The 144,179-nt window shown below is 41.8% G+C and overlaps 1 protein-coding gene across 1 annotated transcript; it reads right to left on the reverse strand.

The window, feature by feature from the left end:
- Positions 1–13,577: 13,577 nt before the first annotated feature.
- On the reverse strand, positions 13,578–78,375 carry TAPT1 (transmembrane anterior posterior transformation 1). The gene is made up of 14 exons (XM_019928448.2): positions 77,581–78,375; positions 64,952–65,082; positions 50,901–51,019; positions 40,572–40,734; positions 38,036–38,171; positions 36,393–36,490; positions 36,143–36,212; positions 30,144–30,224; positions 27,566–27,675; positions 26,082–26,141; positions 25,632–25,700; positions 21,997–22,073; positions 18,714–18,874; positions 13,578–15,827 (listed from the first exon to the last, which is right to left on the reverse strand). The coding sequence occupies exons 1-14, from the start codon at positions 78,365–78,367 to the stop codon at positions 15,610–15,612; spliced, it is 2,280 nt and encodes a 759-aa protein (XP_019784007.2). The 5' UTR covers positions 78,368–78,375; the 3' UTR covers positions 13,578–15,609.
- Positions 78,376–144,179: the final 65,804 nt, after the last annotated feature.

The raw sequence follows: 144,179 nt of genomic DNA on the forward strand, positions 1-144,179 counted from the left end.
GATACAGACACTATGGAGAACAGTATGGAGGTTCCTTAAAAATTAAAAATAGAATTACCATACGACCCAGCAATCCCACTACTGGGCATATACCCTGAGAAAACCATAATTCAAAAAGAGTCATGCACCACAATGTTCATTGCAGCACTATTTACAATAGTCAGGACATGGAAGCAACCTAAGTGTCCATCAGCAGATGAATGGATACAGAAGATGTGGCACATATATATAATGGAATATTACTCAGCCATAAAAAGAAATGAAATTGAGATATTTGTAGTGAGGTGGATGAACCTAGAGTCTGTCATACAGAGTGAAGTAAGTCAGAAAGAGAAAAACAAATACCATATGCTAACACATATATATGGAATTTAAATTAAGAAAAAAAAAAGAAAGGTCATGAAGAACCTAGGGGTAAGACGGGAATAAAGACACAGACCTACTAGAGAATGGACTTGAGGATATGGGGAGGAGGAAGGGTAAGCTGGGACAAAGTGAGAGAGTGGCATGGACATATATACACTACCAAACATAAAATAGATAGCTAGTGGGAAGCAGCCGCATAGCACAGGGAGATCAGCTCGGGGCTTTGTGACCACCTAGAGGGGTGGGATAGGGAGGGTGGGAGGGAGGGAGACGCAAGAGGGAAGAGATATGGGAACATATGTATATGTATAACTGATTCACTTTGTTATAAAACAGAAACTAACCACCATTGTAAAGAAATTATACTCCAATAAAGATGTTTAAATAAATAAATTAATTAAATAATTAAAAAAAATAAAAACAAAAAAACTTCCTGCTACAGGATGAAGAGTGTAGCCCACTCCAGGGCTTCCCAGACTTGATCCTTGGGGGTCCATTCTCTGAGTCCGCGGAACCCTGCCCTCCCCACCCCATCCCCGGCGCCCTGGGGGGCTCGGTTCTCTGCTGGGGTTGGCGGGGCTCCCGGGGTCTGTCCTCCACCCATCCCCGCAGGCACTGGGGGCGGCGGCGGCCACCCCTTCCCGAGGACCAGCCTCACAGGGGGTTCCTCCTCTGAACGCAGACGGTTCGCGGGTCCAGGGCGGGACTGAGGGCGGCGGTGGGGCTCCAATCTGCCGCCTTTGTTTCCTCAACCCCGCGGGAGTGTGTCTGGAGGAAGGGTCTCCCCTGGGCCCCCAGCTTTCCCCAGTCTCCCTTCTGTTAATGCCACCCTCCTTCGTGTGTTTTGTAGTCTAGCTTTGCTGGATGCCCAGGTCTCATAGATGGGTCCTGAGTGGGTCCCGTCTCTCCGCAGGGGTGCTGGTTTTTCTTGGAAACCACCACATCTGGTCCCCCGTAAAGAAAGCGTATTCGAGCTGTGATGTGTCTTGGTTTCTGATCCTTGAGATACGAAAGTTACTGAGGTTTTTCGTGAGGGGCTTCTGAGTCCTGCTTGAGCCTGGTTTTTACTGAGAATCAAGTCAACACGCAACAGGCTCCCTACCGTCTTGTCTTTCATGATTGGCACCAGCGCCCCTGGGACTGTTTCTCTGATCCTGGATGGGGATGATAACGTCACTTTACCGTCGGCCTCAAGGGCGTGGTGTTGGTTGCCAGCAGACTGGGTTCAATTCTCATCTCCACCAACTGTTGTATGATCTTAGGGGGTTCACTTGGCCTTCCTGGACCTCAGGCTCCTCAGTTATAAACCTGAGATAAGACTGTCCTCCTTATGGTATATTAGCCATAAAAAAGAATGAAATAATGCCATTTGCAGCAACACAGACCGAACCAGAGATTATCATACTAAGTGAAGTAAGTCAGAGAAAGACAAATGCCATATGATATCACTTACATGTGGAATCTAAAATATGTCTCAAATGAACTTATCTACAGAACAGAAACAGACTCAGACAAAGAGAACAGACTGGAGGCTGCCAAGGGGGGGAGGGGGAGGGCTGGAGTGGGAGGTTAGGGTTAGCAGTTGCAAACTATCACATGTAGAATGGATAAACAACAAGGTCCTACTGTATAGCACGGGGAACTATATTCAACACCCTGTGATTAAACCACAATGGGAAAGAATATCAAAAGATATACATGTATAAGTGAATCACTTTGCTGTACAGCAGAAATTAAGACAACATTGTAAATCAGCTATTCTTCAATTAAAAAAATAAATAAAAGCATTAAAAAAAAAGAAAAAAGACTCTCTCCTTGCAGTGAGGACTCAGACAGTGTGCGGCGAGGACCCAGCCCTCTTGCTGGCATCAAGCAGGCCAGCAACAGAAGTGAGCTTCTTTCTTTGCGTCTCTTGGCTTCCTGGGTTGAGCCAGCTGGTGTCCATGCCTTCTGGAGGGGCCGAAAGGAGAGGACGATTCTATGACGCTCTGCTGTCTGCCAGTCCCACCTGCTCTCTGGACAGGACCATGATCAAAGTGGCAAACATGGCCCCAGGGCTGCAGAAAGGCTGCAGATGGAGCGAACAGCATGGTGGTTCAGCAGGGTCTGAAGCCAGACACCCTGGGTTTGAATCCTGCCTCCGCCACTTCCTGTGTTCCTTTGAACTTGCAGCTTTTGTCTTAAGTCAGAGTCTTATCCATAAAAAGGAGCAGATTGTGAGGGTACCCAGCTCAGAAAAAGTACGTGCAGAATGAATGACCTAAAGCACCCACCGTACGTGAACACAGAGTCCAGACGTGGGAAGGAGCACTGCATCAACACAAACCAGTGTTATGTTGTGTTTTTTTTTAATTTTTAAAATTTATTTATTTATGGCTGTGTTGGGTCTTCGTTTCTGTGCGAGGGCTTTCTCTAGTTGCGGCAAGTGGGGGCCACTCTTCATCGCGGTGAGCGGGCCTCTCACTATCGCGGCCTCCCCTGTTGCGGAGCACAGGCTCCAGATGCGCAGGCTCAGTCATTGTGGCTCACGGGGCTAGTTGCTCCGCGGCATGTGGGATCTTCCCAGACCAGGGCTCGAACCCCTGTCCCCTGCATTGGCAGGCAGATTCCCAACCACTGCGCCACCAGGGAAGCCCGAATTATGTGTTTTGACCTCACGGGATTGCCCTGAACATCCAATGAAATCATGGTATGTGGGCTCTTGGTGAGTTATAAATGGCTTTTTGAAAATAAAAGCTTTCTGTCATTTGATCAAAACAGCAAAAAAGGGAAAATGGCCCACTCTAGGATGAAACCCAGGGGTTGGGAGGCTGCCCTTGTGAGTCTAGACCAAGTTCAGGAACACAGAGAGATTCTAATTCCTGGGTAGGATACTGTGTCTGCACTGAGTTATAGCTTCGGCTTTTCAAACCCGGTCAGCAGCTTGCTAGGGGGGTTATCTTGTGGCTTAACTACGTAGCTGTAAGTGAAAGGCCTTTTGCTAAGTAGAGGAAAGACGGCATCCCTATCAGTCATCTGTGTTAGAATGGCAGAGCTAACTAATACCATTTTAATTAGGAAATCATAGGAATTTAATTTGCAGTGGCACTAGGGTGCCCTGCTCAGGGGGTAGGGTGGGGTAAACCCGGAGCTGCGAGCCACAGGGCTGCATCTGGGTGAGTCATACCTCCATCACTAGCCAGATGTGTCACCTATAGGGCAGGTTATCTAACCTTCCCAGGTCTTGTGTTCCTACTCTGAAAAATGAGTATAGTCAAACCTATTTCATCTATTAAAGATAATTAATGAGAACAGTCCAGAAAGTATTAGGTTCTACACAAATGCAAGGTTTCATCATCATCACATCAGATCCTTTCTCTCATCTCTCAGTCCAGGGGCCCAAGTTCACCAGAGAATGGAGATTTTTGTTTCTTCGTTCATTAATTCTTTACTGACCATCATTTAACAACAAGGATTCGAAGTACCATGTAGAAACATACAGAGTCCAGTAGCATTCCAGTAAATACCACAGTGAGTTCCAGAAGGCTATTTCTTATAAGCAACACAGTACAGTAAAAGTGATTCTTTGGGATTCTTCTTCTCACTTGGTTTGTTGACTGAATGAATGACTGAACGGAAGATGATGAATTGAGATTCCCTTTAGGTAATATTCCTTTGTACATGTACAGGGAGTACATACGTTTGCGATGTCCACAATAACCTGTTAGATGATCTCTCCCTTACAAGCATAATCCAGTCACAGAGGATCGATTTTCTCTCCATCATCACTGACCATCAACTTTATGACAAAGAGGCTCCAAACTGACAGGACTCAGGGTGCAGGACATGGTGTGATCAAAGATTTGGTGAAGCACTCCTCCAGTGGCATTGAAATGATCCACTGGCAAAAACACAGATGCTTTATTTCTGGACACTAAGGAACTGAGCAAAACTCTCCTTTTGGGGGGAACTTTGTGCCTGGCCTAGACAGAATGGGGATCAATTGCCGTGTCACCAGTCTTTTGGGGCAACAATGATGGAGGGGAATGAGAGGATGCTGAGTGCTGTGTCCCAGAGACAGGGCCCAGTTCATTGGATGCTCTATACATTGTGACTCAAGGGATGTGGGCCCCATCGAATGTAACTGCTGATCTGCATTGCATAGTTGTCCTTAGCCATTGGAGAAACATCCAATGAAGAGTTTAAATAGAACTTTGGGGGAGGATTCGTTACGATGCGTGCTTGAAAAGACACTAGGAAAACTTATCCTACATGAGGAAAAGAGTGCAGAGAAGTAGTTGCAATCTGAACACACCTGAAGAAACAACACTGGGCTTGGTGAATAGCCCGGAGGAGGGTGATCCTGCTATCCTAAAATGAACCTTGAAGAATGGCCACTGGGGATCTGAGAACTCCTGCCCAGGGATAACTCTCTCCATTATGGGCTGAATGTTTGTGTCCCCCCAAAATTCACACGTCGAAACCCTGACCCCCAATGTGATGGTATTAGGAAGTGGGGTCTCTAGGAGGTGATTAGGTCACGAAGCTGGAGCCCTCGGGATGGGATTAGTGCCTTGTTAGGTTCTCCAGAGAAACAGAACCAGTAGGATATATATAGTTATACACAAGAGGAGATTTATCCTGGGGATTGGTTCACAAGGTTATGGAGGCCAAGAAGTTCCACAGTCTGCTGTCTACAAGCTGGAGAATAAGGAAAGCTGAGGGTATAATTCAGTCCGAGGCTGAAGGCCTGAGAACTGGGGAGGCTGTTGGTTTTAAGCCCCTCAGTCCAACGGCCTGAGAACAAGGAGCTCTGATGTCCGAGGGCAGGAGAAGATGGACATCCCAGCTGGAGGAGAGAATTCACCCTCCTTTCACCTTTTTGTTCCATTCAGGCCCTCAACAGATTAGATGGCGCTGCCCGTATTGGTGAGGGTGGATCTCTTTATTCTTCTTCTGAATCAAACACTAGCCTCTTCTGGAAACGCCCTTCACAGACACACCAAGAAATAATGTTTTACCAGCTATCTGGGCATCCTTTTTATTTTTTATTTTTTTTTGGGCTGTACGCGGGCCTCTCACTGCTGTGGCCTCTCCCGTTGCGGAGCACAGGCTCCGGACGTGCAGGCTCAGCGGCCATAGCTCACGTGCCCAGCCGCTCTGCGGCATGTGGGATCTTCCCGGACCAGGGCACGAACCCGCGTTCCCTGCAGCGGCAGGCAGACTCTCAACCACTGCGCTACCAGGAAAGCTATCTGGGCATCCTTTAGTCAACTTGATACATAAAATTAACCATCATGGTGTCCTTATAAAAAGAGACAGGAGACAGGAGAAACAGGAGAGAGCCTTCTCTCTCTGCTTTCCACCAGGTGGGGCTACAAAGAGAAGACAGCCGCCTGCTAGCCAGGAAGAGGCTCCTCATCAGACCAGATCTGCCAGCACCCTGACCTTGGACTTCCAGAACTGAGTAAGGTTTGTTGTTTAAGCCACCCTCATCTTTGGTAATTTGTTCCAGCAGCGTGGCTGGCTAAGGCACTCCCTGAAGGGGCTCTCTTGCAGCCTGGCAGTCAAGGTCCTCTGGGGCAGGTGGGGCTCAGACAACTTTCCCAGACAATCTCCTTCCGTCCGTCCCAGAGCCCAGCCCGCCTGTGTTCACTCACACTGCCGCTCTGCCAGGGTTCACGTGTTCACACGGGCCCACCCTTCAAGGTCTGATGTCGGCTCTGTTACATGTCTACCTGATGTCTCCCTCCCTTTCATCCTGTGCTAACGAAACCCTGATTTTGTTCGGAGCCAGTATATTCCAGGTAGTTGATTATGCTCGGTGTAAACTGGTGTTTTTCAAACTATGGACACAATCCATCACAAGATTATGAAATCAACTTAGTATAGTGTGACCAGCATTTAAAACTTATAAACTGAAAATTTCTGAATAAATCAGAGTGGAGGTAAGTATTGTTTGGTGAAAGTTTACTTTTCAGTTATATATGTGTGTGTACCCTGGTTTCAATGTGCCATGTATAGTTGACCCTTGAACAACACGGGTTTAAACTGAGTCCACTTACATGTGGATTTTTTTTCAATAAATACTACAGTTCTACACAAGCCACGGTCAGCTGAATCCGAGGACGCGGAAGCATGGATTGGGAGGGCCCACTCTAAAGTTATACACGGATTTTGGATTTTCGATTGCAGTGAGGTTGGCACCCCTAATCCTCCTGTTGTTCAAGGGTCAGCTTTATTACCTATTATGGGCCTCCATCAGAAATTTCCAAAATCACTGGTCTAGGCCAATCAGGAAGCTCTCAAGTCCCCATCTCCCAGCCCCACTTGCAGCTAACACCAAAAAGAAAAATTAAAGATATAAATACACATGCCACTAAGATGAAAAATAACTAATATTTTTAAAATATTTAATTACACTCTTAAAACTAGGTACCCTTTTTAAACCTCTGTAAGGTTGGCAAGGATTAGATCAGGGCTGGTGGAAGTGTGGGGGTCCAAGTATGCTCATGTGTGCATCTAGAAGGTAATTTCATAACTACAACAAAAGTTGTTTGGAGACTTTGTCCAAGGAATTCCAGCTCTAGGAATTTATGCTAACGAGAAAATCAAATGCCCAACAAAAAGGAATTGATTAAACAAATTATGATATGGCCGTAAATGGAATTCTAGGCAGCCATTAAAATATTTTAAATCATTGACTTGGAAGAATGTCCACCACGTGTAAAGGAAAGGAAGCATGTGATAAACCAGTATGTAGGGTATCATGGAAATATATTTACATGTAGAAACCTATACCTGTGTATATATTGTTAGAAACAGTTTGAAAGAAAGTACAACAAATTAGATGGTAAAATTATAGATATTCCTCTCCACATCTCTACCTTTTTCTTAATAGTCCTCTGACTTTTCTATAACAAATGTCTATTACCTGAGGATTGGCAAAAGCTTTTAAATTATGCGCTATTTACCATTGCTCAAGCCAGGAAGGTGGTCCCCACCCTCCTTTCTTAGCACGTGATCAGCAATGGGGGGCATGTTATGCCCACGTGTTTAGCAAGCATGTGCCCCCCCCATGGTCAGGAGCCCTGCTCCAAGGTCCTGGCACCACACCCAAATTCTTGGAAAACCAAGGTCTTGGTCTCCCAGTTGGTACATGGACATCAGGACCCACCACGCAGGAGTAAATGAGAAACCAAATGCTAAGCATCACATAAATCCATGTTGTCATGCCTCACACCGTCTAGGTTCCTTAGGGAGAAAAAAAAGGTGATTCAACGGTAAGCAGTAGAACCAGAACAATCCATTCATCGTCCAAATTCTAAAAATAGCACTCAGCAAAGCCAACCTGTGGAGAATTGGAATCATATGAGAGACTGGAAAATGTGAACTGAAAAGAGGTCAGGAGGAATGGAAAATTTGTTAAATGCTCACGCTTTTGTTGGAAAACCACTTGATTTAAGAAAAACGTCCTGTGCGTATTGGTAAGGGCTCTGGTGCAGGGCTGTCCTGGGATCTGAGCACTGCACAGCTGTGAAGGACCAGTGCTCTGCCATTAGATGAACCAGCCTTTAAATCTTGGTCCTATTTTTCCCTAGCCGGATGACTGTTGTGAAAAGCCTCCTAGCCTCAGTTTCCACATCCATAAAATGGGGACCCTGCAGGCATATTGTACAGATTAGATGAAGTATGAATTAAAAGGGCCTTGTATGATGGTTTGCAGTAGATGTCTAATAAGTACTGCTCTAAAAATCATTATTATTCTTATTACTACTACAGCTCTTGCTTCAAGCCAAAGCTAGATGACACTGGGGTACAGGAGAAAAGTAGCTTGTCCTGGGACAGAGGTTGGGTGCCTATTAGAGCCCCTTCAAGGCTAAAATTCCATCTTTCTAGGACCTACATCATCTTTAAACATGTTATCTTTGAAGGAGAAATGAACATCCACTACATTTACAAGGGAAAGTCATATTCTTTCATGCGGTGTTTTCTAATTAAAGATGGGTAGGATCTGAAACCGCATGGCTTTATGTCACCCCGCCACCAGCTTCTTTTTTTTTTTTTTTACATCTTTATTGGAGTATAATTGCTTTACAATGGTGTGTTCGTTTCTGCTTTATAACAAAGTGACTCAGTTATACATATGTTCCCGTATCTCTTCCCTCTTGCGTCTCCCTCCCTCCCACCCTCCCTATCCCACCCCTCCAGGTGGTCACAAAGCACCGAGCTGATCTCCCCGTGCCATGCGGCCGCTTCCCACTACCTATCTATTTTATGTTTGTTTCCAGTTCTCAGTCCAGTCCGGACAATGAGGGAGCTGAGCCCAGTTTCCTGCTATTCAGCCTGTGGCTCTCAGGGTGCTTCCTTCCGTTGCCTGTAAATGCAAATGTGATTTCCATCCTGAGCCGGTGACTGGGTCCCAGCCTGTCTGCGCAATCATTTCAGGAGGCTGCTCATCACTACATCATCCAGCGAGAAACAGAAAATCAGACAAAGATTGATTTTGCCTACGTGCAGTGTCAGTATTGGAAAAACACAAGGATGAAGTGTAAGTCGAAACCTTTGTTATGTGGCTGTACGGCCAGCGGAGGTTTAATGGTTCCTGCAGAGGTGCTGCTTTTTCCTTCCGAGGTGGAGACAGAACCAAGTCAGACTGGGGGGCTCCTGGCCCTGCCCCGACTCCAGGCCTCCCTCCCCTGGTTTATCCCATAAAAGCACCCCCCCACACACACACGTCCCTGATTCCATGCTAGCTGACCTACAACCCACTCTTCACACAGCAGGAAAAAGCAACATCCTAACTCCTTATCTGGCCCCCAAACCAGGAATATCCTGGCCCCTCCTGGCCCCTGGGCTTGGAGGAGCTGGAGACCCTGCCATAGCCCACCTCTTACTGCATTTCAAGCTGCATCCTGTCCTTAACCCCACATCTCTTCAGCCCTGCTGACTTCCTTCTGTGGGAAGAATACACCCTTCTCACTCTCATCTCAGCAACCTTGCACTTGCTGGTCTCTGCCTGAAAGGAGTTCCTTCTACCTCAGGCCACATCTTACATGTCAGCTTTTAGAGGGCTTCCCTGACCATCCCTATCACATTATCTTGTTTTCTCTATAGCACCCATCACCGTCCACACTACTCAGCTGTTCCCAAGGTTGTGGTCTGGTTTCCGCACTGGAAAGTAAGCTTCCAAGTGAAGGACCCTGCTGCCTTGTCTGCTGTGTCACTAGTTCTCAGAACAGCAGGCTGCTCCCAGAGGGGATGAGTCTCCCGCAAAGGGTTCTGGTGCTCAATTGCACAACTTAGTGGACTGTGTGTCCTTTCTCTCTTCCTTGACTTTGGTGATTAAAACCTTGGAGTGTCATGTGATATCTTGACCCAGCGCTCTATGATTTCTGCATGATTTATCTGAAAGGTTCTACTGCCAGAGGTTGGGGGTGGAGCCCTGAGGGTGCAGTAGGCGGAGCATTGAGGCTTGAACATCTGGAAGACACCGGTTCAGCCCTGCTCTGCCTCATCTAACTGCCCTGTCTTGCGCAAGCAACATCAGTGAAGTGTGGATTTTAAATAAAACGTTGGCATATGCTAGAGAACTTTGGCTCCCCAATTCTATTTTAGTCTCTTCGGTCTTTACCTTGGGAAGAGCAGCTGGAGCTGTTTCTGGCCCCATAATGTGAGGTCCAGATCCTAGACAGTGATGGCTCTAGGCCAGGGGCTCTGAAACTTGAACGTGCACGTGAATCACCTCGATCGTCGGGCACCACTTCCAGAGCTTCGGATTCAACATGGCTGGGCAGGGGCCAAGAATGTGCAGTTCTAACATCTTCCCAGGTGATGCGATGTTGCTGCTCTGGGACAACGCTTTGACGACCACTAATCTGAGCTGTGAGGCATCAGGTAATGATGGTCAGCACAACTTAGATCTGTACAGTGCTTTATCATTTACAAGCCGAGTTTTAGATACATTATCTTATTCGCTCCTCCCAACAACCCTGAGAATATTATCAAGCCCAGTTTACAACTGAGGTTTGCAGTTGCACACGGAGGAAGTCCCTGACTCAACACCACATAGCCAGCCAGCCAGCTCTCCCCGGACTTCCTAGAGGGGTAAACATTCTAGACATCCAACGTCCACAAGGTCACCATGCCCTACACCCCTTAAGTCCTGTTACTCTGGCATGAATGACCACAGTCACCTCCTTAAAGGGTTTCCTTCATTCATTCACTTCTGACTTGTCCTTCCTTTTTTTTTTTTTTTAATCCATTTAATTCCTACTCTTCTTTCAAAGCAGCCTAATTGCACATCCTCCACAATGACTCCCAGGTTTATTCATCCAATAAACATTTATTGGCTGCATCCATGTGCCAGGAACTGTACGAAATGCCAGGGCTACAGTGAACATGGTGAACCCATCTGAATCCGATGTCCTGTAGCAACCAGCACCATGTTTGCGGTAGCACTTACCTCAGTTAGTGGTCCCCCGTCAGGCTGCAGATAAACTCTGTGAACAGAGAGCACAGCTTATTTAGTTCTGTGCTGTGCACAGCGACTGACCGTGCCATGAATATTTTACATCAAGCCCGACAAGCTATTTAGGCATTTTTGTTGTATTTCACTTATCTGGTTAACCCTGACATGATAGCTGTCTCTTTCCCGAGTATTTACATTTTTACGTAGACGTACCTAAAATGAAATGAAAATAAGCTTGTTGAAAATAATTGCAGTTTTGAAAGTACCCACTTTGCAGGTGATTCACCCCTCAAGAGCACAAACACTCTGTAATCCCTGATCTAATTCCCTCAAAAAGGTGCCAACTGTACTCTCAAGACCCTCACTTCGTTTCCTCACCTGCCAAAAAGAAAGTTGTAAGTGAAAAGCAAACTACATCGTGCAGATACATTCCCTTCTTTTTCATCACTTTAAATATCAAACGACTCCAGATAAACTTTACTATGCTGTGCCAAAACGGTGCCTTTCATTAACTGGCCAGTGTGTGTTGCTTTTCTTTTCTTACTGAAATTTACAACAGCAAGGCCAAGCTTGCACTTGCGGAGCACTGCCTGTTACTAAGGAAACTCCTCAGATAACAGAAGCTCCCTTGGAACGTCAATTTCTTTCTTAACAACTTCCCCTTTCAACTGTACACATTGGATATTTTCAGCCGTCACGTACATGGTACCATTTGCTTCAAACTGGTCCCGGATTATCGCGATTCTGCTGCTCTTTTGACATACTAACTCCTTTTCTTTCCAATTCTCTGTGCTGTTCGACTGTACTCATAATCTATTCTTCCTGTACAATTTCCTGAGAGACAAGGGACAGGGCACATCTTTTCTGTAGAGTATATGAACAAATAGGACTTTGCCACTTATAAACACACTTAATGTCGTGATGACCCAGGGTGTTGCAGTCTGACTGCTGAATAAGTGGGGCATAGTCGTTTTATCTTTTCCTCTACAAACAACAAATAGTAAATATCTAAAGAGTACTTTCAGAAGCACCCGTTTTAGGAAGTTAGGTCTAACATCCACTCCTTTTATGTAGAGATCTCTAAATAGGCCCTTTCAGATTTCCAAGTGTTATGAATGTGGGCTGTAATCCAGACCCTCCAGGTTCAGTGGCTTAGAACCAAAACCACTTACATCTCTCTCATGTATAGTCTAAGCTGAGTGTCCCAGGTTGATGGGCAACTCCACTCCGCAGAGGCATTCAGGGACCTGGGTTCCTTCCCCGCTGAGGCTCTGCCATCCAGTGAGCCCCGTGCATTTACCTGCATGGCTGGGGAGGGGCCACACCTTCTCTGGGTTCCAACTGGTGGGAAACGGAGAGGTGTAGGGGGCCTGTGATGGTATATACCCTTGGTTTCCATCTCTTGGTGAGAATTCGTCACTTGGCCACATGTAACAGCAAGAGGGGCTTGGGAATGTAGTCCCCAGAGAGGCAGCTAGGTGCCCAGCTACAGCTCTATGCTTCTGCCACAGAAGATGCTGGTGGACAACTAGCAGTATTTAGTAAAAAACAACATTTTCTTTCTTTTTTTTTTATTTATTTTTGGCTGCGTTGGGTCTTTGTTGCCGTGCGTGGGCCTTCTCTAGTTGTGGTGAGCAGTGGCTACTCTTCGTTGCGGTGCGCAGGCTTCTCATTGCGGTGGCTTCTCTTGTTGCAGAGCCTGGGCTCTGGGCGCGTGGGCTTCAGCAGTTGCAGCATGCGGGCTCAGCAGTTGTGGCTCGCAGGCTTAGCTGCTCCGCGGCATGTGGGATCTTCCCAGACCAGGGCTTGAACCCACACACCCTGCATTGGCAGGCGTATTCTTAACCACTGTGTCACCAGGGAAGTCCCTCTTATTTTTTTCTATTTTATGGAAGCACTGTGAAACTGCTATACGATTATTTTATTTTAAGCAAATCCAATAGGAAAAAAAACCAGATTTACATTAAGATGTTAAAGAACTATATTTATTTTAAAACTGAAATAGACCTGAGAGATCATTTGGTTATTAGGCAACTTGCCCACAGCAGCTGTTATTTCACTGACTTGTTTACTATCAGTCCTCCCCAGGAGGGCAGGGACTTTGGTTCATTGCTGATTCCAGCAGCTAGAGCAGTTCCTGACACATAGAAAGTGTTAATAAATCTTTGTTGAGAGAATAAATAGATGGAACTGAAACAGTCCAAAATGTAGTGATTTTAAATTATTTTGTGACTTTATATCCATCTCTGCTGAGTTACCAGGGATGGGAGGAAAATTTCTGAGGTTCTAACAAGTTTCTTCCATGTATATGTATAAAGAGTATAAAGTCTAACTGCTAGCCGAAGTACAAGAAGTACAAAGAAAATTTGGACAAGCTCTGAATGACTCTTGGTGTTTATACTTCTATCCCAAAGAGAAAGCTAAGAGTCTGACTTACGTTGTGCCTCAGATTTTTTTTTAACCGAAGTACTGTCTTAAACTTGACCCCCAGATACGAAAAGCACATGGTGTGACATTCAAATAGCTGCAAAATGAAGTACCTTAATTTGCTGAGAGATATTAAATGGTCTATGATCAAGACGCAGTCTATTTTTTTCCTCCAAAGACAAAAATCAAACATTTTTCTCCCATTAAAACCAAAAGAATAATTCAAATTAGACAGTCTTGTCACTTGTGAATTGGAAGTAAATTCTTATTATAGAGTGGGAAATTCACTCCACTGAATATAGTAGTAAATATTATTAAAATAAATTCAGTGACCTTTTTAAAAAAGATTATAAAATTGAATTTATTGAGTTTCACACAAGATGCACTTATAAAATTAGTACTGAATGCCATTTTAACAGAGGAAATGAACATTATTCCAAACTCCCAATATATTCTGCCAAAAAAAGATCTTTCAAAAATGACAGCACAGTAACAGAGTAATTCAAGCTGAACTGAAAGATATACCCAAATCATATTTTTGCTCTGATCAGGGCTATGTTTGGCAAAGTTATCCCCAAACTGCTCCCATTCCTCACAGACACTGTTCTTTATGTTGGTGAAGAGAAGATGGAAAAAAGAATAATAATCCTAAAACAGGCCTTCACTGAAACATACACAAAACAATTTAAAGTCTTTCATCTTTAAGTTAAAATAATTCCTGGTTTCACAAAAGCATTTCTGTACAATTTTCTTTTTTACCCTACATAAATGTTAATTTCGATTTCTTTAGCTTTAAGGTAAAACATTAAAATCCACTTTTGTTTTTTCAGAGGAACAAGCCAAAGCATTAAAGCTTGCTTCTTCACATTTCACCCAGGAAACAGACAAACCAGCTACAATTTACCTTCTGCACGTCAAGTGCTGGAAATATCAGCACAAGAGCTGAACTTTAAAATGAAAACTTTAAAATGAAACCATCAAAGGAAGTTAACAGTTAACGGTTAACACCTGGACATTCTGAAATTAGACCCTGTAAAATTTTTATAAAAGTGCAGAAAGGTTCCTCAAGGTAAAATGTGGTGGAAAATAACCTGTCCTGTGACGTGGGCCACAAACCGGTAATTAAGCAGAAATGGAATACTGATCTCAAACAAAACCAAAAAGCACCTTTTGGCCGCTGTTCCCAACATCCCCGCACAAACACCTGTCCACACCCAGGCAGCCACCTGAACGCCCCGAACACCCCACTTCCCTTCCCCCACACAGCCTGCCCAGCCCGGCACAGGTGCACGTGACAGCCACACCTCCCCACACAACACAGGCCCGCCCAGGCGCAGGCACACAGACAGACCCACCCATGCACTCCAGAAGCCGGAGCAAGATGCTGCCCCATCTGCTAGAAGATGGACTTCAAAACTGTTGCTTGGAAAACCCACTTGAAGTCGACACCTTTGAATTTTGTATACTGACAGTTCTTCAGCCTGTTCAACACCAAATCCTTTTAACTGTAACAGTTTAGGAAGCAATTAATTAGTTTAAAGTGAAACCAGTTAACTACAGTTAAAGTTAACACTGCTCCGCTTTCTCAGCACAGGAAGTGGCTTTCTGTAAGGGAATTCCTATTTTATCCACTGCAATGAAACAATACACAGCTCACGTTTGCTGTAAAGAGTAAACTGAAAAATTATGAAACATTTTCTCAGTGATGCATAACCTTCATTAATTAATATTTTTTAAATAAACTGGCTTAGGGTCTTTTATTTTTTCTCTATAAAGTGCTACTATTCATCATGTCTTATTTAAGGTAGCTTTTTATTCTGATTAATTCAGGTACATCTTCAAAGATTATCCTGGTGGTAAGAACACTTGACTTAAGTTTAATTATTATTATTATTTTTAATGGTTTGGCAGATGAAGTGACGTTTGAAAACTGTGGAAACAGAGTGAGGCTGGAAAGGGAGCATCGTGCTAAGAGCTTCACAGTTTTCCAGGTATATCCTTATACTGAAGAGGACTCACATCAAAATCCGATCTTCTGGAAGCACAGATTGACAAAGCAAAAGTGATGTCCGTGTTGCTCCTGTCGGGCCCAGAGAGATTCTGCTGCTTTGCCAAGCAGGAGGAACTTTTCCTAATCCGTCAAGTTTTCCAAGGAGTCAAGGCTGGAGGTCACTGTTGGCGGACTCACGTGACCTGACCTTCAGCCAGAGCACATCACTGGAAGAAGGACACTAAGATTTGCTTTCCATTAATAATTTAAGTTCTTAAATAAATATTTAAGTGCCATTTTCAGCATCTGTCCATCCTGGTAGCACAGCATCTGCTGCCCCGGGACTCTGTATCTTTGGCACACGCAGCTACAGAAATCAGTCAATTCGGTTTCCACAAATTGTGAACCTGTCTATCTCTAACAAATCTTTCTTTGAGGATCTGTGTTTTAATTCAGAGTTTTCTTGCGTTATGTCCTTCTCGTCACCATCTGGAGTTGTCAGGAACTGATCAGAATTGCTTGTCACAAGTAGTGGTATGACATTTTCCTTCTGATGAAGAGGCTGGCTGGTGACCGAAGCAGACAGGTTTTCTTCTGTGGAAAAACAGATTCATTTAATTAGAAAAGGGTTTCCCCCCAACTTATAATAACCACAAGCTTACCAATATAGTGGTACTGAAAAGAAATGTTGATTATCCACGCTTTTGGATAAAGCGAGTAATAGCCAGACAGCATGCTGTATACGCCCCAGAGTTTACAATGAAACTCAGAGGCTACACTAGTTCTGTTTCCTCATCCAAAAGTTTATATAAAAGCTATTATGTGGATCATGTCACACAAATAACACTGTTACCTGATTTTGGAAAGATCAGAACTCCTATGTAACAACCCTCCTCCTATAAAACCAATAAGAAGATTGTTGCCAGAGCTGAAAAATTAACATTGTTTCCTAAACTCAGGACATCAGGGCTAAGGAGACTCTAATCCATTCCACCTCTTATGTGAAGTCACATTAGACATGGTCAGCATTTCATGTCCAGGAAGTCCAAATCAGAAGTAAAAACAAATCAATGGACAAAACCTCTAATGTGTATTTTGGGCCATGGCGATCCTGAGCCTGGCCTGAGGAGCAGTGGTCTGGGGGCCTGGACCCACCAATCCCCGAGTCATACATTCAGTCCTTATAAGAGCAGCTTCATCAAGGTAAGGATGACATACCACAAATGGTACATATTTAAAATGGATAATCTGATGAGTGTTGACACATATATACACCTGTTGAAACCGTTGCCCCGGCTGAGACGATGAATACATTCATCTCTCTGGGTCGTCCCTCCCTCCTGCTGTCCTTTGCTTCTTTGGGAACATGATAGACTCCATGCTGTCTTGACAGCCAGTCCCTCTGTTCACATGCAAATTGGGCCCGAGCTGTCTGACTTGCAATATCTTCCTGAATGGTCTCTGGCCAGTGGTCTCCTGACCTCCAAAACATCCTGACCAGACACAAAGGCACTCGCGCAAAATGCACTTCTTATTACGGGGCTCTGGATCCAGTGAACTTGAACTGCAGTGCGCGCTACAGGTTTTATCCCCTCTTCAACTGGAGGCTTCTTGAAAGCAAGACTGATGGTTATTAGTTTCTTACTGTGCTGAAGGAGCCTAGCCTAACAGAACACATATGGACCCATTATGAACTATCCAGGTAGCTGAAACGAATGCAATCCCATATCACCAATAGTACTTATGTGTTCTTTAAAATTAAAAATTATTTTCAAGTTAATCACAAGTTTCTGTTCTACTTTAAAATAAAGCATACATGACGAGCATGGCTCTCTCTTCAGACTGGCCTCCGGCCCAGCTCTAGTCTCATCTCTTATTCCTTCCAGAACAAACTTGACGCCTGGAATACTGACCCACTAGTTCTCTTCTGTTTCAGGCCCACGCCGGTCCCTTTCCTGACGTGCCCCCAGCTTCACCTGGGCCTATTGCTTCTCGCCCTTCAGGATTTAGTTCAGGCGTCACCACCTCCAGGAAGGGCCCCTCTCCTGTGCCCTCCACGCCCTGTCTATAACCTCACTCACCAAGTTGGATTATCCACTTTTGTTGTCTCCCCTGTCAGTCTGTGAGGCGCTAAAGCATGATTTATTTACCTTTGTATCTCCAGCATCTCATATGCTACCTGTCACACACATTGCCCCAGTTCTTCCTCCAAATCTTCCAGGCCAGAAGCCCTGGAATCATCCTCAACTCCTCTCCCACGGCACAACCTCACTGGCAAGCCCTGGGCCCCTCCTAACCCACCCAGAATCTGGTCAGCCTGCCCGCTCACATGCTGACCCATGCACTGAACCAGGCAGCTCCCCACTGGCCTCCACCTCTGGGCTCACCCTTCTTTTCTTTTTTTTAAAATAAATTAATTTTATTTATTTTATTTTTGGCTGCGTTTGGTCTTTGTTGCCGCACACAGGCTTTCTCTAGTTGTGGTGAGCGGGAGCTACTCTTCCTTGCGGTGCATGGGCTTCTCACTGCGGTGGCCTCTCTTGTTGTGGAGCACGGGCTCTAGGCACGTGGACTTCAGTAGCTGTGGCTCGCAAGCTCTAGAGTGCAGGCTCAGTAGTTGTGGCACACGGGCTTAGTTGCTCCACAGCATGTGGGATCTTCCCAGACCAGGGCTCGAACCCGTGTCCCCTGCATTGGCAGGTGGATTCTTAACCACTGCGCCACCAGGGAAGCTCTGGGCTCACCCTTCTTGAGGTTAATTTCCACAAAGACTGAAAACAGTCCTTTTAAAATGTCTGCTGGATCGTGTCACTCCTCCGCTCCAAGCCCTGCAACAACCCCTTTACACAGGAACAGCTGAGATCCTCACGAGAGCCCACAGGGCCCTGGGTGACCCGGAGCCCTGGGCAGCCTCTTGGACCCCCTTCCAGTCCCTCCCGATCCCGGGGGAGAGGCTGTCCCTTGACACGCCAAGCATGTTCCTGCCTGGGGCCTCTGGACGCATGGCCTGTGCCTGGGAGGCTCCTCCCTGGAAGGCTCGGTCTCTGCCTGGATGCCGGCTCCTCACAGCTGGGGAGTGCCCCCAACTCCCACCACAGTCCCTCTCCTGAGTCTGCTTTAGTTTTCTCCACAGCACTTACAGCCACCTGCCATAGTGCACATCCATTCCCTCTCTCTCCCCGATGATCCAGCTCTGCCTGCCCCACTGCTGTATCCCTGGGCCTGTCAGGTAACAGGTGCCCAATAATCATCTACCGAACAACCAACGAAGGAGTGAAAAAGCTCAGAGCACTGCGTTAGGGGCACCTGTGATGAGATCCACAGCACACACATTAAAAATCAACAGCTAAGCAAAGCGAAATCCAATCTTGAAAGCACTGCTAAACATCGACTGAACAGTGATTTTTTTATTAAGTGGAGTTCAGACAATTAATTCATTATAGAATGATTCATAGAAGTGATAAAAAGAACCAAACCTACCTTGAGAGGGTTTACATTTATTTTGTGATTTACTGGATGGTTTGCTGGGAGCGCTGGTCGGGGGAGGGTTAAACAACTTTTCTTCCATTTTGGCTTCCTTCACGTACTGGCATGATTTTCCCAACAGGACAATGCTGTTCAGTACTTTCAGAGAAATCAACCTAAAACCGGAAAGAAATGACCAACTACTGTTGGAGTCCGTCTCAGTCGCTGGGCAGGTAGAGGGGAGGGGGAGAGAGGATGACTCAGGCGCCGCAGGGCCCAGTTCCTTATGCAAAACCCAAGTTTCTGGAGGTTTCTTTACCATGGGGGAACATTTTTGAAAAACTCCTTAGTTCTCTTTATAAGAAGAAATTATACTTAGAAGTCTCACCTGGTTCTAAATTGACATTTATTCTTTTATTACAAAACAAATACATTTAGCAAATGCAGATGAAAAACAACAAAAACTTATAATGCCACACTCCAGTGCAAATCACTGTGACATCTGGTATATTATCCTTCAGTCATTTTTGCTCTGAATGTACGTCTATTCATACTTCTCACTGTCCAGAAACGGGGTCTCTTCAGAAGGCAGTAGGGGATTGGAGTTCAGAGCGAGTGCAGAGACTCCAGGGGCCAAGTGTTTGAGTTCAAATCCTGACTCCACTGCTCAGGACCTGTGTGGATCTGAGTGAGTTTCCTAACAGGTTAATCCATAGAGGTGATTTAAGTAAGGTGCTCAGAACAGAGCTGAGCACACAGAAACGCCAACAAAATTGGTTATTTTATTCCCATCGTTGCTGTTGACATGACAATACATCATGAATATTCTCCAGAACCGCTGGTGTTCCTTAATGACATTATCTTAATGGTCTCACAACGCTTCACTATATTGGTTATCATATAACAAAGCCCCTCAAAGCCCTTAATTTCTGGTTACTTAGGCTATTTCTAATATTTTGCTTCTATTAAAAAGTTTCTGGCTAGGAAAACTTACGTTAAATCTGTGTTTCCTTAAGATAAATTCCAAAATACATAATTACAGAAGTGGGATTTCTGGGCCAAAAGGTATATAACGTTTTTAGGCAACTGAAACAAATCTGGCAAAAATTCTGAAAAAAACTCTTCACACTGGTATCGTCACACAAATAGGGGCCCTTAAATGGCACAACACCAAGGACCTCACGGTCAGTTCTACAGTGAGTGAAGACGGGGGTGGCGATTTCTTAGGCCTGATACGAAATCCTGGTAGTGACACGGAACTACGCATCAGCGAGGGGAAGTCCGAAGAGGGGCGTGGAAGGAGGTCAAACAAGAAGCAAACAGGCTTCCTTCACTCTCCCTGGCCTCCCCACTCCCTACTCCGGAGCACCGAGGGCCTCACGTGGACCCAAGGCTGCAAGGACCTTCCGCGTGCATGCGCCACTCTTCCAGTTTTACCGCCGGCCCCAACTTCCCCCGCCCTCCTTACTCAGCCCTTCCACTGCTTCCTTGACACCACTAGGGGATGTCTAGGAGGATCTCAAGATTACAAAACCCAAACAGGACTCTCGATTCCAGACCCAACCCTCCAAAAAAACCAAGGCGAACCAGTCCCATGTGTCTGTCTTCACCGGCTTCCCCATCACAGTGGACGGCCAGCCCATCACCCTAACTGCCTGAGCCCCACACTCTGTGATCACACTTGGTGCTTCGTGTTCCCTCTCGCCTCACATTCACAATGCATCAGCAAGTCCTGCACATCTCCACCTTCAATGTATCCCTAGTTGACAGATTTTTAGCACTCACTGCCACCATTCAATTCCAGCTGTGGTCACTGTTCCGGGGAACGACTGGAACAGCTTCCTGACCTCGCCTGACTTGTGCTTCTCTCCTTGCTACACTCCAGTCCATTCTCTGCACAACAGCCAGAGCAGCCCTTGCAAAAAGCCAGATGGGTCTAGCTCTCTTGTGCTCACAAGACTCCAGTGGTTCGCCTCCCTCAGAGCTGAAGCCCAGGCCCTTCCCGGGGTCTGCCGGACCGCCGGCCATCCTCGCCCATGCTCTCTGCCTGGCAGGGTGGAGATAAACAAGGAATGATACTAAGAACTTCGCAGGGCAGTGTGAGCATCTGTGCCAGGGAAGGAGGATCTCACGTTTTTCAATGGCAGTAGCTGACGAAAGTTACCTTAATACAGTAAAGCATTTCTATGTTCATTCAAACAGTAAATGGTATGCAATCTGATCAGAACCACATCTTGCTTTGGGCATCACTGACACTGGCCGCGTAGCCTGAACGCGGCACTGAGGGCACAGAAAGTTTATTTGTGACTCACATACTTGGTGGAGACGGTGAAAACTGACTGCTCCTGGGCTCCTGCGTTGGACACCTCTGGAGCACCTGCTGAGTCAGTTAGCAGGCAGACAGCAGTGTAGAAAACACACTCAAAACGTGGAACTGGAAATACCCAGATGTCTCTGGAAAGCGGACCTCGTCCCAGGGGCAGATTCTGGGTGAATCTCTGGCTGAGGTCACTACCGCTACGCTTATCCTCTCCTCACTTTCTCCTCTCGAGACACTCAGTTCTGACTGCCGCCCAGAGCACGGCTCCTGATGCGCCACTGCACGTGAGCACAGGGACCAGGGATGGGGTCCCTTTCTTCTAAAGTAAACCTAAACCTAGGTGGGGCTACTTTATCATAAATTCACGTAGTGAAAAAACTAGCAGTGGCAAAAAATGCCTTTTTATATTATTTTCTTCATACCGCTTATTACTATCTTAAAGTATTTTAGTTGTTAATTTGTTACCCTTTGTCTTTCCCAACAAGATATAAGCCACATGAGACCAACAAATCTGCAGATAAAAGTTTAACCAGTCACAGGCAGAGAAATGATACATTTCTGCATCTCCTTTGGGTTTATATGACATAGGCCTAGAGCATGCTAAATGATCAGTATGGCAAACACAGTAGAAACAAAGATTTTTTTAAAACATAGAACAGTATCTGATTACAATGGCAGATTTTATCATAAAACATGGGTGAAACTTAAGTCCTAGGCAGAAAGGGCTTTAAATGATTTCACTAAAAGATTAAAATTAAATCTAAAGTGCTATTAATACTACTACCAAACAGCATATTTAATTTAACTAGAATTTAACTGAGTCACAAATACATTTGGAGATACATGCTGTCAAGGGAGACCCCCAAGACAGCTGGGATGGGCATATTGTTATGATTTAGCTGCTATTAACTTCCATCACATCTTGCATTTATACTTTACTGTATAACCAAAAACATATTCAAGAATGGTTAATCTTACCCGAAATAGAAGAGTATGACACAGGCATAAGACAGGATTCCTTGCACTTTAATTGAGCTTGTTACAACTCTGATGAGCTAGCCAGAAACAAACCAAAACAACAAAACACATAAACAGAACATACAGAGTTATTAGTTAATATTTAAATAAAGATTTCTCCATGTGGATTTTAACACTTTGGGCACATACCTGTGGCCTTTGTCTAAACTGAAGAAAGCAGCTCTAGTTTTGTTGATTCATATCAGAATCTGGCTGCCTGTGAAAGCTTCTGTGGTCGATTTGGATTCTTTAGACAACTCCAGGATGGCTGCGGCTAATGCCATGTTCAACTGCTGACTCTAACGTCAGACACTATACCTAGCTCATGAATGACATGTTTACCTGTATGTTAATACATAGATGCAAATCAGCTGACTTTTAACATAAAAATTATTCTGGAAGATACAAATGAATTCATCTTGCTGCATGTGTCCCTACCAGAACTAGAAGCACTTAGTGGGCATTTCCCTCGCTCCTGCTGTTTCTGCCCTTTTTTCTTTGACTCTCTAAGAACCCCCAATGACTTGCAGGGGAAGAGAGAAAAGGGAACCTTAGGGGGTTTGTACTGTTTAAAGAAACTAAATACTATTACAAAATTAATTACTTAAAGGCCAGAAACGTTCTGCCTCCTTTGGATAGTTATGATTAAACACCTATTTTCTTACTTATCTCACAGAAACATAGGAGTAACAGCACTATCCTTGGAAGTTTGCTGAATAAATCTGGTGGGATCTGTTGCTGGAAAATGTTTACACGTTATAAGTTCAGCTTAATAATGAGCCCACATATTAGGGTATAGGGGGACTGCTATGTGAAAATAGAAAATCAGGGAAAATAACTGACCTTATCTAGTAATGTTATCATCAAATGGAAGGGTCTCTAAATAAATATCATAAGATACATTTTAAATGACATTTAAAAAATGCTTTTAATAGGGCTTCCCTGGTGGCGCAGTGGTTGGGAGTCCACCTGCCGATGCAGGGGACATGGGTTTGTGCCCCGGTCCGGGAGGATCCCACATGCCTCGGAGCGGCTGGGCCCGTGGGCCTGCGCGCCCGGAGCCTGTGCTCCGCAACAGGAGGGGTCGCGGCAGTGAGAGCCCCACGTACCACAAAAAAAAAAAAAAAAAAAAGCTTTTAATAAAAGAGCAATTGGGAGGAGATAGACAGAATGGACTGCCATATATTCAATAAAATTTCACGATGAGGAAAGATATGGAAGTCGTCATCTCTGTCACAGTCTCTAACGGGGAAATGACCTGTCGTACAAACATTTGTGATGGAAAGTAACATGGTTCTAGAATTTTATTCATTAATATGAAAGGCAAACCAACGATCACATTCAAGGCTTAAACGACTTCATTTTTACCCAGTATATTATTAGGTGACTTTAAGATACATGTGTCCCAAGTCCAATTTCCTTGAGACTTTAACATATGATTTATTTTACTTTTCTTGGATATGAATTCATTCTAGGACCAACGGTAACATTTACAAGGAAACACTGCCACTCTTGGCCTTAATTAAAGAATTATCTTAGTTACTGAGGCCTCAGCTTATTCTTCAGGGCCCCAAGATTTCTGCCAAAGCTAGGGTGTCATTCTGGCGCTCTGTGAGAAAAGCGCTGCAAAAGAAAACCTGCTGGATCCTCACATAACTACGTAATCCCCTTTGAAACTACAGGAGGTTTCCCAGAAGTGTTCTGCTAATCAATTATTAATTAAACTTAAATCTTTTCGTATAACAACCATAAAAACTTATTTAAAGAGTAAAACAAAGACTGAAGAAAAATCTAAAAAATCTAATTTAAAAAATTCATACTAATTATGAATCGAGTTTTCTGGCAAATAAGTTACTAGATAAATAAGTATTATTTGGCAAAGCAGGGACACACTTAAATCCAACCACTTAACCAATCCTTTAAAAAAAAAAGTCAGGCAACCTAGGTTTATTCTCACACCGTTGTATCCTTTTTCCAGTTGTAGAAAACAAATGTAGAAAAATTTTAAATTCTATTTCATCAATCTCTTACACCTTTAACAAATAACTTTACTCTTGAAAAATTTTCTGTTTTTCCAAAATTCTAGGAGCTCCTTTTCCCAAGCAAAAGAAAGTCGAATTAGTTAGTACATAATAAAAACAAGCTCCTAATACAACTGAAAACATTTAGGATGTGGTTATTAGAAGAGTCCTGCTGAAGTTTAAATAACATTAAATCTATTAATCATCCATCCTCTAAAAAAAAGTTACGCAAGCTGGTCAAAACTACAGTTAGCATAATCTACAACTTCTTTATACCTCTCTTAGTTAATTTCTATGGGACTCTGCATTATAAGAGAACTTCAGATGTCCTTTGACAAAAAGATGGCATTTGTTTTGATATGAGAATAGGTAGCCAAAAAGGAATATAGGGACTTCCCTGGTGGCGCAGTGGTTAAGAATCCGCCTGTCAGTGCAGGAGACACAGGTTCGAGCCCTGGTCTGGGAAGATCCCACATGCCGCAGAGCATCTAAGCCTGTGCGCCACAACTACTGAGCCTGCGCTCTAGAGCCCACGAGCCACAGCTACTGAAGCCCGTGTGCCACAACTACCAAAGCCCACACACCTAGAGCCCATGCTCTGCAACAAGAGAAGCCACCACAGTGAGAAGCCCATGCACCCCAACTAAGAGTAGAGCTCCCACTTGCTGCAACTAGAGGAAGCCCGTGTGCAACAACAAAGACCCAACACAGCCAAAAATTAAAAAAAAACAACAAAAAACCCCCCAAAACCCCTCCAAAAAAGAATATAATCATATATAAGTGCAGCCAGCAAATCTTCTTAATTAACATTATTACAGCCTTAATTAAATATTATAGTAACTATATGCAAGGCTGTTCTGAGCAATTCATTAAGATATCAGAAGTTGATGACTAATTTTTTTGGTTGATCTAGTAAATTTCAGTACTATTATTTAAAAAATATATATGATATTTCCTGTGTATAACAGTAGAAAATATCCTTGTAAAAACTTTGGAAAAAATTTAAGAAGTAGTGCTTATAACGAACACAGAGTATTTCTTCATTTGTGCATACCATATTTATCTATTTCATCTGTTGCCAAATTTTTACTACTATAAATGCCACTGCAATGCATAACCTTGCCTATAAATCATCATGTGCCTTTTATAACTATTTTCTTAGGATAAATTCCTAGAACTGGAATTACTTCATCAAAGCATAATACCGTCACAGTGCCCTTTAGAAACGCTGGATCAACTTATACTTCCACCAATATGTGTTACAGTGGCCACATCAATGCCAACCACTAGGTATTTCCACTCTAAAAGAAAAATCGTTGCCAAATGAGTAAGCAAAAATGAATATTCTCCTTGTCAGGAAAGCCATTACATAAAATAGAGCCTTAATATCATTTACCTATTGGATGGCTCAAAATCCAAAAGGAAGATACTATAAAACAAAATTTCCTTCTAAGTCATGTACCTTTAATTTTTATATCAAGTCCTTTTAAAACAAACTTATTGATAATCCATTTATTAATATTCTATAATGACAGTCATCTCGTCATAAAAAAGGGAAAAGAAGTATGGACTTACTAAAACAGCTAGTGGGAGAGGAATAAACCCCATCCTCCGTGCCACGGAATCACTGTAATCAGTATATGCCTAGACAGAGAAAGGAGAAAAGGATTTACGGGATTAAATAGCATTTTAAAAATACAATTCACTCACCACCAGCAAATGTTATAAACAGGTGAGGCTGTGAGCGAGAACCTAGCACCTATAATGTAATTTAATAAAATGATGTGGCAATCTAAGTGTTCATAAGAAGTTTAAAATACAAAGTTGCATAACTGTTACAACACTGCAGAAACCATACCCTATGTAATGTTACATATTAGTATTATTTTTATTATTTTGTAAACATTTAGTGTCAAGAACAGAGATAAGTAGGAAGTTTACCTAGCTTTCCCTTAATTAATATCCCATGCTGAATTAAACCATTGTTCAGTTAACTTCAGACTATGTCTTCAATATAATACTCACATTTTTCTGTCGACTGCTAACAAGGTCAAAAGCAAGGCTGGCTCTATATTCACTGTAGACCTAAAGACAAGTAAGAATGAAATATTAAGTAATATAGTGCAAATATACAACGTGGAAAGATTTACCTTGTAGATAAGATGTTCACTAACTAGCCAGAAAGAAGGTGCTACTAACTAAGCAATATCTGGGTAGTTTTTTCTCTTATTCCTTTTCCTACAATAAGGGTAAAACATAGCCTCAATTCCCCCAACTGGTAAGTTCACAGGCTTTGTAAAGTTTTCTCTTAAAGAGGGATAAATATTCAACGATTATGATCCTGAGAGTTTAGAATCTGGGGAGGAGTGGTTATATTTTAAGTAGTGTAAGGCACAGAAAATAATTCTGAAAATTTAAATTAAATGAACACTTTAAAAATTATTATTACTGTATATCTAATGATAATGATGCCTTCTTAGAAAAATGAATGCTAAACATAATATAAAGCTGAGTTAGAGAACATAGTTATGAAGGCACTTGTATTCCACTAAAAACTGCATGAAGTATTAGAATCAAGCCTATTAGTTTTGACTTATGTTGCTGAGAAAATGATCCCATGAAGAGGGATTCTTGTTTGGAGGAAGCCAAGAGAGTAAAGGGTAAAATTACTTTATCACCGTTTATGCAAGAAAGTGCAAAATTATATTTTATTCAAGTACATTAAAACATTCAGAAACCCCATAATCCAATCATCACATTGTAGCAGCTGCAACTGCATTACATTTTAAGTCTTTGCCTTTTGAAATAATAAGCATCAGAGTTAAGACAAAGCACAACCAAACCAAATCTAGATAACTGGTGAAATTACTATTCATTTTGGGCCTGAGGTAGGAATGAGGACTGCACTAGAAAACTTGCCTACGTTTTGTTTACAACAAGCCTAAAGCCCCATTTCTATTTCTGGAAATTCTATAGAATACCTGGTTATAATATAAAACAAATCTCTCAAAGTTCCAGCAAATGCTTTCACTAGAAAAATATAACATAAGGCTCTTGTCTTCTAGGACTTATCAGAAACCTATTCATAATCACAGAAAAAGAATCAATTTTTAAATATAAAATATTAAACAATCTAGGCAGAGAGAGAAGTTTTGATATCTAATGTTTTAAATAGAAACAATGTGATTTTTAAACAGTTTAAGTAGACAGATTATGATGGTTATTAGCAGTTTATAATGGTTTTGAGTTACTGACACCCTGATCTCAACTACTGGTCAATCTATACCTCTACCCAAATGTATGGAACCAGAACTGTTTAACATTGAAATAATGTACTTTCAGTAGTTCAATTATTTTTAGAAATTTAAAATTATAATTCTAACTTTAAAGTAGTAGTACTTTTCTATTTTTCTTCATAAATGCAGTAAACTTAAACTTGCTCTTCTACAACTTTATAATATTAACCAGAAGTCAACACCAAACACTGAATTGCTTATTAAAATACATACATCTGCAGTAATGTCATTGAACTTTGTGATAAAGGCATGTTTTACAATATCCACAGCGATTTCTGATGTAACCACCATACAGACATCTGGAAACAACACCCAGAGATGATCTATAAAGTAGGGGAGAAGAGAGACAATTAAATCTTTTAATATGAAGAAAATCCGTAATATCCTATCACAGGCTACCACAGAAACCTGCAATCTCCACAGGACAAAACTATAACGTTTTCAATAAGTGATAATAGAGAGAGAACCAGCATTCAATTAATTATCAGAAGAGCCCTATTTTATCCAGATAAAGGATAAGGCATTCAACAATTATTTATTCTGTGCTTCCTCTGTGCCAACCCCTACTGAAGGGGGCACAGTGGTGAGCAGAGCCCCTGGCTTCCTTCCGGACCAGCACGGGAGGACTGGTGGGACGGCTAACTAAGCAGGCTCCTTGTAAAACTCTCTGGCTGCCTTAATGTGACAGTGAATAACTACTAGGAACATGTGCTGAAGTCAACTGAACAAATTTTTTCCCCTCCTTGATCACTAAGACTTAAAGTTACTGATCAATCATTTATTTCACTGTCATACAGATGTTATTTGTCAGATTTGCTCACCTTTACCATATTTATTAGAATGTCAATTCAGCACCAAGTACCTGACAAAAAAATGCCAACAGATAACCTCCTTAGACCTTGAAGAAGGATATGAGTGGGACAGAGCAAGAAAACGATCGGAATTGTTGGCAGGGACCTGTAGCAACCCAGCACCTGGGCAGCTGGAAGGTGGGGTGGAAAGAGCACAGCTGGGGCTCTGCCTGCTGACAAGACAAGGCAATCTTAGGGAGTTTCACATCCTGTTGAGGTTTGGGGAATCAGGGAACCTCGTTCAACAATAAACTCTGCCACTGACTGGCTAGATGATGCTGGCAATTACCTAAGTTCCAGTTTCCTCATCTACCAGATAAAAGTATCCACACTTCACCATTATGAGAATTAAATGAGACAATGATGTAAAGTGCATAGCAATGGGCCAGGCATACAGGAAAGCTTGTACTATTTCTATGTTATTCATCATCTTGGGAATTTAGGGTAAGGTTCCGTAAGTGGTATTTGGTTTAAAAAAAATTTTTTTTAAACCTAAAAAAAACAAAAACAAAGAGTAAAAGAATGATGAATTTACCAACAAAGAAGTGTTCCTCTTATCATACTCGCAAAGAAAACTAAGACAACTTGTTGAAAATCAAGTACAAATGAGAACACGACTTTAAACATCCAGTTGTCAGCAGGTTTAGGGATTACTATCCTGGGGCGCAACAATGTTTAGGGACTGCTGATCCCACGCGGGCTCTGCTGGGACCAGCCACACTCGCCCGTTACTGCCTGTCATGGACATCCTGTTAGCTGACTTAGTTATAAAGCAAGAATCCAGCTATGCAGAGAGAGAGAGAGAGAGAGAGAGAGAGAGAGAGAGAGAGAGAGAGAGAGTGTGTGTGTGTGTGTGTGTGTGTGTGTGTGTGTGTGTGTGTGTGTGTGTGTGTGTGTGTGTGTAGGAGGGGCTTTGCTACCACAGGTCAAGTAGCCTTTGGATCTATTCAGATGAGACGTCAAGCCACTGTTAAGATATACCATTTGATTGTATGCTTTCTACACGAAAATAACTTCTGGAAATATATTTCCAAGATCACATATCTCATTTTACATCTGTTTCTGATGTTTCACACACACCTGAAAACTAACAAGAAGTTATTAAATACCTATAACATGCACGGCATTGGGGGTACTAAACTGCAAAACATGACCTCGATGCTTAAGACCAAGGTTATACAGAAATGTCGGACGTAAAAAATTCTAAATTACTTGAGATACCTGATCATTTCCCACCAACCTGACTTCAGCACCACCAGACTGTGTTATAATTACCTATCTATTTCCTCTATTAGCTTGTGATTCCTACGCACATCTTAGTCCTTCTTACCTGTGCCAGTGCCCAGCACATAACATATACTTAGTGAATGTCTGCTAGCTGGATGACTGATGAAAATTCATGGAATCTCAACAACTTCCTTGCCAGCCTTGATTCAGAGAGTGTAAGGAACAAAGTTTACTGCTTTACATTATATTTCTTTAATTTATCTTTATTCAAAATGCTAATTCATAGGCAGTGAATGAGTAAAAGATAAATTTTAGGAAAGAGTAAAAGTTCTTCTGGTGAACCCGTAAAATGAAAAAGATCTGACTGTATTTAGATAACCACAGCACACTACAGTTAGAAAAATCAGCAAAGAGGCTTGGAAGCTGCAGTGCTCGACAGGGTCCACTCACCCACTGGGTACACAGCTCTATAGAGATGCTGTGTGGCTCACAGGAAATGACGGGCCAAACACCACGGCACGTGGTCTGGCTCCCACCATACCACAGAAAGCACACTCAATCTGTCCTACTGGAACGGTTATTTCCAACACCCAAAGAGTTGAACAGCTAAAAATTTTGAGTTTTCTGCAATATTCATTTTATTCCATGGAAGAGAATGATTTTTGGTTCAAGAGTAAAATTGGAAGGCACCATATTTGTTAAGAGTTACTTACCTGGATTCCAAGAAAATTGTTCCATGTTTCTTAGACACACTATTAGCAAAAGCACATAATTTGTAAATCGTTCTTTAATATCTGAAAGAAAATTTAACAAATAGTAGATATATAACAAATTGTATATAAATAACAATTATATAGTATGTATCTAAAATAACTTTCTTTTAGTCAGAGCATGATGAAATTATATATGTAAATGTGTGTAAAATTAATATATTATAAAATATATATAAAGTGTCTGTAAAATTATATATAGGGTGGTGCTACGTTGGTAGGCCATCTACTTCTTTCACCAACATAATTCTAGTATGGAAATTCCGGTTTTCTACAGACTTCAAAAAATATTCAAGCCATCAATCTGCTCATATTGAGTCAGACCGCTCCAGTGGTCTTTGGGAACGTAAGAAAACTGTTTTCATTTTATAGAAGAAGAAATAATAGAAGAGTGTAAAATGTAAGACTTTGGGTAACATAAAACCCCTGCTTCCCAGACTATTTCCGATCTGGTAAACAGTAAGCATACAAGTACCGACCTGACGACTCCTTCAGCTAAGAAAGTGCTAGTATTACAATAGCATTACTAAGGATATATGTGGAACTTAGGGGAATAAAACGAGCAAAAAATTAGGTTTCATGATATTTACCGTAAGTTACTAAGTATTCTGAGCTTAGTCTGAATGAATTTAATAAAAGCAAATAAGTAAATTCCTGCTAAAGGCTAGTTTACACATTTCACTTTTGAAGCTGTTATCTTCTCATCAGAGTCTAAGATACTATGTAACCAAAAAATGGAATGAAATAAATCTGTCTGTGGTAAGTCTGGTACATCCACATGTTGGGTCTATGCAATGGTAGGGCTGTGGCTAGAAGCCATCATGCATGTAGTGCCCATCTCAAAAGCCTGTACACATCTGTCATTTCCCTAATAAATCTAATATCTCAGGAATTCAACTGTGGGACCCCCTATAGCCCTCTGCATTTCAGTTTCAGTCTGAAGTCCTTCCTGGGACAGCTTTGTTCTTCCTTTCTGATTTCCACCTTACCCTGTCAATCTACAGCAAATGATTTGGACTTTTGTTCTACAGCTAAACCTTGGCCTCTGTAAGTGAGCTGGTGTTTTCCATGTGTGTTCTTCCCTAAATTCCTGAACTCTCTCTAGTTAGTAGCAGTACCTCTTTTCTAGGGTAGCTTGGCTCCTAGCCCCTATTTGTGAGGAGTCTGAGCTGTACCTTTACTTCTTCAAAGGCTAGGGGTCACAATTTGCTGTTCTATTATGAATCCATAGCGTTATTTCTTATGAAATGCCATGTTTTGGGGTATAAGCTCACAGCACAGTGAGTCTCCAGGTGAAGAGCACAGGCGTGCCCCCTCGAAGGGCACTGCAGAATTGCAAGGAAGCACACTCTGGAGTGTAAAGCACACATGTTGTGACTAGCTCTAGATCACATTTTCAACTTATTCTGTGATTTCAAACGGGAGTATAGGTTAAAAGAAGCTGAGAAGGGCTTCCCTGGTGGCACAGTGGTTGAGAGTCCGCCTGCCGATGCAGGGGACACGGGTTCGTGCCCCAGTCCGGGAAGATCCCACATGCTGCGAAGCGGCTGGGCCCGTGAGCCATGGCCGCTGAGCCTGCGCGTCCGGAGCCTGTGCTCCGCAACGGGAGAGGCCACAAGAGTGAGAGGCCCATGAACCGCAAAAAAAAAAAAAAAAAAAGAAGTTGAGAAAAGCCTGTCCTAGAATAATTTCCATCATAATCTAAATAAAATGTATTCTCTGCTACTTATGTATAGTTAACTGTGGGACTTAATTTATGGGACTAATTAAATTTGTTCATGTACTTTCAGTTGGAATTCTGTACAGTTATTCACAGAGCTGCATCTATAAGTGTGCTAAGCCCTTTGGATTTCTAATTTCCATTAACAAATTTAGCAAAGAAGTGTACTTATTTCTGACCTTTCCACTTTCCATGATACTGACTTGGTTCACTGCAGAATTACTTGGAAAGAAACTGCCTTGTGAAATTTAAAATAGTATTTGAGATAATCCAACATAATTTTTATGAAGTCTTACATAATAAAACAAAAACAAGAGCAGTGCTTAAATTAATCATATCTGATTCTTGGACACATGATAGCTGCCGGCACAGAGGAAACCTATAATCATTTCAATTGTAAGAATACTGATAAAAGGGGAAAAACTCCATTTTTTTTTTTTTTTTGCGTTATGCGGGCCTCTCACTGTTGTGGCCTCTCCCATTGCGGAGCACAGGCTCCGGATGCGCAGGCTCAGCGGCCATGGCTCACGGGCCCAGCCGCTCCACAGCATGTGGGATTCTCCCAGACCGGGGCACGAACCCGTGTCCCCTGCATCGGCAGGCGGGCTCTCAACCACTGCGCCACCAGGGAAGCCCAAAACTCCATTTTATTAGGGGGATATTTAAGGTCAAATAGATTTTAGAAAAGCAGACTATTTCAAAATACTGTAGAGATTAATAAAAATTGATGAATTCTGGTAGATAAATGCAATTTTACACTATGAGGGACGTGAAAGGTAGTAAGTTTGAAGATTAAAAACAATAAAAAAAGCACTCATTTATCAATCTAACTATGAAAATGAGGCTGCTATGTGGCTATTAAAAAATCCCACTATGTTTCATTCTTGTACTTTCACAACTTTGTTTTTTGTACATTTAAATAATTTACAGAGATTTGACTTTTAAAATTTGAGCATCACTAAAGTATACCGAAATTCTGACACAGTTCCTCTGCAATAAAATAAAATCTGACATAAAGAAGTAACATTTTTTAGAATAATAGATTCTGATAATGATAAGATGTAAATATGTTGCTGATTGAATGATTTATCTATTTACAATATTAATAATGCAATCCACAACGTATTTACATCATATCTCATCTTCAGAACACAGTTTTGACTTAGATTGAACTCGCATTAATCAAAAAGTGAAACTCCTACCAAAATGGGAATGTTTTCTCTTAATCTTTATTAATGAGCTTAAAAACACGGGTGATTAATGCTTTAAGAATATTTCTGATATTCAAATTATTAAGCTCCTTTTTCCTCTTCTAAGTCACCACTAACAGGGATATTTAACATATTTACAGTCACAATTTAAATGTGCAATGAGTGACTCTTTTATTTCCAACAGTCATTCAAATTAATGCAGGTACTCAGGCTTATGTTAAGAGAGTTAAACAGAATCACCCTGAGCTGGAACCTTACTTCAGACCAATGTAACTCCTGCAGGATCTTTCTGAACGTACAGTTCACATTGTCAGTGGGTTAACAGCTATGTAAAACATTTCATTTTAAGAACCCAGGTCAGAAAGGTCTAGGTTCCATACTCAGCTGGGGCATACAATGACATGATGTGGAAGAAAGGACAAAATGTTAAAAGTTGGGTTTTATTAACTAAACTCTATTTCGTTGTCCTCAGGTAATTCCCCTAAAGACAAGGTACAGTCAGGCAAGAAACTGAAAGGGATAAAGTCACTCTAAAATTTCCAAACCAAGTTTTCAACATTAAACTAGCATGAGGTTCTAAATTTGATCCCATGTACATGGCAGCTCAGTTTCCCAGGGAAATTCACAGGGAAAGAAATAGCTGGTGTGTGACCGGCAGCATCCTGTGGACTGGCTCTCATTTCATAGATGCTAATGCACGTGGAGGAGGCAATAAACTCAGTCACCACGTGAAAGGCAGGCGTTAGTGACTCCTTACCTATTCCTTTAATATCTGAGCACCGCCTGCAACATCAGCGAAATTGTCTCCGACAGATTTTTCTTTTTCTTACTTGGGAACAGGTTTTAAAATTCTACCTTAGGTAAAATTAATTTCTTATAAAACTTGAAGGGAGACAGAAGTGGGTACAACGCAGATCACCCTGCGTTGTAACGTGAATTATTTTACCTCTAACAAAAAGCAAAACTTTTCATGCTGATTACTAACCATTTTAAGCCAAAATATACATCTGAATTCCTTATAGACTCACATGCATTGCTTTATTAATATGCTACTGTTTTCAGAGTTTTCTTAGAGCTGAAATATTGAATTCCTTATCTTTCTAAGCTAAGAGATTAAAATTTGGGGGACTTGTTTATAAAAGAAAGGAAAAAGGGATATTAATTATATCAACATACTGGCGATAAGGTTGAAAATCGTTCACAATCTCCTCCTCACGATACATAAAGACTGAAAACCCTTATAACTTAAAGATCTGCATGTCTAGTTTAAAACTCTACAAAGAATGCCTACTCAAACCAGGTTATTAATTTAAATACAAATAATATGATTTCTGCTACAAGTGAAATTCTTATAGTTGAAGCAATATATTCTAGAGTTAACTCCTGAAGCTGAGAAGAGCATGCCCCTTCCCTCCTATCCCTCCCCTCCTCTTACATTTCAAACGTAAAGAGCTTGGCAGCACACGTTTGAAAGAATATTACTGCACAGAACGACACCATGCCAACTGCCCTTCAGAGCTCTGAGATCTAAGGTCTATCACTGCTCCACAGAATTATCTAAAGTTTTTCATTAGTTCTTTCTGTTCCTTGCCTAGCTATCAAATCTCCTATAATTCTAAACACTCCTTTGCTTTAATATATTCATATGCCATTACTTTCCTTGTCTAATATACGTACAGCAAAATTTATGTATAGTGAAATTTTACTTTTAAGTGTACAATTTGATTGAGTTTTGATGAATGCATAAGCTATGCCACCATTCCCATCACTAAAATATGAACAGCTCCATCACTACAGTAAGTTTCCTTGCTCCCTTCCCAGTCAACCCCACCGCCAGTAAGTAATCACTCTTTTATTTCTATCATAAATTAATTTTACCTGATCATAAACCTCGTAACTATGAAATCACACAGTAGGTACTTATTTGTGTCTGGCCTCTTTTCACTCAGCATGAGGCTTTTGAGATTCATCCATGTAGCTGAATATACGTAGTTCTCTCTAACTGCTGAATAGTGTCCCACAGTGTAGATATACCAAAATTTATTTATCTGCTCTCTTCTTAATGGGAGGATTTGGCTGTTCCCAGTTTTGGGCTATGAATAAAGCTGCCATTACAATTCTTTACAAGTACAAGTCCTTTTGTGAAACTGTGTTCCCGCTGGTGAGTGATAGGGTAGGTCAATGTGTAACTGTGTAAGAAACCGCCAAAAGGTTTCCCAGAGCAGCTGCAGCAATTCACATCCACCATCAGTGCGGGGCACTCCCCAGCGTCACTGACACACACTGGCAGCCACAGGACCAGCCATTCCAGTGGGCGCGTGGTGATCTCTCACTGGCTTTTTCACCCCTGTTTTCCACCATAGTGCAAATGGCAACATGGTGAAAGAGATAAGTAATGTCTTCATATTCTTATGAAAACAATTTTGACTTTGCAGACTCCCTGGAAGGGTCTTGGGACTCCCCTCCAGGGTTCCATGGGCCACACCTTGAGAACCAAGACACTGTGCTGCTATGATTATCCTAACGATGTAAGATAAGGTTTCTGGGGATAAATTTTGTGCCCCCACACATCTTAGAATTAGAAAGGAGGTGGTAAGGCACAACTGAAAAAGCCTAGAACTAAGAGCCAATCTGAGGTTTATCACCAGAATTCTCTTAGTAGCTAAGTGAGTGACCTTAGGGAAGTCAAATTACTCTCTGTTTCAACTTTCGCATCTGTAAAATGGAATAATATCAGCTGCTCCTAAGAAATTTCTGGATCAATGAGAAGCTTCTGAAAGTATGGTAAGGTGAGATACAAATACCTGTAATTTTTTACTATCTTAAACATCCTGAGATTACAATAACCAAAATAATAAAAAAAATACTTAGTAAAGACGTTGGGAGAATAAAAGCAAGCACAGCTTAAGTCAAAGAAAACAGTGGCCCATAGGAATCGTGACATTAGAGTTTCAGAATGAGTTACAAAATAATACTGCATAAAGCTGCAAGTAGAATCTGATTGTACATACCGCTATTTGACATTTGAAAAAGATTGTTCTTTTCAAACTTCTTGAAAACACTTCCTTTAATTTCAACAAACTGAAATAGTAAACACAAATATCATCTTCATCATTAACACAGTTTTAAAAATGGACAGGCTACATATAAAACTTCTTAGGGAATAAATAACATTTAGAAAAAATAATTTTTTCCCATTCAGAATACTGCTGTTAAAGTACCATATAACCTCAAAAATGTAAAATAAAATCTCATACTTACATTATTAGACATCATAATAGTAAGCAGGGACTTGTTGTGTGAGTTAAAAGCCACGTTGAGAGTTGTTGCCTGAACCATTATAAGGATCGCATGCAAAACTAGCAGTAAGTGATGTCAAGGAAAAAACTTAAGTCTGTTTTCAGTTTATATTAATAGATAATGCTATAAAATCTTGCAAGTTTATAATGGGGAAAAAAGATGACTATGCTTTCTAAATCAAGTCTTATGTAAGTATTTTATTATCTTTGTAATCCCCCTATTAGCTATAGTTGATATAAATTTGATGGGATAAGATGCATGCAACTCATATGGAACAAAACAAAAGCAGAAATGAATCCAGTCATTTAGACTGTGAGTCCTGGAAAACAGTTGTCTTGTTCTTTCTGGATCTTTGGCATTTGCTTGGGAAATAGGATCTCAGAAAAGTTTATTAAATAAATGGAATAAACTATGGTAAATACTGGAAGAAGAGACCTAGATATATACATTGTGAATTAAGATAATTTGCATTCTAAAATAGAAGAGAACACAAAGTAAAAGTTAGTCTGGAACTGATTTTCCTCTCTGGTTCTACAGGGGGTGGGGAATATAAGACAATAAGAAATGTCTGATAATTAAGATTCTTCCTCAGATGTCATTTTTGAAGACATCCACAAGCTGCAGAATTATACTCATATTACCTATGGAATAGTTTATTTAAATTAGAACAGCAACTTTTTACTTCATTATACTTGGAACAAGCTTTTACTCTCCACAGAAATTTTTCCTACACAGTCCTTTAACTTCCCAAATATTAATCCAATTCTTTCAAGCATTGTTCTTTCAGAGACAGTACAGAAAAAAAAAATCACATGACACATTCCTTTGAAGGAGTCCTGATCCCATATGGACCTTAAGTGTAGGTATGCATGTGTGTGTAAATATACATACACACACGTGCACACTGCGCTATACAGTGAAGCACTCACTCTCCAAAAGAAAAGCTTTCAGCACATGAAGGAGGGAGAAATAAAAGCTCAAAAATTCCTCCCTAACCAACTTCAAATTTTATTTCTAGATGAATTGTATACATTTTAAGTTGAAGGTTAAAACAAAGAATTCATAGGTTTAAAGATAACTTCAAAAAAATTCTAATATATGTACGAAAAAGTTATATAGATCTATATAAATCTAAAATATGTATAAACATACTATCCCTTTATTCTAAAATTCTTCCTTATAATCAGTTACACGGAGAACAGAACTATTTTCTAGCAGTTCAAAGGGTCATGTATACATGAGACTCTTTAAATTAATTTACAATTACAGTTGACCCTTGAACAACATGGGTTTGAAACGCATGAGTCCACTTATACGCATATATTTTTCAATAGTAAATACTACACTATTAAATGGTCCGTGGTTGCTTGAATCCTTGGATACACAGGGCTAATTGTAAGTTATACTTGAATTAGCCCCTGTGTTGTTCAAGGGTCAACTGTACCATTATAAGCAATTTCTCAAAAGAAAGCAGAGGGTTCACATTAGTCTTCAGGATATGGACACACACACACACATCTTTAAATCTGAGAAACAGCTAACCAAATAGAATAATGTAAAATATGCATTGATGGTTGGAATTTCCGAGAAGTCTAAAAGGATACAGACATAGAGAACGGCCATGAGAAAGTGAGGAATCACCCCGATGTGGGCTCTTTTTCTTTCTTTGGGCTCTGTTGCTGTCCAATAGAGAGCATCTAATATATCTTGTCCAAATGATGAAAACAGACGATCTGCTACCTAAAGGGAAAAATTTTGTTAAGGTGTTTCTCAATATTCCATTTGAATATGTTACTAAAATTCAGAGGTGAACTCAAATACTGGAAATCTCACTTTTTAAATCCTACTAGAAGCTAGGCTCCAAAAGACAGCAGGATCTTTATTTACTTCTTCACTTACATTTCCTTATTCTCTGACACACAATGAGTGCTCAAGTTTTGTGTTACCTGAATTAGACTTTGTCTAGTAAACTCTGTTTGTAACAAGAAAAGTTTTAGTAGCAAAAATAAAAGGGAGAGGATACATCAAAATCACAGTTCCTCTGGTTTTAAAACTCTCTGAACTCAAATTCAGGATTCAAACTTAAATCCTTTAGGACAAATATATCATTTGACCCACTCTACTCACACCTAAAGCAGTAAATAACAATAGCTGTAATTTGTTTGAGGTTTATCATATAAGAATATAATAAGCAGATTTGCTTCCTAAAGACATTTTCAAGTTCTGATCTCCATGAATACGATATGATAAATAAAGAGAAGCACATAAAAAAAGAAAACAGAAGGGCTTATCATTCAGGATTCAGTCACATTCTAAGACAGGACCTTCCCAGACCATCCAGTCTTCTGTGGTTCCCGTGGTCTCTAACTATTACCGTGTTCTTCTTCATCACGGTTATTTATTATTTCCAAATACCTCCTTGTTTACTGCCTCTCTCCCACCTGTAGAATATAAGCTCCAGGGGATTAGGCTTTGTTCATCTCTGCATCTTCGGGATCTTGGCACGTAGGGAGTGTTGGTTGAATATTTGCCGAATGAAGGGATAAATCGCTACCATTTAGGGAGCTCCCACCACATGCCTGGTCTGTGCTAAGCCCCTCTACGGGCTGTCTCATGTACTCCTGGTAATTCCCCTAGTATCTCCACTTCACAGATGAGAAGCTGAAGGTTAGAGTCATTCAGCAACCGGTGGCCATGTGCAGGATAACCAGGATTGGAGGTAGTTATCTCTATATTAGAGCCTGGACTCTTCTACACTATGCTGAAACCACTCATCAACTCTAGTCTACGAAGTGAATCAGTACTTAAGCCACTTCGATCAGCAATTCATGGATCCTTCTGCTTGCCCTGTTTCCTAGTAACGGTAATACCACCACCTTGTAGAGGGCTGTGTCAATCAGGCGGCATCTGCCTTAATTTTGGGAATAGGGAGAAGCCCGGTAACCTGCAATCCCCCGGAGGGAAGGCATGGAGGAGATTAGTGGGGTGCTGGCACGGAGAGCCACCCACGCGGCCGGGGAAGAAAGGAGGCCTGGGCTTTTCCTTCTGTGGGAGGGAGGCGAGAGCAGGATGGCTACTCTGCTTCACAAGCCACACCCACACTTAACGGGGCAAAGCAAGTGTATGGCAACGAGCCTACAACCAGGAAGCTGGGGTGTGGTTTTTAAATCATCCCAGTCAATGAATTAAGGACTAACCAGGACAGCTAGAGTTCTGCGGCTTCTACGAAGAGATGGAAAGCCCCCAGCTGCCCGGGCAGCGCAGCTTCAGGGCAGAAAGGCCAGCAGCCTCCACACCACCCCACGTGTCTATGCCAGGACAAGCCCGTCTGTGACTAATTGAAAAGACAGGTAGACCTTACTTGTGTCCCCAAAGAGTAGTATAGGAAAGTGCAAGTTTAGTCTCAGAGGTTAATTATATAACCCAGGTTGGCTTACTATCTATCTGACTTATTAAGTTTCTGCCTATAAAGCAAAGCATGTTTTTCTTTGCTTTGTGTAACTGTTAATTTATGTAAATGCAGACTTTCATATGATGACTGCTTTAAAGCGTAGCGTACTTGGAAGACATATTGTATTCAAAATGTTAAGTACTTAGAGAAATCGGGAAATTGTTTACTTGCTTGGTGTGAAAATTCAAAAGCAACTTAAAATATAAATCTACTATAGCCAACATACACACAACCCTAAAAGTATCTTCATAAATTTAAAAATTCTAGCAAAAAGTATACATAGGTTTCCAATGAATTTGCAAAATAAATTTCTCTACCATTTGACAGTTTACATTCTCAAGGGAGCACTGACTCAGAAATGTCTAGGCAGCAGGTGCCCCTCTTCCCTGCTTGAGGACACTTTGTGCCCTGAGGACCTGCTACCCTCAGTGTATCCCAGGACCGGCAGCACAAGCACCATCTTGTTAGAAAGACAGATTCTCCAGTGCCAGCCCAGACCTACTAAATCAGAATGTGCATTTTAACAAGGTCGCCAATGACCGGATGAACACTGGAGGCCAGAAGCACCATTACCAGAGGCTGCAGGAAAGTGTTCTGTGTTGGAAGGCTTGGAGCCGTGTGCCACCGGCCAGGCCTGTGCAGGCTGGGGCGCTGGACTGCCTGGAGGGTAAATGAGGGCCCAGACTCACCTCGAGCATATTGTAGATGATGTAGAGCTTGATGACGGACTGGCCCCTAATCAGGTGATACATCATGGAGTAGTCCACATAGTGCATCATAAAATAGCAGATGACCAAAATGACACCCTTCAAGATGTCACACACCTGGGCAGGCTGAAGCAAACGTCTGTCCCTGAAATATATGAGAAGTAATAAAAATATGAGTTTTACCTTCTGTGTCCCTGAATAAATAATCTTTACTGGACATACAGTGGCAAACAAAGGTAATGGGACTTAGGTTGATCTTTCAAAAATTTCAAACTAACAAGGAAAGTTATGCTGACTACTCAACAGTATGAAATTTTCTGCCCAAGGAGAGAATATAAAATATTAAACCAGAATTACTGCTAGAAGTGGGGAACCTAAACAAGTGAACACCGAAGGCAGGCGGCTGCTGATAGAGTGCCTGGAAGCAATGGATTTCCACGAAGAAGACACAAGCCTCCCACCTCACCGGGAAGCCCTGGAGCCCCACTGGCTCAGCCCTTCTTACGCAGTGCTAGCACTCTACGCATGGTGTTCTGCACTTTGCACTTTTTATTTAACAGCATAACAGATTTTTCCATATCAGTTCATAAGGAATTCATATTTACATGACAGTGCAGTGCCCCACTGTGTGGATGTATCATAATTTATGTAACATATCATTGACAGATTTCCAGCCTTCTGCAACTATAAACCATGATGCAATATACATGTCATGCCATGTCAGTGAAAGTGAATCTATAGGATAAAGTCCTAAAACTGGAATCTCAGGGTTATGTTCACTTGACATTTTGATAATAGCAGCTGCGCTGCCCTCTGCAAGGGTTGTACCAATTTACACTTGCACTAGACACTTGTAAGCCCACGTGCATCAATTAGCATTTGATCAACTTTGGGATCTCTGCCAATGCCACTGGTGAAAAATTGAATCTAGTAGTTTCAATGTTAATTTCTCTCATTAGGAGACTGACATCTTCTTTATATATTTAAGTTATTTATACTGTGTGTGAATTCTCTCCTCACATCTTTCTCTTACTGGTTTGTAGGACAGCTTTTATATTACGAAAGTTAGCCGTCTATGACATGAGCCGAAAATACAGTTGCTCCTTAAACAACATGGGTTTGAACTGCACGGGTCCACTTATATGTGGATTTTTTTCAATAAATATGTACTTCAGTACTACGTGCTCTGCGATTGGTTGAGTCCATGGATGAGGAACCATGGATACAGAGGAATCTCGGACACGGAGGGATCGTGTATACGGAGGGCTGGCTATTGAGCACAGGGTTGGTGCCCTAACCCCCAGTCGCTCAAGTGTCAACTGTGGTTTTTTCCTAATTAATACAAGCAGAATCATTCCTTACTTTTGAGATCAGAGTATAAGGAGCTAAACCTAAATTGTGAATGGAAATGTCTTCCTAAGATACAGCAAAAAAATACATTAGAAAAGAAGAAATTTAAGACTTCTTTCACTGAACGTAAAATTCCTGTGACAAGAATGGGAAAGGTGTTTTCTCTAAGTCAACTACAGGCTGATTCCTCAAGATAGAAAATGCTCAGTCTCCTGCTTTGGCAGCTTTTACATATGTATCGTACAATCAATAAAAAGCCTGAATACTGGCATTAGGAGCTCCAGAGTCTTTTCATTTCTGCCCATTGTGACAACACTTTAGGACCTACCTAAGGGGTGAGCTCCCTTTCCAGCGGCCTATTGGCGTCCTGAGCTCTCTACTTACTTGGTATTTCCTGGCTACCTATTCTCTCTGGAGCTCCTTCCTAGCCCTTGTCCACATTCAGATCGGGGGCTCTTTTCTCCCAAAGATCCTTGTAGGGCTCAACAAGGAACCCGTAACTGCCACCCAGAACACTGGTCTATAAGGTAACAGTGAGGCATGCGATGCCAATTCTGCCAGATGTGCTACAGAACCTCACACTTGTTTTCTACAATACACACTGCACTGCGTACTACATGGTAGTATGCAGAGGTTTTCAGTCAGGTGTGAATTTGACCCCTTCACAGAGAGAATAGGAAATCTGCAAAAATCCTGAAAAGAGACAAATTCTGAGAAGACTGGGTCCAGGGAGGGCTAGCAGAGGATGAGAAGACACTGGGCTGAACCAACGAGCTAGATGGAGAGACGGGTCAGAATAGTCCAAGTCACGCCACGTGTCCAAGTCATACCACCACGGCACAAGCCGAGGGAAGTTATTCTTAGTAGTTGAAGTTGAAATCTTGGGAAAAACTGCCTCAAGGACAAAGCTGATCAATGTCTATCATCATTTTTCTGTCCCTTTCTGTCTCCAGTGCTGTTCCTCTCTCTCCCTGTAGACTCTGGACCTTTTCTCCTCATGAACTCCAGAGTGAGCTGTGTTTCCCATATCCAAACCCCTAGCCCAGAACACAGAACGCTGCCAAGGGCTGTTCAGATATCGAGGTAATTCGCTGCTGGACCCCAAGATAAAAAATGGAAGCGGTATATTTGTCAAGAGCTGGAGGTAAACATATTTTTAAGTCAAACAATGAGAAGAGGAGACATTCTGAACACTCTTGGGCGCCTGGCCCGTGAGCCTGTCTCCCCTGGGATGGCCAGCGTCAACCCGAAGCATCAGCCAGGAGCACACACCCACCTCCCCCTCAGAAGTGCTGGCACAGCTGAGCATATGCTGAAAAGCACAAATCACCCACAGTCGGGGGCCTTTGTGTTTAAGAACTAGAGGTCATGTTTTATGAACTAAAGAAAACAATAGGAACGAAAAGTAGGGTGGTATTAATGAATTTGCATTAATTACCAAAAAGATTTAGATAACTAATTAAAGTAGAATACTTAGAGCTTTTGGTACTAGATTGGCATCTACTTAGTTAAGTGATCTCAGTCAAAGCACTTTATTTAAGAGATACGAGGATTTTTAATACCTATCTGTCCAATTTTGTTTCTTTATAAACATTTGCAACAAAGGAACAGTGTGTTAGTATATCTAAGGAGGAATATTATATTTGATACAAGTCATTGTTAGAAATTAGCTACCAAACATTGGAAAGCTGTCTCCTCAAATAACGTAATACCACACATTTTAAACTAAGATGATAATAAATTTAAATTTTTAAATTTTAAATAAACAACTTTAATTTAGCTTTCTTTTGCTTAGGATTAAACCAGGCTGTAAAAATGGCGGAAGAGTTGAAGAAACACCTTATGCTACAATCCACAGGTCCTATGAGGCAGGCACCATTCTAGGCACTTGGCACGTTATCTGTTCTAGTTTCCACGACAATCCTATGAGATCCTATGAGGAAGGTACATCACCATCCCAATTTCACAGATGACGCAAAGAGTATCAAGAACGTGCCTGCAGCTGCATGGTCAGGAATCAGATGTGGGGGACCAGGGATCTGACCCTCTGCATCTGGCTCCAGAAGGCATGTTCTCACTCCCATCTACCGTCCCAGACTTTTCTTTAAAAGAACTTTTAAACTTACAGGAATCAGCAACTCAGTATCTTTTATCTTTCAGCATAATTTAATACTGTATAATTTATCACTGTACTGTCATCTCATATGGAAAAATTATTGTGCTAAAAACCAAAAATAGCTATAATTTTTCATTTCTAAAAAGACGGAAAAAAGGACTATTTTCACTGGATCTGTGCACTGCTTTATGTGCACTCTGCTTTGGTGAAAATTTTCCATTGCTTACATCACAACTGGGTGCTACAGAGATGACTCTGATTTTCTCCTTAATTTCAAAATTAAGAGGATTTATTCAAATAAAAAAATAAAAGCATAACTCTTAAGAAACAAGGGTCTTGTTTTCATATAAATTTCCCTGTAAATGAAAAAGGAAAGTTGCAAAAATAAAAAAATCATTTCTAAGGGGGCATCACAGCTTCTCTGAGTAAGAAAAAATCTAACCTCAAAATAAGTCCAGCTGATTAAAACAACTTGAACCAGTTCCAGCATTTGTTTCCTTCTCTGCCAGGACATTTTTAGATATGATATATGATAAGTATTTCCAACTCCATAAGAAGCTTCTCTACAGCCCTGCCAATCAACTCTGAATTGGTTTATGAACAACACTTTCAGGCTGAAGCTCTTCCTTATAAATGCCTGTTAAACAGTGGTTACTGGCAATTCGTTTTGCAAGCACTGAAAATCCCACACTAACACATAAACAAGCGGAGGAAGCTGTTGGACAAAGTGAAAAACCCACTAAATCTAATTTACAGCTGGCTGTGAGTTATCACAAGACAAGTAATATTAAACAAGAGAGTCAACACAACTTAAATTTTTTTAATTTTCAAGTTAAGCCACTCTTACAGAAATTAAATTGTCTACATTTCTAAATTTTATCTTTTGGTCTTTCAAATACTTTCCCTGGATTTGCACAATTACCGAATAAAGTGACCCAGTTGTTTCAAGGGCACGTTTGGGGAACAGAATGATGTAGTAAACCAAGATGATCAGGTGTAGGCTTTTTCTGCACCCTGTTCAGCAGAAGGTACTATGCCAACTAAGATTAAAGTAAAAACTGATAGTGAACAGAAAAAGATCAGGAAAGAAGAGGAGGCAACACAAATGACTAAGAGAACTGGGATAAGCCCTGCCTAGTTAATTTTCAAACTGGTGTTGAAACATGCCAAGGTATCAGCATGAGCTACTTCATTACAAAATACGCAGATGGGATTTCTTTTTTTCTCTCTTTCTCTTTTAACATTTTTAGCTATTTGTGGTATAACTGAAAGAATGAAGATATATAAGCACTATTGAAAAAAACGTGAACTATTAAAAATGGTCTCCATTTTTGAAAGATAAGTCGTTTTATAATTTTAGAGTAAACTGGAATAAAGTATTAAGATTAAGATATTTTCTTTAATTAGGAGACTGAAAATTTTAAATCTTAAGTTTTTGTGACAGACAGTAGAAAAATAATTATAAAAGCTTAAACTGAATGACTAAAGCGTTCCTTGGGCTTTGAAAATAATTTCAAACTATACTAGGAAAAACCCACTGGTTTTATAAGCTATGTTTGGTGCTTGGAGGATGCAAAATAAAAACTGCTCACGTTGAAGGGCTCAGCTGACTGATGTGGCATTGGGAATGAAGTACTTGATGTCAGGTCTAGTCCGACATGTATAATTAAAGATCATTTTATCAAGTGATTTTCTTATGTTAGATGAGATCACGGTGAAATCCTGCACAAATGTGGACAAAGCTCTATGACCAAGTAAGGACAGGGAACCACATTTTCTTCAGTATGTGTCCATCTCCAAATGGTTATGTCTACATTTTTTCATTATAATCAGTATTCGTTTGTACTGATGTCAATTTGGCCGAGAGTATAGAAGGAAAAATCAGGGTTTACTCACCACGAGGAGTCCCTGTGACACCACATTCCATTCTATAAAGGAAGTGAAAGTGCTCCTCCCTTCGGTCTGATTTACGAGAGAGAAAGAAAGAGAGAAGGTTGTAATGTTGCTACGCTACTTAGAGCGTCATGGTGAGGAAACAGCGGACAATAAAACTGAGGTTAGGAAGACTCTCTAACAAATATATTGCTCTCTACACATCAGCCACGTAGACCAGCCCTGGTAAGAGGAAATGACAGACGTACTTGTTTCCCCAGAGAAAGTTACCAAGAGCTCTCCCTACATGCGCGACAGGGGTGGCATGAATCACTCAGGCCAAAAATAAGGCTTATATCTAAAAAGAGAAAAATCTATTATGTATATGTGTGTGTGTTCATATGTGTGCAGTTAATTTTAGGTAGAACTACCTTGGAGGAGGTAAGGCATACGGAAGAAACCCAATGGGTTAAGAAACTCTCAAGCATTTGAAATTCATAATTCTTCGGGAGATGAGAGCTTTCTGTGGGGTAAATTCTCAAAAGAAAAAGACACCATTGCCTCTGAAAAACAAAAAAGTACATAAAGCCCAAGTAAGAGTTATGCCTAAAACCGAGGTGAGAAATCAGTAAAATTTACTTGCACATATTTTATTTGCTCCAATAGTAAAAGAAAAATACTCTAGCATTTATTACTTAAACCTACTCTACACTTATTATCGTCTAAAATATTTTAGCAAAGTTTTCAAAACTATCAGTTCCTGGCACCAGATAGTATTGCTTTTCTCTACAATCTCCCTCAACTTTTAACTCAAATGTGACTGAGGCTTCTACAACACAAAATGAAGCCACAGGCTGGAGGAGGAAAAAGGATCCAGAAAAAATGCCAGGTGAATTAAAAACACACATACAACTGGTTATTATTTATTTATTCTATAAGTAAATTTGGAAAAAATAATGTTGGATACCTCTTTAGCATAATATAGAGCAGTCTACTTTTCTAAAAAACAAAATACTTTCATTCTTCCAAGAAACAAAGATATGTCATATAATAAATCAAAACTTAATTCTGATTTTCATGTCCTCATCATTAAAAAAATTATCCTAATTCAGGAAGTTTCTCAAATGTTTTTAAAAAATTATACTATCCTGAGAAAGAGGGAAGACATACATAAATCAGTTGGCTTTTAAAGAATCCGGATGTATTTCTTTATTTCAGTCTACAACAAAATAGTTAAGGGCAAAGACTTTTCAAGACTGTAAATTCATTAGCAACAGTTTTCACCTAAATATTCTTGAAATTACTAAGGACAGGTGTAAACTTTTTATGCAAGCAGTACACCCTTTGCAGATAACACACACACAACTATCGAGTCAAGAAAATTACCCTGCCAACATCTCAAAATGAAAAATATTTTAACAGGGTCAAAAGCTGGCAAAATGTCCACCAGGGGAGCAATCACGATAAAGGCTGGTTTCTTAAGGGCTGCAGATTCGCCCTGGCCCTCAGGCTTAGTGAAAGGCAGAAAGTCTATTTAGTTTGTCAGTACTGACAAACACCCCCAAACCAAAACCCACGGCAAGTCTGCAGAAGATTTAGAAATAGGTTTAAAAAATCAATTCTAAAGCAGAAAACCCGGGAGGCTGTCAGCTTTCGGAAGCCTCTCACAAATGCTGTACCAGATACAACTCTGCACGTAGAAGAGGTGAGAACACCAATCCCATTTCTGAAAAGAGGGCAATAATAGTACTCTGCTGTGATGTGACACTGAAACCACAGCACCAGAGCCTGCAAACTGTTGCTGTTTTCATGTCAGCATCTTGATTACTTTGACAAATATCCCTTCCCACCCCCCCACCCGGCTTTTGGGGAATAATTTCAAACAACTAAGAGACTAGGAAGATATCAATAGTAATTTTCTTTTTTTTTTTTAACAGAAAGAAAACTAAAATACAGGAGAGTGAGAAAAAGAAAAAAGAATGCAATTAACCTCTTTGCTGGTCTCTTTAATTTCTTCTTACCTCTTTGAAAAAATAAAGTCAGACTGAAGGAAAGAGCACTTTTTGTTTGCTTAAAAAGATGGGACATGATACAGCTACAGGCAAGACAAATCAAATAATCTTGAATGGAAGTAGAGAATGCTGGAAGAAAAGCTATAAGATAACAAAACTTGGCTGATTAATAATTTTGTAAAAATAAAATGTATTTTTATTTTCCTAAAATATCTGAAAGGTCTTAGACTTAATATTAACAATAGTTTTGCTAATTCTGATAAAGTATACTTAAGGCACTAAGACAGGAAGGCAGTATCTTCATATTCTGTATAATCTGCCTACACTCACAGAGTACTTAAAGTGCTGAAGTTCTGTTATATAATTTTAACTGCACTTCACGTTATATATACACATATTTATTAGTGATGGCATAAAATGTAATTTTTCAGTTGATCCAAACTACAGAAATAGCAAGAACTGTTTGCCCAGGAAAACGTAGCGGAGTCTTCACTGTAGTGTGATGGGCTGCCCTCTAGTGTCAGTTTGGCCATAAAAACTTGAAAATAGAACGGACTTGAATTCTGTTTTAAAATGTTATTCAAATTAATTTAGATTGAAAAGTATTTTAAAGTAATATACGAAAGTTATCACCTTTACTTTTTATGCCAAAAAAACCCCCCTTAAAATACCTAGAAAAGGTTGGCTCTAGGGACCATTGACCACTCACACTAAAGCCAACAAGGAGTAGAGGGATGAAGTCTTCCCAGCTCTCTGCAACACCTCTCCCAGTTTTTAGAACAAACACTGAAAGACTTCTCTAATGCTACTTTGGTGCCTTGCTCCCCAAGTGACAAGGGACACAGTTTAGATACCTGTGTAACAACAAGATGGCTCTTGTTGATTTTAGGTTACACATCCTTTTAATGCTATATCTCATAGTGCCAACAGCCACGGAGAACATGCTCTGTCTTTAAAAGCCATTCGCTTAAAGACAGCTAGAGCACGAACTTGCCTCACATTGTTGATCAAAGAATAACTAAAAAATAATCTAGCTCATAGTGTAGACACGAGCTATTTTATGCCAGATAGCCTCACCTGGGCTTTATCCAACTTTCCATGCGTCTATTCTTGTTATGCAATCACACATGAAGACTTCCATTTAGTAATGTCTTAGATTTTTTTTCTTGGTCTTCTGAAAAGGTAACTGAAATAACCATGATTCTATTGAGCTCCCAACAGTGATAAAGGAATAGTGATAGTATACAAGGTTAGGCTTTCTGAATATTGGAGTACCATGCTACAAATGTCTGAAAAAAAAAGGTTTGCTGATACGAATAAAGTCTTCTTAAAAATTCTCCCAAAGGCATAAAGCACGTACTTGAATACCTTAAAGTTGACGGTAAATTCCTAAAAAAGATACTCCCGTTTGATTAACGAGAAATTAATAAAATATATAACATAATTCTTTCATTCTGGAAGGAGAGGAAGATTATAGAATATGAAGTATCACATATAACAATGACGTGATCTTAATTCTTATAATCTACCCCATGCCATCTTGCAAAGAAGAGCTTTTACTCTTATCACAATATGATCATCATGATTGATAAATTCTTCCAGTTTACACTGGAGGGATTTCTTCCTTATTAAGACTGATTAAGGCCATTTTTAAAAGGACTGTTATGTGTTATTCAGTACATACTAAATATCAAGTATATGCTTGTTTATTACTTTAAAAGAGACTCTTCCATGACTTTAGTCTTAAAAAAAAATGAACATATAATTCTGTATGTTGATCAATAATTTTATAACTCAGTTTCCATGGTTACTGATGACAATGTTATTATTCATATATTTAATATACCATGGAAGAGTCACCTACTTTATAGTTAAATAAAGTTTCACATATTATTGTCCATTTCAGTATTTTGCAACTTTTTCGGAATGAAACGTATTTAGAAAAATGACGCATGTGAGAAACGTAAATTGGGCAACTATGCTAAGAACACTGTAATAATGTTACAGAGAGTAACCACACAGAGCAGAGGCATGTTGATGTAACCAGAGAAAAAACCTGTAAAATCCAAATTTCTAACCTCAAGACCAAAAAAGCAATAAGATTCACATAAGCTTTACATTTTCATCTTCCTGTTCCCAGTTTTGGAAGAGAAGGAAGGAAGGAAACTAGTATTTATTCCTGTCTACTACAAACCAGGCACTACACTAGGTATTCTTTGCACATCTCTCAGTCTTTGTGGTAACAGATGCTGGCTCTAAACATCCCCTTTTTACGGATGGGGACACAAGCTTAGAGAAGTTGCTGATGACTCGTCAGTTAATCTATGCTGGGCCAGACTGTCTGATCCTTCCCACCAGGACAATGGTCTTCAAGAGCTTTCCCCTCTCACAAATCAGAGGGGGATCTCACCTGTAAGCAGTAACTAAGGCTAGCTAGGCCATGAAGACAGAGACTCTCAAATGAGACAGAGGAGGAACCCTGTACTAAGAGCTCCCTAGGAGATTCTGATGCCAGCCGCCGCCCACCTCCCAGCCTAGCACCTGGTCCTCACTTTACAGATGATGCCCAGGAGGCCAAGGGACTTGAAGAAAATAAAAGCACAGGCTGAGCTAGCACAGTGGCAATGTGGTTGGTCCTTGACTCTCAGTGCTAGGCCTTTTCTGTTCTTCTACACAGCCTCCTGCATTATTAACATTTGTTTACTAGCCAAAGCAAAGTTCTGGTCCAAAACCATTTGGAAAAAAAAACGTACATATAAAATGTACAAATATTATATAAGCATATTATATAATATTCATTAAAAAGATAAACAGTATTCATTTATGCATTAAGGGCCAAAGTGTGAAAGAAGCTTAATGATTATCCCTATTCTAAAAAATCTATGCAAGTGGTTATTTAGCTCAACTACAAGTAGTAAAAATAACTTAAATGTTTAAAATAGTTCATAACCTTAAACTTACCTTAAGCCATAGCAAGGCAGTGTGAAGAGCCTGAACAGCGCCAGGAAAACTCTTAAAGGAAGCAGGGTGAACACATACAGAAATGCATCCAGGCACAGAAAGATTCCAAAGACCATGAGCTGGATTTTAAAAGCAGAGAAGAACATAAAAAACAAAATGTAAAATAAATATTCTTTAAAATATTACAGATGAAAATTTCAAACAATCAAGGAATTTCTAAGCTTTGTAGGAAATTCATTTCTTATAACTTATCCATGGGAATAACAAGTTAGTACTTCTCCTTGTGTATACAAGCCATATTCTAATGAAAAATCCGTTTTCAAAATGCAAGTTTGTAGTTCTTCTTCCAGAGTCTTTGGTTTACCACCTACACAAGTCAATTAAAACACAAGTTGCCCTTGACCACAGCATCTGATGTAGCTTTCTGGGTACTTCCTCAAACTTTAGAGATATTATAGAAAACCTTTCAGATAAAACTTGTAAAGTCTAACCTTACTCTTATGTAAAGAGTAAGGTTATGTAAAGAGATTACTAATTTTAACAAAATTGCATGTATACTTTAACTTGTTGTACAGAGAAGGCATTATTCTTAATTGGAGGAATAGCTGCTAATATCTGTAATGTTTCCCCCTTTCTTGTATACTTGCCACATAAGGAGGACAGAATCTTTTGATGGCTTAGAGAAGTAGCCATACCCAGGTTACTAAACTCCCCTATTTTAAGAGTGGTGACTTTCTGTATGTCTGACACACAAACATGGTATGATATATACACCCTCACACACAGCACTTGATGTATTCTTAGTCAATAAACTGTCCTACATATATATATTAAGCAGTTAAAATCCACACTGTTACTGGTAGAATCGCATCCCTCCCCACCAAATTCAGATGTTGAAGGCCTAGCCCCTGGCACCTCAGAATGTGACCGTATTTGGAGATGAGAGTTAATTAAGTTAAAATGAGGTCATTAGGGTGGGCCCTAATGCAATATGACTGGTATGCTTATAAGAAGAGGAAATTTGGACACAGACAAGACACCGAGGGAAGACAACACAAAGACACAGGGAGAAGACAGCCACCTACAAGCCAAGGAGAGAGGCCTCAGAAGAAACCAACTCTGCTGACACTCTGATCTTGTACTTTTAGCATCTAGAACTGTGAGAAAACAAATTTCTGTTGTTTAAGACACCCAGTTCATGGTACTTTGTTACTGCAACCCTAGCAAACTAACACACCTTTATAAGAAAGGACACATTTTATTAATTTTTTGCAAGAATGTCTCAAAGAAAAAAATATATATATATACACACACACACGCATGTGTATGTATACATATATGTGCCAGGTTTCTTAGTAGTTGGTCTGAGTCAGTCATCCTGTCGTCAGCACAGTCACAGTTCTGTCTGTTCCCTTGTTTTACAAAGCAGTGCTATAAAAGACTGAGCGAGGTCCACCTAAAGCTAGTGGTCCTTACTCTCCTGTCACCAAGAATCCTTTCCCTGTTTGCTGGTGATCTGTTGTTTACACTCCAAAGGCAGAAAATGACAGAAACCTGACATTCCCAGAAGGTATTTTGCTGTGTCCGTGTAAGTGGCTGTCTTTCTCGTGACCTTACACTGGGGATTAACACATCACTCATTCATCAGCATCTACTAAGCCGTTAATACGGGCCAAGTAGGATGCTCAGCCTGGCGGGCAGAGCCTGGCAGGACCTCATGATGGGGTTCCTGCCCTCAGCAAGCTTATTCGCATTTTCACAGATAGAGACACGAGCATGTAGATAAAGGAGGTCAATGCAGAGGTAACGGCTGCTATGATAGAACTAAGTATACAAGGAACAGGGGAGCCCTGAGAAAGAATGGCCAACCCAACTTTGGGAGATTTAGAAAAAGCTCCATAGAAGAGGAGACTCTTAATGACATCTGAGATGAGGGCTACTGACACCTGGAGAGGGTAAACTGGGAGGGGGTGGAGGGGTGGGAACAGGGGAAGGAAGCTTTCCAGGGGAGGAAGAAGCGTGAACAAGAACACCGATGAGAAAAGTAATCATGACGAAAACTGTCTCTTAAAGAATCAAACCTTCTTTTAAAGAACAGTCACCTTTCTTAGGCTTAGAGGAATGTGTATTAGTATCATGGTAAACAACAGTAACAAAAGTCTAACGGGCCTTCCCTTCACTTTCTTTTTCAATTTTTCTTTTTATTGAAGTAGAGTTGATGTACAATGTTGTGTCAATCTCTGCTGTGCAGCAAAGTGACTCAGTTATACATATAGACATTCTTTTTTCATACTCTTTTTGCTGTTGTTAATTAATTAATTTTTGGCTGCTTTTGGTTCTTTGTTGCTGTGTGCAGCTTTCTCTAGTTGCGGCAAGCGGGGGCTACTCTTCGTTGTGGCGCATGGGCTTCTCATTGTGGTGGCTTTTCTTGTTGCAGAGCACGGGCTCTAGGCACGTGGGCTTCAGTAGTTGCGTCATGCGGGCTCAGTAGTTGTGGCTCGCGGGCTCTAGAGCACAGGCTCAGTAGTTGTGGTGCACGGGATTAGTTGCTCCATGGCATGTGGGATCTTCCTGGACCAGGGCTCGAACCCGTGTCCCCTGCATTGGCAGGCGGATTCTTAACCACTGCACCACCAGGGAAGCCCTCTTTTTTCATATTCTTTTCCATTATGGTTTATCACAGTATTCTGAGTATAGTTCCCTGTGCTATACAGTAGGACCTTGTTGTTTATCCTCCCCTTCACATTTTAAACCAGCCCAGTAAACTCAGTGGGCAAGAAAAAATCTTCCCCCCACTGTGTGCTGACCACATAAAGACCACCTGGAGCTGTCGACATGACAGATCTCAATATTAAAATGGAAGGAGGGACTTCTCTGGCAGCACAGTTGTTTAAGAATCCGCCTACCAATGCACGGGACACGAGTTCGAGCCCTGGTCTGAGAAGATCCCACATGCCGCAGAACAACTAAGCCCGTGCGCCACAACTACTGAGCCTGCACTCTAGAGCCCGCGAGCCACAACTACTGAGCCTGCATATCACAACTACTGAAGCCCGCGCGCCTAGAGCCCATGCTCCGCAACAAGAGAAGCCACCACAATGAGAAGCCTGTGCACCGCAACAAAGAGTAGCCCCCGCTCGCTGCAACTAGAGGAGGCCTGCGTGCAGCAACGAAGACCCAACGCAGCCAAAAATAAATTAATAAATAAAATTTAAAAAATAAAATGGAAGGAAAGCAAGTGGCTATGATCTAAAGAAACTTCAACTGGGTGGAAAGAAGGCATCCATCTATGTGAGAACATGCAATACACAAGTAAAGCAAAAGAGATGCCTTTCAGGGTTTAGAAACATGGAAAAGTGACCCAACTCCTCTATCTACTGTTCAGGTGTTAACTTTTTTCACAAAGCACAGCATTCTCTTAAATTCTTTACAAATGAAAATGAGAAAACTTCCCAAAAAAGTAAACAAGATGTAATCCTGAAAACATTCATCCTTGAGGGAGGTAAAGAAACCCCTGCTGGGCTGAGTGTGAGCCTGGCGCCCTACTGGGCGCAGGAGGGCATCTCATTTAATTTACCTGGTGATCCAGGAGTCTGAAGGAGATGTGCCAAGAGGGACTCCTGTGTCTTCCATCCTCCAGGCGAGTGGTGAGTGCTGACTACTTAATCCCCCATCAGCTCTTGAGCTAGTGATTTTCATCCCTGCTCAGCACACGAGGAAACCACAGCTCTGGCGGCTGAACACCTGCCCAAGGCTGTGGGTCAGAGTGAAGGAACTGGCCTTCACGCCTGGGTCTGTCTGCCTCAAGGCCCTACATGTTCTCTTTGAAGCAGTTTAAGCACAGCAAAAAGATCTTACTCCCTATTTTTGCTAGGCATAGGAGTTAACGTAATTTTCTTTGTGCTAACTTGTCTTTTGCCAATTTGCCTAGTGTCATAAAAAATGTAGAAATAAAAGGCATTTAATGAATCAAATTTACAAAAGGCATAAACATTTCACACATATAGATTTCCTGCTAGCTTTGAAAATGTTATCTTAATAAAATTAAAAGGTTTGAGTATATATTATTAACAAGAATAATGTGTACTTTCACACCTTCAGTTAACTGGTATGGCATCTTGATAAAATAGGCAAGTACTATTTCCTCTTCATTTGGACCAAATAACCATAAAGCATTCAAGCAGTCTTAAGTAACAGCTAATGAAATCGGCCCTGAAATATACAAGGCGTGACTATAAAGCAATGAAATTGGTGTCATATGCCACCCTGTTTCGAGAAACACAAAGATCTCCTTTAAATGCCACTTGAAATTTCAAAATAAATACAATGTTGTGGCTAAAATCAAAGAAGCACCATGCTTCTGGAACATGCCTCTTTAAACCACGGGTGAACATCCGTCCTATCAGCTGACAGTCATGCCTTGCGCACTGGACCCTTGTTGCTCTCTCACCCCATTTCCCCATTTCTCTCCTCCTCTGGTACTGCTGCTCCAGCCCCACCTCACTTTATCCATCTTGAAGAAGGCGGTATCTTACTTTAGCTGCATCTCACCTTTACGGGGGGCAGGGTGGGGGAGGCCTTATAAATACGTCATCTCTTTGAACTGGCCACTACATGAATAACAGAATGCAGAAAACCAAAGCATGCATAATGGAGAAACTTCAAGAAGAAACCCCACACTGGAGTTTTTGGCTTGTACCTCTTTTCCATTCCGTGTTATTTTCCCAGGGATGGAAGACAAAATGCTACAGAAGGTTTTGTGTGAAAACTTTCAGAGTTAGCTCAGTCTTTGATTTGTTCCTCCTTCTCTCTCTTAACGAAACATGTATTGCATGCTCTAATGTTCCCTGGACTTTCTGTCTGGCGGGAGATCTTGTGTGCAAAGGCTTCAGAAGCCTTTTACGGGTACTGGGCAATACGGCCAGGCACTGGCCAGGTGCTGTGCACAGGGCCTGAGGGCCTCCGTCCATCCTCACCTCCAACCCGAGCACGCCGCCCCTGCCCCGACTCTGCAGTGAAACTCGGGAGCTTGCCCAGTTCCTGAGCAGTAGAGGCAAGGCCAGTAGGTCTGCAGAAGACATGGCTTTGAAACTGAAGCACTATTTCTACTGAAGACACCTGTCACTCAGCCTCAACCTCGCCACTGGATTTGGCTTTATATGTTTAAAAAAAAAAAAAAAAGATTTAACAGAAGTTTTTAATAATTGAACATCAATGTTAAAACTACAACAATTCTGTAACACTTCTGGTCAACAAAACATCACACGCTAGTGAAAATTTCCACAACCAGCTCTTACCACACTCATTGTGAACCTAACACTATTGCTCTTAATCATATGAAAAATACTAGCCTCAAAAGAAATAAACAAATAAAATGCCAGCCTCTCTCTGTGGAGGGTGGAGCAAGGTTTCTTAACCTTTTAAAAATGCTTCCTTTTTTGACAAAAATCTCCTGCCTTCCTTTTAATGCCATTTGAAATTTCAATAAATGTTATGGCCAAAATTAAAGCACAGTGATTCTGGAATATGCCTCTCTGAGTTGCACAAACCATCTTCTGGCAATTCTGAATCTACCTCCTCCACCATGACCACAAAGTAGTGTCCAGAGCTGAGGGCGGCTGCTCTGGGGTGGGAGTTGGGAAGCAGTAGTAAAGCAGGAAGGGTGTTTTCTTTCCTTCCCCTGGTCTCAGTTTATAAAGCTCTGGGTCTACTCCTGTCAGAGCAGAACCCGCGTCCTGCTTAATTCTACACGGGGGTTGAAAGGTCATTTAGGAAGGACAATTTCTCCAGGGAATTCAAATCTAGTGAGCGGGACACAGACTGCAGAGTAAGGGCCGGATGAAGGATGTGCTCTGGATGCGCTGAGATCAGGTCTGAGCAGCGAGCTGGGGGCGGGGGGGGGGGGGGGGTGTGTGTGTGTGTGAACTTGGGATGGGCACCTGGGGGAGGGAGGAACAGCGTTAGCAAAGATCTCCCACCAGGAGACAAGATGGGTACTAGCTGCCGCCAGGCACAGAAAGGAGGAACAGCATTTCAAGCAAAGACAAGAGCGTGCTCAGGTGCAACGTGAGTGGGAGGCTGTGTGGCCAGAATGTAATCATCAGATGAGGGGGTCAGGAATCTGCTCAGTTAACCACTAAGGGGCACAAATCTTTATCCTGTGCTCTGGAAGTTCTCAACAAACTCACATGCGGGGATCAGTTAAAAGGATGTCAAGGAGACTGGGTTATCAATAAGGAAGTTTACAAATCACTGACTTTGAAAGCAATTACTGCTTCAAGGTCATCCCTATAATAAAATAATTTTTATTCATCTGAATTCAAAATTCATACCCCTGGGAAGTCTACACTCTAGGAGATGGTAAACAAAGGGATTACAAGGAGCCAAGTACTTTCATGACAGCTAAAGTCACATAAACGCATGTGCGTACAGAAAACAAGGTAATTTTGATAAAAGGCTTCATAACAGTCAACTTATGCCTGACATATTTAACACAAGGAATACATTTCTTCGGAGGTAAATAAATATATTGAAGATTTTAATTTGTAGAAAGACTGCACATGGAAAGATCATGAGATTTTCCTCCTTCTCTTATTTTTAATCATTGTTGAATACTGTAATATTCTAAGCACTTGACCTGTATCAACTTACTTAGTCCTTACAACAACCCTTGCTTGGGGCAGGGGCCATTACTTGGTATTTTGCAAGGACAAACAGGGCTGTGATGTGCAAGGCTGGGTGTGCCCTCAGGACCCTATGGCACATTTGCGAGGTCTTAGCAGCTGCTGCAGGCTACAATCACGCACCTTCTAGGCTCAAATCTGCTTTTTTTAGGGAGCGACCAGCAGCACTGCAGCAGGCTGAGAGAAGCAGCAGGAACAGTTACGAAGGAGAATACTAGTCTGAGGGAGACAGCACAGTGGCCTGATACAGCACGATGGAAAGCGAGAGGAAGAGAAAGAGTTTAGACTGTTTCCAAAGCTAACGTGACAGAAATAAGTTACTGATCCAAAAAGATAAACATAGCCCCACAGTGCCAAGATCACAAATTGTCTTTTAAACACATCAGTGAAGGGGATGGAGGCCTGAAGTCTTTGGCTGGTTGCCCTAGAACCATCTGATGGATCCTATGTGCCTAAGAGGTACAGGGCTGACACCAGGCCAAGGAAGCCCTGGATGCCTGGGCCATCCCCCATCACCTCCAAGACCTCCCTCTGAAGTGGGCTACTCGTGCCCCCGCCAAAATGGATCTGCACTCCCACCTGCCCCACGCCAAGAAGCGTTATAACGGTAAGACTGTCACACAAGACACGTGGAAGCTGCTGTCACCACTGCTGCAAGCCAGGGGCGACAAGCGTCAGGCAGGCCAGGAGGAACACCAGCGAAGGCTGCTGAGATGCTGAGATGAGCAGATACCCTAGGCTCTCCGGTGTCTTAGTAGTCATGTGGTGGGACGTCTCGAGTCAGGGTGTGTCACAAGCAAGAGCTGCATCATGAGAACAATTTAGGGGGATGATTCCCCACACGTTTTCATGAAAATTAGAAACCGAGTAGGATGCCCAAAAAATCACTGCCATAAACAGATCTAAGTACTCTCATAACAAAATCTCAGGACTGTTTTCTGAAATAAAGGTGAAACATTGGCTATAACTACATTTTCTTAATATACACTTACACTGTGAAACAACAAAAAGGCTTTATATATTTTCACTAAGTTCATTATTTTGAAAGGAACTTTTTGAATTATTTTTTCCTAAATGTTATTACCCCTTCCAACTCTCAAAAAAGCAGAACTAAGTTCCTCCACTAGAGATGTAAAATTTCCCTGCTGTGAACGTTTCCATTACTCCCATTTCCTCTGCCCCTCGTCAGCAAACTCATTCACACGGTCATGGACTACCCACCCTCCTGAGATGACCCAGTCCAAGTGCCTAATCTTAGACGAAGAAAGTCAAAGCCAAAGGAACACCATGATCAGGCTACTGGGCTCTTCCCTGCAGACCCGAGATGAGAAGCTAAGGTTGTTCACCTCGACCCCAAGAGTTCCCTCTGTGACAGTAACCTCTCCCTTCCAATAATAACAAAGTCTATGCCCCAAACACAATATTCTATACCTACTGTATACTTATATCTTCAACCTGATGAACTTAAGTAGTTCTATTTAAGACTAAGCAGTTGGATTCAATTTTCTAAAAAAATATATTAAATAACTATAACATACAAAGCATGGTAATGATGAAATAAAAGATTGTCAAAAAGCACAGAATTATAAGGTAAAGTCAAAAATATATTTTCATTTTAGTTCTACCTCTTATGATATAGGCAAGGTTACATAAACATATGTAACTACAGAAAAGTAATTTTGATAAAAGGCTTCATAATAATCATATCCCACATATGACATGTATTTAACATAAGGAATAAATTTCTTAAGAGGTAAAATTAATCAATTGATTTTTTTTTTTTTTTTTTGCTGTACGCAGGCCTCTCATTGTTGTGGCCTCTCCCGTTGCGGAGCACAGGCTCCGGACGCGCAGGCTCAGCGGCCACGGCTCATGGGCCCAGCCGCTCTGCGGCATGTGGGATCTTCCCGGACCGGGGCACGAACCCGTGTCCCCTGCATTGGCAGGTGGACTCTCAACGACTGCGCCACCAGGGAAGCCCTAATCAATTGATTTTAATCTGAAGAAAGAGCGTACTTATGGAGGGATCTTAAGCTCTCCCTGCTTCTCTTATTTCTAATCCATGTTGAACATTGCCATGTTTCAGAAGCAGAGCTCTGAGGGGTGGATAACCCGATTATCATTCTCAATCTGTTTCTCCCTTTGTTGGAAAAGCATGATATTCACTGGCCTAGTCTCCTGTGCAGCAGGGATGGCTGTGTGACTCGGTGGCTAATAAGACACAGCAGAAGGAAGCATGCTGGGGCACCTCTGGGAAAGCTTTAAATTCTTTATAAAAGGGACAGTGGAAAAGGTGGCACTGTCCATCTCCTCTTGTTTCTGATTATAATGCAGATGTAATGCCCAAGGTTGCAGCTGTCATCTTTCTATGAAAAGGAGGACTGAGAGCCAATGTGCCAGTGATGGTGAAACAGAAAGATAAAAAGGACTTGAGTCCATGCTGGCCTCATTAATCCGCTGGAACAATTACGATCTCCTTCCTCTTCACTTGTTAAAAATTTTTTCAGGGCTTCCCTGGTGGCACAGTGGTTGAGAGTCCACCTGCCGATGCAGGGGACGCGGGTTCGTGCCCCGGTCCGGGAAGATCCCACGTGCCGCGGAGCAGCTGGGCCCGTGAGCCATGGCCGCTGAGCCTGTGCTCCGCAGCGGGAGAGGCCCGCGTACCGCAAAAAAAAAAAAAAAATTTTTTTTCAAAAACCTTTTTAAGTCACCATTAGGTATTCTGTTACCTATACAGCTAAAAGTATTCTTGAGAAATAAATTTTAATTTCCTCCCAAAGCTAGTCTAAACTCCTTAGCCTAACCATTCAAAGTAACCTGGATCCAGCCCAACCTTCCAGTGTACCTGTCCTTTCTTGTGTGTTCCTACCAATTTCCCACCTCTGGATCTCCCTAGTACAACCACCCCTGTCCCCGCCACACAGGCTGTAAAATGTACAGAAGTGACCTTTCTCCTCATCACCTTGCCATTACCTTCACGAGTCTTATGTTTATCTCTCTACTCCCACACTGTGAAAGTGCCTGGAACACAGTGAGCACTCAAAACAAAGACAGAGGAAATTAATAAATAAATGCATGAGTGAGCTGTATCTCTCTAAATTAGTATTTAAATACATTAGGGAATTTTAGAAAATATGGCGTTGGCCAAAAAGTTCGTTCCGGTTTTTCTGTTAAGATGTTAAGGAAACGTGTAACACCTTACGGAAAAACCCGAACGAACTTTTTGGCCAATCCAATACTACGTTGAGCATTTCTTCACTACTTCCTGCAGTTTTGGATTCACTCAGATGACAAAACTAGCCCTTGGACAAGGGATGATTTTGTACATGGTGTGGGGTAAACTGTTCCTATGGGGTCAAAATGCAGAACACACACTAGCACATGCTTCAACCAAAACATGGGTTGAAGGTGAGATCTGTCTGGGCGTCTACGTGGGACGGCAGAGTGTGGCAGGAAGAGGACACGGAACTTTCATGGTACTTATACCTCAGGAGGCTGCTGATGGGATTTAATGCTATTTCATTTCAGGTGCTCAGGACAGTGCTAAGCATCTAATCCTTATTTGATAAATGCTATTCATTTTATTAGTAACACAGAAATGGATGCCAGAGATGGGATGTAACTGGCCAAGCCAAGTGGGGTAAGAAGCAGTGAAAATCACTCACCAGGAATTTCCTCTCTGGGAAACTGGTGATCCCCTGCCCTGGTTCCACCAGCACCTGATTAAAGCAACCACTGTCTATCCTAACTGTCAGCTCCAGCCCCGTGCCTGCTGAGGTCAGACTTGAGGGTTCAGCAGAAAATGTCAGGGTGTAAGGTATGTTATCTCTATGGCCATTAGCTAAATCCTCATGAAAGAGATAAGCTTTACCCTAAGACAGTCTGGCTAAAAAGAGGAAAGAAAACAGTTTTCCCTAAAGGCTCTTTCTGCAGGACGTCAGCAATCCAAGAGGGCTGAGAGTCAGAAAATCATGGCCCTTGCAGGGTTAGAAAAGTTGTTTATTAGCTAGCAAAGAAGGAAGATGAAAGTATAGCAGGAGATGAAAGAGGGACACAGGAGAACCTTGAAAATCAGTCCTCTCCCAATCACTTCCTGCTGTACTCAGCCCAAGATGACAGCTACCCCTATTGCAAATGAGACTTCCCCTGGAATGCAACCTGGGGACAAGAAACCTTTCAAAATTTTTCTTGTTCTCCCAGCGCAAGGCATTCCCAATTTGCTGAAGAGAGGCTTGTAAAGATTTTAAAACACTTACAGAAGGCTCACCACATAATTAACACACAGATGAGAAAACCGAGGCGCACGGACAGAAGGAAATTAATCAAGGCCCCACAGTTAATAAACTGTGGAGCCAAGATTCAAGTCCAGGCAGACTGACTTTAGAGTTCATGCCCTTAACCCACGTTGCTATCCTGGCTCTCAGTTCAGGATGCACAGAAAGTACAGTTCAGCCTCCTCCTTGTAATGGAAGAGAAAAACACAGCCCCCAAAGTGGACCACGTAAGCAGTTAGCAGCAGATCTAGGACAAGAACCCAAGGGGTGTGTGTGGGCACAGGGGAAAAGGGATTGTGGAGGAAAAGAGGAAATGTTGCCCCAAAGCCAACAAAATGCTCCAAAATTTCATACGCTTACCTAAGATTGAAAAGTTCAAATGTAAAAAAGTGCTAATAATTGGAAATACTATTTTAAATATGTAAGCAATTCACCTTTATTAAATGTCAAGTATAATGTGTTTATCCACTGACACAAAAAACATGGGTTTTTTTTTTTTTTTTTTTTTTACAATCACTAAACAGGTTCGGTAAGAGATACTAAGCTGACCTTTCTCTTGACTTTAAAGTATAATATGCAGTAATTACATGCTTTATAGTATTTGCAATCCCTGTAGACGCAAAGTGCTCTTTAATTATCAACTTTCTCTTCCTGCAAAGGTTAGGTGAAAATATATTAGCATTTACCCAAAAAAACAAGAACAATAAAAAAACGAATAAGGTATTACATATTAGAATAGACAAACACAAAGGAAACCAATAAAAAATAAATTAGATTAGCGTGAATATCTAGATAGCCTCTCACCTCGCACAATAAAAGTCTGAAGTGGGATCCCCACATATCAAATAAAGGCCTTAGAGAGAGCAGAGTGAATTCATGCTGTTTTGAGAGACATTTAAGCCTGGAATTAAACTGAAATCTAACTTTCCTCTGTGCTTCACTCAGTCTTAGAAGAAGAAATTGCTCTAAACTGAAAAAGAAGACATTCATTCGTACATTTTAAGCAGTAAAATTGCTAAAGTGTTGCTCTAAGAGACTAAATGAAAATTTCCTAAATAGGCCTAAAGCTAAAAACCTCTCTCATGGGAAACAGGATTAGAATAATTACAACTGTGCATGAGCAGTGCCCATTCAACTTTTCTGACGTTAATACGTTTTATACACATAGAAGTGAGACCTAAGTTTTAAGAAAAAATACTTACCCTTAGCACAGGCAATGAATGCAATCTGATACTTTTTCTATTCTTTAATTAAAAAAAAATAAATCCTAACTGATTAGTAACCGTATGGTTACTCCACCTATCAGTGGTCCTGTAACGGACCACAGTTTGAAAAACAATGTTTATACTGCAGTCCCAGAAAGACCTGCATGGATTTCCCCCAGAAGACAATTTAGTACAATAACAAACATGAAACGCTTACAAGTTTCTGTGAGAAATCTACCCAGAAACCTGTTTGTGATTTCAATGTTGCTAATAAAGAGAGAACGATGGGTGTATTGAACCTGCCTCTGATGAGGTGACAGAATTACGAGAGGATGCTGCCATCACGCACTATTTCTGCCACAGGTGGGATGACAGAAGGGGTCAGATGGACACCTCTCCGTGTCGAACCAGCTTCCCGGGCGTGTCCATAAAGTCTGCCTGTGACTGCAGGCAAATCCCTCTGTGCTCTCCCAGAGCAAAATGGGAGTCCAGAGCAGCTCAGACAGGTGGGCGGATGAGGCCGGCACTGTCCCCGACAAGAGTCCAGGCCGCAGAGGTCCACGCCTCCAGCAGTGTCCTCACATTTCCAGCCATGGCTTATCATTGGTAGAAAACAGTGAGCTTTGAAAAGCAGGTTAAAGTGTTTTAAGAAAGACACAAGACTTACCTTAAAAAAAAATTTCTTTTTTTCTCAAGCAAAAGAAACATCACCCCCTAGGTCCCTCCAGGACAAAATCTTAAAGCAACTCCAATACACAAAATAAGGTTGATGCTGCACCTGGGGAGGAGTGCTGTCGAGGGTGCCCCCCAGGCCTCCACCTCCCTCCTCACCTCCAGCCCTCGGCTCCTCCACAGAACCCTAGAACTCCCCAGAAAAGCAGCAACACAATAATAGCTACGCATGTTTAATGATCCTGACCAAAGGCAACAAGCTGTTTCATTGTCTCAAATGTCTGCTGGCTCCCTAGCTCTCTAAATCTCACCCTAATACAGAACTTTCCAAAGCTTCAGCACATGATGCGCCACTAAGAACCTACTGAAAGCAACATCTCTCAAACCGGGCATCCTTCCTTTTCACTGTCCCACACCTCTTGTTATTATAATACACTGAGAAAGCAACCCAACTCCAAACCAACCAAACTCTTCTGATACCAACTCCAATAGTCAAGTATGATTCTAGAGAAGTGACTGGAACATTACAAATTTTACGTTACTATAAAAGTATGAAAACGTGTTTCAGTATAGCTAAAGCTGAATTATTTCTTAATTCTTTCCTTCTTGCTCAGACTGGTCAACTCTATCAATGCAGACAGAGCGGCCTTGATTTCGTATCTGACTGGTCTTGATGGCCTGGGACACAATCAAGGGAGCGCCCTATGTGCAAAGATTTAGTGCTGCTATTACTATGTTTATCCTATGCTGAGATGTCTTCTGTGATGAAGGTGAAACAAATTGTCTTTTTTCTTTGAAGAAACTGTTTTTAAAAATGAGGGCTTTCTGAGAAACTGAAACCTTAAAAAAAAGGGTGCAATTAAATAATTTATATTCCTCTGAATGGGAAAAAAACTGCTTCTAGTAAAACAAAACTGAAGAGAACTAAAGGAATAAGTAGAGAGCAATTCCTTGAAAAAGTTATTTGGGTGGGACACAAATGGGAATATGGTAAGTTTAATAAGTTGCAAAGTTAAAAATCACTGGATCTTACACTAAAAATACACTTTTTAAGACTCTTCCTGAATGGGAATTCCTACTCCCCCAATATATTTAATTATTTATGATCACGTTATTTCCAATATTTTAAAAATGCAACTCAAGCTGTTCACAATTTTTTTAATAGAATTAACATATTGACATCATTTTCAAAACGACGAGTTAAAAAAAAAAAGTACCTTTTCCAATTCTCTTGGTATTCGCATACAAGTGTACACTCTTTCTCTTCTTTCTGTATACTTGGCCTCATTATGTTCAAGGAAGTACCCTCTGGTTAGTTCAGCACTGAGGAACCTCAACAATGAAAGCTCTACAGGAAAAAAAAAAATGACAAAACAAAAAGAACAGTATTTATCAAGGAACTTCCATGCTAGCTGGTGCTACAGGTAATGTATATGCAAAACAACAAGAGAATAAAACAAAGTAATCTACATTTCTGTGCCCAGAACTGAACTGCATACAAACCACCGGAAAAGACTGTTGAGAAAATTGCTGTTCTGTGTGATATAAACTGAAAAAGTCACAGGAATATAAAAGGGACGATTACTGTGAGCCAGAATAGTTAGAAAAGTGTTCTGTGAGAGTCTAGTCCTGGGTCTTACAGGTGATATAGGACCTGGACTGATGGAGAGATGAAGGCAGGTAAAAAGAGTAGATACCAAGTACATACAAAATGGAGATACACACACACACACACACACACACACACACACACACACTCAAAAGGGAGCCAAGTCACCTAACAGGCACTGCTTCAGCCCAAGAACTATCCTGGGTGAAGTACACAGACACTGGTGCAAATTCTTCCTTGTTCAGCCTCAGAGATCCTGCAAGTATCTAAATAATGCCACTTCCCCAGGTGAAGGCTTCCCAACATGATGGTAATCATAATAAGTCATACAAAACAGAACCTCAACCCGATCTGAAAGACCTCCCTTTCCTTGGATTTGTCCACCTGTCTCCTCAGTTCCTCTGAGGCAAATTCACCCACAGTCATCTCATCTCAGCTGAGGAAAGAAAGGCCAAAGGAGGTGGAATGCTTTCCATTTGGCTGTACCTGGAGGACTTGAGATGAGAAGTAAGGATGTTAATGCCTGATCCCAATCTTCCCACTGGGTGACACTTCTCTGACAGCCCAGCACCTCGGTGACCTCTCAGTCCCCAACTTCACAGACATCCCTACTTCTACTCTCAAGGAGGCCATCCTCTCTTCCAGAACTCAGCACACCAAAGGTTTCAAATTGTCCTCTTTGCTCTGAGCTGGCCTCGTGGTCCTTTTACCAAATACAGTATTGGTGTTCCCTCCAAAAAATGACAAAGAGGGGAGGTTGATTTCATTTACGAGTGATCGACCCTCATAGTTACGTCTTATGTGATGCTAGGATTTAAAGGTTGCAGGGATGGGGAACAGCGTATAGTCCAAAATACCCTTGAAAAGCCCTTAGGAAGACTCAGAAGTGGACTTATTATCTCCCAGTGGGCCTAAAAAGAGCTTACTTCCTCCAACACTGGGACAGATCGCTAGTTCTTTGAGCGTCAGGTGAAGTGGCTTGCTTATGTATAGAAGTTACAGCTTCCCCCAAAAAATTACACACATTTTTTTAAAATACAAGATTCATAATCCATTTGGAGAGTCAGTGATACCATGAAAGCTGTCTGAAACAGGAGACTGAAACAGATGGAGAGAAAACCGGACTTCCACCTACTGCAGCCCAGCGCAGGGGCAGGACAAATCATCCAGTGCACCACGAGCACGGTGCTCTCAGTACATTTGTGGTTGAAGCCATGTGCACAAGATGTAAACTTCGCTGCATATATTAATAGATGTTCAGACTAAAAGGCCTTAGTATAGGGACTTCCCTGGAGGCGTAGTGGTTAAGAATCTGCCTGCCAGTGCAGGGGGCACAGGTTCGAGCCCTGGTCTGGGAAGATCCCACATGCTGTGGAGCAACTAAGCCCGTGCACCACAACTACCGAGCCTGCGCTCTACAGACCGTGAGCCACAGCTACCGAGCCCGCGAGCTGCAACTGCTGAAGCCCTCACACCTAGAGCCCGTGCTCCGCAAGAAGAGAAGCCACCGCAATGAGAAGCCTGATCACCGCTAAGAAGAGTAGCCCCCGCTCGCTGCAACTAGAAAAAGCCCGCGCGCAGCAACGAAGGCCCAACGCAGCCAAAGATAAATAATTAAAATAAAATAAATAAATGAAAAGAAAAAAAAAGGCCTTAGTATAACCAAATCTGTGTAGAGTAAAATTTCTGGCTAGGAACTTTCTAATATGCTGTTGGCTGGCTAGGTCCAGGACAAGATCTACCGTCTGAAGGAGAGAAAGAGAGTCTTTTGAGCTGCAAAACAGCTAAAATGGAAAAGAAAGATCAAACAGTTATATGTGCACACAGTTCAGTTTTCCAATTAGAAAGAAAGGGATGTTTTAATTAGCTAATATCTAAAATATCAGTTCTTTCCTGTGAAAACTGGGAAGCAACAGGACATTCAGAGAGCGGAAGAAACTGCACTTACACAAAGTTTCACTGGCGCCAGCGAGCTGAGTCATGAGCCCCAAAGGTCACTTCACCATAACTGCTGAGCGGCATCTGCCCCCAGCTTCACGTTCCTGCCTGCCACCCCCATCAGTGGCGCTCTGCTCTCGGAATCACCTTTGCTAACCTAAGTCTCTGCGGGGTGCCTCCTCCACCACCGGACCCTTAAGCATTTGTTGGTCGGTTCAGTGCTCTATTCACTACATCCGAACAAAGTACGGTTACAGTAAAATGCCAGCCATCCTTTAAGGCCATATTCTCTGATGTGTCATCAGCCACCTTCTCTTTTTCTTGTCTTTTTTTTTCCTACACATACTCTATTTGGGCCGTCTAAGGTCAAAACCATCATCTAAATCCTTAAGTCACCATACCTTCAGCTCTGACTCCTGAGCCTGAACCAATATTTCCAACTGCCACCTGGAAATCCCAAAGGCACCTTTAAACCAGCAAATCCAAACACCACCTCTTCTCCACTAATCCCCCCCCCCCCCCCCGACCTCCTGCAGCCCTGCTGTTAGCTCAGGGCTCACCAGTGATACAGAGGGTTCTACGCTGGCGGCTTGGGGCCAATTCTGACCATCCCCTCCCTCCTCTCCCCAAGCCCTAATGACTCTTTCTCGAAATGTTTATTAACTGTGCCCTCTTCTTTCCGGGCTCAGCCTGCATTTGGTCCTCGTCCTCTCTCTCCAGGTTACTGCAGAGGATTCCTGACCGGAGCCCTCCTTCCAATCCTTTGTCCCCTCAGTCCCACCTGGCCTGGCGCCTGTCCGTGTGCACGCAGGCCAGCCATGGAAACCCTCTGGGGCTCGTGGGACCTCCAGGTGAGGTCAACACCTCAGCAGTGGCAACACCAGAGCCTTGCAGCCTTGGCCCCTGGCTATCTTTCCAGCAGTGCCGCACAACTGCCTCCCTGAACCTCAAGGTTATGATTTTCTAGTTACATCACTTCTCACTGCTGGCAAATGTGTCAGTTGGATCACACTGTTCACTGGCCTGAGAACTCCCTTCCAGCCTCCACAGGTGAACACGTGCAGAGTCACCTGCCCCGTGAAGATTTCCCAGGTTCCCCAGGCAGAACAAGTCCTCCCCCAACTCAGCTCCATGCTTCCCGGAGCCACGGTACATGCGTTTTCTTGTCTGGTGTTCTCCTCTACCTTTGCATCCTCGGGGTACAGCATGTAAGAGGTGCTCAACCAATGCTCGCTGAAAGAATGTGTGGATCAGAGAAGAGGAAGGGAAATCACAATGGAGGGTGTGGCAGAGAGAAAAACAGAATCAGAAATTAGAAGTGGCAAAAGCAGAGAGTAGCAGATTCTTGGGAAGAGAGCCCGTGACTGAGGCAGGTGTGTTCTGAGACTGGGGTGTTCTTAGCAGGTCAAGAACGCAAAGCTCCTGGTGTCTCACTGGACTGAGCAGTCGCCGGAGCTAAGGAGCCTCCAGTCCGTATGCATCCAAATGATGGAAAAGGTCCCCCAACAGGTACCTGTCCCTCCACCCCTAGGAGGACAGGGCACCGCAATGCAGTCACAGCTGGTGAGTGGCTGGGTGCATCGTTCCCAGTAAGTGCAGGAAGTTGGGGAGCGCACTAGTATCACAGTGTGTGAAGGAGATAAACAGGTTACCGTACAATTTTAAATTTTAAAAAGCAAATTAAGGGCTTCCCTGGTGGCTCAGTGGTTAAGAATCTGCCTGCCAATGCAGGGGACAAGGGTTCAAGCCCTGGTCCGGGAAGATCCCACATGCCGCGGAGCAACTAAGCCCATGCGCCACAACTACTGAGCTCACGTGCCGCAACTACTTAAGCCCTCGCGCCTAGAGCCCATGCTCCGCAACAAGAGAAGCCACCGCAATGAGAAGCCCGCGAACCGCAACGAAGAGTAGCCCTCGCTCGCCGCAATTAGAGGAAGCCCGGGTGCAGCAGCAAGGGCCCAACGCAGGCATAAATAAATAAATAAATAATTTTTTAAAAAAACTCCAATTAAATTAAAAGGTTGAGACAGCTGCATGTATGGTGAGGCCACTAAAGGTGGCTGTTCTCTTGCTCTCTGTACTTCCCCTGCCCAGCCAGTGCCTGCTTCACCTACATCTTAGGCACATGAGTGATCTTCCCATATACTTGCCTCAGGCCCCAGCTAGTGACTGTTCTTATCAAAGGGGTAGTGAGGGGTGTGCCCCCTACTGGTTTCCCTGGTAACTAATGAGCCTACCTGAGGTCAATTGCCCTATAACTGGTAATCTCCCACTCTCCCTGAGAGCGAAGACTGCCACCATGTCCTGCCCGCTGTCAGCCACACATTGTGGGATGTCACTCCAGGACCTTGCTTCACGTGTGTAAGATCCCCCATCCATTAAACTACTGATGTCTCTGTTGCTGAGTCCAGGCTCTTTCTTCAGTCTTGAAGCTGGGCAAGCACAGGGCTTGTAGGCCTGCAGGGTGCAGCCCAACACTGTATCCTTGTTTACTTTGAAAATTATCCTCCATAATGGTGCCTTCCCTGGTGCCCACAAGATGACCGAGCTTCCACCATAATAAGGGTTTTGTTATGATGCACAAAGACAGCACAGGATTAGCAATTAGAAGAAGGAAGTTCTGGCACCAGTTCTGTCACTCATTAGTGCCGTGACCCCGCTCCACTCATAGATCTCAATTTTACAGAAGAGGAAACCAAGGCTTGGAGCAGTTTTACAACACCTGTTACCTGCTTGCCATCCACAAAGGATGTTCGAGGGACTGAGAGAGGACTTGAATGAAAGGATATGAAAACTGCAAAGCATGACACAATGCTTGAACTACTGACTAGTAATTTCACATGATCTATAGTATTAACCAATTCTAGTTTGGTGGTTACCTAATGTTTATTGCTATTTCTGCAATCCTGTTTCCATGGATAAAAGGTAACACATCAAATAAGCATCTTTAACCAACTATATAACTTAAGTAACTAATTTTCCTTAAACAAGTTATAAAATATAAACCTATGAAAGTGTTTTAACTATATAGTAAATATGAAAAAGTGTCGTGTCAGGATTTTACCTCTAGAAATGCAAGAATTTTAGTTATAAACACCAATTTTGATTTTCCATGGAAAATTTAAAAGTAAACACTTAAAAATCAAATGATAAAACATGTTTTGAGTAGACACCTCTCATAACTATGAGACAGTTTTTATAATTATGCCCAATTTATAGATGACGAAACCAAGGCACAGAGAAGTTAAGGAGGTCTCCAAGGTCACAGAGCAAGCCAAATGGTAGAGCCAGCATTCAAATCAAGCAGTCTATCCTAAAGTGTGTGCTTTTTGGCACCAGATTGTTCTATCACTGTCTCAAGTGCTTTTGTAAACAGGCCATTGTGTTCTGGAAAACTGGGTCTCCCCCCACCCCCCATCTCTGTGCTCCTGTAGCATTCTGGGTTTACTTCTATGAAGTTACACTGTTTACTAATCAGCTCCCTTACCAGCCTATGAGCTTTCTGAAAGCAAGCACCATGTACCCTGATCTTCTTCATGTCCGGCCAGCAGTGAGTTCTGAGTGTAAGGGCAGTGTTTGCCTACAGTTAACACCATACTAATGGCTGGGGAATGGTTTTAAAAGAAACATTAAAGCAATACTAACAACAACAAAAAAAGCTTCATGGGGTGAAATATTTTGAAAGCTTTCTTACCTCCTCCTCCTCCTCCCCCACTCCTGGAGAACTGACCCTACTTAAGGGATTAGGATCCTCCCGCTAGATGGCCTGGGGTAGTTTACAAAGGTCCTGCTCACACTACTTCATGAAATTCTCACAATTCTGAGAGCTAAAGAACAGTTAACAGCATTCACATTTTGCAAATGAAGAATCTGAGGCTCACAGAGGTTAGGAGACTTGTCCAAAGCCACTGAAAAGCTAAGGGGCAAGTTGGGAATACAACCTGGATCTCTGAACTCCAAGTCCAGCGTGCTCTCTCCCCTGGACCATAATTATCACCCATCTATCTGACAATCGTACTAGAGAAGATGACCTAGCCCTGATCTGGCTTCAACCTGTCAGAAGGAGCCGTCTGATTCACGCTGAAGAACAAGATTCTGTTGCCCGGTGGCCTGAGCTCCTAAGGCATAGGGTAGTCTTGTCGCTCTGTCTGGTCTCCCCACCTCCTATCTTTTCCTGGCCATGGATATTGTCTGCAGGATGCTACTCAATCTTCTGTTCCAAAGTATAGCTGTGTTTCAGTGCTTTTGTTTGTTGCTGCCGTTGTTTTAAATGCTGTTCTCTAGCATTCTACAGACTTACCTGAACTCACTTGTCCCGTGATACTGGGTACAGTGCCTGGCTAATGATTTAGGAAGGCTACTACTGTTCTTTGACCTGTGGGTGCCACTCTTCAAGAATTCTGCTAGCTAACTGAACCGTAACTTTTTCCATACCATGGTGATATTTCATTCCTTCTTAGCAAGAGTCACTTTCATTTGTTATGCCAAACATCTTTCTTTATAGTTTAAGTGCAAATTATTTTCCAAAATAAAATAATCCAGTTGTTTATTTTCTGAATACCGTTTGAACTCTTCAGATGTCAACCAATTTTGGTTCATTTATCCAGATCTCACCAAGAAGAAATATTCAGTAAAAGTCTTTTAAAAATAGAAGTATTTTACTATTTATCAACAGTTATAATAGAAATGAGCTTCTACATTTGAATAAGTTAGTCTTGCCAATTATGAATATTTAACACTAGGAAAATAATACCAATCATAAACCTGGATCAATTCTTCCAGATTATTTTTAAACAATATTCATCTACCACAGAATTGCCTTGTGATCCAGTATCTTAAATTGAGAAAAAGTACAGTATAAATGGTTTCTTCCTCATCCCTAAAAGAAGAAATATTGTTTAATTATCTTCTGAGAGAGCTTGTTTTAGAAATAAAAACTCAGTATAAAAAAGTATTAATTTGAAGTAATGAGTAATCATAAATATATTTACATGTTCAGTAATATGTCTAAATATATCTTTCTTAAAATACCATTGACCATCAAAAAAACTGTAAAGTAATATTGGTTAACTGCTAGGAAAATACTATGAAACATGCAAATCTCCACAGTCTTAAATAATGCAAAAATTTAATAGGCTTTACTAAAGTTACACTAAAATATTAGTTACAAGTTTATTACACAAATACAAAGGCACACCCTTATACAAGGCCAACTAGGAATCAATGACAGCAATTCTGCTTTCCTAAGTCAAATACAGTAAAGGTTCCAGTCGAACTTTTAAGGTCCTCAAACTGTTTATAAATAATCTCATTTAGGGAAGTAAAGAATAGGTAGAATATTCATAAATTTATAGATGGAAAACAGATACAAAAAGAGGAGTGACTTTTTCCAAGGTCATAAGGTTACAAAGTAAGGGACTAAAAATGGGAACAAAATATCATTAACTTGACAGTCAATGATACAGTCTTTCCAAAGACCTCTTTCTCTCTTATGCAAGCATCCCCAAAGTGGGCTGCAAATGAGCTGCTAGGACTGAATTTTGGAGGGTAAACTAGGTGGAAGGTAAACATCTTAAAAAGGTCAAGAATATTGAACCAGTCAAAGATCAAAATAAATAACTTTTCATTGCTTGTTCAGTTTACAAGTACTTGTTAAGTAAAGCAAGTGAGAATTTTCAAAGGAGAGCAATCATCTGTCAGAAGAGAAGAAGCTAATTTTACTTTATCTGCATCAGGGCTGTGTTCACTCCAAGTAATTTCTCAGGCAGTTTTACAATTATTCTTACTTTCCTTTGTAAATGAGAAACTGATTTACTCTAGAGCATAATTTTCAGAATCACAGCCTTTAATCATCCATCAGGATAAGTTTGGGGCCATAAGGATAACTATGTAACATACTATAGAGGATCAGGACTGGTTAAATGAGAATGTATTTTAATATTCAAAATGTTAAATTTTCAAATACACAATGGGACATAGTGAATACGAACAGTTAAAACCCTTGTCCCACTCAAAATCTTTTGTGGGAGCTGCTAAAAAGGAGATCAGTTGGCTTTTCTGAGTTTTAGTCTTTCTTCCTGCCTCTGTTCATTCTCTTATGGAGGTAAAGCAAGAAGTTTAAAATGTAAAGAAAGAGAAGAGAAGCACAAGGGATGGATAACAAGTTTAAGCTCCAGAGTGACGAGTCACCACCTAAAAAGGAACAAAATGGGCCCATGGCACTGCTACAGTCAAAAACCATACTGTTCACCCATACCTTACTTCAAGTTCTTTTGTTTTACAAGCAATACCTATCCCTATGCATACTCCAATACCTGCACTATATAGGTATTGTTTCATCCTCACCAGTAGGTGTTGTATTTATTTTACAACAAGTCTTCTACTGTTAAGTCTCCAGTCACTAGAGCCAACTTAGATACTTCAGATACTGAACTATTTAGTAGTGGAGTTATGAAACAGAGCCAAATGGATTAGGCAAACATAGAGTCTACAAAGCGATTGAACAACTGAGCCAAGCCAAGCACAGATTGCCTAATTCTTAGTCAAAAGTTGACTTGCTGGGCCTAGATTCCTAAATGGGAATATGGCTATACAGAAATTCTCCCACTTAGAACTTCTACAGACCTGTGAAGTGGGGCACAAGCATGGAAACACAGTAATATGTACTTTTTTTTTTTTTTTTTTTTGGCCGTGCCATGCAGCTTACAGGATCTTAGTTCCCTGACCAGGGAGCAAACCTGAACAGAGAAAGCAAAAGCATGGAGTCCTAATCACTGGACCACCAGGGAAGTCCCAGTCATATGTACTTATTATCTGGTCTTATATCAAAAAGGACAATAGAAGTTGGTCATATTTTTAAGAAGAGGAAAAAAAGAAGACAGAAGAGATGAATCTGCGGTTCTTGATGACTACTATACCCAGAGTTCAAGACAGGTGACCACATAAGGCTACGGTGGAATACACAGTGACCATTATGAGTGAGAGAATGAAACCATGAATGACGAGTGGGATATCCATTCCTATCTATGTTAAGGTTTAAGTACTAGAACCTGAGAAAAGTCTCAGCCCATTGCCAGGCTACATATAAGTCAGAGGGAGTTCAGTGAACAAAGTGATTAGAAGAGTTTGAAAAGACAAACAAAAAGAAAGCTTACCCTTGATGTAGCTGTATATATACAAACTAATATACATAAATATTCTACAAACCTATAAACGGGCTTCCCTGGTGGCGCAGTGGTTGAGAATCTGCCTGCTAATGCAGGGGACACGGGTTCGAGCCCTGATCCGGGAGGATCCCACATGCCGCGGAGCAACTAGGTCCGTGAGCCACAACTACTGAGCCTGTGCTCCGCAACAAGAGAGGCCGCGATAGTGAGAGGCCCGCGCACCACGATGAAGAATGGCCCTCGCCTGCCACAACTAGAGAAAGCCCTCGCACAGAAACGAAGACCCAACACAGCAAAAATAAATAAATTAATTAATAAACTCCTACCCCCAACATAAAAAAAAAACTATCAATGAACACAGACAGGTATAAAATAAAAACAGGAACCTCAAACATTACGTTTTGAATTATTTTACTTGGATTCAGAGGGTTTGGATAATCACCTAATCTGTATATTCATTTACGGGACCGTAGATGGTTAGGGCAGGCCAACAAACGTCTAATTTATAAGAGTCCTAAATTCCTTGGGAGAAATGATAACGGGGACTTTGGAACTAACTGATGGTTCACGCCAACAAGACACTAAAATTATGACTTTCAAAAGGAAAGACAGGGCTTCCCTGGTGGCGCAGTGGTTGAGAGTCTGCCTGCCGATGCAGGGGATACGGGTTCGTGCCCTGGTCCGGGAAGATCCCACATGCCGCGGAGCGGCTGTGCCCGTGAGCCATGGCCCCTGAGCCTGTGCGTCTGGAGCCTGTGCTCCGCAGCGGGAGAGGCCACAGCAGTGAGAGGCCCGCGTACCGCAAAAAAAAAAGTAAAGACAAAGGTCGCCCTGAATTGGCAGGGGACGGGGGGAAGACTAGAGTATCAGAGGCAGCACCAGAATATAAAAAATGGACATGTAACACCTTAAGTGCAAGCACCTAGGCTTGGAAGACATTTGATTGGGGAAGAAATATTTCTCACATGACACTAGGTGGTGCCACTCCAAGGCCCTCTGGCCCAGGGCAGCCCCTAGGTAAGAGTTTTCTAAATTCCGGACAGGAGAGGAAGGAAAGGATGCTGAGCAGTGGAAGGGAGCAATGCTGCAGGGTTAGGGTGAATGCAGAAGCCACTTAGCAGCCCAGGGCATTTCAGAGTGACTGAAAGAATTCTAATCTCCAGCGAGAATGCCCTGACCAGTGCAGCATCAGAGTTGGAGAGTGGGCACTGGCAAGGGCAAGAGCTGTGTAACTAGCGGAGGAGAGACAGACACCCGGGGGAAAGGACAAAGGGCCCATGTGCAGGCCCAGACACAACAACGCTGGCTGGTGACTCCAGCTGAAATACTCCTGGGAGTATCTCACCTAAGTCCTCATCCCCAAGAGCTGCCACGGTCATCTCTCCTCAACATAACGTCCAGAATTGGGGAAACAATGACTACCCCAAAGACTAAAGCCGGAAGTGTGTCCCCGATAACGACTTCCTGCAACTCTGGGTTAAAAGTCCGGCTTCAAACATGTTAAGTAAACCACGCTCCGTAACCCATGATGATGAAGAATGCACAGGCGGCGTGAAGTCAATGGAAGTCCACAGTACCAGATATCCAGACCCATGACCAGCAGGGCCACGGAAGGGGTGTTAAGGGTTACTCCAGAAGCCCAACATCTATGATCATCAAAAGGCACCTAACAACTTCATTTTTTGTGCATGCAAACAATAACAAAGGCTTTTATAATGTTGGCTTTCCTAAAACTCATAAATATTTCAAAGAAATTATAGTGAAACCTGGCTACATTTTTTTCTATTTGCACCAGAGTGCTTTTAATTTTGAAGTCCAAGTAAGTAAACAGACAGCTAAGAGATTTAATACTTTGTCTTACTTAGATCTGACCAATTTAGAAAGTAAATACTCGCCCAAGCAAGTGTTTAACTGACAACTTAGAGTTGAGAATTTCTAAGTGGTTCATTGAAAAAGACAAAACAAGGCACAGTCTGTACTTAATTTTTCAAAGATAAAGACCTCTTCAAAGTCTAACCTACGTCTACTTCTGATAATTAGCAAATCAATCAGGATCTTACCTGATCAGCCTTAAGTTAGCATTTAAGTACTCCCACATCTTCAATACCCGAGTGCAATCAATGATGCAGTAAGCCTTAGTACTTAAACATTTATTTGCATGAACTGCAGGAAATAACGGCTAATGCAGCTCCTATTGTGTACCAGAAGCAAATTTTTAGTTGGAAGAAATTAATGTAGCTATGGGTCTGTTCCTGCTCAAAACTTAGAATTATTTAAGAATTAAAATGCTGTTATCACCCTATATTCAATGAAACATACATCTCAGTCTTCCCCTTTTTTAAGCTTAATACACAACTGCAATATGAATACAAATGCAACTTTTAAAAACTCTCTAAAAATAAGAATAAATTCCTATAGCTTAAAGAAACAACATTGTAACAATATGCTTAAAACCGGTCATTGAAAGTAGGATCCACAAGTGCATCTTACGCAGCCTTTTTCTTTTTTTTCAAAGTGGCTTAAGTTTCGGTTTAGGAAAAGTTCACAGGTAACATTTGCAGGAGTGCTAAATATTTATGTCCTGAGCAAAATGACTGAACTTTACGGTCATTATTACCACCTTGTTATCTGCAGGAGAGGAACACAAATTTAGAGGGCAAGTTAACAGGTTTCGATGACTCAAGTTCGCTTAAAACACAGAACAAAAGTCACCTTGACACACAGATAATGAAATCAGTCTTGCGTTTCTCAGTTCTGGGCTCCCTGAGACGTGGGGAGATGCTCGCCAACGTTATCGAGGCGTGAGGATACCAGGCGTTCTGTTTTGTTTTGAAAGACCTTTCAAAAGCAGGAAAGCGAGTGGGGACGAACTCCCCGGGCCACAGCCCTCTCTCTCGGACGCACCTACCTGGCTGGGCGTTTGCCGCCGGGGCCTCGGCGCTGCGCGCGGACCCGCCCGAGGAGCTGTCAGCGGCCGCGGAGCCTCGGGAGCTGCGGCGGCTCCGCGCGCCCACACCACGGCGGCCCCGGAGGCAGCGGCGACCCCGGAGCTCGCAGCCGGCAGTCCCACGGCGCCCCCCGCCCCCCTCCGCTCCCTCGCCGCGGCCTAGCGCCGCCCGCCCGCCCTTCTCACCTGCGCGGCTGCGGCGCCGCTCCCGCCGGCGGTCGCTCTCGTAGAAGCCCAGTGTCTCCGTGTGCTGAGGCGCCGGCGGGGGCCCGTGACCGCCGCCGCCCGGCTGCTCCGCGTCTCCGCGGCCTTCCCTCTCCGGGATGTCGGCGCCGCCGCCGCCGCCTTCTCTCTGGGCGGTCGCGTCGCCGACGCCCGCCATGTTCCGAGCACAACAAACCTTCCCCACCGCCTCCCTGCAGCCTCCCGCCCGGCCTCCGCCTCCGGCCGGCCCCCTTCCCGTCTCGCCCCGCCCCTCTGTGGAGCCCGGGCCGCCGCTGCCACCACTATCCGCGGTCCGCCGGCCGGCGCGCGCCACTAGCGTCAGCTGCGCGTGAGAGGCCGCAGCCGTCACGGCCGCCGCCATCTTCTTCCTGCCGTCGCCGTAGCGCGCGCTGGCTTCCCGCGCCGTGCCGGGCTCGGCCGTCTTGGACCCAGCGGCGGGCTCCATGCAGCCGGGTCGCGCGGCCGGGGAGAGCGAGCGCCTCCGGGGCTCGGGTCGGGGCCCCGGCGGGAGCGGGGCAAGAGCGGAGGCGGCGGCGGCCGGAGGGTTGGCCGAGGCGCCCAGGGGCGGCGGCCGCTGCGCCTGCTGCCCGCTGTCTGCGAGGTGGCCGGCCGCTCGCCCGGGGCCCGTTTTGCAGGCTCGGTGCCCGGAGTGCGCCGGCGCCGCCCGCCCGGTCTTGGCACAGCTCGCGTGGCCGCGGCTCTGAGGGCCCGGCTCCAGATCCCCGACCCCCGCGAGGCCCGGCCCCATAGGTCCGCTATCTGGGCTCCATCTCCTCTGCATAGTTATGATCACCTGTCACATTCCCTGGCCTCTAGGTTTTTGTTGACAGTTTCCAAAGCACTTGGGCAAGGAGGAGCCCGGAGATGCTACCCAACAGGTGGGGGCGCGGAGGAGAAGCGATGGTCTCAGGGACTCAGCCCGAGGAGCAGTGTGCTTTATACGTTTTCCGCGCCCGCGGACAAACTAGATTGTCTTTCGGCATTAGGGTTCGGATACAGCTTTTGGCCGCCGTGGTGCCCTTGCTCCATCACCTGGGCGACCTCTTTACTTGGGGTGACTGTCCTTTGCAGCTCAGGCGTGTGACTCCGCACCGAGGGCGGTGCCGAGACCACCGCCGCCGCAGGGCTCCTGGAAGTGAAGATGCCCGGGGCTCGGGGAAGGGGCCGGGCACTCCATTTAGGGGGACCGTGACAGGTCGAGTTCTCTTCTGCCAACTTCACCTGTACCTCTGGTACCCTTTTGATTCGAAAACGGAATACTGTAATTCTTCCCTTAGCATTAAGCTGTCTGGAAATTACCCTAGACCTAAACCTGAGAGCCAGATATAAACGGGTGTGAATAGAGCAAAGTCGACCTCGTGTTGATTCACCAAAGACCTTGAGTGTTCTGTTGTCACTAGTGAGTACCTACCTGGTTGCAGACTCACGGTGAGCTATTTTGGGCACCGTGCTGCGGGCAGCCGCCTAACAGTCTAACAGCAGGGTAAGAGACGGGCGAGCGACCAAGATGGACCAAAATGGCCCCGTAGCTGGGAACTGACCCTCGGCCGCCAGTGAAAGGAGGAACTGATGCCTTTGGAACATCCTTATTCCCCTTCATAAAATGGAACAGTTCAGAGGATGACATTTCTAAACATTCCTGTGACCATGAAATTCTCTGTTTTGGCTATATTTGGTCAAAACTGAGTCTTAATGAATCAATCAAAAACAAGTGCTCTGGTCAAATCTTCAGAATCATTTTGAAAATCAAAAAGTACTGAAAATTGTATGGCCTCTAAGATTCCTTTACAGCTCAAATTCCATTATTCTCTGATCTTTTATAGTGTAAAACCATCCCATTCTATTATGCACTGATTGTGAAGAAGGAAGTAGGCTTTTATTGCTTGTTTATGTCAGTTCCCAAGTGCTGTCTCACCACATTTATTGGCTTATGGCCCCTGCTTCTAACTCAACAGGAGCTGGAAGGGAAGGAATCTAAAATTCTGTTTCCTAAGGCAGCCAGTTGTAGGAATGGATTTCTCTCATTTTCTGTAATAGCCTGAGGAAGAACATGGTGTTCCAAGGCCTGTCTCTGTCCTTTAAAATAGTCAGCAAAGAGAGGGAGGGAGCAGTGTGTCCGGGCCAGGTCTGAAGGTGTTATAGCAGAGGAGCAAAGCAGAAATGGGAAAGCTGAAGCTCTTGTAGCTTTTCATCAGTTGGGTCTTTTCACTGGAGCTGCATTATTTTATCTGACGTTTTGTGAAACTGCACAATTTCAAACACATAAGTCTAATATACTAAAAAGCATTTTTGAAATGAACATTAATATAAATAATTTTTTCAATTAACACTATTCTTTCCTTGTCTAGGTATTGATAATTAGATAATCAAATATCTTACTGTATATGAAAATTTTTCTCTGACTTAATTCAACCCATTGGCAAATTTTCAGAATCCAGGAAAAGGATATTATGAAATATGTATTCTAAATCATCAAAACTTAAGTTACACATAATCTCAAGAAATAGTTACAAAGCATAGAAAACCAACAGTTCTCTGAGAACAATAAATAGAACTTAAAATATCATAATGTTCTTGATATCAGTTGTAGAACAAAAGATATAAGCTTAGATTCATAATGCCACCGTTAGGAAATATAGGAGTAGTTCAGAAACATGATAACCCTCGCCATTAAAGAGACATCAAATAACATTCTGAGTTAAATTATAAGTTAAAAGCAGAATTTGGATAACAATGAGCTGCAGGAATTGAACTTAAAACATTAATTCAGCAAACAGTAGGATGGTGTGCTGTTAACATGTCACTATATTAGTTGCTAGTGAAAGAGATAATTCATTGGTGGGTAATAGTTTCAGTAGAGGAAAGTGATGAGCAAGAATGAGAAGAGGAGAAGAGTCTTACATGTAAACAGTACTGAAGGAAAAAAACTCAATGAGTGAAGAAACTTCTTAAATAATAAGGGATTTATATATTCAAATTATATTTTAATATATATGCATAATAACTATGATTATATAAATTCAATTAAGAGTTTGTAAAATTGCTACACGTATTCTTAACTGTATTCTTTTTTTAAATTTTAAAATTTAATTTTAGTTTTTTATACAGCAGGTTCTTATTATCCATTTTATACATATTAGTGTATATATGTCAATCTCAATTAACTGTATTCTTTACCTAATGGTGGTAATATCTACCATGTAGCTATTGTATTTTGAAAATAGCAAAACGCAAAATGTTGTTTTTAAAAAGAATGAAAATTGGGTGAGTAGTGTACACAATTAAAACAATAAATAGCCTATTTTAGTAAAGATTTAATGATTGTGATTTTGTGACTAAACAAAATACATTGAACACATTGTGTAGGAACCATGGATTCAAGCTCCAGAAAATTATCTTATGAAGCCTATAAACTCTGGTTCTCAGTATCTTTCGCTGGTAAATGGGGCAATACCTATACTACAGTAGGAGCTGAAAAAAATAAGATTTCCCTTTTTCTTTCTCCTCAGTGCTGACTTCGAATGCTTCCTTTTGTTTAGACTGAGTAGGTTTTACTTTTCAACTACAAAGCAATTTATCTCTTGATAACATTTCTGGTATATTTCCCCTAAAATATGTTTGGAATTAGTTTCATATACTTTTCCTGAGTAACGGGAACATCAGGCACTTTGATGACTTGAAGGGGCGCTGAATCAAGAGAAGGCCTGGACCCTCTGGCTGTCCAGTCAAAGAGTCTTTTGATCTAAGGTGACACATGTGACCTCTCTATGCTTCATTTTCTCCACTGTAGAGTATTACACCAGATTACCCTGATGGCCTCTTCTATAATTTTCTGATAAAACCCTTCCAAACCCTTTTCAGATTCTTGGACCCTTGGGTTATAAAGAGCTAGATATTTGCCTATACTCTGAAGGTTCGTAGAAAAGTATGAAATCCTTAATTATAGAGTGACTTTGTAATTGGGTCTAAAATTTGAACGCAGGGAATTCAAATGCAGTAACTTTATTGATAACACATCCAAGGTGTGTCATCTTTAATGTCCCAACTTTATGAGCTAAGCATTAGCTCTTCATCCCTTTGTGTGAGGAGAACTGGTGGTTCCCGCTGACCTTTCCACTCCTCACCCCAAGACTCAGGGTTTCTGTGCTTTATACAAGTTTTCCATACTGGACACATGCATAACTCTTAAGAACACCAATTGGGGCTTCCCTGGTGGCGCAGTGGTTGAGAGTCCGCCTGCCGATGCAGGGGACACGGGTTCGTGCCCCGGTCCGGGAAGATCCCACATGCCGTGGAGCGGCTGGGCCCGTGAGCCATGGCCGCTGAGCTTGCGCGTCCGGAGCCTGTGCTCCGCAACGGGAGAGGCCACAACAGTGAGAGGCCCGCGTACCGCAAAAAAAAGAAAAAAAAAGAACACCGCTTGAAGGTAGCATTTAACAGCAACTGAAGAGGTATTTGAGATGATTACTATTGTACCACTCATTTTGGTAGTATGGATTCAATCACTGAATAGAATACAGTTTAAAATAATTCTGTATTTCCCAATTGACAATTTATTTTAGCAGTACATGACTTCTATTCTCTAAACCATAAATACCACACACCTAATTCACAAAATGTAGTACTGAATTTAATTCATTCACCCTTGTCTTTCCAAGAGAAAAGTATGAATTGATGTTTTCAGAAAATCCGAGCAGCATTGCAACTGATGTTCTAAAGAAATAAAATATACTGAGGGCCCCAGAGCAAGGCTTTGCAGTAAATTTATGTGAGTATATTGAATCTCTGAGTTTCAGTCATAATACTTTCTATCTTCGGCAATCATTTTTTTTGGACTGATACTTATTATGTTTTATCCTGTCTGGGCTTTATTCCATGGATTTCTAAAGGACATCAACTCAGTTTGTTTCTGGAAGATCTAGCACAAATTGAATAATGTGCCTTTGGTTCTAATGTACCTGTTACAACTTAACTAAAACGGTCATGAGCAAAATCTTTTTTCTAAAAGCATTTCTCTGGCACAAGAATATAGGACTGAAAACATTTTAAACAGGACCCATTGAAAACTGTATATTGTTACAAGAGATATTTTATAAAAGTCTGTTCTGAAGACCTACAAGTAGGTTCTGTTTATGTAATAAAAGTATATGAACGTAAATCCATGCTTTATTGGCTAATGAGACCCTTTATTCAAGATCAGATATAAGGTTTGTTTCATACTAAATTTTAAATTTCTGGAAAATTCCAAAATACTGATGAGAGAGAACATGGCGATGGCTTAGCAAGCTTTCCAGTCCAGATTTCTCTCTTTGAGGAGAAAAAACATTGTTTATTTATTTATTTTTAAAATAAATTTATTTATTTATTTTTGACTGGGTTGGGTCTTTGTTGCTGCGCGGGCTTTCTCTAGTTGCGGTGAGCGGGGGCTACTCTTCGTTGCAGTGCGCAGGCTTCTCATTGTGTTGACTTCTCTTGTTGTGGAGCACGGGCTCTAGGTGCGTGGGCTTCAGTAGTTGTGACACATGGGATCAGTAGTTGTGGCTTGTGGGCTCTAGAGCGCAAGCTCAGTAGTTGTGGTGCACGGGCTTAGTTGCTTTGCGGCATGTGGGATCTTCCTGGACCAGGGCTTGAACCCATGTCCCCTGCATTGGCAGGTGGATTCTTAACCGCTGCACCACCAGGGAAGTTCCTAGTGTTCTGTTTTATGGAGAGTAGTATAATTGGCTTCTCCCTTGAAAGAAAATAGTTTTCTTTGTATTTGTAAGGATGTGTTTTTAAAAACAACATATCAGCAAGGATTTTTTTCTTCTGAGTTTGTAATTTTTTAACTAAATTTTCATAGAGGCAGTGTCTGTTAATTCTTAAGGGACCTATATAAACACACAGGTGGATTCACCCATGCAAGCATTTATTTCTAGCTAATGGATGGTTTTCTCAAAACAGTCTGATTGTTTTGCTTCTTTGCCAAACTGTGGCATATTTGTTTGGGGCTAGACTCTACAATCTAATATCAAGTGATGGCAGTAGACTAGAAAAGGTCTTCAGATAGAGAGACAGCAGATTAAATGGGGAAAGCTATAAACTCGGAGTCAGGAGGCCTGGGTTAGGATTCTGTGCTGCCGCTTACTAGCCATGATACTTAGGATGAGCTCTGGACCTTAGTTCCCTGATCCATACAGCAGAGGATTGGCTATATTGTCTTGAAGTTTCCTTTAAGTTCTAGACTTAAGAGATTTTTAGGCTGAATTTAAATGTTGACTTGGCATAAGCTTGTAATATTATTTTTCTTCTGATGAACTCAAATTCCCTTTTCTAAATTATAATGTTTACCTTAAATTGCTTACCTTTACTTAACAGACTTTAGTATTTCTTATTCAGCAAACACTTGTTGAATGTTTTTTATGTCAGTTACTACACAAAGCCCTAGAGTAACAACGAAAATGACATGTAGTTCTTGTCCGCAAGAAATTACATTGCAGTGTGATAAGTATTACAGTAGAGGAATGAATGGAGTGCCATGGTAGTTCAAAGGGGAGACCAAGTAATTCTGTTCAGGGGGAGCCTGGACAGCTTAGAAGGAAGTGGCATTTGAACAGGTCTTGGAAGATGTGTTTGTCAGGTAGAAAATGGGGCAGAGACAGGTAGCTAAAAGGCCTTACAGGCAGATGGAGCAGCGTGTGCCGAGGGAGCCGGGTAGGAAGATGCAGAGTGTTTGAGTAGAGCTTCAAGACTGGGTTTGTTTCCAGGGCTAAACCCAGGGAAAAAAATGGTGGGAGAGGCAGGGCATTGACTAGACAGAAGAATGGGCAAAAATGGTCTGGAAGTAGAATGAGGAATTAGGGGATTTAAAGGTTGCTAACACTACCTCTGGGCCTTCTTGACAAGAATAATTCATAGTTTTTTTGAGCCTCATATATAGTGAGATTTGCTTGCACTTCTACCCATAGTTGTTAAGTAGAACAATTAGAAAGTCGATCTGTGTTTATGGGGCATTTACTGTGTATTAAGTTTTATTCTCAATGTCCAAGTCCCTAAGAACTTTTACCAACATCTTTTTAACTGAGAATTTACCTCTGTATAAAATTTGTAAAACAAACATTTAAAAAAATTGTTTTGTTTGGCTATAAGACAAAGGGTTAGGTTTTTGACAAGGAATCACAGATGCAATTTAACCGTAAGCAATGTATTCTTCACGTATAGAATATCATATTTCACCTCAAAATCCCAAATCAAATCATTTTAGTCTATTGAAAGTGTAAAATGGGATGATGGCTTGGAAGCTGCTTTTTGGAAACTTTAAAGTTCTAGATTATTTTGATTAATTATAAATATCAGAAGGAATACACTGTTAAATTTTATGTCTGAGTTTCAGCCCTCTCCCCCAACAATTATAGTGTGGGGTAAGAACTGTACGTCAGCTTGGAATCAGGCTGTTTTGAGCCATTTAATTTAGACACATTGTTTTAATATAAGCACTTTTCCTTTGGCAGGCAGCATACAATTTTAATTAGCACTTGGAACACAGAAGAATAGGTTGACGAGGTACCAGACACGAAGAAATGTGTTCATAATGGCCTGCCTGAGGACTCTGGCAGCATCCAGGAAAGACACTTCCAGCATAATGCCCAATGCTTCTGAGAAATCATCTTCACTGGCACTTACACTCATATATTTAATCACTTTAGTGTTTTGAAATGTCAAAATGTTGGCATTAGCTGCTTTGTCATCTAAACTCCACTCAGAGAGAATATTAATTTCTTAAGCTTCTTCTGATGCAGCAACTGGTATATGAGAAAACTAAACTCATTTTCTACATCTGTCCAGGATTCACTTCCCAACTTTGCCGGTCAAGCTCTTACTCATCCTTTAAGCCCTAGTTGGAGTATACCCCTTCGCAGTCTTCCCTAACCTCCCTTTCCCCCATGGCTAGTCTCTTTTCTGTATATACCCATTGTCCGTGTGCCTACAACTACATGACCACGCTCTGTTGTTATTTTTTAATGCATTATTCTCCCTGTTGACTCTCAATGCCATATTTGTAAGAACTGTATCTCCATATCTGTATTTGGGTTGCATCTAATTAAAAGACACTGCATGGTGGAATAAAAAGAACATGCGCCTTATAGTTAAACTGTTATAGGGTTAATCTTAACTGCTACTTACTTTCTATGGGAACTTGCACAAGTTACCTAACTTCTTTGTGCTTCTTTCAGTGAGGGTAGTAATGCCTGCTGTGCAGGATTGTTGTGAAGATTAAATACGATCCATCCATCTGTCTAACAAATACATAGAGAGGTCCTATTTCATGTCAGCCACTGTGCTTGGTACTAAGAATATAATGGTGAATAAGGCATGATCCTTCCCTGAGAACTTTATAATTTCTTGGGAGAGACAGATAAGAAAACAGACAATTGCAATATAATTCTTTTTTTGTTAATAAATTTATTTATTTTATTTATTTTTTGCTGCATTGCATCTTCATTGCCGCACCCGGGCTTTCTCTAGTTGCGGCGAGCAGGGTCTACTCTTCATTGTGGTGCACGGGCTTCTCATTGCGGTGGCTTCTCTTGCTGTGGAGCACGGGCTCTAGGCGGGCGGGCTTCAGTAGCTGTGGCGCATGGGCTTCAGTAGTTGTGGCTCGCGGGCTCTAGAGGGCAGGCTCAGTAGTTGTGGCGCACGGGCTTAGTTGCTCCGCGGCATGTGGGATCTTCCCGGACCGGGGCTCGAACCTGTGTCCCCTGCATTGGCAGGCAAATTCTTAACCACTACGCCACCAGGGAAGTCCCTGCAATATAATTCTTGAAGGAATAGCACAGGGATTCTTGGGGTTGGATGAAGGCAGCAGGATTTGGGGTGGTAGGGGAAGCACATGGGATAGGATGCTGTTGAGCCAGAGAGAAGACAGCAAGTCAGGAGGCAGAGAGAGACATTGTCTAGCAGTGGCCGCGGGGTTGAGGCTGGAGATGTAAGTACCATGAGAGGCCTTGCATATCAGGCATGAGGCAGAGGGAACCTGTGAAGAATGTATGATCAGATTTGATATTCAGAAAGATCTCCCTCCTTGGCAGTGTGTGGGTAGTTTGCGATATTCAAGGGAACCAGCACGACCAGTTAAGAGGCTGTTGCCCAGAGGTCATGGTGGCCTCCACAGCAGGAACCACATCGGGAACAGGATGATAAGAACATATTGAGAGATATTTAGGAGCCAGAAAAGGCAGGATGGGATCAGATGTGATGGTGGGGAAAAGGTGGTAAGGAGGGGAGAGGAGTCAGGGAGAGGAAACAGAGAAGTGATTTGGGATGTACGTAGGGAAGGAAAAGTGAGTCCGGTTTGGAAATTGTAGGGTTTGAAGTACCTGTGGGGAGTGTGGGACATTTTGACATCATCATTTTGAGCACTTGTATATTTTGGCCCTGCTGGCTTTTGTTCTGGAATGTAAACATTTCTGCTAGGTTGATATCAACACGGATGAATTCTGTGGCAATTTATTTATTTTATTTATTTATTTATTCCAGAGTGAACTCCATTGAGACAATTTAATGCCCTGATCTATTTTCTATATAGCCTATTAAAACTGTTTCCAATTGTTTTCACTTTCATTTTTTTTTTTTTTTACCAACATTATTTCCATCAGGATAAAATCTTTCTCATGTACCTTTTACAAGGAAGCCTTGATTGTTCAACTTCTTTTCTTCATCTTTGTCAAATTTTTATAGGTTATAGCTTTTACTATGGCAAGTTTCCTTTTAGGTTCACTATTTTTACCATGTCAAATTTTATACATGTAAATTTTATCAAATCTTTTCTGATTTTTCATTAATCTGTGAGCAATAAAAGTTTTTTACCATTTGCTGTTTTGGCTATTGTCCACTGTAGTTTACTTTGCTTTTTTAACCTAGCCCAATATTTTCTGAAAGAATTTTTGCAGTTTTTAAATTTAGCAACGATATTTGATCCTCAAGTCAGCCTTTCATTTGTAACAAATTTTACTATGTCTCATTTTGGCCCCTGCCAGTTTCATTTCAGTCCTTAATATCAGGGGTCCCCAGTCCCCGGGCCATGGACTGACACGGGTCTGCGGCCTGTTAGGACCCGGGCCGCACAGCAGGAGGTGAGTGGCGGGCGAGCGAGCGAAGCTTCACCTGCCTCTCCCCATCGGTCACATTACCGCCTGGACCATCCCTCACCCCCACCCGGGTCCGTGGAAAAATTGTCTTCCACGAAACGGGTCCCTGGTGCCCAAAAGGTTGGGGACCATTGCTTAAGATCAAACTGCCTCCATTGAGAGAATCAAAATGACATATTTCAGCCCACTGATAGCCAAGGGGAGGTGTCCAGGAAGTAGGATATGGATGCAGATATAGTGATTTGGAGAGAAATCAGGGTCCAATACAGATATGGGTGTCATTTGCATCTGGGTGTTGAGGACAAGGGGATGGGTGACATCTACCAGGAGGGTATATAGCATGAGAGAAGAGCACCCAGGAAAAGTAGAGGAGCACCAACATTCCAGAAAGACTTAGCCTGAGGAGGAGTCCATGAAAGAGAGGCAAGAGGCAGGAAGAAACCCACCGGAGGGTATTATCACGGAAGTCAGGTCAAGGAAGAGCAGGGTCCAATGATGACGGATGCAGCAGAGGGCGTGTAGGAGACACATGAAGCATGTCCTTTAGAGTTAGCAGCAATGACACCATCACTGTCCTTAGTGCCAGCCACCTCATGAGTGGGAGAGAAACACTCAGCTGGGGAGACAAACAGGAGGAGTGAGAAGGAAGTAAAGACATGGAGACAGGGCTTCCCAGTTGGCACAGTGGTTAAGAATCCGCCTGCCAATGCAGGGGACATGGGTTCGAGCCCTGGTTCAGGAAGATGCCACATGCCACGGAGCAACTAAGCCCGTGAGCCTCAACTACTGAGCCTGTGCTCTAGAGCCTGTGAGCCACAACTACTGAGCCCACGTGCCACAGCTACTGAAGCCCGCACACCTAGAGCCCATGCTCCACAACAAAAGAAGCCACCGCAGTGAGAAGCCCGCGCACCACAATGAAGAGTAGCCCCCGCTGGCCGCAACTAGAGAAAGCCCACGTGCAGCAACAAAGACCCAACACAGCCAAAAATAAATAAATAAATAAAATAAATAAATTTATTAGAAAAAAAAGAACCAGTTAGTCTAGGTAAGTAGGGACTGGTAGATGGCCTTAATTATTATTGGTTTTTTTTGGTTTTTTTTTAGTAGAATCTATAGCAACCTTATGAGGGCAATAGAACATATGAAATGCACTCTTCTTATCCTAATGTAATCATTTCACCTGCCAGTCTGCCAGTTCACACAGCTCCAAAGGTTAACTTTGTTTTAGGAAGTGGGACAGGTTTCAGTACTGCGATTACTTTCAAGTAAACTTTTCTCCTTCCGTAGCAACTGACATCAGCTACTGGACCTCCAGGACATTGAACAAACTCCATTCTCTTTGAATCCTTTATATTTATAGCTAGCATCCCCTTCCACCCTGTCCCTGTTCTGACCCTTTTATCGTTTTGTTTGTTTTTGCCTTCAGGACAAAGTGCAGGACACTTTTGTTGGCTGTTCTCGAGTCTAGCGTATTTGTTTGACCTCTGTGGAATTTAGTTCTGGGCACATGAATTAAATAAAGGTGGACTGAGCAGTCATGATTCCTCCCTGACAAGTTCCCCAAGCTTCCGTCTTTGCGTTGCTGTTTCCCCATGCCACGGACATGTCATTGCCTCTGGGCTCCGGCACTGGCACCCTGTGTAGGTGGGACACTGCAATGGGACAGCACGGGGCTGGGGGAGGCCAGGGAAAATCAGAGATGCCCTTCTTCTATTTCCCTGCACCAAGCCACAATTCCGCTTGGAGTATAAGTGGGTCTAATTAGGTTGAGAAAGAATCAGAGATATTGGGCATATATTTCATCCCCCAAATTGAAGTGTGCAATAAACACTGCATGAAAGTGATCTGTAGACCAATTTAATACTAACTTTAGACTCACATCGTAGTCGGCTGCTGGAAAAAGGAAAGAAGAGGAAATCCTCACCCTGTGCCGGGGCTGGCTCTCTTCCTGACATGTGTCACAGTTCCGGATATTGTCCCCGGCCTGAGAATGGGTGGGGTTGGATCTGGGCTTTGTTCACTGTCCATCTTTATAGGTTTGTCTCTGCATAGTCCTTTCATACCATGTGGGTCTCATTCTGTCTCCCTGCCTTGCCTGGAGCACAGGTCTCAGGCCGGGCTCTGCCTGGAGGGTCCCGGCCACATGGCCATGAGTCTTCCTGTCTGTGCCCGGAATATTAGATGGATCCTCTCATTCTCAGTATGCCAGACATCATTCTCTCGATCTTATTCCCTCTTTCCTGGTGGGTGGGGCAGTGAAAGTTGGACAGACAGGCCTTTGTGTTCTACCCTCCACATCTGTTCCCCAGGCAATATACATGCAGACACCTCCCTGCTCCGTTGGGGGCAGGACAGCAGAGAGAAAAGAAGGGTCAGACCTGGAGAAAAAAAGACACAGTTTAGTATTTTAAATTAGTATCATCCTGCCCCACAAGCAAATAATGCTAATAGGGAAGATGGTCTCCCCTAAATATTTAGAAAAACTATTTCTAAAAAGTTTTGGCGAATGACGAAGATCTGTGGCAAGATTGAGGGAGAAGTTTCTGCAGGCTGGGGGAGGAGGCCGTTTGGGGAAGTGATGTCTTGATCATGCTGCTTCTCCCTTCCTGTTCTCCTGTCGCTTCCTCTGGACCACTCTCCTCCTGTACCATATTGTCCCCTTTCTCCATCCACGCCATCCAATGGCGTCTTTCCCCGCCATTGTCCTCCTCTCATCCTATACCCATCCACCGAAAACCGTTTAGAGAGGACCGGCCGGGGCCTAGTAGGTCCCCCTACTTTGAGGGTTTGTCCAGAGGGCCATACACCATGGTTTGACTTCTTCCTGTGGATTACTTCTGTAAAATATCTCCTTTTAATTTCTGCATGAGCTATTTTCCTTGTTTTTTTACATTTAATTTTACTTTTTGAACATAAGATTTGTATGATTCCAAAGTCAACATTAAATGGTTATATCCAGGGCCCTGTTGCTTTCATCCTGTACCCTCCACCCTGTTTGCCTCTGCTGTCTGCAGGTAACTAATGTTGTTTCTGAAAATAGTCTTTATGCAAATATATTTCTCTATGCAAATATAAAAATATATATAGGAAAGGTGGCATAGGACTTGCCAGTTTGCACCTTGCTTTTTGCACATAATTTATCTCAGTATCCATATTGATATGTATGGAATCTTCCTCATTTTTCCTCAAGGCTGAATGACAGAACTATGGGAACATATCATAGTTTCTAAGTCCCGTATGGATAGACATTTGGATTGTGTCCAATCCTCTGCTATTATAAATTATGACACAATGAATAGCCTTTTGCATTTATTGATGACTTTACTTAAGTAAAAACAACTAGGAGGGAGGACAGGAGGGCAGGAGAGAGAGGGAGGGAGGAAGAGATGAAGAAGTAGAGAGAGATGCTTGATTTCTTAAAAATATGTGCTTTGGACAAGAACATTTTTGAAAGAAGACCTGTATGCTCTTGGGAATTAGTTGAGATTCCAGTGTTCTCTCTTCCCAACGGCTTTTGTGTCCTGTGAGAGAACCCTGAGAACTACCCCAGTCTGTCCACAGCCATTGAATTAATGGGAGACCCTGATCTATTTGGAAGTTTGGATTGGTCGTGGCGGGTGGGACTTACTGTCCTCTTCTTAAGGAGGTCAATTTCTCCATGGTGCCAGGAAGCCTCCTCTCCAGCATATTATCTTGATTTTTACTGACTCCTTCGATAGGAATAAGCCTCTCATTTATGATTAGAGTTGCCCAGGAAGAGAGAACTTACTGGCCTTAGTGTGTCAATGGCATCTGTCCCAGGCAGTTTCTTGAGAAGACATTTGCCCCGGACGCACAGGGTCAGCGGCCATGGCTCACGGGCCCAGCCACTCCGCGGCACGTGGGATCCTCCCGGACCGGGGCACAAACCCGCGTCCCCTGCATCGGCAGGTGGACTCCCAACCACTGCGCCACCAAGGAAGCCCCGAGAAGACATTTTGATAGAGTAAAGGACAGTGCAAATGTGATGATGCGAGTTGGGGAGGATGGGAAAGGGAGGAAGGGGAGGGGAGGAGTAAGACACATTTTTGAACGTTTTACCAGGATATCTCCTAATCCCTGCAAACTTCGCATCTCACACAGAGATGGTATTTCACCCCTGGAGCTGCTATTCCCCATCTTATTAATGCGAAAGTCCATGCCTTTGTTCACTGAAACTAGAAACCTCAGTTATTTGTACTGATCTCTTTGTCTCACCTACTCACCCTGCAAATGTCATTCGTCTTGTTCCCTCTTCTCTATTCCAGCAATTATTGCCCTCGGACAGACCTTCAACATTTCTCCCCTGGAGGATTACAGAATAGGGGAGCAGAACAGCCTGCCGACTCTGGAGCCAGACTCCCAGGTTTAAGTCACTGCTCTGTGCTTACTAGCTTGGACCCCCTAGACCACTTACTTAGCCTCCTGCATCTCAGTTTCCTCCTGCCATTTGAGATGCATGATAGTATTTGTCCCATTCAGCCCTTGTGAGGATTAAGTGAAATAAAATGTGGAAAATACTTGGAACAGTGCCCGGCATGTCATAAGTATGTAGTAAGCACTAGAGATCATTTCAAAAGCCTCCTAACTGGTTTCACTGCCTTCTCACCTCTCTGTCTCTATTTCTCTCTAGTCTATTCCCCACTGGGTGGGCATATGAACAAAGTGGTTCCCACTGGAATCACTTCCATGATCCTCTGGACCTTCTCAAGCTGATTCCAAGCTATCATCCCAGTCTCATCTCCTGCCACAGCCCTGCAGGATTCCCTGGTCCTACCACTGCGGGATTCTCTGGGTTCACACCTCTGCAGCTCGGGGCTCTCAACTGGGATTTCCTCCTTTCTCCTTTTCTCCTTGGTAATCCACTTCCTATCCTTCCAGGCATAGATCAGATGTCCTAAGCTCAGTGAAAAGTTTGCTGACCTTCACCTCCTGATCACCAAGTCATGTTGACGGCTTTCTTTTCTGCAGTCCCCTGGCAATCTGTCTATCCCCCCAACTTAGCCCACCTGCTGCAGCAGGGAGAATGCATATGCACCCCATGTTACCCTTGCTCCATGGAGGGGAAGCCATGCCCTTCCTGCACATCTCGGTTCCCACAGGATTTCCTTGTGCCCAGATCACCTTCTACCTTTCCTCAAACCGTCACACATCCCTCATTGTAGCACTTGCCACACTCCCTAAAGGAATGGAGGGAAGTGTGCTTTATTTTGTGCATAAAAGTGGTTGAGAAAGAAAATGAGAGGAATGAGGGACCTTCAAGATGGCAGAGGAGTAAGACATGGAGATCACCTTCCTCCCCACAAATACATCAGAAATACATCTACATGTGGAACAACTCCTACAGAACACCTACTGAACGCTGGCAGAAGACCTCAGACGTCCCAAAAGGCAAGAAACTCCCCAAGTACCTGGATAGGGCAAAAGAAAAAATAAACAACAGAGACAAAAGAATAGGGACAGAACCTGCACCAGTGGGACTGAGCTGTGAAGGAGGAAAGGTTTCCACACACTGGAAAGCCCCTTCACTTATGGAGACGGGGACATGGCAGAGGGGAAGCTTTGGAGCCATGGAGGAGAATGCAGCCACAGGGGTGCGGAGGGCAAAGCGGAGAGATTCCCGCAAAGAGGATCGGTGCCGACCAGCACTCTCCAGCCCAAGAGGCTTGTCTGCTTACCCGGCGGGGCGGCGGGGGCTGGGAGCTGAGGCTCGGGCTTCGGAGGTCGGGTCGCAGGGAGAGGACTGTGGTTGGCTGCGTGAACACAGCCTGAAGGGAGCTAGTGCACCACGGCTAGCTGGGAGGGAGTCTAAAAGTCTGGAGCTGCTGAAGAGGCAAGAGACTTTTTCTTCCCTCTTTGTTTCCTGGTGCGCGAGGAGAGGGTATTAAGAGCGCTGCTTAAAGGAGCTCCAGAGAAGGGCGCGAGCCGCGGCTAAAAATGCGGACCCCAGAGACGGGCATGGGACGCTAAAGCTGCTGCTGCCGCCACCAAGAAGTCTGTGTGCGAGCACAGGTCACTATACACACCTCCCTTCCGGGGAGCCTGTGCAGCCCGCCACTGCCAGGGTCCCGGGATCCAGGGACAACTTCCCCGGGAGAACGCACGGCGCGCCTCCGGCTGGTGCAACATCACTCTGGCCTCTGCCGCTGTAGGCTCGCCCTGCATCCGTACCCCTCCCTTCCCACGGCCTGAGTGAGCAGAGCCCCTGAATCAGCTGCTCCTTTAACCTCGTCCTGCCTGAGCGAAGAACAGACGCCCTCAGGCGACCTACATGCAGAGGCGGGGCCAAATCCAAAGCTGAACCCGGGAGCTGTGCGAACAAAGAAGAGAAAGGGAAATCTCTCCCAGCAGCCTCAGGAGCAGCGGATTAAAGCTCCACAATCAATTTGATGTACCCTGCATCTGTGGAATTCCTGAATAGACAATGAATCATCCCAAACTTGAGGCAGTGGATTTTGGGAGCAGCTGTTGCCTTGGGGTTTGCTGTCTGAGACTGATTTGTTTCTGATTTTTATGTTTATCTTAGTTTTGTTTTTAGTGCTTGAATCGTTGGTGGATTTGTTTATTGGTTTGGTTGCTCTCTTCTTTTATTATTATTATTTTATTATTTTAATAATTTTTTTTACTTATCATTTTTTAAAAATCTTTTTTCTTTCTTTTTTTCTCCCTATTCTGCAGAGCCGTGTGGCTGACAGGGTCTTGGTGCTCCGGCCTGGTGTCAGGCCTGAGCCTCTGAGGTGGGAGAGCTGAGTTCAGGACATTGGACCACCAGAGACCTCCCGGCCCCACGTAATGTCATTTGGCAAGAGCTCTCCCAGAGATCTCCGTCTCAATGCTAAGACCCAGCTCCACCCAACGGTCAGCAAGCTCCAGTGCTGGATGCCCCATGCCAAACAACTAGCAAGACAGGGACACAACACCACCCATTAGCAGAGAGGCTGCCTAAAGTCACACCAAGTTCACAGACACCCCAAAACACACCACCAAATGCGGTCCTGCCCCCCAGAAAGACAAGATCCAGCACCACTCACCAGAACACAGGCATCAGTCCTCTCCACCAGAGAGCCTAAACAACCCACTGAACCAACCTCACCCACTGGGGGCAGACACCAAAAACAACGGGAACTATGAACCTGCAGCCTGTGAAAAGGAAACCCCCAGTATGGTAAGTTAAGTGAAATGAGAAGACAGAGAAATACCCAGCAGATGAAGGAGGAAAGTAAAACCCCACCAGACCAAACAAATGAAGAAGAAATAGGGAGTCCACCTGAAAAAGAATTCAGAGTAATTAAAGATGATCCAAAGTCTTGGAAATAGAATGGAGAAAATACAAGAAATGTTTAACAAGGATCTAGAAGAACTAAAGAGCAAACAATGATGAACAACACAATAAATGAAATAAAAAATTCTCTAGAAGGCATCAATAGAAGAATAACTGAGGCAGAAGAATGGATAAGTGACCTGGAAGATAAAATAGTGGAAATAACTGTCACAGAGCAGAATAAAGAAAAAAAGCTTGAAAAGAATTGAAGACAGTCTCAAAAACCACTGGGACAACATTAAACACACCAACCTTTAAGTTATAGGGATCCCAGAAGAAGAAGAGAAAAAGAAAGGGTCTGAGAAAATATTTGAAGATATTATAGTTGAAAACTTCTCTAACATGGGAAAGGAAATAGTCAATCAAGTCCAGGAAGCTCAGAGAGTCCCACACAGGATAGATCCAAGGAGAAACACACTAAGACACATATTAATCAAACTATCAAAAGCTACATACAAAGAAAAAGTATTAAAAGCAGAAAGGGAAAATCAACAAATAACATACAAGGGAATCCCCATAAGGTTAACAGCTGATCCTTCAGCAGAAACTCTGCAAGCCAGAAAGGAGTGGCAGGACATATTTCAAGTGATGAAATGGAAAAACCTATAACCAAGATTTCTCTACCTGGCAAGGATCTCATTCAGATTCAATGGAGAAATTAAAACCTTTACAGACAAGCAAAAGTTGAGAAAATTCAGTACCACCAAATCAGCTTTACAACAAATACTAAAGGAACTTCTCCAAGCAGGAAACACAAGAGAAGGAAAAGACCTACAATAACAAACCCAAAACAATTAAGAAAATGGTAATAGGAAAATACATATTGATAATTATCTTAAATGTAAATGGAATAAATGCTCCCACCAAAAGAAACAGACTGGCTGAATGGACACAAAAACAATACCTGCATATATGCTGTCTACAAGAGACCCACTTCAGACCTAGGGACACATACAGACTGATAGTGAGGGGATGGAAAAAGATATTCCATGCAAATGGAGGTCAAAATAAAGCTGGAGTAGCAATACTCATATCAGATAAAATAGACTATAAAATAAAGACTATTACTAGAGACAAAGAAGGACACTACATAATGATCAAGGGATCAATCCAAGAATATATAACAATTGTAAATATTTATGCACCTAACATAGGAGCACCTCAATATATAAGGCAAATGCTAACAGCCATAAAAGGGGAAATTGACTATAACACAATCATAGTAGGGGACTTTACACCACACTTTCACCAATGGACAGATCATCCAAAATGAAAATAAATATGGAAACACAAGCTTTAAATGATACATTAAGCAAGATGGACTTAATTGATATTTACAGGGCATTTCATCCAAAAGCAACAGAATATACTTTCTTCTCAAGTGCTCATGGAACATTCTCCAGGATAGATCATATCTTGGGTCACAAAACAAGCCTTGGTAAATTTAAGAATATTGAAATCATATCAAGTATCTTTTCTGAACACAACGCTATGAGACTAGATATCAATTACAGGAAAAAATCTGTAAAAAAATACAAACACATGGAGGCTAAACAATACACTACTAAATAACCAAGAGATCACTGAAGAAATCAAAGAGGAAATCAAAAAATACCTAGAAACAAATGACAATGAAAACACGACGACCCCAAACCTATGGGATGCAGCAAAAGCAGTTCTAAGAGAGAGGTTTATAGCAACACAATCCTACCTAAGGAAACAAGAAAAATCTCAAATAAACAACCTAACCTTACACCTACAGCAATTATAGAAAGAAGAACGAAGAAAACCCAAAGTTAGCAGAAGGAAAGGAGTCATAAAGATCAGGTCTGAAATAAATGGAAAAGAAATGAAGAAAACAGCAGCAAAGATCAATAAAACTAAAAGATGGTTTCTTGAGAAGATAAACAAAAGTGATAAACCATTAGCCAGACTTATCAAGAAAATAAGGGAGAAGACTAAAATCAACAGAATTAGAAATGAAAAAGGAGAAGTAACAACTGACACTAAAGAAATACAAAGGATCATGAGAGATTACTACAAGCAACTCTATGCCAATAAAATGGACAACCTGGAAGAAATGGACAAATTCTTAGAAAAGCACAACCTTCCAAGACTGAACCAGGAAGAAAGAGAAAATATAAACAGAGCAATCACAAGCACTGAAATTGAGACTGTGATTAAAAATCTTCCAACGAACAAAAGCCCAGGACCAGATTGCTTCACAGGAGGATTCAATCAAACACTTAGAGAAGAGCTAACACCTATCCTTCTCAAACTCTTCCAAAATATAGCAGAGGGAGGAACCCTCCCCAACTCATTCTATGAGGCCACCATCACCCTGATACCAAAACCAGACAAAGGTGTCTCAAAGAAACAAAACTACAGGCCAATATCACTGATGAACGTAGATGCAAAAACCCTGAACAAAATACTAGCAAACAGAATCCAACAGCACATTAAAAGGATTATACACCATGATCAAGTGGGGTTTATCCCAGGAATGCAATAATTCAATATACGCAAATCAATCAATGTGATAAACCATAGTAACAAATTGAAGGAGAAAACCATATGATCACCTCAATAGATGTAGAAAAAGCTTTCAACAAAATTCAACACCCATTTATGATGAAAACTCTCCAGAAAGTAGGCACAGAGGGAACTTACCTCAATATAATAAAGGCCATATATAACAAACGCACAGCCAACATCATTCTCAGTGGTGAAAAACTGAAACCATTTCCTCTAAGTTCAGGACAAGACAAGGTTGTTCACTCTCACCACTATTATTTAACATAGTTACGGAAGTTTTAGAGAAGAAAAATAAACAAAAGGAATCCAAATCGGAAAAGAAAAAGTAAAGCTGTCACAGTTTGCAGATGACATGATGCTATACATAGAGAATCCTAAAGATGCAACCAGAAAATTACTAGGGCTAATCAATGAATTTGGTAAAGTAGCAGGATACAAAAGTAATGCACAGACATCTCTTGCATTCCTATACATTAATGATGAAAGATCTGAAAGAGAAATTAAGGAAACACTCCCATTTACCATTGCAACAAAAAGAATAAAATACCTAGGAATAAACCTACCTAAGGAGATAAAAGACCTGTATGCAGAAAACTATAAGACACTGATGAAAGAAATTAAAGATGATACAAACAGATGGAGAGATATACCATGTTCTTGGACTGGAAGAATCAACATTGTGAAAATGGCTATACTACCCAAAGCAATCTACAGATTCAGTGCAATCATTATCAAATTACCAATGGCATTTTTCACAGAACTAGAACAAAAAATTTCACAATTTGTATGGAAACACAAAAGACCCCGAATAGCCAGCACAATCTTGAGAAAGAAAAACGGAGCTGGAGGAATCAGGCTCCCTGACTTCAGACTATACTACAAAGCTACAGTAATCAAGACAGTATGGTAGTGGCACAAAAACAGAAATATAGATCAATGGAACAGGATAGAAAGCTCAGAGATAAACCCATGCACATATGGTCACCCTATCTCTTCTAAAGGAGGCAAGAATACACAATGGAGAAAAGACAGCCTCTTCAATAAGTGGTGCTGGGAAAACTGGACAACTACATGTAAAAGAATGAAATTAGAACACTGTGTAACACCATATACAAAAATAAACTCAAAATGGATTAAAGACCTAATTGTAAGGCCAGACACTATAAAATTCTTAAAGGAAAACATAGGCAGAACACTCTATGACATAAATCACAACAAGATCCTTTTTGACCCATCTCCTAGAGAAATGGAAATAAAAATAAAAATAAACAAACAGAACCTGATGAAACTTAAAAGCTCTTCCACAGCAGAGGAAACTACAAACAAAACAAAAAAATAACCCTGAGAATGGGAGAAAATATTTGCAAATGAAGCAACTGACAAAGGGTTAATCTCCAAAATATACAAGCAGCACATGCAGCTCAATATCAAAAATCAAATAACCCAATCCAAAAATGGGCAGAAGACCTAAATACACATTTCTCCAAAGAAGATATTGCCAACAAACATATGAAAGGATACTCAACATCACTAATCATTAGAGAAATGCAAATTAAAACTACAATGAGGTATCACCTCACACCAGTCAGAATGGCCATCATCAAAAAATCTACAAACAATAAATGCCGGAGAGGGTGTGGAGAAAAGGGAACCCTCTTTCACTGTTGGTGGGAATGTAAATTGATACAGCTACTATGGAGAACAGTATGGAGATTCCTTAAAAAACTAAGAATATTGGAGATTAATCCTTTGTCAGTTGCTTCATTTGCAAATATTGTCTCCCATTCTGTGGGTTGTCTTTTCATCTTGTTTATGTTTTCCTTTGCTGTGCAAAAGCTTTTAAGTTTCATTAGGTCCCATTTGTTTATTTTTGTTTTTATTTACATTTCTTTAGGAGATGGGTCAAAAAGGATCTTGCTGTGATTTATGTCATAAAGTGTTCTGCCTATCTTTTCTTCTATGAGTTTTATACTGTCTGGCCTTATATTTAGGTCTTTAGTCCATTTTGAGTTTATTTTTGTGTATGGTGTTAGGGAGTGTTCTAATTTCATTCTTTTACATGTAGCTGTCCAGTTTTCCCAGCACCACTTATTGAAGAGGCTGTCTTTTCTCCTTTGTATATTCTTGCCTCCTTTATCAAAAATAAGGTGACCATATGTGCGCGGGTTCATCTCTGGGCTTTCTATCCTGTTCCACTGATAAACAAACAACCGAATCCAAAAATGGGCAGAAGACCTAAATAGACATTTCTCCAAATGAAGATATGCAGATTGCCAACAAGCACATGAAAGGATACTCAACATCACTAAATCATTAGAGAAATGCAAATCAAAACTACAGTGAGGTATCATCTCACACCAGTCAGAATGGCCATCATTTAAAAATCTACAAACAATAAATCCTGGAGAGGGTGTGGAAAAAAGGGGACCCTCTTGCACTGTTGGTGTGAATGTAAATTGATACAGCTACTCTGGAGAACAGTATGGAATTTCCTTAAAATACTACAAATAGAACTACCATACAACCCAGCAATCCCACTACTGGGCATATACCCTGAGAAAACCACAATTCAAAAAGAGTCATGTGCCACAATGTTCATTGCAGCTCTATTTACAATAGTCAGGGCATGGAATCAACTTAAATGTCCATTGACAGATGAATGGATAAAGAAGATGTGGCACATATATACAGTGGAATATTACTCAGCCATAAAAGGAAACAAAATTGAGTTATTTTTAGTGAGGTGGATGGACCTAAAATCTGTCATACAGAGTGAAGTAAGTCAGGAAGAGAAAAACAAATACCATATGCTAACACATATATATGGTACCTAAAAAAAAAAAAATTGTTCTGAAGAACTTAGTAGCATGACAGGAATAAAGACGCAGATATAGAGAATGGACTTGAGGACACGGGGAGGGGGAAGGGTAAGCTGGGACGAAGTGAGAGAGCAGCATGGACATATACACACTACCAAATGTGAAATAGATAGCTAGTGAGAAGCAGCTGCATCGCAAAGGGAGATCAGCTCGGTGCTTTGTGACCACCTAGAGGGGTGGGATAGGGAGGGTGGGAGGGAGATGCCAGAGGGAGGGGATATGGGGATATATGTATACATATAGCTGATTCCCTTTGTTATACCATGGAAGCTAACACAACTTTGTAAAGCAATTATACTCCAATAAAGATGTTAAAAAAAAACCCATAATCTGGTAATGGCAAGAAGTATAAAACAAAAAAAAAGAAAATGAGAGGAATGAGTCTGGGGAAGGGCAGATTTATAAGAGCTAAATAGTCTGGTTGCCACGCCTCGTGTCTGCTTCCACAGCTCTCAGAAACTTCTTATAATACAAGTGTCAAACTCTGGGAAGTAACTACACCAAGAATTTGCTGCCCTCTTGTTCTTGTGCTCACCTCCTTCTGGGGAGGCAGTTTAGAGAGGACAGAATAAAAGCCTTTAAAACCATGAAAGTAGTTATGATTTTGTCCTGTTGTTGCATTCTCTACCCTGCGGTGGTTCACGCTGGGGCTCCTGGTTTAGCAATGTAGCATGGAACCCAGATCTGAATCCTTGCTGTTCTGTGTTGAGTTCTCAGTCCCCTTCTGGAAAAAATCTTATAAATCCAACTGTGTTAGGTCTGGTTCCCCAGAAGCAGAACCTGGGTCAGGGGTTGTTGTGACAGTGATGTTTTGAGGCAGTGCTTGGAGAAGGGGAGTGGGAGAACAAGAGCAGGGAAGGAGAGGAAAGCCCCTCATGGATGTGACCTTGGCAGGGGCTGACTTGGATCTGACCCCTCGGTGAGCTCTGGAGCATGAATTCCACCACGGAGCTGGTCTCCTCTTGAGGCAAAGGGATGGTTTTTCAAAGTCTTGTGTCGGTCAGTCATTGTCTCCTATCTTCTCTGAAGGCCGGGCAGCTCCTTTTGGTTGAGCGCCCACAGAGTCCACTATGCCAACAATCTTTGAGCAAAGAAGTGGAAAGAGGTAGCTCAGAGCATGTACCGACGACTAGAAACATAACCTCTTGGGGTGCCTTGGAGAGACTGAAACGGGATAGGCTAAGTGTGTGCATACGGCTCCTGCATGCACTGTCTGTGCCTGGATTTCCCAAGGCACATGGTACGGGGCCCAGGCAATTTCATTAGGATATTGAAGGGATGATGTCCTCTGAAGATAAAAGGACTTAGCAAAAGTGAAATAACAGACATTCATTTTTTGATAATCCATGGTCTACTTAAAAGACCAGAGCTATGCCATGTCTGTATCTAGGTCTAGCAGCAATTGACTATGGCGATGTGCTACTCTTTCTACTTAATTTAACTAATTTATTTAGAGTTTCTACCCTGGCTTTGTAGAGTTTAACCCATATAAATAAGGTGACTCTGAAAGGGAAGAGGATGCTGCCAAAACCTTTAGTTGAGGAGTTACTACAGGGAGCTCTGAGAACTAAGACAAAAATGGGATAAGTGTTGGGTTATAAGGGTCTATTATTTGGGGAAAATGAGGAACTATAGTGTGAAGAAAGACACAAAGCTTTATTTACCTCCCCTAACCATCTAAACCGAATAGGTGGGACTCTTGCATGACTTGGATAGCCTTATTCCTGGCCAGGTAGCTCAGACAGCTCCAAACGTGACTCCCAGAGGTTCTAGCACTGCCTAGTGTCCTTAAATAAGTTCATTGTCTGCTCCAACTTGTACATGTAAGAATGGATGAGCTCAGAAAGCTGGAGGACTTGAAGACATCCACGTGGCCAACTCTGTATTTTTATATATTTAAGGATCTTTAAAAAGACCACAGCATGCTAGTTGACTGTATGTCTGTGGGTCCTGCTAATATTTTTACTGGTGTCAGAAGGTCCAGCCTTGTCTTTCTAAAGTTTTTCCCGTCAAGTCTTCAATGGACATTCCTACTTCTGCAGTCACTATTTGATAGAGGCCTGAGAAGCTCTTCCATGAGGCAGGGTTATCATTGGTGAAAGAGCTTTAATAGGCCAAGTTTGAAAACCTTGCCTTCCCAAGAGCCACTTGATCCTAAGAACTGTAGATACTGCATTTTTCTGTGTGAATGTGTGATTGAGGTCTATAGAGGCTGATGCTGTCTCAACAGCTCCTGTAAATGGTCTCTGATAAATCTGTAATTATTAGCTTCTTGCCTTCTTTCTTTTAGAAGTCTGGAGCAAAAGAAGTAATTAACAGTTGATTGAGATGGTTCATTCATTTGGGTTTTGGTTAAAGTTAAGAAGGCTCTAATCTTAGTGCTATTGACTCTAGAAAATGATCTGTCAGATCACCTATAAAATATCAATAATATTACTAAAGGAAGTTTTCAGAAAAGTAATTTTCTAAGCAGACATAAAAAGAATTAAGATATACGTCTGTGCTTATACCTATGATGAGTACCTGGTGTGGTGGAATTTTTTATTTAGAGGCGAACAGAAAGTCACATCGGAGTTGCATCCTCTATATAAATATAAGAATTGAGGTATTCGACTTTGGAAAATGGCATACTGTTTACTTTTTTTTTAATGCTGTTGATTTAGCCAAGACCTCTGCTCAGTCTGCAGAGGTTTGGGGAGAAGGTGGATGTATTTGCATAAGGATCCTAAAAGCCTTCTGAGTGAGGTACTAACCCTCTCCATCACATCTTAAAATTAGTAAAACCTGCTACAGTGGACGGTGGCAGTCCTGAGCACTGTTCAGTGACAGAAGAGGACACTCTGGTTCCCCAAAGGGAAACTCACCACAAGAGAAAGTGGAGTTTGGCAGTGATCTGAGCTCCACACCATAGTCCCAAATCAAGATGAAATCTTCATCTCATACACCACGAGCCTGAGTTCAGAAGATCCACAGGTAGGAGCCAAGAAACCAGCCATCTTGGATGCTATGATAAAAAGCTTAAACATTCCAGGTTGAAAGGTGTTAAGCAAGGCAGTGGCCTGGATTTTGTATTAGAGAGTTCATTCCAGTGACCAATGCAGAGGCTATGCTTAAGAGGAACAAGAGTAGAGTCTGGGAGGCTATTGTCATGGTCCAGGGAGTGGAATGGGGTCCGAATGAGTCAGAGATAGAAGGGAAAGATTCAAGCAGTGGGAGGTAAAGCTGTCATGTTGTTAATTGATTAGCTCAATGGGAGCACTACTTAATTTGTTTGCTATTTGTGCTGTGTATTACTATTATAAATGGTGGGAATTGGAATAAGTGGCCAATTATTCTTTTCCTGATTCCACTTGTTTCAGCTGTTGGTCCCTAAGAAGAAAACTATGACAATGGGGCTTTGATTAGCTTCACTCATTTTCACAATGACTGTGGTTATCATTCCCAGTTTCTTGAGTGGAGTCATTGTTTTAATTTGCATAAGTGGCTTTTGGATATGCAGAGATCCAATTAATTAAAAGCAAGATATCAATGGATATAGAAGAACAATTATCTCGATATGGCCAGACGTTAAAGAGAACGAATGTCTGACTGGAGAGTTTGCCAGCATTTCCACTGAGTTAATTCTAGCTGCCAAAGATTGATGGGAGGAGAACATAAAGAAAAGAAGAAATATAGATGGTCTTGGCCAAATGGTACTTCTGCAGCTTAGAAGCATGGTGGGGGAGGCGTGTCATGTTTTTATTTTTTAACCAAAATGTTTAAAACTAGAAAACCAACAGATTTTTGTTGTAAAACAACAACAACCTAAAACAATAAAATGGTGCATATGGTAGAAATGAAAAAACATCTCCTGTCCCCGCAACCTCCTAGTTGCCTGGACCCAGTTAGTAACCACTGTTCATAGATTAGTGTGAATTCTTCCAGGTCAAAGGTGTCCTTAATGAGATTCTATTCATTTTACAGAATCGATGACAGCACATGTTTCATCAAGGTAAACCTTGCCCTATTTTGTCATCTGATAAAGTCTACTTGATGATTCAGTTCATAGCTTGCTGGCTGGCTGAATGCTAGGGTTGTTGTTGGCAGGAGATGCTGTCCTGTTGGGAAGTAGACAGTGGGAATAAGAGAGGCAGGACAGAAAGCCAGGAAAAAAGGGTCAAGTGAAGGTTGAATACAAACGGCGGATGCCAGGTGTGAAACTAGGACAGGCTTGGCATTCGAGGCTTGGAAGTTCCCCTTCTCTGGCTTCACTTTCTCACTCCAATCCTAGTCACTCTAACCCCTGGCTGCTGAGTTTCACCCCCAGGCTTCTAAATTACTCTCCCAAAGGTCACCAAGGGACCATTTGGTCACCACATTGGATGACATTCCCTCAAATTTCACCTTCCTTAACCTCACTGAGTATATGACATTGCCAGCAACAGTCCCCTTCACACACCTTCCTCTGTCCTTGGCTACAGTGACGATGTATTCTTCCAGTTCTTAACCTTCTCTGACTGTTCGGGCCCTGATTTCCATCCTGACTCTGCTCCTCTACCAGTTCTCCAATTGTGGGCATTGCCTACAGCTCTGTTCCTTTCCTGCTCCTCTTTTCTCTGCATTTCCTGTTTCTTGGATGTTTAATTCATGTCTATGTCTTTAACAATGATCTCTGTGAGGGAGATGCTGAAATATTATAAATATAGCTAGAAATAAAAGGAGGAATTTGGCCCCAATATTCACTGGAGTTCTGATCTTCTGTTTTTTGTTACCTTCTTGACATGTCCCATGTCTATCTCAAACTCAGCAATTCTAAGACTAAACTTGTCCTCTTCTCCACCTGGCAGGCTCCTCAGCATGGCCTAGAGGGGTCTGCATGATCTATCCCTGCCCACCTGTCTAGTCTCATCTCTTGCCGCCCTCCTACAAGCACCCTCTTTTCCAGTCATACCGAAATAACCACAGATGCATGACCATGCCATGCTATCCTGTGCCTCTATGTTATAAAGTATGTTCCCTCCACCTGAATTGCCATTCTTCCTGGGCCTGGATTTTTTCCCCCCCAGACAACACTTCTTCAATTCTCAAAACTTCTCTTGAGTATCACCTTCTTAAGGAAGACTTCCTTGAATTCTGGATCTGCTGCCCCTCTGCAGTCTCCTGTATCACCCCTGGAAACTCCTGCTATAGAACTTATCATACTATAATGTGATTGGTTTCTTTGCTTGTATTCCTGACAACCTGTGAGCCCTTCGAAGGCAAGGACTATGTCTTTGGCCTCTGCACCCCCAGGGCCTAGAGAAATCCTTTACACATACTAAGTACTTAATACATACTGGATAAGTATGAGAACAGCTTCCCCCTCCTGGCTCCTCTATTTTTGGTGATGGTAAAGCCATCTGACATTTAGATCTCTAACCCAGACATCTCCCCCAACTCCAGAATCGTATCCTTCCTTTGCAACGTCTCCGCTTGAATGTTCAGCAGGTTGATCAAAGATAACAGGTTCAAAACAAAGCTCTTGATTCCTTTGCCCACTATTCCCCATCTCAGAAGGGCACAACTATTTACCGAACCACTCAGAGCAAAACCCTCGGAAGCATTCTGATTTCTCTCTTTTTCTTCCACGCTACAACAAATCCAAGAAAAAGATCCTGTAAGCCTTATCTTATCATGTATTGGGAATCTAGCTGGTTTTTGTATTCTCTAAAAATATCACATTAGTCCAAGGCATCATCATCTCTTGCCTGAACCCCTGTAGTACCCTCTTGCTGGTCTCTGTATGTCCACTTTTGTTCCTCTGTGAATGATTCTTCCACACAATGACTTAGCCTGGCTTATGAGACCCTTCTAAATCTGGTCTTTTGTTATCCCTCTGTCCTGGCCAGATGCCTCCAGATGCCTCTGTCCTGGCCACTTCCAGAAAGAGGACTCTGAATACACTAAAAAAGAACCTCCTGGCTTCCCTAGTGGCGCAGTGGTTGAGAGTCCGCCTGCCGATGCAGGGGACACGGGTTCGTGCCCTGGTCCGGGAAGATCCCACATGCCGCGGAGCGGCTGGGCCCGTGAGCCATGGCCGCTGGGCCTGCGCGTCCGGAGCCTGTGCTCCGCAACGGGAGAGGCCACAACAGTGAGAGGCCCACGTACCAAAAAAAAAAAAAAAAAAAAAAAAAAAGAACTTCCTGACCCTCCATCCTCTCACCCTGATTTTTTTCTCTTTACCCCATGATATTTTATATTTCTTTATATATCTATTGATGAACTCTTATTCCTAGTATGTAAGCTCCCTGAGGGTGAGGTCTTTGTCCGTCAAATTCTTTGCTGCAGCCCAGCAACTGGAACAGTTCCTAGCATTATAATAAGAGCTCAATAAATGTCTGACAAATGAACGAGTTATTCTAGTTTGAAGTCTATGAGTCATCTTTGCTTTCCCACTGCCTTCCTTCCCGTGTATAGTCACCAAGTCCTTTAGAGTCTTCCTGAAGTTAATTCAATTAAGATTTATTGATGCAAACTGATTGCCTTGCATTGTGTCTGTCATTGAGAAACTTACTTCCCACAATTGCCGTATCAACTGAAGTACTTGATGGGAAAAGAACTTTGTGAACTCTAAAGCACCACACACATGTCGTTTGCCTTCCAGCTCCCCTGCGTTGACACTAATTAACATTACTTCCACTTGGACCTCTAAGTGATCTTCCTGCTTCCAAAATCTCACCAGAAAATATATTCCAAACTCTGCTGTCGACTTAATTTTCTTAAAGCATTGTTATAATTATGTTCCTCTCCTACTCAAAAACTTTGACTGTCTTCCAACTTCTGACCAAATAATATACAAACTCCATGGCTTGTAACCAAGATCCTCCCCAACCTGGCTCCAGATGGCCTTTTCACCCTCTCCCTCTATTCCCCCATTGAAGCTGCTGGTGTTCAAGTCCATCTAGACCACTCAGTTCTCCCCGAGGACAGCTGCCTTTCCCCCTCTTCTTCACTCACAGTCTCCCTCTGGCAGGAACTCTTCCTACACACCTTCCCCTGAAAAATTCACACCTGGCAGCGTCAGAGCAAATGAACCTCATGATGCTCCCCTCCCAGTGTTTTTCCACTTCTAGGTGATTTTTCTCTACTCTCTGAATGTTAATAGCATTTAGATCTTCCTATTGAGGGAGCACTCTTACTTCCAGAGATTTTAAACAGGTTAGAATATTCTTTAACAGGCTAGTTTTCCATTCTGAGTGTGTGTGTCTGTGTGCGCGCATGAGCGCATTTCTATTTAAAAGTGAACACTCCACATGTATCACAAAATTCCAAACCTGGAAAAATCCTCCAATATAGCCTAATCTATAACTGTTTACACATGAGGAAACTATGAACTACTTCGGTTAAGTGAGGTATTCCAAGGTACACACTAACTGGCAGAAGAGCTTGGGCGAGAAACTTGGTTTCCTGATTTCCAAATTAGTTCTCTTTCTACTACTCTACTTCATAACACATTGCCAAGTTAGTACTAAAAATTCAATTCAACAAATACTTATAAACTATTTCCATACATGCCCAGCACTGGCTTAGCGCTCTGGGATACAAAAGAAGTGTAAGAGAAGAGTCCTGCCCATGAAAAACTTTTGAGCTCACTGAACAAACAAGGCACACCCACATGAAACAAATATATTCTATCTTACATTGTTATGTAATTATACAGAGTGAAACAGAGCTGATAAATCTTCCTGTAATGACAGAATGATTCGTTATCTTTGCTGTTCAGTGGCCAGCATAGCCAAGTGTGGCTGCTGAGCATTTAAAATGTGGGTACTGTTACTGTTACCAACCTGGGTTCTTGGACGACATTTCCTTAAAGGAGGAAGGAAGGAAAAGGATGCACGGAGTGCTTTAAGTATCTCTCTCTTCTCTCACCATTCTTATTTGGGAGGTAGGGAAAGTTGGACGTCCGCTTGTCCAAGCTTCTCTGATTCTCGCTCCCTTTCAAATGGGTCATGTGACTGTCTCTCTGGGATCTGCCTTTCAACAATCGGCATGCATCCGTGGCTCCGGGATGCAGTGGCCTGCCTTTCTGAGTTGGCAGTGGGCGGAAGCCTCCATTTGCTACAGGATGAGCTCCATTCTCCAATCTAGCCTTGCTGAATTATAAATTTAATGTTTTGGCCTCTGTGCATTGGACTCTATTTCTTAATTGGTTCTGGACTCTGAAGAGAAGGAGCAATTAATTATCATCCTCCCTTAAACTCAAACATCATCCAGATGGGCTTTTTCATGCACTCTTCTATAGTACAAATTTTATAATCTTATTCAGATTAGTAACCCACAATCATAAGCACATAGAAAGAAGAGGCAATATTCTATACTGTTATTCTTCCTAAATCTCTTTAGACTTCAGGTTCATGGGCCAGTATTTATTTGCATGGAGGTCGTAATGGGCTAATAAATCAGACACTAAGAAAAAAATTAAAAATAAAATACATATGATGAGAAATGGGATGTTTCCTGCAGGAATTCCGGCTGAAACTCAAAGCTAGTTAAAATGTGTGACAAATTCCCTATGTTATAAAGAGCAATGCTAGACACATTTCTGTAGGACTTACTGAGAGAAGAAGAAATGGATTCTTCAACTGTCCAGAGCTTCATCAACTCCATCAACCACCTTCAACTGTATAAGAAAAAGCTGGAGGATGATTTAGATGGGATTCATAGGTGTAAGAGCATCATGGCATCTTCCCGATCTTCAATCTGGGGTAAGAAAGGAGGGCTGTCCCCTTAAGCCAAGTTAGAGTGGTCCTAAAGGCAAACCTAGAAAAGAGGAAAGTCTTTGAGGAGGGAATATCGACATCCTACCCCATGAGACTGGGGCCTTCCCCTTGCCTGGGGGGTCCTGAGCGTGGGAGTCTGGCCGGAGCTGTCTGAGACGGCAGCTGAAGACTGGAGGCCGGGATGACTGACCAGGACTTCAAGAGGTTTATAGAGAAGCATGTCTGAGTAACCCCACAGAAGGCATTCAGTTGCCTTAAGACAGTCATACCCAGAGTGATTATGAAGGCAATTATGTGAGAAAAATATAAGCTAGTTCCATTAACACTCATGAAGTGCTTATCTAGTTCCAGGGTATGGATCATTTCATTAACCCTCACAACAACCCTAAGAAGTGGTACTTTGACTCCTATTTTATAGATGAGAAAATGGAGGCACGAAGAAGTTGTTATTTGCTTAAGATCATAGAATGAACATGATTCTGACTAGTGTTGAAAGAAACAGATCTTTGTATATATTACTTGGTTTTGATACCATCTGTCTGTTCTTGATACCTAAATTTAATATTTCCAGCTCTAGGGGCTTCCCTGGTGACGCAGTTGTTGAGAGTCCGCCTGCCGATGTGGGGGACGCGGGTTCGTGCCCCGGTCCGGGAGGATCCCACATGCCACGGAGCGGCTAGCCCCGTGAGCTATGGCCGCTGAGCCTGCGCGTCCGGAGCCTGTGCTCTGCAACGGGAGAGGTCACAAGAGTGAGAGGCCCGCATACCGCAAAAAAAAAAAAAAAATTCCAGCTCTAATCTCTCTCTCTCTCTCTCTCTCTCTCTCTCTCTCCTGAACTCAAGGCTTGTATATCCAGCTGCTTATGTGATAGTCCCATTTGGGTATTTAATAGGCAATGGAAAATAATATATACAAAACAAAAATTCTTGATTGAAACCTGTCCCTGTCTCACTCTTTCCCATCTCAGCTGCTTCAGCCAGATCCTTTCCATCCGCTTCCCTTATTGAGTGTAGAACTCGAATCCACTGACTTCTTTCCATTTCTTCTGTCACTTTCCTAGTCCAAGCCACTATCACCTCCTGCCTTTACTCTTTCCTCCTTAGTCCACAGGAGACAGAAAATTCTCATTTCCTTCACTGGTCTTGCATTTGTCTGAGAATAAAAGTCACACTCTGTACTATGGAGCTCTGCAAGGCCTGGCTTCTCCTGCTCTCACGCTTTCCCCATTTCTCACTGGACTTCAGTAGCACCACCTCCGTTCTGCTCCCCAGGAGCCCAGGCATTTGCATGTGCTCTCTTTCTGTCTAGAATGCTATTGTCCCATCATTTTATTGTTTGTTTGTTTTTGGTTTGTTTGTTTTTAAACATCTTTATTGGAGTATAATTGCTTTACAATGGTGTGTCAGTTTCTGCTTTATAACAAAGTGAGTTATACATATACATATGTTCCCATATCTCTTCCCTCTTGCGTCTCCCTCCCTCCTACCCTCCCTATCCCATCCCTCTAGGTGGTCACAAAGCACAGAGCTGATATCCCTGTGCTATGCGGCTGCTTCCCACTAGCTATCTATTTTACGTTTGGTAGTGTAGATATGTCCATGCCACTCTCTCACTTTGTCACAGCTTACCCTTCCCCCTCCCCATACCCTCAAGTCCATTCTCTAGTAGGTCTGTGTCTTTATTCCCATCTTACCCCTAGGTACTTCATGACTTTTTTTTTTTTTTCTTAGATTCCATATATATGTGTTAGCGTGCGGTATTTGTTTTTCTCTTTCTGACTTGCTTCGCTCTGTATGACACACTCTAGGTGTGGGTAGATCATCCTCCTCTTTAGAGCTCAACTCAAAGGTCATCTACTCATTGCTATTCCTGGTTACTCCATCTCTCTTCCCTGTTTATTTTTTCATAGCCCTCCATACAGTTGGTAATTATTTTGTGCATTCTTTTTTTGAGTTGTTTTTTGGAGGCATTCATTTCCACCTCCTCCCTACAACTAGAAAGTAAGCCGCCTGAAGAAGGGACCTTGCTTACCTTCTTCTTCATCATTGTATTCCCAGAATCTGGCATATCGCCTCATGTGTAATAGGTCCTCAAAAAATGCCAGTTAAGTAAAGGAATGAAAATTTCAGTAAACGTTTGTTGTATGAAAGAATAAAGAGAGAACCATGTATCGGATGCCATATACTGGATGTGGTGGAGTTCTGACCTGGTGGAAGTGGGAGGTATGCTGGGGGAGCACATACTCATCATGATTAGGACCATTGTCTCTTTTGGAGGCAATGAAAAAGCACCACCACTCACCTATACTTATTCCTGTGTTCAGACAATATTTATTATTTTCTCATGTTCTAAGCACGAGTTTAGTGGCCAAGGATACAATGACATAGGCACAGTCCCTGCCCCCAAAACTTATGGTGTAGCATCCTACAATACACGAGAGCAGGGAAAAGTGGGGAATGGGCAGGAATGGAGCAAGTCTCCAGTAACTCCTTGACTCTATAATGTCCCCAGGAAGTTGAACGCTCAGTTTTTTTTCATCTCAAATACAGTGTAAAAGAAAAACACAGAAAGAGTCTGTAAGGGATAGCAAAATGCCCACCTTTTAAAGACAAGAATGACCATAGAAAAAATGGAGCAGAACTTCATCTAGATATCCGTTAGATTAGTTGGTATGAGTGTGATACTTCTCTAACATGAAATCTGTAAATTGTCAATCCTAAAGCTGAAAGTTAGAGCTCAAGATACTTTGAGCCGGGCTTCCCTGGTGGCGCAGTGGTTGGGAGTCCGCCTGCCGATGCAGGGGACGCGGGTTCGCGCCCCGGTCCGAGAGGATCCCACATGCCGCGGAGCGGCTGGGCCCGTGAGCCATGGCCGCTGAGCCTGCGCGTCCGGAGCCTGTGCTCCGCAACGGGAGACGCCCGCATACCGCAAAAAACAAAAAACAAAAAACAAAAAAACAAAAAAAAAAGATACTTTGAGCCATTTAGAAATTACAACTGCCCTATTATTCAAGACTTCTGCCAACGTCCACTCCTAATACAAGGGAACAAGGAACAATGGAGAAGGCCGTGGAAAAGTTGGAACTGAAAAACATGGATGAGAGTTCTTGCTTTGTTCCTGCCAGATCATTCGCCTTAAGGATGTTTCTTAATTTTTTCCAGTCTCAGTTGACTCATCTATATATTGGGGATGAAAAAGACATATATCTTATGATATTGTTGTAGATTAAATGAGCTAAACCATGTAAAGTGCTTACCACAGTGCCGGTCACCTAGCACACAGAGTAATGTTAGGTAATATTAACATGATTTTGGGGAAAATTATTATAGTAGCACCTAAGTCACAGGGTTGTCATTAGGAGTAAATGATGTGTGTGTGTGTGTGTGTGTGTGTGTGTGTGTGTGTGTGTGTGTGTATGTAAATACCTATCACAGTGCTTGGAACATGGTAAGACTCAATAAATAGTTGTTGAAGAGGCTAATGTATTGGAAAAACTATGAAGTATAGATTGCTATAAAAATGCTTCTGCTTTTTATTTTATTATTTATTTTCTCAACAAAAATAGACTGAGTAACTAAAAGACTTTGTATGAAAACAAATGCTCAAAACTTCCCCATCCAACTAGGTATGATATTTAGAATATTTAGCAGTCAGGAGGGCATGCATGCTGACCAGTCAGAATGGGTGCTGGCAGTAGCTACAGAGAGCAGGATGCCAAGGGTTCCCACTCTGCCAGGCACTGTCCTTTTAACTGGAAACTGTGAGAAGGCCTTGGAGGAGCCCCATGGATGGACCAGAGGGAAAGAAGAGGGGTCTGGGGTGGAGAGGTTTGCATAGGGTAGTAGACATTTTCTAACAAGTACAAAACAATTTTGCGATGGACCTAGAGGGTATTATGCTTAGTGAAGTAAGTTGAACAGAGGAAACAAAAATACTGCATGTTATCACTTATATGTGGAATCCAAAAGATAAGACAAACAGAAAGAGACTCAGAGATATAGAGAACAGACTCTTGATACCAAGTGGGGAGAGGGAAGGAGGAGAGGTAAACTAGGAGTAGAGGAATAAGAGGCACAAATTACTATGTATAAAATAGATGAGAAACAAGGATATATTGTACACATAGGGAAATATAGCCATTATTTTGTCATAATTTTAAAGAGAGTATAATCTATCAAAATAATGATTCACTATGCTATACATCTAAAACTAATATAATATTGTCAATCAACTATATTTCAATAAAAAATTTCACTTATTTAATATCTGAACCGGCTGTGTTTGTGCCTACATTCAGATGCAGCTCTGCCCCCTAAACTACACCCTTTGTGAACTGGAGTTGAAAGGAGAGAGAATACATCCTATGTATACTGTTCTCCCATTCACTTCCCATCCTCAACTAGGGTTTGTTTGCTTGTAAGTAATGTTCTGTTAAAGAGCTGGGTCAAAGAAAAGACTCCGAGAACCCAGCATCAGGAAAATGGTGTGAGTGTTCTGTTAGGGCTCTGTAAAAGGCAGTCTGTTTTTGGTAACATGTGGGTGAGCTGCCAGTTGCATCATCCCTAGCCGTTGCTGCTCTTGATAATACATTATTAGTCATCTTTATTCCAATAAAATCCTCATCACTCTCTATAGATTTGATGTTGAATTTCAAATCCACTTTAGTAATGATATTTATAACTGGTACGTTAGAAACCCTGCATTATTTGAAGAAAGGTGACTTATTTGAAGATCAGAGGGAAGGGTTGGGGAATAAACTAACTTCAAGTCACTATTTTTTTAAAAGTGCTACTAAGGAATTGAGCCTTCAAGTTCCTCTGTATAGCTCTTTTTTAAAACATTAATTAATTAATTAATTAATTTAATTTTTGGCTGCCTTGGGTCTTTGTTGCTGTGCGCAGGCTTTCTCTAGTTGCAGCGAGCGGGGGCTACTCTTCGTGGTGGTGTGTGGACTTCTCACTGCGGTGGCTTCTCTTGTTGTGGAGCACGTGCTCTAGGCGTGCAGTCTTCAGTAGTTGCGGCTCCCGGGCGGGCTCTAGAGCACAGGCTCAGTAGTTGTGGCACACGGGCTTAGTTGCTCTGAAGCATGTGGGATCTTCCCAGACCAGGCATCGAACCCGTGTCCCCTGCTTTGGCAGGAGGGTTCTTAACCACTGTGCTACTGGGGAAGCCCTGTATAACTCCTTTAAGATCTATATTGATATATTAGACATCATGAAAAGTCTGTGGCCTCTGTTTTGGAGTTCGGAAAATATAGTTAGTGAGAGATATGGAGGAGGGACCACAAATCTTTATGTTCCTTTCCAAGTGAAAGACGTTTGAAAAGGGTGTATAAGCTGATTAGCACAAATGACTTCCATAATTCACCTACTGGAGAGCTTATGTGAAAGCACTTCTTATAAAGTGTATTAGCCAGGATTCTGCAGAGAAATAAAACCAACGGGATGTTTCTGCCTCTATCTCAATCTCTATATCTAACTTTATATCTATCTATCTACCTATTATCTACCTATCTATCTATCATCTATCTAAGAGATTTATTTTAAGGAATTGGCTTCTGCAACTGTGGAGGCTTGAGGAGTCTAAATTCTGATGCAGTAGACCAGCAGGCTGGACACCCAGGGAAGCATTGCAGTTTGAGTTCAAATGCAGTCTGCTGGCAGAACTCCTTCTTTCATGGGTGAGGCCAGTCTTTTTCTATTAAGACGTTCAACTTATTGGATGAGGCCCATCCACATTATGGAGGGCAATTTGCTTTACCCCAAGTCCACCAATTTACCTGTTAATGTCATCCAAAAAAATACCTTTGCAGAAACATCAAAAATAATGTTTGACCAAATATCTGGGAATTGTGACCCAGCTAAGTTGATGCATAAAATTAACCATCACATAATGTACTGTGGAGAATGACTAACTTTTTTGTTGTTATTTATCTGTTTGTAAGAGAGAGCTGCCAAGATGGCAAAACAACAGCTATCTGAGGAGTAGCTGCAGGTTGAGATGTTAAACCGGAAAGAAGAAGACTTAGGGACATATGTATAGTAATACAAAGATAGTAACACATTGGTGTTCTCACAACCCAGAGATATACAATGTGTGGATAAGATATATATATCCTATATACCTTGTGCATTTTCAAAATACTCAAATGCCTGCATGTGAAAGGCAAAGAGCAGAACCAGGACTCTCAAAAGAGATGAATTTTGACTCAAGACTAATTGGAACCATTAATAAATGATGACTTCTGATCATAGCTGGTCACTCATTCCTGACCTTCTGTGGTGAGCTTACTTCCAATTCTTCCCAGTGGCTGTCACAAAATATTCTCTTTTCTTTCCCTCACTCCCGTCCACTTTATTTCCCTCAGTGCAGAGACAAAAGGCCACCAATTCTGTAGCATTCTTCTCAAACACCCCTATTTTTAGAACTTCTTTATTTATATCTCATTGAATGGGTTTCCTGGATTTTTCCCAAGGCCAGTTTACCTGCTTGTGTGCTTGGCCCTATCCTTTCCACCTTCTCCAGGTCTTTGCTCATTTGGTGAATATACAATTCTTTAGAAATAAATATGTGATGTGCTTTGCACTTAACATTTTGTAGCAGGTAGGCTCTTTTGTCTCAATGTCTGCTATGCTAGGCTTATGGCTGACAGAATTTATATGTAAACCAGATGAGTGAGATTATCTATCTATCTATCTATCTATCTATCTATGTATCTATCTATATTTTTTTAAACAAACAATTTTTATTGAAGTATAGTTGATTTACAATGTTGTCAGTTTCTGGTGTACAGCAAAGTGATTCAGATATATATGTAATATATATATATATATAAAATATATATTTTCAGATTCTTTTCCATTATAGGTTATTACAAGATATTGAATATAGTTCCCTGTGCCATACAGTAGGTTCTTGTTGTTTATCTATTTTATTCCTTACAAATTCTTTGTTTTTTGACTGCGCTGCGTGGCTTGTGGGATCTTAGTTCCCTGACCACGGATTGAACCCAGGCAACAGCAGTGAAAGCCCAGAATCCTAACCACTAGGACACCAGGGAACTCCCCTTATCTATCTATGTTTATACGTTTGGACTAGTGCGAGAGTGAGGATGACAGAAAGAAAAGCAGATGTATAAAAATACAGAACAATAAAGTATGAAGCATTTGTAGGTGGAGAACCTGAGAATACTTTGCTATTAGTACTATTAGTACTGAATCTTCAATGCATTCTAGTACAGAAAGCATGGAGTCTGGTGACCGGAATGCACTCATCATGCATTAAAGGCAAGTTGCAGACAATAGTTACATTGACACAATGACTAGGCCTCCTCCCTGCCATATCTCCCTGCCCCCACAGCTGGGCCTGCTATCTTGTTTATCTTAAGGTATAACTTATGTAAAAGAATACCCCCCTTTTAAATGCACAATTTGAGGAGCTTTGAAATATGTATACAGTTATGTAATCACTAGCACACTCAAGATATAGTTTTGATTCCATAACCCCAAAAAGTCCCCTCATGTCCCTTTGCATTCAATGTCCCCTACTCCCAATCCCAGGAAGCCACTGATCTGGTTTCTCTTAGTGTTATGGACTACATGTTTGTGTCTCTCCAAAATGGGTATGTTGGAACACTAATAGGTCGGGCCTCTGGGAGATAATTAGGTCTTGAGGGTGAGGCCCACATGATGGAATTAGTGCCCTTATTAGCAAGCTCTCTTCTCTCTCTACCATGTGAGGATGGTAAGAAGATGTGTTTCTGTAAGCCAGCAAGGGGGCTCTCACCAGACAGCAGATCTGCCTGTGCCTTGATCTCGGACTTGCCAGGCTCAAAAACTATGAGAAATAATGTTTGTTGTTTAAGCCACCCCTTCTATGGTATTTTTGTTACAGTAGCCTGAGCTGATTAAGACACTTAGTATAGACTAGTGTTGCATATTCTAGTATGGAATCACATATTAGTTCTGACTGCTTACATAAATGGTGTCATACAGTATTACTGTTTTATGTCTGACTTCTTTTCCTCAACATAGTATTTTTGAGATTCATCTATGTTGTTACACATAACAGTAGTTTGTTCCTTTTTATTCCTTAGTGGTATTTTATTGTATAAATATACCAAAATCTGTTTATCCAATCAAATCACGCACTTGGGTTGTTTCCAATGTTTGGCTCTTATGAATAAAGCTACTATGAACATACATGTGTATGGACATATATTTTAATAATATTTGGGGTGGGATACATAATCAGGAGTGAGAAGACAAGTATATGTTTAACTTTATAAGAAATTGACAAACTGTTTTCCACTGGCAATATTGCTTCATATCTTCTTGCCAGTCTTAAAATTTATCCATTCTAATAGATGTATAGTTGTATTTTATTTTGGCTTTAATTTTTTGCATTATCCTAATGATTAATGATGTTGCTTGTCTTTTCATGCGTTTATTGGGTATTCATACATCATTTTCTTTTGTGAAGTGTCTGATTAAACCTTTGCACATTTTAATTTTATTCATCTTTTATTATTCAGTTGTAAGAATTCTTGATATATTCTGAATTCAAGTACTTTCTCAGATACATTCATTTCAAATATTTTCTCCCAATCTGTGGCTTGTCTTTACATCTTCTTAATAGTGCCTTTTGAAGACAAGTTTTTAATTTTATTAAAGTCAAATTTATCGATTTTTCTATTATAATGCACACGTCTGTGTTCTACCTAAGAGATCTTTGCCTATTCCCAAAGTTGCGAAGATTTTCTTTTATGCTTTCTTATAGAAGTTTTTATAGTTGTAGCTTTTATGTTTACATCTCATCTATTTTGAACTAGTTTTAATGTATGCTGTGAGCTAAGACCTGAGGTTAATGTTTTGTGTATGGATATTCAGTTGTCCAGCACCATTTATTGAAAAGACTATTCCTATTGATTTATCTTAGCATTTTCAGCAAAAATCAATGGACTGTATATGTTTGCATCTATTTCTTAACTCTCTATTCTGTTCCATTGATTTCTGTGTCTATCTTTGCACCACTATCACACTGTCTTGGTTACTGACGCTTTAGAGTAAGTTTGAAATTAGGTAATGTCAGTTCTCCAGCTTTGTTCTTTTGTTTCAAAATGGTTTTGGCAATTCTAAGTCATTTAGATTTACAAATAAACTGTAGAATCAGCTTGTAAGTCTTTAAAAAATCTGCCTGCTGCAATTCTGATTGGGTAGAATTGACATCTTAACAATACTGAGTCTTCTAATCTGTGAATATGGCTCTCCATTAATTTAGCTGTCCTTTAATTTCTCCCATCAATATTTTGTATTTTTCAAGGCATAGATCTTATATATACATATATTTAAATTTGTTATTAATAGTTTGTGTCTTTTGATGCTATTATAAATGGCTTATTTTGGAAGTTTCAGTTTCCATGTGTTTGTTGCTAATGCAAAGAAATACGATTGTACACTGGCCTTTTCTAAAACCTTGCTAACTCCATTTAATTAGTTCTGTCAGTTTGGGCATGTTTTTTTAGATTCCTTAGAGCTCTCTATGTATGATTCCCTTTAAAATCAGCTCCATATCCCTGAATGCCTTCCTTTGAGAGCTGGACTACTATCCTATTTCTTCGAATCTGTTGTCTCTCTCTGTCCTCTGTGTCTGGACCTTGGCCATTTTCTTTTAGCCTCTGACTTCACCAGTTCCTCTGAGGTTGCAGTCTGTCGTTGTCTTGGTGGGAATGCCTTACTCTCACTCAACTCTAGCGCTAACCTCAAGAATCCTAACTTCCTTCCTAGACACCTCTGGAATGGGGGATCATTCCACATTCCTTAGGATCACAACCTCTAAAAACGTGGAATATGGAAGATGATTATAGGGTGATACAGAGGTGGAACAATTAAAGAAGAAAAGAATCGCTGGAGGGAGACCAGCACTGTTCACCAAGCACTGTTTACAAAGAGTTTTACCAACGTGCCGCCGACTGAAAAAAAATGCACAACATAAAAGTTGTGAGTTATGTTTTATTCGGCAGATTTTCTGCAGACTTCAATCCCCAGAGACAGGACTCTCAGATTGCTCTGAGGGACTGCCCCAAAGATGTAAGGGAGGAGCCAGGATATAGAGGAGTTTGTAACAAAAACCAGGTGGTCGGAACATCAAAAGATGACTATTAATTAAAGAAAACCAGACATCGCAAGTTAATGAATTCAGTGCTTTTCTGTGTGTGGGAAGATGCAAAAGTTTGGGCTCATTGAAATCATTCCTTTGATATGCACCTCAGCTATCTAGGGCCAGTATCCTGTTTTTAACCATCCTAAGTTTCCTCGGGGTGCATCCTTGGGGGTAGCTGCAGTGGCTGAGGGTTTGATGGCAGGCATCCTATTTCCATCCTGAGATGGCTTGATGGCTACAACATCCTCTGTTTATTGATGTGGCAGATGTGATTCTTGGTCCACAGTGCAATGCAGTGGATTGAAATATAGTGCTGATAGAGCTATGTATGGTCCAATTACGCCATGTAATAAGCAATTATAAATCCTTAGTTCAATCTACACTAAGAGTATGTTTCCCATGCATCTGGGCTAAACTGGCTGATCTAAGCTGGCCATGGCTGGTGCAGCTGGTGGGGTGTAGCTCTACTCCACATGTCTCTCTTCTTCCAACAGGTCAGCCTGGGCACACTCACGGTGATGACAGAGGCACAAGAGAGAGCAAGCCCCAGTGTGCAACCCCCTTTCAAGCCTCTGCTTGTGTCACAGCTGCTAACATCCACAGGCGAAATTACTCGGCTAAGCCCAAGGTCAAGGGGGTACAGCAGAGCACCCTGCTCCTGTAGAAGGGCACTTCAAAGTCACATGGTAAAAAGTGTGGGTGCAGGGAAGGGATAATAATGGGGCTAAGGGAAACTACTACATTGCCAGAAACTCACTGGGTATTATTTGTAGATGCATTTGAGTATGCTCAAATTTGTGCTTGAATAAACCACATGAATTCTCAATCAATGGTACGTGTTCAGATGTCTTCAAAAAATCTGGAGCCAATAACGTTTGTTTTATGAAGTTCTGATTTAGCCCCTTCAGAGGTTATTTGCGATATCTGAAATTAGTAAACACTAATTAACTGGTACTTACCATTTTGCTACCCAGAGCCAAAAAACCAACTATCTTCCACAGAGACATCAGAGTAGTTAGATAAATCCACACGTGAAGTACTTAAGGCACTGTTTGATCTTTTGGTCCATAAGTGTTGGTTATCTGTATTATCATTTTCTGAAACTTAAATATTATCATGACACTTCCCTGCTAATCCTTCCTGTGGCTTCATCTTGCCTGAAACTCTGGTTCTCGATCTTCAGTTTGCCTCATGATCACCTGGGCAACTTGAGAAACATGCATAATTCTGCATTCCATTCCTATAGATTCTGACTCAGTAGATCTGGGATGGGCTCAGAAATCTTTATTTCTACAAGTGCATAGATCATCAGATGAAAGTGGTACTTGCATCGTACTTGGTGGCACATGGACCCACAGGAAAAACACTCCAGGCTCTTAAGCATTGCACACAAGTTCCTCTTCTGAAGCCTTATCTCCAACTTCATAAAGCTTTAACATTTACTAAATGAATGAAAGGGGGGAATGACACAGCAGTTCTTTGTTTTCTGAAGAAGCCATCTTTCAAGTTACCTTATGAGTGCCTTCTCAATTTTAAGCATCCCTAGGAAGGGGCACATTATCTTTTTTTTTTTTCTTGTTCAGTTATATAAATGTCATCAGTCCCATTGTCCTTCATTCCTCCAAGCTGTTTTGCGACACAGGAAGCTACATTTCCCAGGCTCCTTTGCCCTCTGATTTCCTGAAGTTTTGGCCCATGGGAAACATTGGTGGAAACTGGAAGATGGAAAGGGAAGAATAGCCAGGTATTTCTCCCCTTTTTATTCAGCTCCCCTACCAAACGTGGTAGCTCTACCACCTGCAATGCCTCTTCCGTGGTCCCAGCGCTTACCAGGCAGTTACCATCATGCTTCCCCACCATTTGGACTCCAGGATACCATGTCATTCTAATGTTCCCCCAGCCCAAGCGCTGATGTGGATTCTTGCTATCAGTAATGTAATAGTCAGTCTTCTGTGTCAACCAGGCTATAGTACCCAGTTATTCATCAAACACTAATCTAGGTGTTTGGGGGAAGGTATTTTATAGATGTGATTAACATCTACAATCAGTTAACTTTAAGTGATGTAGGTGGGCCTGATCCAAGGTCCTTCAGGAGAAAGAGCTTAAGAACAGAACTGAGGTTTCCCTGAGGAAGAAGACATTTTGCCTGTGGTCCTGTGGACTGCAGTATCACCTCCTGCCCAAGTGTCTCCAGGCTATGCTTGTTGACAGCTGGCCTTATGAATTTTGGAATTGCCTGGCCAACCTCCACAGCAACATGAGCTGATTCCTTATAATACATAACATACGTTATATTATCTCTTTATCTATCTATCCATCTAATATGCTGGTTCTGTTTCTCTGGCAGAGCCTTGACTGATACAGATCATCTCTGGGTTATCTTTCCACTCTCTGACCCCTCCCTGATACAGCATATTTGAAAGAAGCGTTTTGAAAGGCATTGTTTAGAGACTATACCAGTATTACCTTAAAAATTGATGTGTGTCATAGATCAATGGAACAGAATAGAGAGTCCAGAATTAAACCCACATGCTTATGATCAATTAATCTGTGACAAAGGAGGCAAGAATATATAATGAGGAAAAGGCAGCCTCTTCAATAAGTGGTGCAGGGAAAACTGCATAGCTACATGTAAAAGAATGAAATTGGAACGTGTTCTCACCCCATACACAAAAATAAATTCAAAATGGATTAAAGACCTAAATGTAAGACCAGAAACCATAAAACTCCTGAAAGAAAACATAGGCATAACACTTTTTGACATAAATTATAGCAATATTTTTTGGAATCTGTCTTTTAAATTAAAATAAATAAAATCAAAAATAAACAAATGTGACCTAATTAGGCTTAAAAGCTTTTGCACAGGAGAGGAAACTATAACAAAGTCAAAAGACAACCTACAGAATGGGAGAAAATATTTGCTAATGATATGACTGATAAGGGATTAATTTCCAAAGCATGTAAATAGCTCATACAATTCAACATCAATATAACAGACTGCCCTATTTAAAATGGTAAGAAGACCTGAACAGACATTTTTCAAAAGAAGACGTGGCCAACAGGCACATAACAAGATTCTCAATATCATTAATCATCAGGGAAATGCAAATTAAAACCACAAAGAGATGCCACCTCGCACCTGTCAGAATGGCCGTCATCAAAAAGAACACAAATAACAAATGTTGGCAAAGATGCAGAGAAAAGGGAACCCTCCTACGCTGTTGATGGGCATGTAAATTGGTGCAGCCACTGTGGAAATAGTATGCTGGTTTCTCAGAAAACTAAAAATAGAACTACCATATGACCCAGCAATTCCATTCCTGGACATAAATTCTGAAAAAAATGAAAATACTAATTCAAAATGATACATGCATCCCTATTTTTATAGCAGCACTATTTACAATAGCCAAGACATGGAATCAACCTCATTGTCCATTGACAGATGAATGAATAAAGAAGATATGGTATATATATACAATGGAATACTACTCAGCCATAAAAAGTGAATGAAATGTTGCCATTTGCAACAACAGGATGGACCTGGAGGGTATTATGTTAAGTGAAATAAGTCAGACAGACAAAGACACATACTGTATGATATCACTTATATGTGGAATTTAAAAAATAAAACAAACTAATGAATATAACAATAAGGAAACAGACTCACAGATATAGAGAACAAACTAGTAGTTACAAGTGAGGAGAGGGAAGGTGGAAGGGCAAGATAAGGGTAGGGGATTAAGAGGTATAAACTATTACGTATAAAATATATATGCTACAAGGAGACATAGTACAGCCCAGGGAGTATAGCCAATATTTTATAATAAGTATAAATGGAGTATAACCTTTAAAAATTGTGAATCACAACTTGAAAAAAAGTTTAAAAATTGTGAATCACTATGTTTCACACCTGTAACATATAATATCGTACAGCAGCTATATCTCAATAAAATATTGACGTGTGTATATAATTAACGTTTGAGGAGAATTTTATGATTTGTAAAGTACTAACACAAGTTATATCATATAATCATCGCTCCCCCCTTTATATCCCAGTGAGTTACATATTATAATGCTACATCTCAAGGAAGACCATGAATCTCAGAAAGGTTAAATAATTTGACCCATGTCATGTATCTGGGAGCCGGAGGAGTTGTGGTTTGAGCTCTGGTCCCTGACACCAAATCATGTACAATTTCCAGCACTCCTTGTGGCCCCATGAATGTTGGTGACATGAATGACCACAGAGTGCGGTATTTGAGAACATTGACTATCTGTGTAGATGTGGGCAACTTATGTACATTCTCTGGGCCTGGTTTTCATACCTATAAAATAGTAGTAGAATCTATTTCACAAGTAGATTTTGAGGACCAGAGGAGATAATATATATAAAGAGCTAGATAGAAAAATACTGGGCAGTGGCATGTAATAATTCCACAAGAAAAGTTAGCTATTATAACTTTAGCAATATATGTAATTTGATGCTATATGTCATTTGCACTGAAAACATGCTTGATGAATGGTCATTATTAGCTTTGTGTGGTTAGGGGTGTGGTAGCTGCCCATGAACAATCTGTTAACAGTCTCTAACAAGGTAAAATTTGGAAACTTTTATAGCAATTTTACATTGCTCCAGTATCTGAGAACCTAATTGGTGAACTCATTTTATTTCTATGGTATTTAAAAAATATATCAGTCTGTGACAGGTTGGGGAAGGAAGTTTCTTCATCCCAGATAGTTTGAGAAGCAGTGGTAAAAGGAAGCACAGTGTCTCAGCTCGGGGAACCCCAAAGATTGAAGCTCATGAAGTCAAGAGGAAAGGGAGAAGTAGAACTGGGGAGCCAGGAGTCACATGAGAGGCAGTGGAGAGGCGCTTCATTTGTCTTCAGTGAACACATATCCGGTATGGTTTAAAGTAGGGCCACAAACTGAAACTCCCAGTTGGGCAACAAATATGAGTCATGGGGCCTGAGTCTAAAAAAATGTCCACTTTGGGGCTTCCCTGGTGGCGCAGTGGTTGAGAGTCCGCCTGCCGATGCAGGGAACGCGGGTTCATGCCCCGGTGCAGGAGGATCCCACATGCCGCGGAGCGGTTGGGCCCGTGAGCCGTGGCCACTGGGCCTGCGTGTCTGGAGCCTGTGCTCTGCAGTGGGAGAGGCCACAACAGTGAGAGGCCCGTGTACAGCAAAAAAAAAAAAAAAAAAGGTCCACTTCATTTTGATAGGAAACATGTAGGAACATTTTTCTTATTGTTTTCCAACTCTATGGCCTTTCCACCTTTCATTGTCTCAATTTTTGATAGAAACGTGTCATAGAAATAGTTCAATTTCAGCTCTATTCTGAAAAAAAAAAACAGTGCAAATTTGATAATGAATGATAAACCAACCTAGCCAATTGTGGCAGACAGGATTCTAAGATTCCCACCTCATGTTGTGCATGCCCTGCATAATCCCTGGGACTGGGACTGTGATGGGACGTCACCCCCATGAGTAGCTTATATCACATAGCGGACTTGGCTTTAAGGACGGGAGAATAGCTTGGGTGGGCCATCCCTAATCAGGTGAGTCCTTAAAGGGGACTGGGCTCCTCCTGGAGAGATATCTGGGGCATGAGTGGGGTTTGGCGCATGATAAGTGCTCCACATCTGGCTTTGGACATGGAGGGGGCCACGTAGTAAGGAATGCAGGCAGCCAACAGGAATTGACAGTGTCCCTGCTCAGAACCAAGAGACAAACAGGGAACACAGGTCTACAACCGCACAGGACTGAATTCGAGCACAACCACGTGGCTTGGAAGACGATGGGAAAGCAGGATGGCTGACACATGGACGGTAGCTTTGTAAGATCGTGAGCAGAAAACGCAGTCATGCTGTGCCCGGGCTTCTGACCACAGAGCTGTGAGCTGACCTACGGGTCCTGTTTTAAGCTTCTCAGTTTGTGCTCATTGTTGCGCAGCAACAGAAAACTAACATAGTTAGGAAGCAGACACCAGAGTCAGAGTAAATGGGAGACTCTGGAGGGCTCTCGTTTGGTTAAAAGGAGTGGCCACCACTTGATGCCAGCTTCTTGTTGCATGTGAAAATAGGGACTCAGTGCTGGCAGATCTGTATGCTCTAGAGAAGCCAGGAATCTGGATTTCCGTATGAAACATCTCGAATTTTAATATGGGCAGTTCTTCACACACACACACACACACACACACACACACACACACACACACACACACACGCATGCCCTTCAGGTCAAGAAAACCATATTCATGCCCCGAATCTGTAGAATGCCAGTTTGCTACCTATGCCCTTAAATTTCTCATTTGTGCTGATATGTTTCCTTAGAGTTAAAATTTCGATTTTCTTTTCTAGATCATTCACTGCCAAGTAAAATTCAAGATGTGACTTTGAGAAAAGCTTCGTTATTACTTCCTGTTGGTATTTATTGACAGCTCTCTTTGCTTAGAGGTGCGTTTTTATTTCCTTTGATTAAATGTCAATGAAGAAAAGATGTCTCAGAGAATCCAACCCTTCTCTCCATCATACTTTAGTTTCAAGAATTTTTACCTAAAATGGAATGTGTGACTGTGTAGAGTGCAATAATGCCTCTAAAGGGTCCACTGTCCTTTCAGATTAACCTGAAAAAGCACTGAAGTTCTTTCTGTTTTAGAACCTTTGTGAGGCTGACATTTGTTATTAAAGTAGCTTTTCACAGTTTTATTATTTACTACTTGTAAATAATATGATTTACTCGTAATATCATTATTTATTATTATATGCTGCCACCTAGTGAAATAGCAGAAGGGCTGTGCTGGTGATTTCAGATTTTGTGCTTTTTGTAGCTGAATTTTGGTGAGTATTGGGATTTCCCAAATTATAGAACGCTTTAGAGTGAAAACACTGGTATAGGTTAGACTTCCCAGGAAACAGAGGGTCTATATAATATGTATATTCTTGGTGTTTTTTTTTAAACAGATATAATTACTCAGATTCTTGGAGGTCTAAAATAAAATTCAAAGGCATGTGATATGTTTACAATGTTTTATCCTTATGTATAAGTTGCTATGTTTTGAGAGTTGTCATGTTTCATTTCTTAGAGATGTAGAGTTCACAAAAAAGGGAATTTCCTGGGAAAACAAGTCATCGTTCGTTTTGAGTGTTTGTTTAAAGAAAACTGTTCCTGCTCCACCAGGCTCCACCCTAGTAAGTAAATTCTCACGTCCCTGCCCCTCCCATCATTCCCCTTCACTGCACCATCTTGTGCCCAGTTCTGGGGATTTGTCTGTTTACTTTCTCAGCAAAGTACTTAACATCTGAAATTTCCAACATGTGAAAAGTAGGTCACCTATTGCAATAAGATTCACAGATTCATAGCATTCCCTCTGCTAGAAATAACCTCAGACTTAAAAAAAAAAAAAAGTACCTCCCTCTCTTTATAGACAAAACACCCACCCAGATGGGCCGTGTGGTTTTCTCTGGGCTCAGAGCTTCTCCACGGTGGAGCTGAGATGAGGCTGAAGTGTCTTAATGGCCACTGAGTGTCCTAGACACTAGGACGTGCTCCTTGTCCTGAAAAGAGAGTTCGATAGGGCTGAGCTGGGGTGGAGAGGAGATGCCATTCAATAGCAGGGGTTGAGGGGACCCCAGTCAGAAGAGGGAGCCTCAGCTCTGGAGCGTGTGGGATGGTCTGCAGCCAATGAAGAAGTGTTTATCAGCAAACTCTTATTCACCCAGCCTGTGGGGCCTCACCCCGTGCCTGTTCAGGTCATGCAGGGCAAGGAGAGACAAGACTGAGATGATTGGTGTGCGTCCACCCTTCCTCATCAGAGGGGCTGGCGGAAGCAGAGGAGTGCTGAACTCAGGGGCAGACAGCTGGCTTGAATGGGGTTGAGCCTGAACCTTGACTCAATCCTCCTTGACTCTCCAAACACCTTTTTCTATATACGCCAAGAGAAAAAAAAAGCTGCTATAGCAATATTATTATACTATCACTAGTCATTAATGCTTGCTCATTATTAATCAACCTAATTATTACTAGTAATTGTTAATCATCAATATTAGCTTAATTGCATGTTAATAATTAATATACTATTACTAGTTATTTACTGTTACTAATTAATTAGCCTAATTATTATTAGTAATTATTAATATTAGCTTAACTGTATGTTAATAATTAGTATTAGCTTTTTCATAGCAGTAAAATCAATGTTAGAGACAAGGAAGATCACCACATAAACAAAAACAACCCACCAGGAAAATTGAACAGTTCTGAACTCATCTGCGTCTAACAGCATTGTTTTCAAAATATTTTTAAAAACCTTTTAAGGAGAACTGGGTATATTTCTACTAATGGCAAGAAAGCGTATCTTTTTCAGAATCTGCTAAGTAAGGCAGACAGTATTTTTTAAAAGGATTTAGAAAATCTGAACAATACAACAAAATGGGCATAATAGAATCACCCGTTCCAATCAGTTAGAGAATAAATACATACAGAGCCACAGAAATGTCTCAGCAAACACCTGAAAACAAATATACTATAGATAATGTTGTCCTGCTAAAATGTACTCAAACTAGCACCCATACTACAAATAATCCCCACAGTTTTAAAAATTAAAAAAAACCCACAGTGATCAATTAACAAAATGTATCTTAAAAAGAAAGCATAATAAAAATTCTAAAATATTTAGAACTGAATAACAATAAAAACCCTACAAATAAAGATAATGGGGTTTAGTGATTGCAATATTTTAAATTTATGGAGTTAATGCATTATTAGACAAAAGAAGATGTAAAATTACAAAAAAACCCGATTGAATTCAAGAAATTAGAAAAAGAATGACAAAGTAAACTCAAAGCAAGAGAAAAAGGTGGTACTAAAGATAAGAGCAGAAATAAATTAAATAGGAAGCAGAAAATAATAATCAGCAAACATTAAAACTAGTTCTTTGAAAAGGCTAACAAAATAGATAAACTTTCAGCAATGGTGATTGATATTAATATCGAGGTGAATGATAATTATTACGAGGAATGAAAAAGAAATCACAACTACAGATACAGAAGAGATTACAAATATTTCAAGAGAATATTGTGAACAATTTTATGCCAATAAACTTGGAACTAGTTTATTAAACATGTAGAAAAGTGAAGAGTACCAAAAATGACTCAAGAGGACATGGAAAACCTGAAAAGTCCTCTTAACTTTGAAGAAATTTAATCGATGTTCACACACACACATGTGTGCATGTGCACGCACGCATGTATGCACACACGTGTGCCCTCCATCACACACCTGGATCAGACTAGTTTCAAGATTCAGTCAGTCAGATTGTGAAGGAAGTCTATTCACTAGCTTATGCAAGTTGTTCCGGTGATTGAGAAAGACAGAAAGCTTGTAAGTTCACTTTACAAAGCTGGTTTCCCCTCAAAACAAAACAAGGACAATAGGAGAAATAAAAATATAGAGCGATCTTCTTTAAGAATATATACTTTTAAAGTTTGAAATAAAGCATTAATACATGTAATTCAGCATTGTATACATGGGAGCAAATTCGGTAGTTAAGGAAGGAGAAAGTATAAAAAGCTAGGAAATAAAAACTGCTAATTTGTACCAGTTTAAATTTAGCAACATTGCTGAAGACGTGATCACTGAGATGGATTTCTTTTTCTTGTCTTATCCTCCTTTTCCATCTTTTAGGAAACTTATAAACGCTATTAATCTTGAATTTGTCTCTGTCCATCATTTCACTATCATAGAGGATAGATCTCCCATTCATTCATACATTCAACAAACATAAGTTTTCTCCTAAGTTCCAGGCACTGTGCTGGCTCCAAATAGCTTCCCCCATCCTCTCCATCTATTGAAACCACCCATTCTTTAAGGTCCAACTCAAATCTCAAATTTTACCAATATGAAGTAGATTAAAAGTGAGTAAGAAGCAATATTTTCCTTCCATGAACTTCTGCATAGCTGGAGGGCAGGGAGAGACAAGTCGAATATTTTAAATTTTACAATAAAAAAGGAAAGTAAAGAACTCCTAGGGCTTTCCTGGTGGCGCAGTGGTTGAGAGTCCACCTGCCGATGCAGGGGACGCAGGTTTGTGCCCCGGTCCGGGAAGATCCCACATGCCGCGGAGCGGCTGGGCCCGTGAGCCATGGCCGCTGAGCCTGCGCGTCCGGAGCCTGTGCTCCGCAATGGGAGAGGCCACAACAGTGAGAGGCCCGCGTACCGCGAAGAAAAAAAAAGAACACCTATAAGAGAAATACAGTCCTTGAGGACTGAGGGAATTTTAATTTTTTTGTATATTTCTGCGTTACTTTTATTTTTTATATTATTTAAAAAACTCAAACCCAAAGAGCAGAAAGCAAAAAATCCAAACAACCAAACCACATGGTACCACGGGGATTTGGTGATTCAGATAAGGGGCAGATTTTACTTTGGGGACAAGGAGGCATAGGGAAAAGCTTGGAATGGGTTTTGTTTGATGTGGGCCTTTTTAGGTTGGATACAATGAGAATAGATAAAAGATTACCATGGCCATATATTCCTGCTTACCTCTGAACATGGCAAGGTTTCTTTTCCACGGAGCTCAATAAACATCTAATCATGTTCTGTTTTGGTTCATTTTTTAACTATACATTTAGTCTCTGTGAATAGATTAGAGAAAAAATTATGGGAGAAAAAGAAGGGAGAAGGGGGATGACGATTGTCACTGTGTTTCAACTGAGAAGCAGACAGAGTAGTAGGACTGAAAGAAAACTTCTATCTCCCGTAATCTCCCTGTGAAGACTTAAACATTTTTTTTGGAGCTGTTCCTGAACAAGTATTTATCCAGCCCCTATTGAATAGGAGGCCCTGCCCTGGGTGCTAGAGCTAAAATGATGAATTGGAGATCTTGTCCCTGTCTTCAGAAGAAGGAAAGCCAGGTTGGCACCCGACAATATCTAAATTTCCTCCTGCTCAAGCCCTAAATTAACCTCTGCCCCATCCCTCTCAGCTGGGAGGGTGATGGTGATTTCATTCTACAGAAATAACCCTGCTCAGTGAGCGTTTTAAGGAGAGACGTCATTATCCCTCCCCTTCTCCCATTATGGCAGCGCTGAGACTTCAGCGTGTCGGCTACCTGGCATCTTTTGCTAGCAGGGTGTGAGGTGCTCAGTGCTAAAATTGTGGAGGAAGACCCACGCCAACCACTGAAACTCACTGGGCACAGCCTGGTAAGTGCTGCCGAGTCTCTCCAGAGCCTTGTGCTGGTGGGAAGTGTCTCCAATCCAGAAGCTCCTTGTGAATGGGCTTCATCCATGATTGCCTGCCTCAATGTCAGGGACTACTTCCCTGCCCCAGCAGAGGTTTCCCTCCTGAAAGCTTGCCACGGCACAGCCTCAGCGGTGGCCCTGTTTCTGAGCAGCCCTGGCTTTGGCTGAGAGGCGTCACCATCCTCTATTCCCAAGTCTCTTCTCACTCAGTGCGCTGTACTTAAATTCCATGGCACAGGCTAGCGTCAGAGACAACTTATCTCTGAGGCTGTGGGGAGCTAACGAGCTTTCATCTAAGGGCCTGACCAGAGTCTTTTCGGGGACCGCATCACTGGTGAGCCAGCAGCCAATCACCTAAGATTAGGGACTGCTGGGGAATGACACCACCAATTGTGTTCTCTACAGGACTTGGTGACTGGACCACCAGTCAGATGGGGATCAGAATATGACTATGCAAGGCCAGCCTCTATTCACCCACCACTGTTTCTCTGACTCAGACCTGCCCTGAAATATGCCTGTGCCTTGATTGTCTCCACCACCATCACAGCTCAAGCAAGACATCTCTAGGCAGCAGGAAGTTCTGAAGGCAAAGCACAGTGTATGATGGAGTCTGGGATTGAGATCCATAGACTTTTTGATTTCCTGTTCTTATTGGCAGCTGGGAGCTCAAGCATCTCATTCAGAGTACAGATTGTCCCACTATTTTCAAATCCAGAACTGTGTAGAGGGTTAAACTTAGTATGACACTGGTGGCCTGTCAAATACCTAGTGGATCCAGCTGCTGGGAGCTGGTTCAAGTTAACGCGCATCCGATTGGCTGCCTTTGGAGAGCTTAACAAAGCGCTCTAGATGGGGCTGGGGAGTAATCCCATCCCAGTCCTGGGGAAGGACCAGGAGGCAGAGCAGCGGAAGCAGGTACTGATCAAGGTCTTCTAGGAGAAGTGAGATGAGGGGGAGAGGTAAGAACATCTCCTTGGACCGAGGGTTCCTTGGAAGCCATCTAAGAAGCCCATCAGGGACCATGGGGAGACTTGGGGTCCTGGACTGGGGACTTTGCTGTCAGGCAAGCACTTGCTTGTTTCCCAGGACTTGCTTTCCTGAGCCAGTGGGGCCTGTGAGAGCAAAGGTTCATAATTCCTCACCTCTGCAATTTAAGTTTTTGGCAGGGCGTGAGTGACCGCCTGGAGGAATGGTCAGACATAGCCGCATACTCTCATAGTTACTATCTTTTGGTATTTAGTAAGTGAATCCCTTTCTAACTGGAACAAAGGCAATCAAACCTATCTACAATACATACGGCAGGCTCTAAAGGAGAAATTCTGGGAATAAAACCCCCCAGCTTGAAGAGTGGCAATATCGTGGGAATATTTGCAGCCCCAGGGGGACTTCTTTGGATGCTACGTAACTCCTTGTACACAGATGTCAAGTCAGTGTATTGAATCACAATTTTTAAAATCTGACTTGCTTACCCACATAAGCTCTTTTTCAGAGGTCTTCATAATCACATTTTACGTGCTTACAGTGCTTGCTGGGGTCAGGCTCTGCTCTATGCATTCCACACATATAATTCATTCATTCTCCTAGCAATCCTGGGAGGAATGCATTCCTGCTCTCTGAATTTTCCTTGTAAGCAATTTGCCCAAGCTCATGCAGCTATGAAGTGGAGGAAGTGAGGTTCACACCCACATGGTCTGGGTTTGGAGCTTGGTTATTAACTACCACCTCCACTTCTGATGATGATGTCATCTACTCACAGGATATTTCCAAATTTAAACTGACCACAAGGAGTCTTAAGAAACAGCCCCAATTTACTGCATAATCTTTGCCTTCTTCCCCACCGCCGTCCATTAGATGCTGTGAAGATTTGACTTAAATTTCTTAGGATAAGTGTATCTGTTAGGGTTCTTTTTTGGCTAAGATCATATAAAAGGAGAATTTGTTAGAGGGCTGTTGTGTGGATCAGGGAATGAGAGGGAAGCTGGAGAATCTGGCCTAAAAACAGGATGTGGGGGGAGCCACAAACAGAAATCCTGTCTGCTGTGGAGGACAGGCAGCAGGGCAGTGCTGCTGGAATAATGGACTCCATTGTTATGAGTCTTGGGAAAAGGAATGAATTGTCCAAGCTTGGGTTCTTTGCCCTCCCAGTGGGTGTACAGAATGGGGAGAGAAAGGTTTTGATGGAAGGAGTCTTTGGGTACGTCCACCCTGAGGTAGAAAGTGTGGGACTTTAGTTGTGGCAGGAAGGAGCTTCTGCTTTCCTAGAGCATGAAATGGGCAAGGGTAAGTATGAATGGGGCAGAGGATGAAGTGAGAAGGCGACATATTTGAAAATGATTATAACCGGACAAGCAGGTGGTAATGTAAGACTTAAACTTGGGTAGCAAAAGAGAGACTGGGGAGAAAAAAAATAGATTTAAAAGGATGACTTACCAGCAGTTTTCTTCCTCGTTGTCCTCTTTTCTTCTTCATGTTCTGAGCCATCACCTCCTGCCCCAAGTATATTTAGACAACTCTGAGAATTCTAGCTTGTCTATTTCCACATCTATCTTCTGGCCTGAAAACCTTCAACTGAGGACCATTTTTCTTAAGTCCTAAATCTCATCTTAGTATGATTTTGTTCCCCAGTATTTTCAATCCCAAGTCATTGTGCTTTTACTAGAGACTGCAGCAAGTATAGTTTATCTTTTGAACAGAAATGTAGTTTCAGAAGCGTACCATTCTCCTTGATTATAAGCAAAATCAAACTTAATATTAGTTTGGATTTATTTTACTGTTAATATTATTTACTTTCTGAAAACAGACTAACCCCAATTAGCATTGTGAGTTGTCTGCCCTGTAATGACCAGAGATTCCATTCTATTACATTACTGAAATCATTTGCATAGTAATTATGGCTTAGCTGTATTGGTAAGTGGAATTGTTTCCCTTCTGGTAATGTTGTATGATGGTCTCTCATCAATCACATGGAAAACCTTACCAGATGGCAGAATTAAGGAAGTATAGTAATATACTCCCACTAAACTCATGGTCATTTGTGGTTCAAAATCAATGTTTCAGTCTGCTCCACTGTCTTCCCTCTAATGTGTTTTAGTTTCTAAACCACTCATGCAACAGAAAAACAAATTAAGTTGCAAATGTGATTGGCTAGGGAAATTTTAAAAATTCAGTACTGCAAATTACCCATCTTGTCCTCACCTCTCTGTATTTCTCCCTCCTCCATTATTATAAATGAAGCCTGAAAGCAAATCTCACAGGCTATCAAGGCAATTGAGACATATTTGTCCATGTGTGTATATCTATGTCTCTGTGTGTGTGTGTGTGTGTATGTGTATAATCTGAGTTTGCATAACAAAACAAAACAAAACTGGAACTTAGTCTTCACCTTACAAAATGATTCATTTAAAAATTGTCTTTGAATCCGAAGTGTCCTGGGTACAATTAAAATATTATTTAATCTCTAGAGTTTTAATTTTTTTAGAAAGATTAATTCTACAAAACAATCTAAATTGATATACACACACGACATGCATGTGCACACATGCACTCACGGAGGCATATACATCACCTAAACATTATCTGGGGCAAGATGGTATGATGGAAAGAAAGCAGGCAAGGAGCCAGGCAGAGCCGGTCCGTTCTCGGCTATGATTGCATGGAAGTCATTCTATTTGAGCACTAGTTTCCTCATCTGTGAAATAGCAGTAATAATAACATATCCGTATTACTTGGGATACAGGTTGAACATCTTAGCAGAGATCCCAACATAAGACAGAGGGATGTTATACCCCTCACATTAACAGCCAAAGTCAGTGACTCAGACTCCTTTATCTTGCTGCTCCCCATTTCTGTGGAGGGGGGAGGTACCCTTGTCTACAAGATCCAAGATAGGTCACCACCACATCTACATTCCAGCCTGTAGGAAAAGGAAAAAGGGAAGGGGAGGGTCTTCCCCTAGCTCTTAAGAGCCTGCCTGGAAGTTGCACAATAACTTCTGTTCACACTCATTGGAGAGAACTTAGTTACGTAGCCTCATCTAGCTGCAAGGGGAGTGGGGCGTTAGCATCTTTACTTTGGTTGTCCATGTGCTAGGGAGGGTTCTGCTACTTAAGGAAGAAGGGGGAATGGATATTGGGGGATGACTAGCAGTCTGCCATCCCATGTCACATGATAACCAGGAAAATCAAATGAGATCATAATACCCAGAAAAATCCACATTCACAAATAATAAATCCCTTTGTACACCTGTATTTATAATAGCACTGTTACAATAGCAAAAATGTGGAAGCAACCCAAGTGTCCATTAATGAGTGAATGGATAAATAAAACACGGTAAATAAATGCAATAGAATATTATTCAGCCTTAAAAAGGTAGGTCATTCTGACAGATGCTGCAATATGGAAGAACGCCGAGGACATTATGCTAAATGAATTGTTAGTCACAAAAAGAAAAATACTGTATGACTTCACTTATGTGAGTTACTTAGAATAGTCAAAATCCTAAGATGGAAAATAGCATGGTGGTTGCTAGTTTTGCAAAGTTTCAGTTTTGCAAGATGAGTCCAGCAGGCAAATTATCAGCCCCCACTACACATCAAGAAGTGTCCTTTCTTTACGGGGGGGAAATAGGGACAATACTTTCTCTTATAATAATTTAAATGAGATAGTACATGTAAAGTGCACTGTGTAGTACCTGGGATATAGTACGTTCTCAATGCAAATTAGCTGCTATCTTTAATATTATTATGAATGGGCTTTTTGCAGCCTTGTCCAAATCCACCAGAGTCATATTATCCTTGTTTTACCCATCTCTGGTCACTTGAAGACTTTAGACCACTGCCAGTCTTGGAAATGTGCATTAGTCAGCTCAGGCTGCCATAACAAAATTCCACAGACTGGGTGGCTTATCCAGAAATCTATGTTCTCATAGTTCTGGAGGCTAGAAGTTCAATATCAGGGTGATAGTCGGGCTGGTTTCTGGTGAGGCCTCTCTTCCTGGCTTGCAGACAGCCACTGTCTTGCTGTGTCCTCCCATGACCTTTCTTCTTGGAGAGAGAGAGAGATCACTGGTGTCACTTCCTCTTCTTACAGAAAACCAGTCCTTTTGGAGTAAGGTCCCACCCTTATGATCTTGTCTAAGTTTAATTATCTCCTTAAAGGCTCTATCATTAAATAGAGTCACATTGGGGATTGGGGATTCAACATATGAATTTGCATGTGTGTGTGTGTGTGTGCGTGCGTGTGTGTTGCAGAGATGCAGGACACAGTTCAATCCATAACAAGAGGTCTACTCAGACTTCCAGGTATATTTCCTTCTTGTTCAAGCCAGTTCCAGTTGGAGCCTACTGTTACTTGCAGTCAAAACCCTCCTAAGTGATACAACTATCACATTAAAAAAAACCTTTTCCTGGGGGTTAATATAACCCCCTAAAATTGTATGCAGATTTTTGTGCTTATGTACATTTTCAGAGCTACCATCAGATTATAAATGGACCTCTGATCCTCAAAAGAGTAAAAGCCGCTGATAGACTGTTACAAACTTGCTGAGCAAATACGCAGTCATCTATTTCACTTTGATCCATCCACACCAGGGCCTGCGATCTCCCTTCAGGCGCAGGCAAGGAATGTAAATGAGTGAAGCCAGCAAAATGTGAAGTAAAAGGCAGTGATGATGATATTTGGAACCTGGAGAGCTCATGCCCCCTCTACATCCAGTGAGAGAATCACTCCTCAAATCCAGACAAGCGTCCCATGTGGAAGGCAGTAATTTGGATTATTGTACAAAATTCTCCAATTATTTAAAATATTGTTTGGGCAAACAAATGGTCATAGTGCTTAACCGTAATCCTTGGGCTTTCCCATTTCAAACACTGGTGTAAACATTTTTAGAGGAACTTTGGGACCAGGTAATGATAACTCCATAAATAAAAGTCACAGAATGTGGCCATATTAATAAATCACTGTAGAAACTCCTTGTCTTAATCTTCTTGTGCCCCAGCAACCAGAGTGGTGTTTGACTTAGAGTGTATGCTCAGAAAGGTTTTCTTAACGAATGAATAAATTAGTGAATCCCTAAGTACTCAAAAGTCAAGGCATTATTTGTATTCATTATCCCCAGTGCTGTTTCTTATTTGTGTTTTAGGGAGCTCACAAAATAAAAACATAACTATACCAATCTAACTCCTTATCTGTGGATGGCAGACATGGCAAGATCCCTGGTCCTTAACCACATCACTGACCCACTGAGTGTACTATAGCTCAGTTCTTTGCCTGTCCATGGGCCTCCATGTATATTTCCTTCTTATTTAAGCCGTTGTGTTTGGTCCTCAGCTATTTACAGCTAAACCCCTCCTAAGTTTCTGCCACAACCACTCAACTCTGCTATTGTAGTGACAGCAGCCGTGACAGTATGTAAATAAATGGATGTGCTGTAATCCCTATATATGTCAAAGATGAAATAAGAATTCCAGTTCCAAGTCTCTTTGTTTTCTTTGGCTTATTATTCAACAATAATTTTGAAAATGATATTTATATATATTCCTTTAGACTGGAAGTTAGGAATCTTAGCTTCTTGTCCTGGATTTCTGACAATCTGTCTTGTGATCTTGGACAAGTCTTTTTGCCTCTCAAGACCTCAGTTTCTGTACCTGCAAATTGAATGAGTTGCAAAAGAAGACCTCAGAGATTCTTTCTAATACCCAATCCCTGTTTATTTATTTTCTCTTCTTCACTAGAGAGTGAGTTCATGGAGGGCAGAGACCACATCTGCCTTGTTCACCATTTTATCCCAACAATGAGTACCAGTGGCATAGAACCCAGCAGGCACCCAGCTAAATCTTGTTTAAGGTAGAGATGAACTTCAACTCCAGGTCTGTTTGCTACAGTGGCCGTTTTTTCCTCCATCAACTAGTCTCTAAATTCCCTTCATTTTTTTGTTTCCATGGTATTCCTACAGAATAATGATGGAGCCAGAATTGGTTCTTTTCTATTTATAACTTGGATAACTACTCTGAGCCTCAGTTTTCTTATCTCCAAATTAATAAAACTATTTCCACTTCATAGAGTTATAATATTGAGTAAGTTTAATAGTGAATATGAAAATGCTTTAGTAAACTGAAAAAATATATAGAAATATGAGTTATGGTTATAATGATGTTGATTAATGTAAAGTTCTTGGCATGAACAGTGAGTTCGAGGTTTAATTTAATTTTATATCTATTCATAATAAGCATCTTGAATTATTACTGAGAGGTAATGATGGCAACAATCTTCCTTAAATAAAAAATGGTTGCTTCTCAGGCAAAATGTGAACACTTAAGGCTATAAATAAATTATTCCTTTTTACAGTCATAAAATATTAAGGAGAATCACTAATAATATTTTTAATTCAGAACAATTGAAAGACAATGAAAAATTCTAGGCTAGGTTCTGGAAAATTAAAGAGAAAGAAAAATCAGTTATGTTACAACAAGAGAAGTAATAGTACAAAATTAAACATTATGAAAAACTTAGTATATTTTAAAAGCCATTGGCAATAATTCAATTCAATTGATGAATAATGATGTAAGTGATAGGGCATACCACCCTTCATAGGAGGTCCTGCTAATGTTTCAGATATAAAAAAAAATCTATAGAAGGATATGTATATATTATTAACAAATGAAAAAACAGAAGAAAAAAATAGTAAATCTAAAAAATCTTTTAGATAAGATTGTGAACTTAACAAAATGCAGAGAATGATGTCATTAAACTGTAAAAAGAAAAGATTTGAATACAGGTGTAAAAATTTGGACTGTATCACAGAGATATTTATTTAAGCCAAAAGAGGGAGAAAATGTAGCTTGACTTATTAAGATGACTTTTACCATCAGGATGTCTTTATTACAAGGAAGAAATGATATACACACATTTTATTTACATATAATTTGCAAATGGAGGGGGCATCAAGGTTGGGTATATCTAGCTTAATAAACTAGGTTATCTGTGAAAGGTTCATACAATGAAATTTCTTATGTTGAATCTCATTTTCAGTGCTCTCCATTATATAATTGGAGACTCATTTTGATTAAAGGACAATAGTTCATTCAACAAATACTTATTCGTTTCCCACAGTTTGCTGGGAACAGTCCTAGATATAGGGATACAACAGCAAGCAAGATGGAGGGGACTTACTTTCCTACAGCATCTTGTCTCATTTATTCATTCATTTGGCCAATTCACACTGGATGCCTAGTCTTTCCCAGGCCCTGAGGTTCAAAGGAGAAAAAGTCAGCCACAGTCCTAGCCTTCTTGACACTTAACAGATTAGTGAGAGCCAGCAGTAGCCATCAACTATACTCACTTCCTACCAGGCGCTATGTGCCAGGCACTATGTGAAATAAATTACTTTTTATAATTCTCACAATACTGTGTTGTTGATATCATGTGACAGATGAGGAAACCAAGGCTCAGAAGTGGTGCAAAAACTTGCCCAAGGTCACATAGCCAATAAGTGACAGACCTCGGGTTTGAACCCAAATCTCATTGACTCAAAGTGTACACTCTTATCTACTCTGCTATCCCACTTCTTGTTGCTGGAACTATTTCTGGGAAACAATGAGAAGAATGGAGAACCATGGTGGCTGATGTAATTGTTGTCTAAGATGTAATTCAGTAAATTGACAGGGGAAGACGTGAGAGGGAAGGCAAAGAATTTGTCTTCAGGGTCTAACATTTATTGAACATCTGTTAGCTTCAGAGTGATTTACATACAGGATCTGATTTAATTCTTTCAATATCCTTATGAATCGGGTAATCTCATTTATAGATATGGAATTGATTGTTTCAGGTAGAAATGCTTTTAACTAAAGAATTCTGAAAAACTGCCTGTTGTTGATGAAACTAAGAGGTGTTTGTTTTCCTCTCATAAGTTTGGTATTGACTCAAGAGTTCAACAGTGTCAGGATGGCATCTGTGCTGTTCTTTTGTCCTTTTCCTCATGAGTGCAAGATGGCTGCCATAGCTGTATTCAAGGCAAGAGGAAGGACAAAGAGGTGGTGGTAGGTTCATTGTTTTTTTTTAATTGGAGGAGTAGAATATTCTCCAGAAGTCCCCACCCTCCCAGCCCCAGAAGACTTCTATTTACATGCCAGAACATTCTCAGGTGGCTACATCAAGCTGCAAGGTAAGTTAGGAAAGTGAGCACTTAGCTTTCCAACCTTTGCATTGAAAGATGATAAAAGAGGAGATGAAAATAAACACTGAATGGTCTAGAGAAGAGTGTTTGCCAGAGTGTACCAGAGAGGCTGAGTAACTTATGCAATGTCACACAGCCATTCAAACTCCTGCTGACATCCAAAGTGTACGCTTTCACCTAATCACTGATCATGGCAATGCCTTATGGGGAAATTAATAGACAAGACAAACCCAATAGCCATTCATTCCATAGCCGTGGAGTTGCCTTTATGAAGTTCTCCATGAAGCGACCATGAGAGGAGGTGTAGCACCTGGTTTTAGACACAAGAAGCACCTGGCATGGGAGCATCCACCTCTCCAAGGTGTCTACCCCTCATGAAGTTCTCCCTGGTCAGTAACTGGTTTTCCAAGCCAAGATGAAGATTGTTAGACTAGAGAAGAGAGGAAGCTTAGGTAGAAAAGAATAGCTAACACTTATAGAGCACTTAGCATCAGGCACTAGTCTAAGAGTTTTATATTGTGTCTCATTTAATCCTGATAGAAACTGTCATTATTCCATTTTTCAGAAAAGGAAAAAGAGACACAGACCTCTCAGAGTCAGACAGCTGTACATGGTGGAGCTGAAATCCCAACCCACCATCTTAGCCACTGTGATTTAATTGCTTGATGTTGCCCACACGGGATAGTGGCAGAGCATCTGAGAAACTGTACCTGTCATGGAGACTGTCTCCTCCAGCTTCTAACCAGGTCCCGAAGCTCCTTCAACAGCAGACAAATTTGGTCATGTCCCAGTTGTAATAAGTTATATTCCCTTTTAGTTAATTAAATTTATTTAATTCTCAAGGCAACCCTAGAAGTAGGTCTGACGGGAGTCATGATCATCTGAGTAAAATTAAGTCAGTTTTACAGGATCACACAGGTAGTAAGCACTGAGAGAGGATGGCAACTCAGGTCACGTGATTCTAGGTCCAGTGCAATTTGTACTCAGCACAGCAGCCAATGGTTCTAAAGATTAAATGCAAATGCACATGCGGAGAGTCACTGCAGACAAGTAAAAGTGATCCATATCAAAGCAGGAGTGAGGGAAAGATTGGACACCAAGTCTAAGAAAGAGAAGGGATATAAGGTGGCAGAGGGAGGGATGCTGGGGATGCCAAAGACAGACTTTCCCAGTTTCTAACTTTGGCTGGAAAAAAATATCAACAGTTGCCTGGATGGGGGTTGGTACGTGTGTCCCACCACCTTCCACCTTGCGTATGCATGGCAGACATAATCAATCGATAGTGCCGGGATCCCAGTATTGTTCTTGACACGATGCTTCAGGCAAACACTACCATTTAAATGTCCTCGAATGAAATCACACCTAGATGCCATCCCTGCTTTGAAGAGTCAAAAACTAAAATCTGCAGGTTCTTGGTCAAGAAAAGAAGCAGAATGATAGAAATCTTGGTTAAGAACCAGGTATATCCTGAGAGTATTTGAGCATTTTAATAAAATATCTAAGCCTCAGTTTCCTCATTTATAAAATGAAGATAATTGGACTTACTTCAGAGGGCTGTTGAAGGATTTAAAACCATAATCCCTACCCAGCATTTGGTGGGTTTCTGTTTTTTATCATTGTTATTCGTTCTAGTTGAGGGGTGACTACTGCTTCCTTGCAAAATCTGTAAGTACCAATGTAAGGAAAAGACAGAATCTAGTCTCTAGTTTGGTTCTCAATATAGAACTAAATTGATTGATTCATTCATTCATTCAAGAGTTACTGAGTGCATGCAGTGTCACAGCCGTCTTGCTAAACATGGGAAATGCAATTGTGAACAGACAGTGGGGTTTGACATCTTTCCTACAGTCAGCCTCTTGAGGGATGTAAGTGTGTAGCAGTACTGATTGGGGTTTTTCTTTACCCTCTATGGTTGGTGACTAGGACCCAAGGCTGAACACAAAGAGGTACAGAGTATATACCTCGTTCTAAAGAGAGCTGCCAACCATTGATGGGGTTTGACGACTCCTGCCAGGGGTTATGTAGAGGTGGGCAAAACTGGCCTTACCACTATTAACTATGCTTCACCCCTTCACCTAAGTCAAGGGCTGTTGGTCTTGTAGGGAGGAGAGGAATACTTCCCTTCTCCAGAATCCCAGCCAGGGAATGATCCTGGAAAGCCTCGTGTAGGGATTGGAGATGTCTGCAGTAAGGGCAGATTGCCATCTTGCTCTCCTGCTGGTAGCTTGCTGAGGGCAACAGAACCCTGGTGCTGCTGTCTGAGTGGAGTGGAGAGTGGTGTAGAGACACAAATGATCAAAGATCCTATTAACTGCTTTTTGCTTCTACATTCCTCAAGGCAGGAGGCTTGCTGGAGCCCTTTGTTTCATCAGGACAAGTACTTGGGAAGAAAAGAAGGAGAAGAATCCCTGACCGCATTTCTTCAGGGGTGACCCAGAGGTTGTAGAAGTGATACCCACAGCTCTTCAGGCTCCACGTGAGGGAAACAGAAGTTAGAGGATGAGACAGGACAGAGGGGCTCACTAAGTGGTCACTAAGGGGACCCCTCACTCGGAAAGGGGTCTGGGCATCTCCTGGACACAACTTCCTTCCAAAGTGTCTCTCTTCCTCACTTTCCACTCACCTGGCAAGAGCAAGACCAAAAAGAGGGAGAGGAAGGCAGTGTGTGTTTTATGTCTGTGACCACGTTTCTCCTCCCACTCCCAGGGTTGTGAGGAAAGAGTGGACTATGCCCCCAACTTCTATCCTCATCCCTTATGGCTGAGTTGGATGGTGGTGAGGAGGGCGTAGAGAGGAGATAGGATTTAAAGAGTGTTTGAAGTTAGAAACTGGTTTAGAATTTAAATAACTGAATATGCCTAGAAAGTTATGGAATCTGTCCAAGATGTCCCTAAAAGATTTCAAAGGACAATCTAATCAGTATAACCGAAGGCAATGATTGTAGAAAAGCAGATGTTTCAGGTTTCCATGTTTACATCCCATGGAAAGGCTACTTTTGGTAACTGGTGTATATTGAGTTGCTGCAAAACCAAGTATCACCTGTCAGTGGAGCTGTGCACCATTTTCAGAACCGTATCATTTTGAGTTGAGAGGAACCTTGGAGCAGTGGATGCATCTCTTTGCTTTTGGGGATTATCTGGAACATTGTAAAAATATGGCTTCCTGGGTACCAGAATCTCAGAGGTTCCAATTCAGGAGGTCTGCGTGGGTCCCGATGTTGGACATACAGTCAGTGTTAGGCTGTGTTTGAGAATTGCTGTCCTCAGAAGGCTTCTAGTTCACCTGGGGTGGCCAGTGAGAGATCTGCCACCAACTCTGCCTGATGAGTTTACTATTCTCTTGGAGAGGCAGAATTTGTTAGTTATGTCTCTTCATGAGACCAACGCCATCCTCAAAAACTTGATGTGCTCATTTTTAGGTTCCTATAAGTTGGGGCTGCCTCTTTTGATGAAACCATAACTTTAGTGTTTTGGATAATAGCAAAAGAAAATGCAAGACCCTAGAGACTGAGAACAGCCAAGGAATTTTGTCCTTTTAGTCCTTGTTAAATAAAACTTTTGACTCTGTTTTGTCTCTTCCTTCTCCAGATGATGGTGTAGGACAGACCAGAAGATGTTTTTGTTTCTTCCTGGCTAGGGCTTTCAGGGCAAAGAAATCTAGGTCCTTGGTTGAAACCTAGAAGCCCTCTGAAGACAGCCTGGGAAGTTAAAAGATGGTTGAAAAACCAGAGACCTCAGGAGGCTTATCTCTCCACGTGTTTACATCTCCTCTATCCCCTGGAGACGTTTATTTAAATTCTAAAGGGTAAAAATCCAGGCGCTTTCCCCTTCTTTTCCCAAAGGGAATACATATACATTAAGGAGACAGGGTTCTCTCCCTCTCTCTGGAACGTAGGGGGCAATATGCATATACACTCCCAGATTCATATTTCAGGCTTCCTCCCCTGTGGTTGAGCACCTCCCTTTGTTTGTGCTGGTGAGGCTCTCATTGCATCACCCCAGAAGGGGGAAGGATGGGGGCATGAGGAATGGACGCAGTTATTGCTATAAGTAAATAATAATGATTGCCTTGACCGGAAACTTCATGTTTGCATTCAGGATAGCATAGGTATTAAAAACTTCTCAGCTGGAATTCTGAAGAGTGGTATATCTCACTCATTGATGGGGGCAAAGAGCAGATGTACAGCTGAGACTTTTTGTACACAGTGATGTAGTGTCTGACGTAGGGATGAGATGGCAGAGTGAGGACATCTTCCTACTTTATTTTCTGTTTCAATCAACAAAGAAATAAAGGACCCATAATGATATCTTACCACTGTTGTCTCTTGCATTTGGGGGGGAGCATTTTATGTTTATTTGTCA

The sequence above is a fragment of the Tursiops truncatus genome, chromosome 5 (genome assembly GCF_011762595.2).
Source record: "Tursiops truncatus isolate mTurTru1 chromosome 5, mTurTru1.mat.Y, whole genome shotgun sequence".
Classification (NCBI taxonomy): domain Eukaryota; kingdom Metazoa; phylum Chordata; class Mammalia; order Artiodactyla; family Delphinidae; genus Tursiops; species Tursiops truncatus.

What these genes read in the sequence shown, in the direction of transcription:
- TAPT1 (XM_019928448.2), bottom strand. Translation starts at nt 78,367, where the DNA reads ATGGGGCCGGGCCTCGCGGGGGTCGGGGATCTGGAGCCGGGCCCTCAG. An exon ending in CTGCCTTGCTATGGCTTAAG is followed by an intron (nt 40,735 to 50,900) that starts GTAAGTTTAAGG and finishes CATATATTTCAG; the next exon opens with GGACAGACGTTTGCTTCAGC. An exon ending in TCATCTACAATATGCTCGAG is followed by an intron (nt 38,172 to 40,571) that starts GTGAGTCTGGGC and finishes TTTTCCCTTTAG; the next exon opens with GTAGCAGATCGTCTGTTTTC.